The 142,979-nt window shown below is 48.3% G+C and overlaps 2 protein-coding genes and 3 long non-coding RNA genes across 7 annotated transcripts; 2 read left to right on the forward strand and 3 right to left on the reverse strand.

Moving 5' to 3' along the window:
- Positions 1 to 18,279: 18,279 nt before the first annotated feature.
- On the reverse strand, positions 18,280 to 36,894 carry LOC123649786. 3 transcript variants are annotated; one of them, XR_006739136.1, is made up of 8 exons: positions 36,731 to 36,891; positions 35,286 to 35,351; positions 22,734 to 22,746; positions 22,521 to 22,637; positions 21,913 to 21,995; positions 20,434 to 21,064; positions 20,011 to 20,116; positions 18,280 to 19,767 (listed from the first exon to the last, which is right to left on the reverse strand). It is a non-coding gene; the product is annotated as an uncharacterized LOC123649786 (long non-coding RNA). The 3 variants fall into 3 exon arrangements; XR_006739135.1 differs by having other exon boundaries at positions 22,521 to 22,746; positions 36,731 to 36,894; XR_006739137.1 differs by lacking the exons at positions 22,521 to 22,637; positions 22,734 to 22,746; positions 35,286 to 35,351; positions 36,731 to 36,891 and adding an exon at positions 22,133 to 22,216.
- A 673-nt stretch (positions 36,895 to 37,567) lies between these two features.
- On the reverse strand, positions 37,568 to 74,217 carry LOC123649751 (maestro heat-like repeat-containing protein family member 1). The gene is made up of 8 exons (XM_045567925.1): positions 74,196 to 74,217; positions 46,657 to 46,746; positions 43,651 to 43,755; positions 41,608 to 41,757; positions 40,366 to 40,520; positions 39,952 to 40,087; positions 38,015 to 38,173; positions 37,568 to 37,759 (listed from the first exon to the last, which is right to left on the reverse strand). The coding sequence occupies exons 2-8, from the start codon at positions 46,732 to 46,734 to the stop codon at positions 37,568 to 37,570; spliced, it is 975 nt and encodes a 324-aa protein (XP_045423881.1). The 5' UTR covers positions 46,735 to 46,746; positions 74,196 to 74,217.
- A 10,234-nt stretch (positions 74,218 to 84,451) lies between these two features.
- LOC123649752 lies at positions 84,452 to 96,659 on the forward strand. The gene is made up of 6 exons (XM_045567927.1): positions 84,452 to 84,755; positions 85,839 to 85,931; positions 86,355 to 86,509; positions 86,836 to 86,987; positions 93,688 to 93,755; positions 96,577 to 96,659. The coding sequence occupies exons 1-6, from the start codon at positions 84,662 to 84,664 to the stop codon at positions 96,657 to 96,659; spliced, it is 645 nt and encodes a 214-aa protein (XP_045423883.1). The 5' UTR covers positions 84,452 to 84,661.
- A 3,144-nt stretch (positions 96,660 to 99,803) lies between these two features.
- Positions 99,804 to 109,226, reverse strand: LOC123649788. Its single transcript, XR_006739139.1, has 3 exons — positions 108,991 to 109,226; positions 101,055 to 101,119; positions 99,804 to 99,830 (listed from the first exon to the last, which is right to left on the reverse strand). It is a non-coding gene; the product is annotated as an uncharacterized LOC123649788 (long non-coding RNA).
- Positions 102,441 to 110,504, forward strand: LOC123649787. Its single transcript, XR_006739138.1, has 3 exons — positions 102,441 to 102,580; positions 103,020 to 103,097; positions 109,598 to 110,504. It is a non-coding gene; the product is annotated as an uncharacterized LOC123649787 (long non-coding RNA).
- Positions 110,505 to 142,979: the final 32,475 nt, after the last annotated feature.

Raw genomic sequence — 142,979 nt, forward strand, 5'->3', positions numbered from 1 at the left:
TGCTGCAGGTCCCCAGGCCCAGGAGACAGTGTCTTGCCCTAATGCCATGGGGACAGTAGTATGGCTGACTCTGAGGGCCGGCCCCTGGCTCTGGCAGCACTCTCAGGGAGTACAGAGCTTTTCACCCTCCCCTCGCTGTGGGAGGATGAACACAACATGTTGTTAGTCAGTTCTGCAGTGGCCACTGGTTGGCCCAAATCCCTTGGGAAGGATTACAACAGCATCTTTTGGCTAGCCCTGAGAAAGCTGCCTGTGACACATTTCCCCAACAGGGCTCAAGACTGGCATGTGGTTACCTGCTCTGAATTACCTGCTGTTTGCTAAAATCCGCCACACCCACAGTGTAAATAGTTGCCCCCTGCTTCCGAGCCTTGTCAGCCTAAGAGGAAGAAATCACTGAGTATAAATCAGCAAATATGGAGAGCAAATGCCAGTAATGATGGACTGCACTCACTTGCCCCAAGGTCTCCTGAAATGCTTGTTCCTCCAGCGTCCCATCAGTTATAGCGATAATCATGCTGGAAACCTGTTCTGCAGGGGAGGCAAGCAGTGGCCTGGTCAGCAAAGGTACCAGGGTGACTCCAGAAGCTCTGAGACTGCCCCAGGCTGCCAGGGTCACAGCACTGACACTTCAGGACATGGCCGGGTGCTCCCCGCAGCTCATCCTCCTGGGCAGAGGCTGCCCAGACCACAGCACCTGCCACCCAGAGACTCCCAGAGTGACAAGGGCCTCAGCCCAGGACCCATTTTACAGACGGGGACAGAGGTGGTTCAGAGCCTTCCCAGCAGGCTGCCTGACCTCTCCCACCTGCCACATCGTACCCCTCTGCCTGAAGGGCAGTGCGGCCACAACCCCACAAGCAGAAGCCCGGGCCATGGGCAGAGGAGCTGAGTCAGACCCTGCCGTGAAAAGCAGGCTCAGGGGGTTTCATGGGGGCGGGTCCTGCTCCGGCAGAGCCTGCAGGCCTCCTGCTGGCAGCGCTGGGCCCCGTGGGTCAGGACTCTAGGTCAGCTGCACCGGGCAGGGCCCCAACCCCCTCTGCAGCAGGTGCCTCCCTCCCTCCCGACAGGAGCCGCAGCCCCACAGTGGACGGACAGGGGTCGGCTGCGCCCTGCACGGCCTTTTGCACCATCTGAGACACAGTCGTGGGGTGCAAGTCGGCTGGAGAGCACACTGGACGGCAGAAGGACAAAGAAGCCAGTGAGGGGAAGCGCTATTCTCTCAGGGCCCCCGGCTTCCTCCGCTGCTCCTCGCCCTGCCCCACTACAGGGCCACACCGCCTGTTTACTCAGAACCGGGAAGCGACACACGCGTGAGCTCGGGAGTTCTCAGGGCACCCGGGACTGGCCCCGCGCCCTGCACAGGAAGGAGCCTGGAGCTCAGAGCAGGGGCGCCACGTGCTCCACCAGCCACAGGGGTCTGCACACAGACCTCCCTGAGGCCCCGGTCTGTGCCCTGTCCCTGACCACCATGCAGGCAGCAGGCACTTACCTCGCAAGTTGGTGTGTAGCATCTGCTCATTTGCCTGCAAAAAAATGAAGAAATATGGGGATGGACAGTGAGGTGAACCCAGTAATGGTAAGACCTTGTAAACTAGAATAGACTCTCTGAGATCTAGGGGTCTATACCCTTTTAAATCCTTCTTGCATGAATGTGTGTCCTTCAGGAACCACCTTCTGAAGTTTTGCAAGACCTTTCCTTATGTGTTCACTGAAAAAACAAAATTAACAAAGAGAGGTTGAAGTAGACAGAGTTGACTGCTAAAAACCAGCTCCCGACCTATGCCAGGGCCATTGTCCACTGTGCAGACCCAGTTGGACAGGGTAGGGGACCAGGCAAGTACTGTGATCTGCCCATTCTCACTGTGACTTGGACAGCAGATTTCACGGCCTTCTGAGCTCCTCCCTATCTCCAAGCACTCAGGCCTCGGGGACATCACCAAGGGGACCATCCACGTGAGTGTCAGAGCTTCCCAGGGACGTGTAGCTGTGAGCCCGGCCCTCTCAAGGGACCAGCTTTCCAAACCCTGACCCAAACCCTAACCCTAACCCAGAGTGTGCAACTGCCAGTCAGGGCCTGGCCATGGGGCCGGCCATCCTAACCCCCGCTCTAACCTAACCCTGTCCCCAGGGACCCTCAGGTTGACATGTATCTTTCACTTGAAAAGGCTGAGCGTGGGAAAGGTCACCTGCTAAGCCCCCAGGCCTGCACCCATCCCCCATGACCTCAGACCCCCGGCCTGACTCCATCCCCCTCCCCCTCCCCCTCCCCTTCATCCTGCCAAGGAAGCAGCAAATCTTACTCAGAGCCCTGGGGCCCCTTGGCTGCCTGTGCTCCTGACGCACAAAGACCAGAGGCGGGGAGAGCACCCCGAAGGCTGTGCATGTGGGCAGCTGAGCTGATCCCCAGGCGGGCTCTGGGATGAGACCTGTCTGCCGCTGTTAGAGCGGACAGGACGGGTTGGGGCAGGCAGGGCTGATTCTGGTGGCAGGACTGGGACAGGCAAGGGGAGCCCAGGGTCAGCCTAATGCAATGTGACGGGCTGAGGCAGCACAGCAAGGCTGAGCAGAGCATGGACCCTGAGGGCCTCCCCATGCTGCAGGCAGAGACCCTCCAAGGGGGCAGCTCTGCGAGCCCTGCCCGGCCCAGCCCAGGGGGGAGGCCGGGCCCTGCCACGCCCCAAGGGAGGCCACACCGGGCTCTGCCCAGCCCAGCTCCCACTGCTCTCTGGCCACCAGCCAGGGTCCTTCCCCTCGTCCTTGATTCCTCCCCCTCAGGCCCACTCAGGTCTCTCTCCCAAACCCACAGCACAGGACACCCCCCCCAAGCCTCGCCCAGCCCTCGGAGCGGCACCCCCTCCCTACTCCCCTCAAAGCTGCCCTAGGGGCCTGGGCACCCATCCAGTGCTCAGCGTCCTCACCTCCCTTCTGTGCTGCACCCACTCTGCACCCAGCTCCACATGTGGGCAGCCCAAGGGATCCTTCACCTCCCAGCCCATCTGGAACCCTCAGGACACCCACCCCCAGGCCAGGGTCCCCTACTGGGACTCTCCAGCCCCCTGGACACTTGCTTGTCCTGCCTCGTTCTAGCACCCCAGCCTGGCCTGGGGCTCTGGACCCACCCAAGGGCTCCCCTGTCAGGACCCACCCAGGACCGAGCTCCCCTGCACTAAATTTCCCAGCACTGCCCTGGGCTCAGACTCTGTCTCCTGTCCCCACTGGCCAGGGCAGAGAGGGACAGGCACAGAGCAGTGCCCAGCATAGGCCGTGTTTGCCAGGACCCACACACCAGCCCCCTGGGCCCAGGGATCCTCACAGCCACCACCCAGGGGAGGAGGCAGGACAGAGGGAGGGCAGGGACAGAGGGTGGGAGGCCGAGAACTCTGGGGCAAAGGACTCTGCAGGTCCAGTGTAGCCAGGGGTCAGAGGGCACGGGGGAGCCGGGGCTAGGGTCAGGGTGCGCACTGAGGGACACCCTGGCCAACTCACCCTGTTCACTGGAGGGTTCCCCACTTTAGTCTTGGGGAACTCCTCAGCCGTCTGGAGCTCCCTGCAGCCCAGCCCACCAGGACTCCCTTGGAAGTTCAAAGTCAAAGACTCTTACCTGTCTGAGGTGAGTAGCATAACGGTTTCACCGTGAGTGGAGTAGGTGATGAAGGACATTCTTACATTTTGGCTGGGGAGGAAATAGGTGCCGGTGAGAAGCCACAGGCCCAGGCCTGGTGGGCATCCGTGAGCTGCCCGGGAATGGGTGAGCACCAACCCCCCGCTCCCCACCCCAGCTCCTATCACCACCCAGGTCACCCACAGTTATCAGACTTTTCTCCCTGGAGCACAACCCTGATGATGTCACTCCCCTTCTCTGGCTCCCTGTGGCTCCCAGCAGGAATCAGAGGCCCTGGGCTGGCACCACGAGCCCTTATGTCCCTGACCCCAAGCTGACCTGCCCAGCCTCAGGCTCCAGCCCTCCCCTGAGTTGGCCCCAGGCCCCAGCCAAGCCAGACCCCTCACTGTACCACAGGTCACCTGCATGGCTCCTGCTGCCCTGTCTTTTCCAGCCTACAAGACCCAGTGCAAAGTTCCACATCCCCTGGGAAGCCATCCTTGGCTTTGTCCCTAGGAATTCTCTGTTTCCTTTAACCTTCCTTGGCGACTTCTTTGTCCCTTTCCTTGGGCCCTCAGCACGGTGTACCCAGGGTTGTCACTGAGCCGCTGGTCTGCCTAACTTCCCTCCCCGGCCTGCGAGGTCCTTGAGGGCAGGCGGTGGCCTCTGCAGTTGGCCCTGGCCCGCAGGCAGGGGCCGGCCAAGGCTGCCGAGACCGGATGGAACCAGTGGGCACTGGCCTGCTCCTGCTTCGGAATGCCAGCCTGGGCTCTGTGCTCCCGAGGAGGGACTCCCCTGCCCACCACATCTAATCAGATGCGCCCTCTGCTGCCGGAGGGAAAGCTCCCTGCAGCGCAGCGGAGACGGCAGCATGGAGATCGTACTTTTGGAGCCGCTTCGCAGTGTCCTCCACAAACTTATAAAGGTAAACCCAGTTGTTGTTCACGCTGCCTGACCTGAAAACAGAGAAGACATAAGTTAGGGTGATGACATAAAGCAATGATAAATGTTTCAGGTGAATCATGTCCCAATTACCCTGGTTTGATCATTATATGTTATATGCTTGTGTCAAAATATAACATGTACTCCATGAATATGTACAATTATTATGTATCAATAAAAAATTTAAAAAAGTCAGGGTAATGATGTGCTTCCGTCAGGTGGCAGAGTTTCTGCTGTCCCCAGCCACACAGCAGGCTCTTTAACAAGCCTATCCCCACCTGAACATAGCTGAGGGCTGGGCACACCCTCAGTGATCACCCCAGTCATCCTGGGTGGGGGCTTCCATCCGTTGAGTGGTCTGCCTAACATGATGGTCCAGACCTGCCTTCCTGGGACTGAGGAGCTCCCTGGGATGAAGGACATTTGGTGGCTAACCAGGATAGCCAGTCAAGCTATGTGGGGCTGTGTGGACAAGAAATGAGTGAGGATTATTTGATTGGAAAAGGCCCTAATAAATAATCCAAACCTAAATTAAGAAAAAAATTCCATTTATAAAAGCATCAAACAGAAGAATATATTTAGGAATACATTTAACCTAAGAGACAAAAGAAATGTATATTGAAAACTATAGGACATTGCTGAAAGAATTTAAAGACACAAATAAATGGAAAGATATTACATGTTTATGAATTTGAAGACATAATATTGTTTGGATGACAATGTAATCTGTATCAAAATCACAGCAGTATTTTCTTGCAGAAACAGAAAATCTATCCTAAATTTCATATGGAATCACAAGGGACCTTAAATAGCCATATAAACAAAAAAATCTCAAAAAAGATAACAGAACTGGTGAATTCACATTTCCTGATTTCAGAATTTATTACAAAGCTACAGTAATCAGAACTGTGTGGTACTGTAACAAGTACTGTCACATGCACCAATGAACAGAATAGAGGGCACAGAAATAAACCCTCATATCTATGCACCATTGACTTTCCATCATTGTCTCTCGAGTAATCAGGGTGCAAAAGGACTGTAGTTTCAACAAATGATGCTGAGAAAACTCGATGTCTGCATGTGAAAGAACGAAGTTGGACTATTCACTACATCATCACAGAAATCAACTCAAAATGCACCAAAGGCCTAAATATAAAGCCTAAAACATTTAAACTCTTAGTAGAAAATATAGGGGAAAGCTGTAACATTGGATTTAGTAATGATTTTTTTTGATATGACACCATGACCACAGGCAACAAAAGAAAAAATAGAAAAACTGGACTTCATCCAAATTAAAAACTTTTGTGCATCAGCAGACACTATAGAGAGAGTGAGACACACCTCCAGAACGGGAGACAACATTTGCAAATCATGCATCTGCCAGGGAATTAATATCCAGAAAAGAACTCCTACACCAAGAACAAAAAAGAAACAACAAACAAAAATGTAGAACAAAAAATGGGCAAAAGACATTTCTCCAAAGAAGATATACAAATGGCCAATAAGCACATGTGCTCAAAAGGAAAGAAGCAACATCACTAGTCACTGAAGAAGTGCAAATCAAAGCTACCCTGAGATAGCACTCTCTACCCATTGAGATGGCTATTATCAAAAAATCTGAAAATAACAAGTGTTGGAGAGGCTGTGAAGAAATTGGACCCATCGTGCTTTGATGGTGGGAATGCAAAGCGGTGCATCCACTGTGGGAAACAGTTCAGAAGTTCCTCAGAAGGCTAAACATAGCCAGATGATCATCAGTTCCACTCCTAGGAATGTTCCCAAAGGAAGTGACAGCAGGGACTCAAACAGATAGATCTATGTCAGTGTTCAGGGCAGTGCTATTCACAATAGCCACACGGTAGAAACAACCCAAGTGAGTGTCCATCAATAGATGAATGGATTAAAAAAATGTGGTATATTATGTACAGTGGGATATTACTCAGCCATAAAAGGAATGAAATTCTGATAGATGCTACAACACAGATGAATCTTGAAAACATCATGTTAAGCGAAATCAGCCAGACACAAAAGGCCAAATATCATATAATTCCGAATATAAGACGTACTTACACTAGGCAAATTCATAGATACAGAAAACAGAATAGAGGTTACCAGGGGTTGGAGAGAGAGGAATGGTGAATTATTGTTCAGTGGGAACAGAATTTCAGTATTTAATGACGAGAAAGTTCTACAGATAGATGGTGGTGGTTACACTACACTGTGAATGTACTTAATGCCACTGAATTGTACACTTAAAAGTGGTTAAGATGGTAAATTTTTGTTATGTATATTCTACCATAATTTTTAAAATTACTAAAAGAAAAATAGCATGGACTCGTTCATTTTCTTCCAGTTCAGTGTAATGAGTGAACAACTCAATAAGAAATCTCATGAATAAGATGGGCTCGAATGACCAAAGAGCCTTCCTGCAGGTAGCAGCTTGTTTCTGCCCAGAGGACCCCCGCAGGGATCCTCAGAGACCCGCCCAGCTGCGGGGTCTTTGGGTGGGCTCTGCAATCAGACAGTCCAGAGTTCCACTCCCGGCTCCACAGCTGCCTGTCGGGGCTGCAGGGGGTCGTTCCTGGCTGTGAGCTGCCTCATCTCCTCGTCTCTGCAATGGGGGCTACAACAGCTACCCAGCTTGTTAGGGACACTCCCTGAGTAAGGTGCTTTCCTCTCCTCCCTGTACCCCCAGTCCTGGCTCCCCACCCCGCATCCCCCCATCCAACCTGTCTGGGATCCCGTGGCCTCCACCGTCACCACAGACCCAGACTCTGGCCACTCCTCACCTCAGCCCTGCCCACTGGCCCACACCACCGTCGTCCCCTCCCTGGGTGCCGCACCGGCCTCCTGCCAGCTCTGCCTGCGCCCCCTCAACTGTTGTCCTTTCTGAACAGGAGCCCAACCACACCCCTCCTCTGCCAGGAGCCACTGCCACGGGCGCTTCGCCTGGCGGTGCGGGCACCTCCCTCCTCTGGGCGCCTCTCTGGAAGGCCCCGCCCTCAGCTCTTCCCACCCTCCTGCCCTGATTTTATCCCCAAGTGACACATGACTTTCCTCTTCGGTTTGTTGATTGCCTTACTCTCCACTCAAGTGCAAGGTCCAGGAGGGCAGGGACTCGGTCTAGTTCTGTTCGCTGCCTTATCCTCACCATCCCAAACAGTGACCGGCACTTAGGAGCTGCCCAGAAATTCTTCCTGAGCGAACGAATCAGCAAGGGAAAGAGCAAACGGCCAAGACGGGCTCTTCGCACGGGTGAAAGATCCCAGAGCACCTCGGGAGTGCCTGGCCCGGGGCCAGGCCTAATTGCCCCGCAACGCCCCCAGAGGAGCTCTGACCCAGCCAGCCAGAGGCGGAGGGCTCAGGGAGACAGACAGCTGCAACCCTGCAGCCCAGCAGCCAGGACCAGGACAGGGCCCCTGCAGTGCCGGGAGTTCCCAGCCTGTGACTCTGCCTTGCCTGGCAGTTCACGTCACACTCACCCTCGGCTATTGCCTCTGACCTAGGGACTCTCCCTTCTTCCTCATCACACCTGGCAAGGTGGGTATGAAGACACCCTTTTCACAGATGGGGACACTGAGGCACAGAGACTTGAAGCAACTTGCCGAAGGCCACGGGGCTGGTGAGTGGGGTCTGCCTGCCTCCGACGCCAGGCTGCCCCTTCCCCGAGAGCAGCCGAGCAGTGGCCAAGCATCAGCGTCCAGGGGAAAGAGAACGTCAGAGGGAGCTCCACCTGGGATGGCGGGAAGAGCACAGTGAAGGACACCCAAGTCTTGTCACAACACCTGCCTCTGGGCTTCACCAGCCTCCAGGAGCCCCCCTTGGCCTGGAAATAGGATAGAAAAATGCCTGCGCTCCTCACAGCCCGGGGGGATTTGAGGATGCAGGAGCGCGGGGGCAGGGCCCTGGGTACAGCGAAGCGCTTCAACACCACTGACAGCTGCTCCACTGCTACTGGAGAGTAACCACCAAGTCTGTCCCGCCCCACAGTGGCAGCCGACAGGCAACCAAGACAATGTCCCCAGGACTGAAGACCCGCCCCCTTTCCTTCCTGAGAGCTGGAAGGCACCCAATGCACAGCCCGGCTGTCCCAGGGCCACACCGAGACAGACCAAGCTGTTCCTGAAAGTGCAGGAACTGTCACGGGCTCTCCAGGGTGTAGATGAAAGAAGCAAAACTCCTAGAAACAGCGCAGCAAGGGACTTTCTAAGAGTGACACTATTAGAAGGCACAACAGAGGTGACAAAGCAATCTCTCTGGGCCTAGTAGAACAGAAATCATTTGGGACAAAAAAGAAACAAACAAAACAACACGAAAAAACAAAAATTCACAGTGAGCTTGTGGCCACTGCTGAAAGGCGGCCCCTGGTAATCAGCTGTCCAGGGGGCATGAGCGCCACCACAGGGGCCTGGATGGCTCTCTGTTGGCACATCAGGGCATGATGACATATGACAGGTGTATTTCCCCCATCCAAGAGACAACGAACTAGAGAACAAATACCTGGGACCTTCGTTCTGCCTCAGGAAAGAAGGCGGCCTCGCTCTGGTCGTCTGACAAAAGATTGCCCTGTTCTCTGGCAGAAGCTCTGGGCTCCAGGCCCTGTCCTGTCCCCAGTGAAAAGGGGATGGCGGCCCCTGTGGCCATGCAGAGCCAGGCCTGGAAGGAACACTTACCTGTCCACGATGTAGTAGAGGTCAAATTTGGTCTTGCAAAATGGCTGTGCTTGTCCTTGGCGCCAATGATGCCTGGTGCCTGGGCCGCGGCGGTGATGGGCCCTTCTGGAGCCCAGGCCCAGGTGGTGGTAGATCCTCCAGTCAGGTCTTGGGTGCTGGAAACTTCCTGCTCTAAAAAGCGGGGGAGGCAGCAGCAGCAGCAGCAGCAGGAATAGCGCCGAGCAGGGTCCCCAGACACCACGGCTCCCCATTTTCCTGGATGTCCCTGTGACCTCAGCTTGCTCTTGGGTTCTTGGGCCAGGGCCCAGGTTCTCTGAGCGCCAGCCACCTCTGGCCACCCTCTGCCACCTCTGCCTGTGCCCAGGGCCACACCCCTCCTGCCCTACCACCAGTGCACACTGCGGCCCAACACCAGGTACCTGCCCAGACTGCAGGGAGCAGGGTCAGTGTCTGACTCTTGGGACACCTGCCTCAGCTACCTGCCTGCCCTTCCCCCACCCTGGGGGCAGAGTTCCCTGTTGTTATGATTGACAGGAAGGTTGACATGGTGACTTTGTGACCTGCAGCTCTGCCCCGTGTTCTGCGTGCTGACCATCCCAAGTGGGACTCATAGGACCTTAGAGGGTGTAAGAGGAAGGCTCCATGTTCCTTGATGCCCTCACAGGTGTCCCTTCAAATCCCCACAGAGCCTGCCTTTTTGTTAAGTGACAGAGCTGCCTGAGGTGGCTTAGGTAAGGAGGTCACTGTGGGTGAGGGGGTCCAGGAACTGGGAGGCCGGAGGGTTGGAGACGGAGAGGGCATCTGTGTGGCCACTGGCGTCCCCCAGGGGAGGGCGGGACCTAGGAGGTGGAGACTGTGGGATGTCGCCAACATCCTTGGGAATAAGGGACGTGCCAGTTCTCTGCTGCCGTGTACCAAACCACCGCAAGAACCGTTTTACTGTGCTCACAGGTTCTGAGGATCAGACACGCGGAGAGGGCAGAGTGGGAAGGGCTCCACGTGTCAGGGCCCCCAATGGGCAGACTGAGCAGCCGACACGACTTGAGTGACTGAAGACTGCAATCATCTGGAGGCTTCTCCACTCACGAGTGCCGCACCTGGGTAAGAGGACACAAAAGCTGGGCTCAGCGGGGACTGTTAATGGAGACCCTGCATGTGGCCTCTCCATGTGACTTGGGCTTCTTCACGGCATGGTGGCCTCAGGGTGCTCGGACTTTTTACGTGGTGGCTCAGAGTTCCAAGAGTGAGTATTTCTAGTGGGCAAAGCAGAAGTTGTAGAGCCTTTTATGATATCACCTTGGAAGTCACATAGTGTCACTTCCACTGTACTCTATTTGTCAGAGCAGTCACAAGCTGGCCAATATTCAGTGGGCGGGAACACAGACCCAAGCTCTCCATGGGAGGAATACGGAGGAGTTTACATGCACCCATGCTTGAAACTGCTGCCTGACCGATGCTTTGAATGGCAGAGTTATACTGTGTGGAGAAACACGGGCATAGACCTGTGGTCCCCAACCCCGGGCCTCGGACCCTACTGGTCAGCAGCCTGTTAACAACTGGGCCACACAGGCTCTCCTGGAACTCCCCGCCATGGGTGGAAAGATTGTTTTCCATGAAACTTAGTAACAGGGCCAGGCAGCAGGAGGTGAGCAGTGGGGGAGTGAGCAAAGCTTTGTTTGTATTTGCAGCTCCTCCCCATCCATCCCCCATCACCGCCTGAGCTCTGCCTCCGGCCCCCACCACAGTCATTGGAAAAATTGTCTTCCATGAAACCAGTTCCTGGGCCCAAAAAGGTTGAGGACTGCCGGCATAGGTAACTGTGATTCAAAAGGAATTCAGAAAATCGATTGTGTTAATGAACCCATGAGAGGGGTTCACTGTTGCTGGGTGCACAGAAAGCCAATCATTGACACAAGGAGGATTGTCCAGGAAGATAGGATTTATTACAGTGGATGCGTCTACTGGGTGGGGGGAGGTATGAACTGTCTCAAATCTGTGTCCCCAGTCTACAGGGTCAGGGGTGTCTCTAGAGACGAACAATGCACGAGGGAATGAGCATGATTACATGTCTGGGGCGGAGTGCAGGGCATGGAAGCGCAGTGAGGAATCATGCTGGTACATACATCCATGATCAAAAATGGGGGACAAGTCCTTCCCAGGATGGGGACTTTAGTATTATAATGAGCTAGAGGTTAACGTTGGTCATTCTTTCAGCCTCATGTGCAGGCTCAGTGGGTACTTGGGCACAGTCTGTGGTGGGCTGTGGTTTACCCGGTCTTCTCTGGACACACAGGTGGTGTGAGGCTAGGTAGTGATCTCGTGCCTGCAGGGAGGCTCCACCGTTTCTGGGAAGGAAACTCGGAAGGGAACAGAGTTTGCAACAGAGTTACAAAGTTCTGCTCAGCAAATCTTACAGGCCTGGGAACTTGAAACCTAAGAGAACTACAAGAAAAACAACTATGAAAAAATGTTCTTGCTTATGGAGCTGGTTACAATTGTAAAAGATTTTTAGACACACCTTGATCAATTTCATTTTCTTTTTTTTTTTTGTATGTACTAGAGTGGCCTCTGATTAAACACCCTTTAGTAAGTGTGAAACAGATCTTTCAATATATATAACATAAAAATTGCAAATGATAAGTATTGAGTGGGTGAGGTTTTTTGGTCCTTTTTTGGTTTCTTTGTTTTGTTTTGTTTTCTCTTTTGGAGTTGTATTTAAAGTAATGGAATATTTTAAATTAGTGGCATTTTATAATCATAGAAATCTGGTTTCATTCTCTCAACAGCATATTAGGGTTCTCTTGCTTCATGTCTTTTATGATACTTGTTATTGTTATATTTTTATGTTTTTTCCTATTAGACATCTCACTGTTGTCTTAATTTACGATTTCCTAATTACTGTTGGAATTGGTCATCCATTCACATGATTTTTTGTTATTCACACTTCCTCCTTTTCAGAGTGTCTGTTCATGCCTGTGTGTCCATTGTCTACTGGGATGTTTATCTTTTTCATATGGATTCATTAACATTCTTTATATTATATATTCTGGATATTATTCCTTTATTAATAGTTGAAAATATCTTCTTCCAGTGTGTGGCTTGTTTTTTTCACTCTATTTATTCTTTTTAAATAAAGCAGAAGCTGTTAATTTTAACAGAGTTGAACTGTCATTTTCTGCCCTCGCCCTATCCCACCCTCCAGAGGCGAGTCCTTGGGCACTTCACAGCTGGGGAGCCGGAAAGCGCAGACAGGCAGCGGGACCGTGCCAGCTGGAGGTGGTCTGGGGGCTGAGCCCTGAGAGGGCAGGGCACTGCCCAGCAGATCTGCAGGGGGTTCAAGCCTGGGCAGTGGGTCACTGGCCTGGGACACCCCTCTCTGCAAGGCTCTGCCCACTCACAAGCCGACCCCAAGGGCCAGCAGGACCGTGGTGAGCAGGGGGCGTGGAGGCAGTGCACTTTATGAGTCTCCTATTGCCTAAAACCAGATAAAGACTGCACAAAAACCACAAAAACCAAAAAGTACAGGTTCATCTATCTCCTGATCATAGGTTTAAAAAAATTCTAGATTATTAGTAAACTTGATTTAGCATGTTTAAGAAATATTATGGCCAAGTTTGGTTTATTTGTAACATTTTAAAATTGATTTTACATGCATTAACATAACTAACCATATGAATAGATTACTGGACAAAAATACATGTTCCCCACAAAATATGCAGAAAAAACTATTTAGATAAAATTCAACACTCCTTCATGACTTGTAGCAAATCAAGATTAGTAGAGAAACTTTCTAATCTGATAAAGGATTTTTACCAAATATCTTCAATAAATATCATTCTTTATAATAACCTTTTAGAAACATTCCATGTAAAATCAAGAAAACCTACATCATAGCTGCCAGTCAACATTTTATTGGAGAAATAGCATAATAATTCTTACTCCTTTTTAAAAGAAATTATATTTCACATAGAAACTGAAATGATTCTACTGATAAAATTTTAGAATAACAGAGTTTAGCAACTTAAGTGAGTATATCAACATGTAAGTACATTTCTTTATAACAACAAGACAGAGTTAAAGACTTAATTTAAACAGTACTATTTACAATAGTAGCAAAAATATAGGGTACCGAGGGAAGGCACTGGACCAGACAGGTCAAGATCTGCACAGGAAAGTGCATTCGAAAGGCATCGTGAAAGACCTAAAAAGAAAAAGACACGTGCATGTTCACTGAGAGGAGAATTCCACGGTGCAGATTCCAGTTTCCTACGCGTGTGTCTGTATGTGTAACGTTGTTGTAATCAAATATCAAGAGGGTTTGGGGGAGAGGAAACTTGATGAGAAGATTCTGAAATTTACATGAAACAGCAAATATCTAACAATTACCACGAGAAAATTAGGTGCTCATGCGCCCTGTCCCATGAGACTTGCTCTAGAACTCTGTGTATGTGTCAGACTCAGCTGGGTTATCTGCTGGGTTATCTTCTGGTACCACCCCCTACACACACACACGCACACACACACACACACGCACACACACACACACACACACCCACACACGCACACACACACACGATCTTGTAACTGGCTCCATAAACTAGAAACCTTTCTTTATAGTTTAAGTTCTTTTATGTTTCAAATGAGTTTTCAATGTTCACGTTGTGGCTAGAGCTGGCTGCTCTAAGTAACCTTGAATTAGTGGTACCATAGACAGTGAGTTTATCTCAGTGCCAAAGAGGCAGAAAAGAAAAGACAGAGAGCTTAAGTAGAGTTTGGTGAGAGAGCTAAAGTAGCTTCAGTAGAGTTTGGTGACCAGAACTTTGTAATTTTCTGTTGCCCAGCCCAGGATGTAACAGAAGCAAGGGCCTGAAAAAGAACAAAAATATCTTATGAACTGTCTCTTTAAAACCCCTCACTCTTTCTGGGAATTAAAACTTGCATCCCTGCCCAAGGCCAGTAATCAGAAGGGTGGAGAAATGTTCTTTTTTCTTTGTTTCTAGTACCCTAAACCACAGGAGATGGCTCAATGGAATTGTCCAGACAGAGGTCATGGGATAATCTTCCCAGGAGATGCTATAGTTAAAGAGAAATTGGCCAAAGCTGAAAACCCCCATTAATCACTCTGTATTTCTGATTAAAAGGAGGACAATGGCACTTTAAGATGACAGTCTAACATTCTCCTTATTTGCCTGAAAATCAATAAAATTCTCTTTCCTTTTCTTCAAACCGCTTGTTCTCATTCTTCATTCAGTCACAGGGACAAGTACCAAACTTTCATAACAAGGACACACCCCAGAGGAGGGCCACCTACTCTGGGCACATGCAGGAAATCACAGAACCAATTTTGCTCTGACTTGGGACAGAAAACCGGATCTGGGATGTTAACAGCATTATAATTGTAAGGGTTAGGGGAAACTTGCCCTTTCTCCCAAAAGTTTGCAAAAAGATCAACTCACAATTAAGGAAGATTAATAAGAAAAAGGTTTATTTACCATGTGTGTGGGAAGAATCACAGAGTGATTACTCTATATCCCAGTGGGATCCAGTTACTTTTATACATGCCTTTTAGAGGGGAGGGGAGATGAGAAGTACACTCTGTTTAGGGGGAACAAATGGTGCTGGGGAGGATAAATGGGCGGGGGGGACAGACTGACTTGTCAATGATTCTCTTAGCAAATGAAATTAACCTGAGAGACAGGTATTACATGTGAATGGTTTGGGCCAGGTCCGGTGGCATTCTTGGTCCTCCTTCCTGCAATATACTGAGATAACAGGGAGAGGAAGGAAAGTCAATTGGCCTCTTTGATATTTTGATTGGTCAGATCAGCTTACGCAGATAGAGGGGAAGCCCCTTCCAATGCTTGTGATCTTGAAGGGCCTGTAATTCAAACTATTCTTTATAACAAAGAGCCATATTTGGGGGTGAAATTTCCAAAGCTCCTTCATAATCCATTGGCAATGATAGACTCTGCCAGGGCCCAGAAAACCAAACGGGAAACTGTCCCTCTGCAGACACCTTCCCCACGCAGGGCCACTGGGATCCTCATGGAAAACCGTGTCCTACTGGACAGGAGCTCGGAGGAAAACCTCCCAGGGATCCAACCAAAGTGAGTCAGCAGACACGAAAAACAACAAGGTTCTGGTCCCAGAAACTAGAGATGACAGAGCGATCTGAGAGCGACAGTAAAATAAGTGCACGTACAATGTTCAAGAAAGATAAAGAAGGACTAAACTAGCAAGAATAGCTCATGATGACAGGGCTTTAAAATGGCCAAGCAAAGTTCTAAAATGCATTGAATTAGAAATGAAACACAGGACAAATTTGAAGAGAAAAGGGGGAGTAACTCCAAGGCCAGACCCGAGCAGCGTCCGCGGTGCAGCACCAGCGGGTGGGGTGGGAGCCAAGGACAGGAAAGCGGCATTGGAGGAGCGAGAGAGAAGCTTCCACGCAGGGCAGCTCAGTCTCTTGTCCTCTGTGGTCAGAGGCAGAAGGAAAGACACCAAGTGCTCTTCTCACTCTCTCACACGCACGCACACACACACGCACACACACACACGCACACAGACACACGCACATGCATGCACACACACACTCACACACACAGACACACGCACACACACACGCACACACACACGTGCACACACATGCACACAGACACACGCGCACACACACGCACACACACAGACATGCATACACAGACATGCACACATACACACACGCACACACACACACGCACACGCACACATACACACACGCACAAATACACGTGCACACAGACACACACACACACACACACGCGCGCGCACACACGCGTCTGCACGTGCAGGCTGAGTGGCCCATCATCCTGGCCACAGAGCGAGCATGGGGAGAGGACCCCATTAGCCGCCCGCTGCGGGGGTCAGGGCTCTGCGGTGGCGGGAGGGCGGGGCGGGGACCCTGACAGGCAGGCTGAGCAGGGCGGTCACCCCGCCTCTGGGTGGGGCAGAAGCGGTCCCCGGTCTGTACGCCAGTGGCTGGAACAAGTCCCACGCTCAGGGACCAGGTCCCACACTCAGGGACCGGGACGTCTTCACTCAGGCCTGGAGCCCTGTGTCGCTCAAAGTCTCTGAGCAGCGCGCAGGCCGGGTGTCCCCTGCAGGTTAGATTCCTTTCCTCCCACAGGGACCGCTTCTAACCTCCCAGACGCCGCCCGCACTGCCTCACCCCACACCCGGCCCGGCGTCGCGCCTCCTGCTGAAGACAGGAGCACCCCCAGGACAGCCGGGAGGACGCCCCGCCTGTTCCCACGCGCCCTCCCTGCCTCCCTGTGCTCTAAAGACGCTGACAGAGGGCCGGCCTTTGTCTTCCCTCCTCGCTGAACTCAAGTCTGCAATCGGGCCGCCTCCCATTCCCCGCCCTCATGTCACTGACCCTGTCCCCTTTCCCTGTGTCTCCTGTCTCTCCGAGCCGTCCCCCGGGACCTCCAGAGCTCGCAGCACGCCCACCCTCGGGCACGGGCCCCTTGGCCCTCGCCCTTCCCGTCCAGCCCCCCACCATGCCCAGGCCAGCTGTCTGCCCTCCTCCCATCGCTTTGTGGCCACCTGCCGCAACCACCCTGAACAGGCCCCTGTCAGTGGTCACATCAGCGGCCGGTGGGCCCTCAACTGTGACCCACTGCAGACCCCACACCCGCCCAGGGTGTCTCCTGCAAACACCCCCGCCCTGCCCTTGCCAGGCGGCTTCCCCCTGTTCCCAGGTGTGACTTTGCGCTCTGCCTTGGATCCGCTTCTCGCTCACTGGGCAGCCACCATGCACACCCGCGGGGAGTCCCAGGGGAAGCCTCGCTGGCCACCGACACCCCGATCTGCAGGTTTGCTGCTGTCTCTGCAGAGCAGGGCTGGATGTGGGGAGAGACCGCGCGACGTCCTGGGTCTGGGGTGGGGAAGGCACTGAACGGCAAGGCTGGAGGAGCTGAAGACAAGCGCCGAGAATGCCCCACCTTTCCTGGGATTGTCCCTGGGGATTGGGGCTGTGTCCACAAAGTCTCCTGGGCTAAGAGGGTGGCGGTGCTGGTTGGGTTGTGGGGCACCCCTCGTCCCCTCAGGAAGGGAGCAGAGGGCATAGCCAGGGTCAAGGGCGACAGTCACTCCAGCTGCAACCTCTGCTGGGTCGAGTGGAGCAGAAATCGAGTTGAAGTGCTGAGTCGAGGGGTGAAACGTGCCCTTTCTACCTGTCCCCCTCCACACCCACGATCCCTGGAGAACACGGGAGTGAGGGTGCTGTTCTTGCCTTAGTTGTTCATCTCGGCCACCTCTGGTTCTAGCTGAGGGAGGACACAATGTGCAAGCGGAGCGTACGGTTGGGAATGGACATGACTTCAGGGCCAGGGATACCTTCTCTACTCCCCAGACTTCCCTGACAGGTGGTCAGAGTCTACAGTGCCACCAATTAAGCCCATCCCCTTAACACAGGCCTTGTCCCTTATTTAAATGCAAAAACCTCCAGGGGCAGGGTTAAGTGTGACTGGTCACTCACACCTTCCTAGTCCTTTCCTAAGAGGTTTAGATGCTGGGAAAAGTGAGAGCACAGCAGCCTGAGAGGAGCAAGACCTTGGGCAGGGGGAGAGAGCTGAGAGCAGGTGAGCACCCAGCACACACACTGGTCCCGGTCAGAAGGTTCCTGGTTCAGATCTGCCCAGGTACTGTACCATCCCCCAGCAGCCCACCCCACCAAGCCCTGCTCGCTGGGCAGCTCCAGCTGTGGGGCTCTTGGTCACGGTGGCCAGGAGGGACGCCCACCCTTGACACAGCTGTCCACCTTTTTCCCCAATTCAGTTACTGAGCACCTACCCTGTGCCGGCCCCCAGGCTGGGCACTGGGAACACAGAGATGGTGAAACCCCAGTGATGCTCCCAGGGAAGGAGAGACATCCCATTGCGGTGACAGGAATGCTGAGGGGGGAGCAGGCAGCAGGAGAGGCAGCAATTTTTTAAAACATTTTTTTAATTTTTCACTGTTCATTATTTTTAAATGTGCACAAAAGTAGAATCAACAGTGTAACAAACTCCCTCTAGCCATGACCAAGCTCTAACCATTTTTATTAGTATTTTTATTAATATTGCATCATCTAACTCTTACACATTTTTTGAGAGAGGATTTTAAAACAAATTCAAGATACCACGCATTTCACCCACAAGTCCTCCCGCAGGCACCTCTGACATGAGCGTCTCTCAGTCTGCACCACAGCAGCGACACTGGGGCCCAGCAGCACACCTGGGCCCTTCCTCGCTCCCCTGCCCTTCGGCACATCACCCGCCCCAGAGCGCAATCCCCCCTCCTACACCTCTAGGAGTCTCCCCAAGGACCTGCGACCTCGGGCCATGACTCACCAGGGGTTTCAGACCTGAGCCCGCCAGCAGCCCCCAGCTGTGCATTCCTGGGCCCTGTCACAGTGTGGCCAGGCAAAGGACACGGGAGCTCAAAGAAGACAGGATTGTCCTGTGCCACAGGCAGCGGTAGACGTTGAAAAGCCATTTGGAAATGCAGTTGTGCTCTGTGGCACACTTGTCGCACTCTTCTCAGTTTCTGCCATCCTCTGACTGAGGTTCGTGACGAATGCACACTCTTTCCTGGCTGCTATCTGCTGTCCCCAATAACAGTTGGCCCTGCAGCCCAGGGCCACCAAGGGATCCACGGCCTCCTCCAACCCAGCACCGGGGCGAATGGGTTTGGTGCCATTTGCATGTGCTGCAGCTGCCAGTCTAACCACCGGGGGTGGCATCCCCCCAAATTATGGCATCAGGAAGAACCCCCCATGGCCTAGTCCTCAGAGCCAAGAGCTACTTCCCGAACCTCCAGAGTCCTCACCCAGGCTGCTGGAATGGCACCCCAGCTACCGCAACAGGGACAGGCCCAGGCCTCCTTCCCAAGGGCCAGCAGCTGCTCACTGTCCGTCCCCTGTGCCAGGATCTCGTCCCTGTGCTCATGGTTGTGGAAGGGGCAGGCAGCTGCTTCTCCTGCCTCCTTCCCTCTGGCGTCTGCCCTCAGCTTCACTCTTCTTCTCTGAAGGCGGCACAGGCACAGGGAGCAGAGACAGAGGACGGCGGCTGTGTGTGGGGCCGAGAGTGGGTTTGTCCTGTTGAAACCAGGGGTTGGGGCGATACAGCTCTTCCACGTGCTGCCCACTGTGGTCTCATCAGGAAACTCTGGGATTTGCCCTCGTGTTCTCCATAAGGAGCCGATAAAATCATCTCCAAGCCAGGGACGGGGACTAGACACTGACCCAGAAGGCAGGAGCTCCTTTTCCTAAGGAGAGGGTCTTTAGGACGGAAGCAGGGTCTGCTCTGCCGTCCCTCCCATTCAAGATACGTGTGGTCTTTATTTCCCGTGTCCCTGGCCCACGTGGCCCCAGATCCTTGGTCCCATCCAGCCGTGCCCCGCTCTCTGCAGACGTCCTGAGGCTGCACCGGGGGCTCGGTGGCTGCGTGTTGCTTCTCCGCGTCTGCACACGGCAGTGTGGACAAGCTGCACGGCCCCCAGGCTCTGCCTGTCTTTGTTCACCCGCAGGCCCTATAAGGCAGGGGAAGGGAAGAGGCAAAGACACGGTGCCGCCAAGCGACTCACAAGCGACCGCCCGCACCTGCCAGCCCAGCCCACCCGCCTCTTCCTTTCCTTCCGTGATGGCCGCTCCGGCCGAGAAGGGCTGCGCAGCCGGCCTCCCGCCCCGCGCCGTTCCGGGCCGGACAAGGAAGACAAAGGCACAGGGAGCAGAGCAGGATGGCGCCCGGGCCAGGACACCTTCCCGCTCTTCACCTGCCGAGAGCCGAGGGGGACAAGCCGGATGTCCTTGCCAAAGGGACTCCTGTGTACTTCGTGCACACGGTGGCCAGCCCGGGGTGTGTCCAACTGCAGTCGTGACCTGCCCGAGGAAAAGACAGCGTTTCACAGAGGGGACTGTAACGCGCCTGCACGTCGGGGAGCCACAGCCTAAGAGGCTGAGGACATGAGGACAGCGACCACGATGTTCCAACCCGAGGGAGGACACGAGTATATCTCCCCTCAGGTCTCATCTAACCAGGGGGCCGGGGACTCCCCAGTCTCCTGCTGCCCCAGAAGTTCCAGGGAACACCCACAAGACGTCACTCCCTCCCTTAGCCGGACTCAGCCTCTGATCCGGCTGCTTTGGAGGTTTGGGGATCTTAGGAAAGTGTGTGTTCCGTGGGTGGGGACTCTCACCGTGGGGAAGATTCTGCCAGTCTGGGGACAGTGGGTGTCGGGGGAGGGCTGCGTCACACACATCCCCAAAGGGAGAGCAGGAGCCAGAGCTGAATATTCTCTCTACTGCTCTAAGGCTTGGAAAAGAGGAAAATAGAGGGAAATACCTTCTTTCAACAGAAAAGAAAAGCCTTAAGTGAATCAAACCAAATATGTTTAAATTTGAGACGTGTCAGGCGACACATGCGTCCCAGCGCTGCGTGCAGATGGAAATGCAGAGAGGAAGAGAAGCAGCCCCCCGAGACTGGCAGGGCAGGCGCTTCTGCCCGGCCTCCCCACACCCCCCGCCAGCACCGGCGACACAGGGACGGCCCGACAGTGCCCGCCCAGGCCTCGCCCCCAGGACGGGCCTCCCCAGGGCCCAGCCTGCCAGGGGAGCGACTAGGGACCAGGCTGGGTCTGGGAAGCCGCAGAGTCCATGAGCCGGAAGCTCCTTCCTCAGCAGGAGGGTGGGCAGCAGCCGGAGCGACCCTGGCATTCTCCCCGGGGCTGGAGAGCCCGGGACGCGGGCCCAGACACGGCGGCACCTGAGGACAGGGGTCTCGCCTCCATTCCTCGTCCTTCCTGCAGGCCATCCTCATCCTCATCCACCCTGCGGGAGCGAGAGCAGAGAACACAGTGGGCCCGCGGCACACCCAGGTCAGCTACACAGACGTTCACTGAGCAACCACTGAGCGCCCCAGGCAGGCCCTGGACGGTCCTTGAGACAGGAGTGAGACGGAGCCCCTTCCTCAGAAGCCAACAGATCGGAGGCTTGCGGTCTGGGCCAGAACGGGGACAGACAGTCCCTGCAATGGGCACCACCACAGGGAAGTGCTGCTCCTTCAGAGATGCCCCCAGGCAGATGCCAGCCCTGCCTCCCAGGGCCCTCAGCTCTGCAGACAGGGAAGCAGGAGAGGGGGGGAGCTGCCGCAGCCCCACCCCAGCCGCAAGGTGGAGGCCTCGGTCCCTTGTCCTACCACAGTCAATGGCAGCTGCGCTCCTCTCCCTGCCGTCCCTCCAGCGGCCAGGCCTCCTCGGATCCCGGAGGGACTGGCGTTTGCCGCCTCAGGCCTTGGGACATTCAGGCCTGAGCCTGCTATGCTCTGGGGTGGGGGGACGCAGCAGCAGCTCCTGTCTCAGCCACCGGCTGTTCCTTTCTCCTCGTCACCCTCACATTCGGGAGCTGCCCCCAGCCCCTGCCCCCAGACTGCAGCTGCTCCAGCTGCTCGGGCCCATTCCCGCTGCCAGCCCCTCCCTGCTGAGGGGCAGGAGACCCTCGGTTTCTTCCTCCTGTCTCTGGAACCCGTCTCAGCACGGGTGCCCCTGGCCTGATGGAGCCTCCTCGTGTCATGCTGCCCAGCTCCTGGGTGAGGACAACTGAGCCAGTGACCTCTGAGACCCCATGTCGCGGGACACTGCTTTCCCATGAGCCTGGCCCCTCCAGGAGATGACACTCACCAGGTGCGTGGCTGCACACCCGAGCTGCATGTCATGACGCACCCGCTGCGGGTTTCTTCTCTCGTCCTCGTCACCTGCTCCTCCTGAAGCGGGAGGCAGCCATGAAGGACACTGCGGCAGGAAGTCCCCAGCAGGCCTTCCTGAAGCCTCTGCGGCTGCCCAGGCCACCCCTCCACACAGGCAGCTCTGCTTGCCCGCCCTGGCTCCAGGCTACCGTCACCTCCTGTCCCCAGACCCTCAGCCTCCGCAGGCCCAGCCTCGCTGCTCAAGGCCGACAGCCTGCATCCTCCCTCCCAAAGCCACATCCTCGCAACCAGCTTCCTTTCCTGGCTGAGTCTGCAGCCCCTGAGTCATGCGGCCCATGGCAACGACAAGGCTGTTTCCCGAGGGAGTGACCAGTGGGACTGCCAGCCCTTGCCAGGAGAAGCCTGTTGACGGCAGCTCAGAAAAGAGTGCAGGGTGCACTGTCCACTCAGGAAAGCCGAGGGAGGAGGTGACAAGACACCACAGAGCCCAAGAGGAGCACACGCTGCCCACCTCGGAACTGACCCAACATCATCCCTGACGCCCTTTCTCCTTGGTCACCCCCTTCTTGCCCCAGATTGCACCTTCACTTGGTGCACCAGGTCCCCTTCTTTCCTCTGCAGAAGCTGAGTCGCCAGTGTGGTTCTCCAGGCCTCGGGCATCTGCGGTCTCTCAGCAGGAAGATGAGGACGGGTCTCATCCTACGAGGGGCCAGTCCCAGGTTCAAGGGACGCACCTCCCCTGGACCGCCCTCTGTTCAAGGTCATGCAGCCAGCAGAGGGCCCCACAAACCAGACCTGAGGACTTTCCCTGCAGGAAGAAAGACGATCTTCAGAAATAAAGGAAAACAAGAAGCTTCCTAATGGTCCTTCCCCGTTTCAGTGAGGGCTTCAAGGAAGGTCTGGCTGCACATGAGACAGCGTGCTCTGAGACCAGCCCAGGACAGGACAGGAGGGGAATTGGCTATAGAATAGCTAGGAAAACAAGAAAAAGGAAGTCAGAAAAGTTGAGTTTGTTAAGAAGGTCTTTGAGTTATTAAATAATTCATTGACTGGCAGCATCTAATGCTGTTTAGTAAAAACTGCAGCGGTCGTCCACATAGGGCTGACTTCTGATCTTACCTTTGAGCCTGTTGGGGTCAGAAACTGATGCCCCAAACTGTGGCACTTTGACAGGCTGAACTGCAGAAGCCTCCAGGTCTCTCTGACCTCACCCTCCCCACTGTCTCCCCCAAAGAAGTGGAAGTTCCTGTATCTGCCTAAGACCCAGACCCCCCAAGGGGAACAATTTCCCAGGAAGCAGGAAAGAGCTTCTTTGTTTAGTTACAGAGCTTACAGTTCTGAAAAGAAATATAAGCGGTTTATCAGGTTATAAATAAATGCTGCCAGTTAACAATGAGAACAAGGTGAGAAGTTGGATAGACAGCCACCCGCAGGAATCAAAGCCAAAAGCTGTCTAGCGTGAGATCCCACCCACTTGCCAGGGAGAGCCGCCCTGGCCTCTCAGCTGTCTCCCAGCTGATGTGCACACAGAGCGCGGTCAGTCGCATGAGTGCCAGTGTTTACAATTTTTTAAAGCAAACTAATTGCTCTGGAGAACACTACTCTTGGCTGAAAGTCCAGAATTTCACCTGTGGGTCCTTGTTATGGGTTGAACTGTAGCCCCCCACAGTTCCTATGTTGAAGTCCTAATCCCTTGTGTCCCAGAATGTGACCGTATTTGGAAATAGGGTCAGCCCAGAGGTGCTCAGCTAAGATAGAGGCCACTAGGGTGGGTCCTAGTCCTTGATAAGAACTGGAGTCCTTATTACAAAGGGGAAGGTGGGCGCAGACATGCACTGAAGGAATGGGATGGGAAGGGATGTGATGGGACACAGGGAGGAGACGGCCACCCAGTAGCCAGGGAAGGGGCCTGAGCAGACCCTTCCCTCACCACCCTCCGAGGGACCAGGCCTGCTCCTGGGACTTCAAGACAGGCAGTGGGACTGCAGAGGACAGAGGCAGTTAATCCTAGGCTGACAATCAACCTCTTGTCCCCACCCCAGTGGCTTATATGTAGAGAGCTAAACTCCTAACATTACACCCTGGGCTTTGCATCGTGAGGCCGGGGCCCTGAGAGGTTCCCTGAAAACCACTGACGGAGGCAGACTGATGAACAGGAGAAAAGGCAAACACATCTATTTCAGTGCATACACGGAGGATGTATGGATACGTTCTCCTTCAGAATGGAGACTGCACCCCCGGGGAGGCGCAGAGACTTCTACACCACCCTGAGGGAACAGAAAGGGTGGGGCCTGGACCCTGGAAGAGCAGGTTATGGGAGGGGAGAAGAGGACTCTGCTGAGGGCAACAAATGGTTGCTAGGGAGAGTGAAGGCTGGGGAAGAGAAAGTAACTCCTAAGGGGTTCTCTCTGGAATCCAAATGACTCTGAGAGGCAGAACACTATCTTCTAAATGAGTCTGGGCACATGTGCTTAGGTTCCAGTCTTACAGGGAGGGGAAGAAAAGGAACAAGTGTTCCCCTTGGGGGGTCTGGGTCTTAGGCAAATCCAGGAACTTCCACTTCTTCAGGGGAGACAGTGGGGAGGGTGAGGTCAGAGAGACCTGGAGGCTTCTGCAGTTGAGCCTGTCAAAGCGCCACAGTTTGGGGCATCAGTTTCTGACCCCAGCAGTCCCAAAGGTAAGGTCAGAAGTGAGCCCTATGTGGAGGACCACTGAGATTTTTACTAAACAGCATTAGATGCTGCCAATCAATGAATTATCTAACAACTCAAAGATCCTCTTAACAAACTCCTCTCAAATCTCAACCACGGGAAGAAAAATTCTCCTGCTAATGCACACATGCTTTCTACAGCTCAGCAGTGAGGCCTGCTTATATATTCTGTGTTCTTCTTTGCCTCCACTGCTAGTAATCTCCGAGCTATATACTGTGCATTGTTTTAGTTTTCACTGGCAAGCCTCTTTTTGATACTTTGTTTTTTCTGTTCTCATTACTTCTTGATAATTTTATGTAAATATTCATTAAGTTGCTAGAGCAGCTCACAGGACTCAGGGAAACACTTACCCTGCGGGCTTATCACAAAGGACCCATTTTATATGATGCCAATACACAGGCAGATGAAGGGATACATGGGGTGAGGTCTGGAAAGGTCCCCAGTGCTGAAGCATCTGTCTTTGTGGAGTTGGGTGCACCACCCTCCTGGCATGTGGGTGGATGAGTTCTGGCTCACCTCCCTGTAAGCCTCCAGCTGTTCAACTGCCTGGGAGTTCCTTGAACCCTGTCTTTTTGGGCCTTTGGGGGAGACTTCATTGGACAGGCATGATTGACAACCAGGCAGAAATGTGATTGGACAAAAAGGATGAGATCTAATCCTATTAGACTGAGTGGGAAACCCAGCCAACCCTGTGCAAAGATTCTTCTTGGCCTCGTTGTGCAGCTTTCCTTCTGCCCAGGAATAGGGCAGGACCCTCTCTGGAATGAGGGTCTTATGACCCACAAGCAGATTAGAGTCCTGTCTTGGGCAGGTGAAAGGAGGACAGGAGAGGGTCAAAGAGAAATTCTGTTTTCAGAGTCCTACTTCTAGGGCCTAAATCCCCCAACATTATAAGCCGGGAACCTTGGACAAAAACACACATATATATACATCCTCATATCATAGTGTCCTAAATATGTGTAACATTTTAGTCTTTCACACCATATTTTAACTATACCTTTTGTACATTAACTATGTTTAGAGAAACAAATATTTACCATTTTGTTCCAGTTGTGGAGACACACAAATGTACACAGGCCTGGTTATCTCTGGCCTTGTGCTGCTTGTGACAATTTGCCTTGAAAAAATATTTTAACAATATAAAAAGTAAAATGTAAAAAATAAACTAGCTTCGTGTGGGCGTGTTGCCTGATCCCAACTACTCAGGAGGCTGAGACGGGTGCATCACTTGAGGCCAGGAGTTTGACACCAGCCTAGGCAACAGAGCTAGACATGGATTCTTGAAAATAAGGTGAAAAATATATTAGGTGGGTGTGGTGGCGTGTGCCTGGAGTCCCAGCTACTCAGGTGGCTGAGGCGGGAGGATCGCTTGAGGCCAGGAGTTCCAGGCTGCACTAAGCTATGGTAGTGCCACCACACCCCAGCATGGGTGACCAAGCAAGACTGTGTCTCTTGAAAAAGTAAAAACAATAAGAATCCACCTAAAGAATTGGTTATGACTAAAAGCCGTTTGTGAGTCACTGTGAATATTTAGAGTGGGGCACTGAAGCTTCTCCCACTTGTCTGTCCAGATGTCAGTGAGACTATCTTTGGTCTGAGGCAAGGGGCTGCTTTGGATGAAAACTGAGGAGGCAGATTTGATCTTGGCGGCCACAGCAGGTCTCTGCGTGGTTGTCGTCGTTGCTGTTGTTCACTGCAGCTGGAACTCCTGGCCTCAAGCGATCCTCCCACCTCAGCCTGCTGGGTCGCTGGGACTGAGGTGCATGCCACCGTGCCTGGCCTTATGTGGACCTCGAGATGTTCTTGTGCCTCAGTTCTTGCAGCCTCTCAAGGTGGAGCATCCATAATGCATCCGTTGCACCACCTGTGAAAGGAGCCTCGAATTTGTTGGCGAGAGCTCTTTTGCCGAGGGTCATTTCTGACTAATTTGAAGAGGTGTGTCTTCCTCTGTGGGATTCTGATGCCCAGTATGGTCTTCCTTGGAGTGGGGAACTGGGAGGCAGGATTGCTCCCAACTTCTCCCAGTATGGCTTGGGCCAAAGATTTTATACTTTGGTCCCCATCGTCTTCTACGCTTTCCAGAGCCGAAACAAGACAGAGGTCAACTAAGACTCCAGATCCTGAGGACCGTTGCCCCAACCTCAGCCTTCTCCACCTCACACACCAGGTCATTATCACGTGATTTCATTGAGAATCATTTTTCTCACAATCAAAGCCAGACTTGCCTCATCGGAGGAAATATTTAAAATAAAAATTATTTTTTTAAAAAAGGAAAAAATAAAAATCTCTCACCCCCAAAGGTAACACTGCTAATAGCTTGGTACCTATATTTAAATATCTAATACAGACAAATACCTAATATAGACAAAACTTTTATTTATAAAAATAGCACTAACATTTTTTTTCCTACAAAATATTCCTCTATCCAGCATAAAATCCAATCACATTATTCTATGATATCTTGTTTGATGAACCCTCTTCTAGGGAATACTTAGATTGTTTGCAATTTTTCACTGTTATTAATATAAATAATCACGAATTAAGTCAGCAACTATATACTGAGTACTTCCTGTCACCTGGCACTATGCTAGGTGCTGGCAACACAGTGGTGACCAAGAGAGGCAGAGTCCCTACCCTCAAGCAGTTATCAGGTGGGGGAAAGAAAAAAAAAATGAGGAAACACAAATTCAGCCCAGAGAAGGAGGCTGAATGGACTAATGAGCGAGAATAAGTGGGAAGGGACCCTTCAGACAGGCCAGTCAGGGAATGTCTCTCTGGGAAGGTGACATGTGAGCTCAGATCTAAAGCCTGAGAGCCTGCCATGTGTAGCCTGAGGGCAGAAGCATTCCCAGTGGGGGAGGGATCTATTCATGCTGTAGAAAGTTCCTGTTGGCTGCAGCTTCTGAGAAGGGGGCAGGGATGCAGGCTGGGGTGGGAGGGGCAGGCAGAGCCCAGAACCCCCAGGGCAGAGCAGTGAAAAGCTGCTGAAGGGTTTACAGCCAGGGAAGGGCAGGATCCAGAGCCCGTGCTTTAAGGAGAATCTGGCTGCTACGTGGAGAACATCATAGAGAAGAGGAAGAGGGTGTTGGAAGGTTGTTAAAGTGGTGCGGGTTACATTAGCAGGGGAACATGGTAAACGGAGACAGAAAATTCATTAGCATGAAGAGCAGAAACACAACAGAAAGAATCTTGGCTCAACAAAAGTTTTTACTTGTACGCTTCAAACCCATCAGACTACAGCATCATGTTGATTTAATTTATACTTAGATCACAAGAAATGAGCTCGGCTTCAGTTCCAACAGCAAAGAGGTAAGGCATTTGAAAAAGGATTTCTTGACCCCAGGGTTTCTTGGGCACAGGATATGGGTGTAAGTGTAACTACAAGTACTTTCCTTGGGAAAAGCTTCCCCTTGTCCAGGGGATTTAGGAATTCTATATTGGAGGTATGGTGCGATGGGAAGGCAAGGTGAAATCTCTGGAGCACCTAGGAGTCTAGGACATGCAGCAGAGACCTCAGTTTTGAAAACAAGGACAGAGGGCTTAAGAGGTATAGAATATCAAGGGTCAAGGTGGCTCCATGTGCAATGTATAGCGCACTGCACTTCTAGAGGCTGGAAGCATTCAAAATGTCAAGGGTCAAAATTGAAACGAGGGTTAGAGCCCAAAGGGAACAGATACTGCTGCCTAGTTATCAGTGTTCTAGATGTAGCATTGCTACTGTCTGAGAAACAACCAGCAAACTCATTTTTACTTGACCACAGGTATAAGGATGTTCCCTACCTGCCACTAACAATACTATCCCTTGCCCTAGTCCACAAGCCTAAGCAATGTGACACCAATGTATCATGGGATATCTATGTGCCAAGCAAAGCTCAGTGTTTTATGCACATTTTTATTCAATACATAAAACAACCTTCAAGATCGGCACTATTATCTTTGCAATACAGATGAAGAAACTCAGGCATAGAGATTAAGTAATGTTCCCACATTCTCAAGGCCAGTCACTGGTAGAGCTAGGAGTACAGGTGTGTGCTGCCATGTGCAGCTAATTTCTTTTAGCTGTTTTGTAGTGCTGAGTTCTCACCATGTTGTCCAGGTGGTCTTGAACTCCTGCTCTCAAGTTATCCTCCCTCCTCAGCCTCCAAAAGTGCTGGGATTACAGGCATGTGCCACTGCATCTAGACCCCATCTTTTGTAATCTCTTTTTTGTTTTTTTTTGAGACAGAGTCTCACTTTCTTGCCCGGGCTAGAGTGCCTAGCTAACAGCAACCTCAAATTCCTGGGCTCAAGCAGTCCTCCTGCCTCAGCCTCCCGAGTAGCTGGGACTACAGGCATGCGCTACCATGCCCAGCTAATTTTTTCTATATATTTTTAGCTATCCAGATCATTTCTTTCTATTTTTAGTAGAGACGGGGGTCTCGCTCTTGCTCAGGCTGGTCTCAAACTCCTGAGCTCAAACGATTCACCTGCCTCAGCTTCCCAGAGTGCTAGGATTATAGGTGTGAGTCACCATGCCTGGCCTCATCTTTAGTAATCTTAAACAAAATAACTGTGAGCTAAGAATTGCATGTTCTGTGAAACTAAGTTTCATAAATGAATGAGAGATAAAATCCTACCCACACAAGCAAACTCTAAGGGGATTTGTCACCACTGGAACTGCCCTACAGGAAATGCTGAAAAGTGCTCAAAACCCCCAAAAGGATGTTTGGTATGCACCAGTGTAAAAACACCAAAAAGTGGCAACTCATAGCTCCTATAAGATAATATCACAAGGAAGAATACAAAGCAAGCAGGTAACAACTAACATGATGACCAGAACAGTACCTCATTACATGTAAACATTCTAAATGCCCCACTTAAAAGATATAGATTGATGGACTGGGCAAACAAAAAAAAAAAGCAAAAAAAACCCCCAAATATCTGTTGTCTCCAAGAAACCCATTTAATTCTTAAAGACTTCCATACACTCAAGATAAAAGGGTACAAAACATGGAAACCATAAGTGAGCAAGAGTAGCTATTCTTATATCAGAAAAAAAATAGACTTTAACAACAGTGAAAAAAGACAAAGGTGCTTATTGTATAATGATAAAGGGATCAGTTCAGCAAGAATAGATAAAAATCCTAAACATATATGCACCCAACAGCAGAGTTGCAGATTCATAAAACAAATACTACTAGACCTAAGAACTGAAATAAACATCAACATAATAATAGTAGGGGACTTCAACACTCCACTGACAAAACTAGACAGATTGTCAAGGCAGAAAATCAACAGACAACCTAGACTTAAACGGAACTCTAGAACAAATGAATCTAACAGACATTTAGAAAACATTCTATCACAAAAGGCCAGAATATACGTTCTTCTCATCCACATATGGAACGCTTTCCAAGATAGAACATATGTTGCACCACAAAACAAGTCTTAGCAAATTCGAAAAATTGAAGTCATACCATCTGTCTTCTCAGACCACAGTGGAATCAATGAAGAAATCCATTCCAAAAAGAAATCTCAAAACTATACAAATACATGAAAATTGAACAACCAGCTGCTGAATGATCTTTAGTTCAATAATGAGATCAAGATAAAAATCAAACCCTTTTTCGAATTCAATGACAATGGTGACATAAGCCATAAAAATCTCTAGAATATAGCTATAGCAGTGCTGAGAGGGAAATCCATAGCACTAAACGACCACATCAAAAAGACAGGAGTATCTCAAGTTTACAACCTAATGTCACACCTTCAAGAACTAGAAAAACAAGAACAAACCCAACAGAAAGCCAGCAGAAGACAAGAGAGAAAAAAACGTCAGAGCAAAATTAAATGAATTTTACACACACACACACACACACACACACACACACACACACACACACGGATCAATGAAAGGAAAAGTTGTATCTCTGAAAAGCTAAACAAATTGAGTGACCACTAGCTAGATTATACAGTTAAAGAAGAGAATTTAAATAAGCTCAGTTATAAATGAAACAGGAGGCATTACAACTTATACCGTAGAAATACAAAAGATTCTCCATGACTAGGACGAACATCTCTTTGCACAAACTAGAAAATGCAGAGGAAATAGATAAATTTTCAAAAATTTTCCCAAGCTTGAATCAGGAAGACATACAAATCCTTAACAGATCAATATCAAGTAGAGAGATTAAATCAGTAATAATAATAATAATTTTAAAAGTCCCAAGAAAAAAATACCCAGTACTACATGCATTAACAGATGAATTCTACCAGACCTACAAAGAAGAACTGGTATCTATCCTACTGAAAGTATTTCAGATATTGAGAAGGAAGGAGTCCTCCCTAACTCTTTGTACAAAGCCAGTATCACACTGTTACCAAAGCCAGGAAAGGACACAACAACAACAACAAAACACTACAGACCAATATCCCTCAAGAAGATAGCTTTAAAAATACTCAACAGGCCAGGCACGGTGGCTCATGCCTGTAATCCTAGCACTTTGGGTGGCCGAAGCGGGTGGATCCTTTGAGACCAGCCTGAGCAAGAGCGAGACCCTGCCTCTACTAAAAATAGAAACAAATTAGCTGGCCAACTAAAATATATATAGAAAAAAAAATTAGCCGGTCATGGTGGCGCATGCCTGTAGTCCCAACCTACCTGGGAGGCTGAGGCAGTAGGATCCCTTAAGCCCAGGAGTTTGAGGTTGCTGTGAGCTAGGCTGACACCATGGCACTCACTCTAGCCTGGGCAACAAAACGAGACTCTGTCTCAAAAAAAAAAAAAAAAAATACTCAACAAAATACTGGTGAATTGAATCCAACAGCACAGCAAAAAAATAATTCACTATGATCAAGTGGGTTTCATCTCAGGGATGCAATGATGCTTGAATATATACAAATCAATAAATGTGGCTCACCACGTAAACAGAATTAAAAACAAAACTATATGATCATCACAATAGACCTTGGAAAAAGCATTCAATAAAGTCTAGCACCACTTCATGATAAAGAACTTTAACAAACTAGGCACAGAAGGAACATTCTTCAAAATAATAAAAGGCATATATGACAGACCCACAGTCAACCTCATACTGAATGGGGTAAATTTGAAAGGCATTCCCTCTACAAACTGGATCAATACAAGGGTTCCGCTTTCACCACTTCTATTCAAGATCATATGGGAAGTCCTAGCCAAAGCAATCTGACAAGAGAAAGAAATAAAAGACATCTAGGCCAGAAAAGAAGATATCAAACCATCCCTAGTTGCGAATGGTATCTTTTTGTGTCTAGAAAACCCTGAAGACTCCACCAAAAGACTCCTAGAATTGATAAATAAATTCAGTAAAGTCTCAGATGACAAAATTTATGTATACAAATCAATAGCATTTCTGTATTCTAAAAACAGCCAATGTGAGAATCTAATCAAGAACTCAATACCATTTCCAAATAGCTGCAAAAATAAAATAAAATAAAATAAAGTACCTAGGAATACAGTTAACCAGAGAGGCGAATGATCTCTACAAGGAGAACTATGGAACACTGATGAAAGAAATTCTGGATGACACAAACAAATGGAAAAACATCCCATGCTTATGGATTGGGAAAAACAATCTAGTTAAAATTCCATGCTGCCCAAAGTGTTCTACAGACTCAATGCAATTCCCGTCAACATACTAATGTCACTTTGCACATAATTAGAAAAAACAATCATAAATTTCATATGAATCCAAAAAGAGCTTGAATAGCCAAAGCAATGCTAAAAAAAAAAAATTACAAATCTGGAAATAACACATTACCTAATTTCAAATGATGCTACAAGGCTATAGTAACCAAAACAGAATGGTACCAGTATAAAAGCAGGTACATAAATCAACAGAAGAGAATAGAGAACTCAGAAATATAACAATATACCTACAATTAACTGATCTTTGACAAAGAAGACAAAAACATACACTGGGGAAAAGATGCCCTATTCAACAAATCATCCTGGGAAAATTGGAGAGCCATGTGTAGAAGAATAAAACTTGATTCCTACCTTTCACCATACCTAAAAATTAACTCAAAATGCATTAAAGACTTATATGGAAGACCTGACACCCAAAAATTTCCAGAAGGAAACCTAGAAAAAATTCTTCCAGATACTGTCTTGGCAAAGAACTTGTGACTAAGACCCAAAAGCAAATGAAACCAAAACAAAAATAAATAAAGGGGACTTAATTAAACTACAAAAGTTTTACACAGCCAAAGACATAATCCACAGAGTAGACCGCCTTAATAATGGGAGATAATATTTGCACACTCTACATCCAACAAAGGACTCACATCCAGAATCTAAAGAGAATTTAAACAAATGAGCAAGACAAAACCCCCAAATAACCCCATTAAAACTGGGCAAATTATATGAACATATATTTTTCAGAAGAAGAGATAAAAATGGCCAAGGAAAATGTTAAAAAATGCTCAACATCACTAGGCATCAGGGAAATGCAAATTAAAACCACAATGAGAGATCACTTTACCCCTGGCACAATGGCCGTTATTAAAAAGTCAAATAACAATAGATGTTGGTGTGGATGTGGGAAAGGGGAATGCATATTCACTGTTGACCAAAATGTAAATTAGTACAAGCTCTATAGGAAGCAGTATGGAGAGCCCTCAAAGAATTAAAAGTAGACCTACCATTCAGTCCAGCAATCCCCCTACTGGGTATCTACCCAAAGCAAAAGAAGTCATTATATCAAAAAGACACAGGTACTCCGTGTTTATTGTGGCACAATTCACGATTGCAAAGATATGGAATCAGCCTAAGTGCCCATCAACCAATGAGGGGATAACAACAATATATTCACACACTCCCCCCTGTAGAGTACTACTCAGCCATAACACAGAATGGGAAGATGTCGTTCACAGCAACTTGGATGGAACTGGAAGTCATAATCCTAAGGGAAGTGTCTCAAGCATGGAAAAGGAAATACTGCCAATATTCCCTTACAAGTGGGAGCTTAATGATGGGCACACCTGGTCACACAGAGTGCTCTAAGGGACTCTGGAGACTAAGAAGCGGGGAGAGTGGGAAGATGGTGAGGGATCAAAAACTGCCTATCCAGTACAAGGCTACAATTTGGGTGACTGGTACACTGAAAGCCCTGACTTTGCCACTGTACAATTCACCCATGTAAGGAAGAAACCACATATACCCCATAAATCTACTTACATAAAAAATGAAAAAAAGAATGAGAGTAAGATAACATCATTAGAAACAAAATCCAAGAGAGCACACCTCAAGATACCAGCACCGAAGAATCTTCTAAAATATATTCTCCAGGATGAAGACAAATGGCCCCCAAAGCATGGTCAGAAACACATAACAGGATATTGAGGGATGTATGTAAGTAAGCCTAGAGCGTTTGTATATAAGAACAGCAACAATCATAACACCTCAATTCTGAGTTAACAAACAGAACTAAAATACCAGTTAACAAAAGCCTATAAGTTGGGGAGGACAGGGGTTGGAATGAATGTCAAGACAAGAGGGAAGTTTAAAATGTGGTTTTACTTTACACTCTGTTAAGCTTAATACGCATGACAACAGTCTATGTTTTGGTATGTAGCCTGTAGAAACTTTTCCAGATATCTGTATATATCTGCATATATATATAAAGGGACATAGATAAGAATGCTTCTGGTGGTATTTTCTTTGTAAAGTTAAACAAATTTATTCATTCAATCATTATTTATTGAGTACACAGTATTTACATAACATTATGAGATACATAATGTAAACTATAGGTCCTCTACCCTCAAGGAGAAAATATATGTCTATATATGAGTAATTTAGTCTGATCAAAGATATTGTACTGTCTGTGAAGCAAATGAACTGAAGTAGGAACGACGACAGAGCCTGTGAACAGCTGTCACATAACTGAGCCAAGGTGGTGGTGTTTTAATAGCAAAACATTGGTAACACCTTAAATGTTCATGAACACGGGAGATGATTAATGAACCATAGTATATCAATAGCATGGAAGATTACGCTGCAGTTCAGGGAATGCAGTAGACCTGCATTCCCTAAATACCCACCTAATAGTGGAGCAAAGAGCAAGTTTCAGAAACTGTTCACATATGTACAGAATGTATACACAGAAAAAGAATACGAAAACCTACAGCGAACAGGTGGGGGAGGGGAGACAGGCAAGACATGGCAGGGCGTGTAAATGGGGCTTTACATTTACTGCTAATGCCTCTTTTTCCTTTTTTTACAAAAAGACTTTATTTGTGTATTTCTCCTATAAACATAAATTAGTGTTTAAAGGAGTTTAATATAATAAAAGTAAAAAACTACAAGATTTTTAGGGGCGGGGACTGTGTCTGTCTTGAGCACCATCGCAGTGTAAGCTCCTACAGCACACGGTAAGTGTTCACTGACTGACAGGATCTATCCCCAAATATCAGCAGTGCTTCCTCTGATGAGTGGGACAATGGAAAAATGTGTCTCTTCCTACTACTTTTCTTCATTTTCTACTTTTCTATATTACATCGATCTTGGTAAAAATAAAAGTATAAAGCATGTCCTTGGGAAATGTCCCCACTCTCCATTCTCTCTGACTCAGCCCCCATGTGCCATGCAGACCCCTGGCACCAGGCCCAGACTCACCAGTCCTGATCACCTGCACGTCCTCCTCACGGAAGCGGCTCACGTCAATGTTTCTCAGTGTGTATCCTAAAGACAAGACACTTGTAAAATCATTCCAGAGCTCCCAGACCTTTGGGCTGCCCCTTTCCTACATTCAGTAGTCAATAAGGAAATGTTTAAAGAAGTCCGAGCAGGGAGTGTGCTTCAGAGATGACTTGCAGCGTCTTCATAAAACAACAAAGCTCAGAGTGGCTTTGGCACAAACATTGTTGTCAGCACGTGACAAGTAGAGCATGAGCCCAGGATGCTAACCTGCATGGGGCTCCCACACCCATAGGAAGATGGGCAAAGGGCACAAGGCTATTAATTAGAAAAAAGGAAATACACATTGCCAACAAAAGGAAAAAGATTAAACCTCACTGCTGATAACAAATATTAACAATCAAAACAACTATTTGCACCTATCAAATTGGAAATGATTTTTAAGACACTACCCAGGGTTGGCAGATGGCTGCAGAAATGGATGCTCATGTACAGCACTGTGGGAGTAGGACATGAGTCAACCGCTGTAGAGAGCAGTTGGCAATAAGCATCAAGAGCCTTAAAATTGTGCATACCCTTTGGGTCCAGCAATTCTGCTTGAAATTTACCTTAACAAAATAATCATGATGCCATGCAGAGACTTACCCACTGCATCCCTGCTTATAAAAATAAGAAACGACACAGTCTGCGTATGTAATCAACAATATGATCTGATTTAATAAATTGTCTTATAAATCCATCCATAAAAATGGATTTAAAAAATAACATGCAGTCATTAACAATAATGTTGAAGAATATATCATGCTATATATTTGTGATCCAGCAAGGGTAGAAAAACAGTACACCAAACCGCAGTGTTACAAAGTGCTCATGTAGACGTGTGTGCGTATGTGTGTGTGTGTGTGTGTGCGTGTGTGTGTGTGTGTGTGTGTGTGTGTGTGTGTGTAGTATAGTCTTAGGAAAAACTCCAGAATGGTAGCAGTGCTTACATCCAAATGGTGAAATTGTGGCATTCTTTATTTTCTTCTTTTTGCAAATCATATTTTTTTAGTTTTCTAATATTAACACTGACGACTACTGTAATTCAAATAAAAATATTTTGGAACGCATATAGGACCCCAGTTCAAGCAATAGTTTTTTTCCCATTTCCAATGCTTATGGCCGTCGGCCCCACCAAGCACAGCCCAGACAGTGGGGAGACCCCCAGGGAGCTGGGGTAAGGACACTCAGCTTCCTCTCCCTCCCCTGAGCCTGTCCAAAGCAGAATTGCAGGCCTGGCCACAGGCCAACCTCCCTCATCAGGTCAATGCTGGGACAGGAGGTGACCTGCGTCATCATGCCATGACCTGGCCTTTAGCGGAAGGTCACGGAGGGTCCTCCTGCTGCAGAGAGGAGGGAGCAGTCACCAGGAGCCCCCGCCTTACCTATGAAATTGAGGGCAGCTGCCTGAGGGAGGTCTGTGGGCTCTCCAGGAACTCAAGGCTCCGGGACAGTCACTGCCCCACCAGCTGGTATTTGCCCTCGTGGACCTGTGGAGCCAAAGAGGGTGGTGCTGACAGGGAGAGGGGGCCACTGGGGACTCTACTAACGACCTTCTAGCAGCCACACCCCACCCTGAGCACAGCAGCAGCAGTCCGTCTCCAGGCATGACTGCGCCACCTGCAGGCTGACCCCAGCCCCTCCCAGCCCAGCAGCAGCACAGACTCAGCAGGACGTTCACAGGGACAAGGCTGTCCCTGCCCCTGACAGCAGAGACGACACAACAGCTGTGCAGCCGGAGACCCAGGTGTCAGTACCGGCCCTGGCACTTCCTGCCTTCACTCTTGTGTCTGGAGACTTGAGGGAAACCCGCCCAGCCGCCCTCAGGTAATTGCGAGGCGTCAGTGGGAAATGGCTGTAAAGTGCTGTGTCCAGGGCTCTACCTGCGGGAGGGATTCATAACGTGGGGATTACTGTGTCACCTCCTCACCTGCTTGCTTGGCCCTTAAATGGCTGCTTTTCACCCGGGATTCCTGCCCTCTGGCCGGTTCCTGACTGCAGGAGCCTCAGCCCCACGTCTCCTGCCCGCAGGGCTTCCCGCCCCTCTAAACAGAAGACCTGTGTCCTCTGTCCCTCCAGTAACCCGGCACGGTGGCCCTAGCCTCTGAGGAAGGGATCGGGGTGCCTTGAGGTTCAAACACAGAGAACCAGGGCCAGGTGAGGGTCCTCAGAGGCAGCTGATGCTAAAGAATGAGAATCAGGGAACTGAAGGAACATATCTGTCACCTGCCCCCTCTATCCACTGAGCCCACTGTTCTGTCCCCGGGATGAACGTTGAGACTCTCGCTCACCAGGTACACACATGTGTCCTGTAGCACCTGCGGGGGGTCACTGAGGGTGGTGTGCCGCAAGCTGCGGGTCAGAGACGCCCAGCCAGTCAGCTCTGCCCATTCAGCAAGGGCCCCTCCACAGGCCTGTGGGTGGAGAGAGGGAACCCCCCAAGCCCACTCTTAGGACTGCCCAGGCCAGGGGCTGAGTGGGAGCCCCACATCACACAGAGAGGGTGACAGTGCTCAGGGCCAGCCCAGAGGATGATGCCAGAGGTGGCTGTAGAGCGCACAGCCACAGCCAGGCTCCTGAACAAAGAGCCAAAGGGAAGGGGCTCTGCTCTGGCACAAAGGGGACATCAGGCGGGCCTGGGGTTGGCAGGACAGAGACAACCGGTGTACCTTGACCATCTCGCTGTTTCCCTCCTGCATGTTCAGCAGCAACGGGAGCAGAAATGTATACAGTTCCCTTTTCATGGTGGCTCCAGGCTTGTATTTCCTGTCCCGGCTCAGCATGTGGCCCAGGGCAGAGGTGGCTGAGATCCTCACTGGCTCCCTCTCCTGCCAGGGAGCACAAAATGGAGATGAGGAGGCCGTGGTTTCCCTGGCCCTGCCTGGCCAGGCTTCCTTCCATTCCCATCTCAGCGAGGCTGTCCAGAGCACACTGGCCGCGCCGCGTCCTGCCTGTGGAGACCACACTGCCTGTGTCTCCGAGGGACTCTCTTTAGACCCCCAGAGCCGAGAAGTCAGTTCATGAAGGCACAGTGCCAGGGAAACCAGCACCAGAGCTTGAATGCTGCCATGGACCATATCAACAGCTCGTAGCTTTCATCCTTCTAAGGATTTAGCTCAAGCATGCCACATTTTTAAAAATGCATATTTTTACCCTAGTTACGCAGTAAAGAAAACTGTTGAGGTCTGTATTAGCCTATGTGAATTCATAATGATCACAAAGAGCAAAGCTTTGTACACTTTCAGGAGGATGCTGCATATTAGTTGAACTAACATTTCGTGAGCATCTCTCCTGAGCTAGGCTCAGTGCCAAGTGACAGAGGCACAGCAGCACAAGACAGACGGTTCCTGAACACAGAGGGAGACTTTCCAGCCAGTGGGATGTGCGTGTTACAGTATGATGGCGAAACAGATGATTCCTTATTAGTACTTTAATGACAAAAACAAAGCGAATAACGTCCCAGGCACAGTAGCTCACAACGGGCACTTGAGCATTGCTGCAGTCATCCCATCCCTAGCAGAAAGAGTGCAAATGTGTTTTTACAATTCATAATAGATCTGAAATATTAGATGGGGGATTTCCATTCCCCTCCAGAGGACTAGGGTATCCCTGAAAGGTGAACAGTAGACACAATTGGAATTGAGGTAGAAATTATAGCCCAGGGTGTGGACAAGAAAATACTACTGCAGGAGGTGGCAGCAGTTCCCGGAGTGCTCTAAGCTTAGGGGCTGTGAATATAGGGAGGGAGGGATGGTCCTGGGAAGGCAACAGCTTGTGGTTTGAGGGTGTAGTCAGCCACCTCCTTCAGTTTCTCTCTCCTGATATCCCCCTGATCAATGACCAAGGAGCAGGGGCATGGAACACCCCAGCACAGCAGGGAGTGTGGTGTCTACACCAGAGAGAGGGGACAGTTGTGTGTTTCTGGACAGCCTTCTGGCACAAGGGTCCTGACAGCATCTCACACAAGGCACGTCACCTGGGGAGGGGGGCATCGGAATTGACCAGGCCTGGGCAGGGAAAGTCTGGGCTAGAAGCCCACCCTGTCCTTCCCTGTCACTGCCCAGCAGGCACAGCTCACTCTGAGCCAGGCTTGTAAAAAACATCCAAAGACTGAACCCCCACACCTCACCCCTAGGGAAATGAGGGTCCCACCCACATGCAAGCTGCCTCCTCTTGTGCTCACTTGACATTCAAAATGGAAAGCAAACTGACTCTAAATGCTCAGCACAAGATGATTTCTGGCCTATTTGTCCACACTAACTCCAGGCAACCAAACCTCCTCCTCTCCTATGCCCCTTGCCACACCCCCAGGCTTCCCATAAAAGGCCAACACCAGAATCAGGAGCGAGCACAAGCTGGTGGCCCTGCCTGGCAGTTTCCTTGTTCATACAATGGGAGTGGTCCCCACCCTTTCTCCACCATGCATTCGTAGATCCAAAAGCACCAAAAGGAGGTCAAAGTGCTCCTGTGAGGAGCCAGTATGAACCCTCTCCTTTTGCCCCTCCCCAGTACCTGCTTGCCCCCTGAGGTCAAGCCCTGTGATCCCTAACTCTGCCCCCAAGCTCCCAGAACAGGACGTCCTAGGCCCCCTCCTCCCTGTACTGACCACCACAGGCTGGGCGTCCATGTCCACTGTGTCCTCTCTGGAGGGGGTCTTTTCCAGGAAGCGTGTGAGCAGCTGCACGACTTTGAGGGAGGTGTTCCGCTGGGTGCCAAATGCCTTCCACAAGGCCAGCGTGGAGCTGCAAGACCCAGGGACAGCAATGTCATGGGCCCTGGTGATCACAGTCCTAGGATGAGTCTGGTCTCAGGCCCATGAAGAGCCAGTCCTCAGGGACTAGAGGAAGGGAGACCAAAGAGAAATAGGCCAGAGGACATGGAGAGGAGGCTCGCTTGGGATCAAAGAGAAGCGAGGGAAGGAGAGAGCACCCTTGCAGAGTGACTTTTAATCTGGGCTTGGGGCCAGGCACAGGGGGCTTCCTGGGCTGCAGAATGTGCCCCTCGGCCAGGGCTGTAATACCTGTCCCAGGGAAGGGGCTTGCTGAGCAGCACGGGGACCACAGCGATGGTGTTGCTGAGTGCCAGAGAGCACATGGCCTGCAGGGTCTCCTCCTCTGTCCTGGCTTCCAGACTCGAGTTGAACTGTTCAAGGACGCCATCCACAATATCCTCAACCTACAGGGCAGAGCCAAAAGTCCCCATAATTCTTTCCATGCTTCCTTCCCACCTTCCTCCTTTACCAACTCCCAAACTCAAGGGGCCTATTTGCAACCCTGCCAGCCACACCTTTCCCAAGGCAGAGTTCTAGGGTGCAGAGGCCAGACCAGCAGGGGCCACAGAATAAACTGCAGAAGCTGGCGCTAAGGCCACTGCATCAAACGCCTGCCACAGCCCCAAAGCGTGTAGGTGAGTCCCCAGGTTACTCAGGCGGTGTGAGTCCACCAGGACGGAAGGCAAAGGCCCTGCAGACACTTCAGGGGTTCCCCTAACAGCTGGGATCAACTTTCAACCCTCAACACTGCAGGGATGAGTGGCATGGGAGGTGGAGACCCCAGGCTGTGTCCTGGCCCTCAAGTCCCTAACACGGAGCCCTGGGAAGCCCATTCCAGTGCAGTGCTTCCAGACACCCTCGGCACGTCCTTCCGGTTCCGGTCCCCGGCCAGGCCGCTCCCATCAGTGAGTGAGGGCAACGGGTGTCAGGGCCTCAGTGAGAGTAGGATGGTCTGAGGGAGCCCAGGCCCTGTCTTTAAAGGGACAGTGGCCACTCAGACAGGTTCCCTAGGTAGCCACATTTAAAATTTTTTTGGTGAAGTGGGAGATGTAGATTTTTATGCCAAACCTTTCCTGTTAAGCCCCCCAAAAAGACAGTGCATTCAAAGGTCAGAGTCACCCCATGAGCTTGTTGACTTGCAAACCACAGTCTGAGCCCCTGACACTCCAGGGAACCAGGTCAATGCCCCCAACCATGCCTCCCCATGCCCCGGAAGATCCAGCAGATTCTCCAGCTGCCTACGGCCCTGCACGTGCTGGTGCTAAGTGAGGAACCAGACCCCAACACAGGAGGCAGTTTGAGCTCAGGATTACAAATGTCAGTGGGACCACACAGAAAATCAAGTGCAAGCCTACATTTTATAGGTGAGTGAATTAAGACCAACAGAGGAGAAGGGACTTGCCCTTCATCTGGTTAGGACTAGAGCCAGGAGAGAGCCCAGGGCTCCTGACTTACAGGGCAGAACTCTTGCCATAGTGAGTGCCACACTACCTTTGTCATGTCTCTGCCTCGCTCTTCCATGACAGCCTTCATCAGCTGAGCAGCAGCCAGAGACAACTTGGCCTTGCTGTCAGTCAGGCCCTCAATGGCCTCCAGCACCAGGTCGCGGAGCTGGCTCCGGGTGAAGTACTCTGCAAACGCCTGCAACACGGGTCATCATTCTGGGCAAGCCTGGGCACCCTGCCTCAGATGGCCCGGCCCACCCTCCTGGGAAGGAGACGAGGGAGAGCCCCTCTCGGGAGCAAGAGGCCCTTTTGTCCTAGGCCTGTGCTGTCTGCTGAGCTCCCAGAGGACACTGTCCCACAGCCAGAGTCTTTGGGGGTGGGAGGCAGAAACATTGACCTCAGGTGCAATGTGGGGCTCAGAGGTCGGAGGCTGCAGAGGCAGAGCAGTGGGAGAGAGGGGCTGCCCTGGGGTCCTTAGTGCCACCGGTCTGAGGCAGGAGTTGGGATACACATTGCTCAGGAAGAATAAGGAGCATGAACCAGTAATTCTGGGGGACAGGCCATAACAAACAATCAGGATCCAGGATCCTCAAGGGAGAGCGTGTGGAACCCCAGGACTGGACCTTCCCTCACACAGGGCCAGTCCCCCAAAGGAAACCTTCACAGCCAGTCAGAGAGGGAACGCAGGTGGGATACAGGAGTCCCACCCGAGGGGGCTGGAATATCATGTAAATGAGAGGCCCCAGCTCTCCCCACTTTGTGTCTGGCCCCGCCCCCTCGCCTTGCCAATCTGAATGGGGTTGCCATAGAAGGTGCTGGCACTGTAGGCTTCACTCCTGCCCTCTTCCTCCAACAGCCTTTGCGTTTCCCTTGTCATCTCTGAACAAAGGCCGCAGGCCCAGCCCTCTGACACTCAGAAGGCTTCCCAGGCTGCCTGGCCTGGCCCAAGGCACCTAGGCAGCCAAGCAGGCTTGGAGAGAGGTGAGGGCGCACAAGGGAGGAGGGGACATCACCATAAGGAATGCTGACGGCTCTTGTCTAAGGACCCCCACTTTGCTGCCTCGGAGCAGAGACAGAGCTGCGTATGAAGCTCAGCCAGACGGAAGAACTGATCCAAAAGAACTCTTTCCTGAGCAGGTATTTTGTCCCAAGAGGGTCACTGCAGGTGTTTCAAGGCAGGTCTCTCCAGGGAAATGCCGTGCTCAGGTAAATTCTAGGCCCTCGCTCTTCTGGAACGGAGCGTGTGCAAGGTGGGAGGGGGACGAGAGAGGGCTGTGCGTATGCGTTTGCAGCAGGAGGACGCGGGAGAGGTTGTAGACCGCCTGGGCAGCCAAGGAACAGATGCCACCCACGGGGTCCTGGCAGCGCACGGCCAGTATCCTCACCAGGTGCCCCAGCCAGGTGAACGGAATTTCCACCTGGGGAGGAGAGCTAGAAGTCACAAGTTAGCCCAGCCACTGCTTCAGGCTGGGCTGTCGCAGGGGAACAGCTAGGAGGAGGGGACGCATGTGCCAGAGCCCTGAGCGGTGAGACTAGGTGCGGGAACAGGGAAGGAATCAGTTGAGGTGTGGCTGGAAAGCACGTACACCGACAGAGCTGGGGCGGGACCTGACACTGTTCCCCTTCTCTGCCGCTTGACACCCCACTCATCTTTCAGCCCAGCTCAGACCTGCCCTCTGTGAAGTTCTCCCAGATTCCCGCACTTGCATCGTGTGTTTCCATATATTCCTCCCATCTCCTTGGTTTGTACATGCATCAGGACATCGAGGGAACTGTCCCAGCCACCTCCATTGCCACTCTAGCACCTGGCACGGTGCCTGGCCACGGTGAGTGTGCAGTGACTGCTTGGTGATGGGAATGGAGACTGAAGCATGTGCAGTGACATGGAGTTGGCAGATGGACTAAGATGACACAGAAGATGTCAGGGTGGGGGAGAGGAAGGAGGAAGAAAGGAGAGAACAAGGTGGGATGCACAGGAGGAAGTGGGGGCAGAGGGTGAGGCCGAGTGACCAAGCCCAGGGGACCGATGTGATGAAGTTGGGGACAAGGGTAGGGGTGAGGGCAGGTTCTGGGGCAGGTGGCCACTCACTTGGAAGTTATTCACGTTTACAGTAAAGCCAAGAACACAGGTAGCACACCACATGGCCCGTTCCTGCTCGTGGCCATTCCTAGAATCCAGCCACATCTCTAGAAGCTGGAGGGAGAAGATGACAGGAGAGGCCCAATCAGCCGCATCCCAGAGGGTGGAAAGGGAACCTTGAGCCTGGCTTCTGCAAAGTATCAGGGCTGCACTTGTGAGAGTAGGATTTCTTCGGCCTAGAGGCACATTGTATGTGGGTCTGCCACCAGAAGCCTTCATTTTCCCAGCCCCCAATTTTCCCCTTCTCTAGGTGCTAGAAACCTCTCCACTAGTGCCTCTTTCTTCCACACGAAAGCAGAGACTCTGAAATGATACTGAGCACAGCTCACTTCAGTGGGTCAACGCGAACCACAGTTCCCCTACCCACTTCCTCCCACTCTTCAGTAGAAAAAGAACTCGGCAATAACAAGGAAGTGTCAAGTGTATTCACAAATTCAGTGGTGAGTTATGTGCGAGTCTGTTGGAGAAATACAGTTACGGATGGTTCCTATTTGAAACACAATGCGTAAGTGTCTCACCACTGGTAAATGACAGGCCCCAGATACCACTGATCCAAATACACATCACTCCATGTCCACTGGTAGCCACTAATCTGACAGTGGTGCAGGTAAACAATATGCAACTTACAACTGAAAAGGAAGAACAGCAGCAGATGAAAAACTCTACAACCAACTCCACAGAACATTGATGCTACACTGATTAAAAACAGACAAACAAAAAACACCCTTCCGGAAGACAGGAGGCCCACTATACGTGCTTATGGCCAGACTCTGGTGAAATCCCCAAGCCAACACTGAGATTCTAAATACCAGTTTATCCAAAAAGGAACTACAGTTCCTTCAAAAAACAGTTCATGCCTGGCCAGGGAAGGAAAGCCCACAAAATATTATACTGGAAAGCAAAGAAGCTCGTGGAGATTCCTAGAGCCATGTTACAAGGACTCAGGAGCCAACTTGAAAAGGCTGCCATTGACAAAAGATGGCACAATTAAAGCATTAACAGGAAAAATAGTTCTCATTGATTCAGACACATCAAATACTTAAAAATTTATTCTAGATTCCAATGATACTACAGGACTACCTGTGAAGTAATCTTGCTAAAAGGTAATTCTGAATCCCATCAAGCCTTTAGATCTAACAATCTACAGGAAGTTGTGGGACAGAGGGATTTGTTGCATGACCTTAAAAGGATGTAACCAGGGCAACTCACATGTGGAAAATTTACAGAAGAAATGACTTGGTTCCTTCAACAAATATACTTCCAGGAAAAAGTGACAGAAGGGGAATCTGTAGATGAAGAGACTTAAGTGCCCAACCAATGGGAATGTACGCACTTTCTTTAGGACCTCATTCAAGTGAACAGAGCTTTTCAGAAACATATTTTTGAGATCATCAGGCCAAATTAAACATTGGCTGAATAATTATGACATTAACACATTAAAACAATGTTACATTTTAAATATAATAATGACAGCATAGTTATATATTTTAATAGATCCTTACCTTTAATAAACATACTAAAATATGTATGTGCAATGGAACAATCTCTACTGGGAAGAAAGAGGAAAAAGAAAGAAAAAAATATTTATGCATCAACTGGCGTGGAATTTGCTTCCAAGTAACTCGGGGGTAAAGAAGTTGGGGACTGTGAGGGGCATAATTAAAATGACACGGGCCATGGCTGACCAGCGAAGCTGATGGTGGCACACGGGGCTCGCAACTCTATTCTCTCCATTTTGGTAGATGCTTGAGATTTTCCAGACTAAGAAATTTAAACAATAAGGATGCAAAATTGGGAACCATAAACATAGGGAATCTAAACTGTTTGAGGAAGAGATATGATACTGGAAGGAAATTTGGAACATCAAGAATAAAGGAGGAGCCACAGAAATGGTAAGTATCTGGGTAAAATAATAACTCCTCTTTCATAGAATTGTGTGAAATATGTTGGCTGGCTCAAAGAAAAGATTATAATGTTGTCAGATGGCGTTTCAATGTGTGCAGTAGTAACACGTGAGACAACTCCAGCGAAGAGTGGGGCAGGAGTCCAGGTGTCTATATGCTCATCGAGGCTCCACGTTCTACTCGAAAAAGTAAAACACTCATTCTAGGCGGGCTGTGAAAAGCTATGCGTGTGTATTGTAATCCCTAGAGCGGCCACTGTAAAGCTATAAAAAGAGACACAGTCAAAAACACAATAGGTAAATTAAAATAGAGCATGAAAATGGGAAAATAAACCAAAGAAGGCAAGAAAGAGGAAACAGAGGAAGAAAAATCAGAGGGAACTAACAGACAAGTCATCAGATGGTAGACCTAAAAGCATATCAATGATTTCTTAAACATAAATGATTTAATGCACCAATTAAGAGACACCAATTATCAGATCCCAGCCCTGATCAACTTCCCGCAAAGCTCTGCACCCAGCCTTCATCCTCAGTTCTGCCTCTTCTCCTGTCCCCGATTGTTCTGTTCCCAGCTATACTGGGGTGACAAAATTCACATCCACCCCAAACCTCGCAATGTGATCCTGTTTGGAAATAGTGGCTTTGCAGATGTCATCAAGTTAAGGCGAGTTCATACTGGATTAGGGTGGGCCCTACTTAATCCACTGATTGCTGTCCTTATAAAGAAGAGGACACACACACACACACACACACACACACACACACGTGAAAATGGAGGCCAAGATTGGAGTGACATGTCTGCAACGCAAGGGATGCCAAGGGTTGGCAGGAACCACCAGAAAAGCCAGGGGAGAGGCACGGAATGGAAGAACAGATTCTCCCTCAGGACCTCCAGTGAGAACTAACCCTGCCAGCAGCTTGAATGTGGATGTGTGGCCTTCACGTCTGCGAAAGAATAAATCCCTGCTGTTCAAGCCAGCCGGTTGTGGCACATTGTTACGGGAGTCCTGGGAAACAAACACTCCAGCTTTCAGGGGTTCCTCCCCACTCACCTCCAAGCAGGACTCGATTTCAGTGGGCTTCTCCGTGACCGAGGCCTGCAGGAGACTCCGGAGAGACTGCATGGCCATCCTGAAGAGTCCCTGATGGATGAAGAGGAACTCACAGGACTACTGAGGTAGCAGCCCGCCCCTCCTTCTACATTCGGCTCAGCACTCCCACCCCCAGGCAGGGTCCCTGCTCAGTTCTCCCTTGCTCGTGTTTTCCCTGCATTTCCAGGTGCCACTAGCCTACCACTGACTTCAATGAATCCTCTGCTTTTTTCACCAGAGCGCAACTGTCTGCCTGGTGTGTGGTTTGTCCTAGCGGAATGGGTTTTCCCTGACACGCAGCTCCCCAACCCCGCCATTCCCCACTCCCTAACAGTGCACATTCTGGGGCTCTGCTCCCAGGGGTCCCGTGGTCAAGAGCAATGACGGGGTGCCGGCTGTCCCCATGGAGGGTAGGGAGCTGGCCTTGCCATCTGTGGGCAACCGATTCACAAACAGCAGGACAGTGCCCTTCCCCTCGCCCCCTCACATGGACCGCGTGGCCCTGCCCAGCAGTAGTACGTCTTTGCCTTTAAGGCAAAACCTTAGAAACAAAGTGGGTGACCTGCCTGCAAGGGCCCCTGCAAGACACCAAGGGCCTCCACACTGACAAGGGAAGGCAGCTCCCCGCCGAGGAATAAAGTACCCCAAGGAAATCCACCTCCAGAGCGAGGCCATTCCTCCTGGGCAGTGGGATTCCCAGGCCTGTCCAAATGCCCCCATTCCCAACCGGAGCTACACTGAGGAAGGGCTCGGGGGACACAGCCAGAGGAGATCCCGCTGAGCTCTCTCTAGATGTGGCCGTCTTTCCTTCATAACATAAATAACCCCAAACTGACAAAGAACGGTCACCAGACATCTGATGGAAAGAGGCCCAAGATAAATAGACCGACTGACCACTGCACACAGACTAGTTTCAGTAAATAGTAAAAAACATTGTTCCAAAATATTCTTATTAATATCTTTAGAGAAGTTCAAGAGACTGTGGCATCCATAAAATAAGAACAACCAGCCAAGAGAAAGGAACAGACCACACGCCAGAGTTCCCAGGAGTGGAGCGCGAGACTGCAAAGGCAAACACCAACCCCTCCCCTCTCCCTCAAGAACACACCCGGGCCCCGTGGGAAATGGAGTCAGATCTCCTCCTCCTAGGGCTCCCTGAAGGCCTGTATCCGTGGGCCTAGAGTAAAATCACACTTGAACCCTCCAGACTGGTTCCCATTGCATGACAGTTATAAAGGGCAGGACTGAGTGTCCACCTTTGGGACAGAGTATTCAAGGAGTAGCAGTGGCCATGGGTGAGTGCCCCCAAGGAGGGAACCTATGCCCTGGTCTACGCAGACTGCCTGACCTAGCAACCTCCTCCTCCTAGGACAAAAGTTGTTTCTGTTAAAGGTGGTGGAAGACCCTTCCATCAGACTGCCAAACCTATCCTTTGCACCCTTTCAAAAATAAATGATGAAAACAAAGCACCGACCATCAGACAGCTCCTTACCATGTTAGCCCTGCCCTCGGTGAGATGGGACACCTCGTCCAGGCCCTCTGAGGGGGGCAGGCAGAACACACTCTCACAGCATGAAATCCCACCCACAAAATCGTCACACACGAAAGGGCAGACACTGTCCAGGAGATGTCTACCACTGCCTGGGGATTCTGACACAAGAAGGTGAAGCAGAAAATGAGAGGTGGGGAGGGACCAGGGACGAGAGTGGAAATCAAGCCAGAGCAAGGAAGACAGAGAGACCGGCAGGCTGCTACCTGACGTCGGTGATGGTGTCCATGGCCATCTGCCGGATGAGGCTGGAGATGTAGCCCAGTGGCTCCTCCCCGATGAGCTCCTGTGACGCCCCCGCCCCGGAGACCAGGAGAGCCATGAACATGTTCATCCTGCCTTCCTACCACCTGCTCCCAGCCCAGGCCCCGCTCACGAGAAGGTGAGGCCTGAAACCTTCAGGGCCTTCCAATGAGCAGGCTGAGAAGGACAGCACGTCCGCCCACTCCCACGCACCCCTGCCCCACAGTACTCACCCCTACCTTGAGGACAGGACAGGGAGCACTACGGCAGGAAGAGGAAACTGGAAACTCTGGGCTTCTCTCCTCCAGGCCTAGCTCAGGAGCCCTGTTGAGGGTTTCCACGGGGACCACCCTCCCTCCCCTCTGCTCCCCCCCTTCCTCCTGAGAGGGGCTTACCGCCATGAAGTCTACAAGGTCTACTTTGTGGGGAACCTTGCATGACAAGGGCATGGGCTGCCCGCTCAGGGTGCTCGTCATCTGCGTCAGGGCGCCCAGGCAGTCCAGCGTCAGAGTAGTAGCCTGAACCAACCCGTGTGCTCAGAGTCCTCCAAGAGCCAGAATGACCCTGGGGCCAGGGGCATCCACCCACATGCAATTGGAGGGGCGGAGATGAGGAGCAAAGCCCCTGAAGGGCTACCCTAGCCTGAGGCCCTGCACCTTCCCTCTGAGTGCAGATAAGGAACAGGGACAACCTGTGGCCGCCCTGCAGGGGAATGGGCCACCCCTCTCCTCAGCACCCTTGGGAGCTCCCCTCCATGGAGCTGTGACACTAGGGTGTGAACAGCCTCCCTGTCTCTCAAGACAGCATCTTCCCACTGCGCACATTCCACCCTGAGCATGGCCAGCTGGGTGGCAGGTGGATAGGGAGTGGGAAAGGTGGCTCCCTGTGCCCTAGGGACATATGCTCTGGGCAAGTAGCAAAGGCAGGAAAGGTGCTTGGAGCACCTTCTGTCTCCCCTGAAGGCTTCTCCCACGGAGGAGTTAGGAGACTTAGGCATTGCTCCTCCCTCCCTAGGAGCCCAAAGGCAGGGCTCAGAGCACCCAGGGGCAGGGAGACACTTTCAACAGACCTCCAGTTGCTGTGTCCCCTCAGGCCAGTCAGAGGATCAGAGGGCAGGACTAAGGCAGGGAGGACTGAGGGGTGCCAGTGGCAGTGACTGCGACAGCCCTGCCCCCGAGCTGCATTCCAGGCCGGGCATCTTTCCCATGGAGGGAAGAGGGGGCACAGGCAGGGCTGGGGTGTGGGTGAAGCAGAGTGAGCAGCAGGTACCTTTTCCACGACGCAGTGGCCACAGTGTTCCACGGCCAAGGCCAGAATGGAATCGAGATGTACTGAGACGGTGTCTTTGGTCACTGAGATGATCTTCCTGTAGCTTAGACAGATGGTGCTACAGACCAGCCCCCACTCCCTTTGCTGACGTTCCTGTAGGGGGAAGGGGGACTTGTCTTCTCCTTCCTCATCCTCCTTGCCTGATGGGGACATGGAGGCTCAGAAGGGAGAAGACTGCCCAGGGGGTCTGGAAGGGAGGATGGGCTGTGAAATGAAGAATGATTGTTCGGGGGTGGGGCAGCTGGTGACAACAGGGCCTGAAGCCCAGGCAGGAGGGAGCCAGAGACAGGGAGGGAGCAGAAAATGGAATCAGAGGGAGAGGGGAGGCTTTCTGGGGGAGGCAAAGGCCTGGAGAAGGGCGGAGGCTGCGGTGAGGGGAGGCCCTGGAAGGCTGTGTGCGGGAGGCCGGCAGCACTCCCGCCAATGCCATCACCTTCGTCAGTGTCAGGATCCACGATCTGTCCTTGCCCGTGAGGTTCGCGCCGTACACTTCCAGGTGGTCCAGAGCTACCCTCAGGTGTCTCAGAGGCACGATAGCAAGTGCCACGGTGATGCCCTGTAACAGGGACAGCCCCCGCCCCACCACACAGCTGAGGCTGAGCTGGACTCAGACGAGGAGGAAAGGGCAGGAAAAGACATGGAGGGGATTTTGGCTCTGGGGCCTGAACTGTGTGAAATCCAGATGGAGAAGCAAACATCTGGGCAAGAGGAGATTTAAACAGCAAGTGATTCCAGATGATGAAAATCAGAGTGACAGACGTGGGAACCTCGGGGGTGCGAGTCCTCTGCTGCAGAGGAGAGAACACCGACTGGCACCAGGAACCCAGGGGAGGACTGAGGGGGACGGAAGAGAAGCGCACACCGATGTCCTCCCAACAGAGAAGGCCAGAAACCCAGGACCCATCTCGACACCTCCTCCCTCTTATCTTCATTCCTGCATGCAGTCTGTCCCCAAGCGCTGGCTGAGGGGTCACTGTGACTTCCCTGTCACAGAACTCTTCATTCCAGTCCAAGCAGGCCATGGACTGCTCCCTAGGCACACGCCAAACTTTCACGCTCCTCAGTCTTGGCTCAGAGTGGCACTGTCACAGAGGAATACCTGTTTCCCTCCTTCTCCTACGCGACCCGGACCAGCCCAGGCAGCTCTGCATCTCAGTGACTCCCTGGAGCCTTCAGTGAGGCTCTTCCGTGTAGTGAGGGGTTTTGTCCTGTCCACGTCTTGTCTCCCCAGTGACACTGTCTGCTCCCTGGGCTCAGGACAGAGCTGACCATAGCGTGAGGACGAGGGAGGGTGCTCTGGGGGCCCCCCAGAGAGGAGGCCAGAGGGTGTTGCTGGCAACTCCGACAGCAGCCGACACCGAGCAAGGGCTGCGCCGGGCATTTTTCTAAGTCCCCTTACACCTTTCATCCTCAAAACTGCCCTAGGACACGCAGGTCTTCTGTGGTTTCCTGCCAAAAACACACACGTGGAATCTCATCATGAGGAACCAGGAGACAGACCAGAAAGGAGGGAGTTTCTACAAAATAAACGGTCTATACCTTAAAATGGCAAGACCGTGAAAGATGAAGACGGAGGAACTGTTCCAGGTTTAACATGATTAAAGAGAAAGGACAACTAAATGCACCACGTGATTATAAATCAGATCCTGCACCTGAAAAGTCATTTTTCCATTTGCTCTAAAGAACATTGCTTGGACAACTGGGAATTTTTGAATCAGGTCTATAAATGAGATGACAGCAGTGTAGCAATGATAGTGTCCCGATATTGGTCACGGTCCTGATGTTACGTGAGAGAATGCCTTCATTTTTAGGTGACGCTCACTGACGTATTTAGAGGTGAATGAGTACCATGGCTGCAACTTCCTGGGATGAGTCACAAAAGAAAATAATAAAATGGATATACATGGATAGAGAGGAGGAGGATGCACTCGTGGGAAAATGTTAAGATTTCAGGAATCTAGGGTAGGGTCACAGAAATTCCTCGTACTGTTGTTTGTTTCTGTTTTTTGTAACTTTCCTCTAAGAGTGAAATAAAAAGCATTTTAGAAAATATTCTATGAGGAAGGCACGAAAGCCTCATTTTACAGAGCGGGAAACACAGGTACACGCAGGCACAGTAACAGCCCCAAGGGCGCACCGCGAGTAGGTGGCAGAGCTGAGATTCCAGCCCAGGGCGTCTGCCTTGCCAGGTCCCAGCTCTTGGCCACCGGGCCATCCTCCCTCTGGAACCCTGAGTGACCCCCTTTGCCAGGGACCTGCACCTCACCTCCCTCTCCTGAGGCCCCTCACGGGAGGTGCTGAGCATAGCAGAGAGCACCCTCTGCACCAGGTCCGGGCTCCTTGAGGTCCGCAGGGTGAAGGCAAACAATTTGTAGAGGAATGCCTAGAGTGGTGGGAGGGCAAGTTCAGGCAGTGTGGAACTTTTTAAAAAAAATTCAATTCTCAATAGTAAGCCTGTGTTACAAAAATTTATATTCAATTATTATTATTATTATTTGATTTCCTCAATAAAACATTTGTGGTAATTTGTTTTCTCTCTTGCTGTACGTACCTAGTGTACCATAACACCGACATAATCTCCTCAATTTTGCCTCTTGGCCTGCAAAGTATAAAGTATCTACTCTCTGACCATTTACAGAAGGAGTCTGCCAGTTCCCAAGCTAGAAACGAACTTCTCACCACCAGTCCAGCACCATCTCACAAATAAGCTAATCTCATCCCATTAAGAGCATTTTACAACTCCATTTTTTAAATCATGCATATTTTAAATGATACATTTTTACAAATAGATAATAAACAGTGATTAATATTTGATTTACAAAAGGATTTTAAAGGTAATTTCTTGGTAGTCCTATATATTTCCACTAAGATGAAAGTGATGGGTTAGGTAGCTAAAATGCAGAAACGATATCATTCAATCAACTTTCAGACATTGGTAGAAGAAGTGAAATAATCCCAATCTTTCAACAATAATGCACAGTGCAGTTGTTAAATACCAACCAGACTGGTCAAAAATAACCAGTTTCTTAACATTTTCAGGAAATTTTCAAAACCCAGTTCCTTTCTTCACATATGATGAAAACCACTAGAGAGCCATTCAAACAAACTAAAAAAACAAAATCCAAAAAAGCTTTTACCTCAGTAATAAGCTCTTACATAGAAAATGGCAGTAAAAATTCTTCCCTGTTGACAAGAAGCTGGGCTTGCAGGAGAGCGCCTGAATTCCCAGGCATTTCCCTGTGGCAGTACTGACTGTGAGGGCAGCTGCTCTTGCAGCCAGCAGGGAGGGGAGCAGCGGCCCCAGCCTCCAGCTCCCCTAGGCAGCCCGCTCCGGGAGGCCCCCCTGTTTCTCTTCATCTCAGCCTCACTCTCAAGCCCTTCTCTGTTGGTTGGTCTCTCTTCTAGCATCTATTTCTGCCTATGAATCTACTTCTTTAACAGGCCATAAATTCTTCTGCGGAATATTATTTTATCTTCCACCCTCCAATACAATACTTAGGGTTCATTGCACAGCAGATTAGTTCATATGGGTCAACATAAGATGGCTAGAGAAATGTTTGATTTCTAGTATTGTCAAATTATATGTAACTAAGATTTAGTAGATGAGTCAAAGAAAGTTAAGTATCCCCCCATTAGTGATGTAATTGCCTTGGAGAAGGAGAACTGCTGAGAAATCTCCTTGCTCTGATAGACGGGAGACAGACACTAGCCATAGGAGCTGTAGGAGGAAGGACGGATCCTCATTCAAACTTGCAGCTGCTGCAGGAGACACTTGTTTGTTTGGATGAGAATCTGACACCCAACTCAACACTTTGCAATCTCCCCTCAAGAATAAGCCAGGCCAGGCACAATGGTCACGCCTGTAATCCTAGCACTCTGGGAGGCCGAGGTGGGAGTGTCACTGGAGGTCAGGAGTTCGAGACCAGCATGAGCAAGAAGGAGATCCTGTCTCCACTAAAAATAGAAGAAATTAGCCAGACAACTAAAACCAGAAGAAAAAAAAAATCTAGCCAGGTGTGGTAGTTCGTGTCTGTAGTCCCAGCTACTCGGGAGGCTGAGGCAGGAGGATTGCTTGAGCCCAGGAGTTTGAGGTTGTTGTGAGCTAGGCTGATGCCATGGCACTCTAGACCGGGCAACAGAGTGAGACTCTGTCTCAAAAAGAAAAAAAAAAAAAAAAGAATAAGCCAAATGACTGAAAATGAAGACTCAGAAGCAGCAAAGTTTGCAACAGCCCTATCCATCTAAGGTGCCTAGAATTTTCTACTTCAGTATCAAGGATGGGAGATTAGGCAGAGAAGCTATTTGCCAGGTCTGTAATTTTATTTTTATCCAAACATCTAAATAATAGGCTTCTTCCCCTTTTCCAAATGTGTGGACTCAAGTTGAGACTCTAGTGTTAAGTGCTATATGGTAGAACTATAGAGGTGGCTTAAATTTAGTTCAGAAGCTCTCTATAAAGTAACTTAGTGCAGAAGCCACTCTGGAACTTTCCCCTATTAGCGTCTACTCCGTGCCCCATCCCGTCACCCATCCCCTTACCAACATCTTCAGCCCCCCACTCCTGCTACCACAGACCTACTTCGGCCCAAGGGTCTGTCTCTCCACATCTGCACTCAGATATCCAGGCCTAAGGGAAGGAAATCACGTAATCACACAGCCAAGCCAAATGGCACCAATCATGAATACTTGGTCTCCAGTTGCCACCAGGTAATGGTAAGTTTCCTCAGTCAACTCTCTCTTCCCTTCTCCAAAGCCACCATTCCAAACCTTCACCCCTTTCCCCACCTCCTACCTTACCGCCTCGTTCTTGGCAGATGATCATGGTCCCTACTTCATAAAGAAAACATAAATGGTCACACAGAAGCTGCTCCCAATTTTGTGCCATGAAACCTACATACCCACTGTACCCTCTGCTCTTTCCCTCACTTATAATCAAAGAAGTGACCTTCCACCTGCTAAACCCAATTCCCTCTGATCTCCAGGGAGAGCTGACTCTATGAATCTTCCCCTCCATTTCCTAATGTCAGTCACTTCCCCCTACTGTGCTCCTAAATCAAAACAAACACAAAACCATCTCTCCTTCCCCTCAAGATCTCCCTGAAAGCACTGCCTGCGCTTTCCCTCTCCCCAGCTTACCCCCAGGCCAGCTCATGCTCCACCCACCCTGCTCTGCTCAAATTACAGCAGCTGTGAAGGAGCACTTTGCAGTTCAGCAATAGACAGGGCTGACCACTGGGTCTCACTGAAGCCCTCTTTCCCTGTGGCTTCTGTGACAGCACACCCTGGGGGCTTGCTCTCACCCAGAGGCCTGCACCTTTTGTGTTAGCAGCAGTGGTGAGGAAAGAAATGTGGACGCCTGTTATACGCGAGCATAGTCATAAAACCTCACTGCTGCTGCTCCAGCAAAGAAGACACCACATCCATAAAGGGGGAGACATTACAAAGCCGCATCTAAGTAACCAGAGCTGGGGAGTTTTTCAGCATTTGGGTTGCGCCACACTGAGGCTGGCATCACTCATTCCAGTCCCCTCTGAACTCTCTCACTTGTCTTACCTGCTGAAACAAGAGCTCCTCTGCTCTGAGCCTCTCCATCATCTCCTGCTCCATCAGAGCTAGTTCTCTTTCACGCTCCAACTCGGCCATTTCCTCCTGTCTCTAGCATTATTTAAAAACAATAGCACATGACTTATTAGACATAAAATGATTTGTAAAAACGATCTTGAAAAAATCTTAATCACCAACAACAGGGACGAGGTTAAGCAAATTACAGTCTATCCATTTGAAAACTGTATAATAATTTGGGAAGATGTGTATTTTATTTGAATGAAAAGCACAAAATTAAAATTATACATTATGTATGATCACAAGTAGATAAAAAATAATTTATGGATGAGTGTGTAGAAAAAAGGCTATGCATAGAAGAAAACACCTAAAAATCTAAAGAGGCTTCTTTGAGTATTGTTTTCTCTTTTCTACTTTTTCATGTTTTCCAGGTTTTTATATAATAAATATTATTTTTATAATAGAAAAATAATAATACTAAATTAAAAATAAACAGATAATTTGAGACAAATTGGGTCAATCATTTTACCCTTCTGATTTCCCAAAAGGAGATTCATACTTACCAACTGTTCCATGGTCACGTTTTCTTATACTTGTAAATCCACAGTGCTAAATATTCTATAGGATCCACTGGGCGAATTTTTGCCACTTCTGCAAGACCCTGAGTTAGACATGTCCCAAGGTGCTTTTGAAGGTATATCAACTACATTTCTGACTTCCAGATAAAAACTTTTAAAAATAAGTGTTTTGCATTAGTGCAGGAAATTTTCAATTAAGGCACAGTAGGAGTAAAGTCCAGGGAGGTCAACAAAGCATTACACCCTATCACTAGTCATGGGGAGCCCCGTTAGGGATGGCACAAGCAAACTGGCCCCAGAAACTTCTCATGGTTTCCAAAGGGGCTCCACAGAAGTCACTACCACTAAAATAGTTTCAAAAGCCTGAAGGACTCTCAAGTCCAAAAGTCAGGAAAGAGATACTATCATTACTGATTGCAGGATGACTTTATGCCAAGCAATGTGTGTCTCATTGAATCTTACAACATAGCCCCTAATTAGGGTATCATGGCCCCCAGTGGACAGATGAGGAAGCCCGGCATTAAGAGCATAAGGGCACATTCAGGATCACACAGCGGACAGATGAAGGAGACAGAGTTTGCAACCACGTCCTGATTCCAGAGCCCCAACCCTAATGATTATACTAGGATGCTCCTCCTAAGCCATGAGAGCCACAAAATATCATGACAGTCCACCTTAAAAAAATTCATGAATTTCCAAGGCCAAAAAATAAAAATTCAGCCTCCAAAGAGCAGCAGATGACACTCCTCACAATCTGGCCCCAATTTTCTTTTCAGGTTCACCTCCAGACATCTCTCCTGTCCCAACACACCCCAGGCTCTGACTCCACTGCATATCCTGCCTTTCTGCTGATCACGCCTAGCACTTGTCCACCTCCACGACTCTGCACGGATAATCCCTCACTCTCAACTTGCAAAATATCTTCCCACCCGCAAGGGGTAGATCAGTCATTCCCTGAGCTTTCCCAGGCAACTCAAAGAAGTTCTTCTTTTTCCAAGCATCTCACAGGGCATTTGTCACACTACGTGAGAATTATCTGTGTGTGTGTGTGTGTGTGTGTGTGTGTGTGTGTGTGTGTGTGTGTGTGTCTGTCCTCCCACTAGAAGACAAGCTCCGCTAGCTTCCTGAGGAGTGTTTTTTTGTTTTTGTTTTTTTGAGGCAGGGTCTTGCTCTGTTGCCCAGGCCAGAGTGCAGTGGCATCATCCCAGCTCACTGCAACCTCAAACTCATGGGCTCAAGCAATGTTGAGAAGAGTTTTGTTCACAGGGCTGACACAGCTGTCTCTCCAGGGTGGTTCCTCCACTATCCCAGTTATGTTCCAGTCTTTCTGGTTACAGAGATAGGAATAATCTTAGACTAGACTGTTTTTAAAAAAGAAAAAATGCAGCAACCACTATATCTCATGTGCTTTGAAAAACACTAAACACCCTCAGATTACCCTTAATATTTTATGAAATTCAAACTCCTCAGAGAATCTGATGACATGTACTCAATTATTCCACAAATACCTATTAACTGTCAGGCACCAGGATAGCTACTGGGAATACAAAACTTTCATGGATTTAACATCTATGTTCCCGCCCCCAAATCCGTATGTTAAAATCCTAACCCACAATGTGATGGTATTGGGAGGCGGGACTTTAAGGAGGTAATTAGATTATAAGAGTGGAGCCCTAATGAATGGGATTAATGACCTTATAAGAAGAGACAGGAGAGAATGGGATGTGAGAACGCAACTAGAAGACAGCCGTCTGCAAACCAGGAAGAGGGTCCTCACCAGACACCAGAAACGCCAACACCTTGATCCGTGACTTCCCAGTCTCTAGAACTGTGAGAAATAAATGTGTGTTGTTTATGACACCAGTCTGGTAATTTGTTATAGAGCCCAAATTGAAACATAAACAGTCTCTGACTTCATGGAACTTACAGATGAGTCGGGAAGACAAATATTAGAACCACATATTCAAATCAGTAAATGTAAAATTGAAATTGAAATAAGTGCTATGAAGACTAAATAATAGGGGTATTTGAACAAGTCAAGGAAGTCAAGGAAAGCGTCTCTGAGGGTGATATTTGAACTAAGCTCAAATTTGCTGAAAGAATTAGTTCTTCTTTAAGAGAAGGAAGAGTCTCCCAAGTATGAAACAGGGCCCTGATATAGGAATGAGCATGGCAGTTATGGGGGATGGCATGCCAGTGTGTCCAGACCTATCCCTGGACAAATTCACTAATGTTCTGCATAAAATTTTAGAAACACTGATATCCTGAGGTCCATCAATAGGCCCCAATACTGCTCTTATGTCATATGATGATGGTTGGAGTGTAAAATGGTATAACCCCTAAGGAGGGGAATTCGGCAAAATCTAGAAAATCACATATGCATTTACCCCTTGATCCACCAATCTCACTTCTAGGATCCTGTCTCAAAGAGACCCCTGCAAAAATATGAAATGGAATATACGCATAGCTATTGGCACCATTATTTACAATAGTCAAACTGGAGCACCATCTCAATGTTCATCAAAAAGGAGGACTCATGAAACACAGAAACACAACGGGTTATTATGCACATACAAAACAGACTCAGGACGCTCTCTAAAGTAGGGAGTGATCTCTAGGACACAGAATGAAGTGAAAAAAGTAAGGTGCAGAATTTGTATGTGGTACACAATATACCATATACAATTTCTGTTTTAGCAATAGCAGTGGGGAAAGGAATGTGTATGTGTGTTTACATAAATGTAGTCATAAAAGCTAAAAACTCTAAAAACTGAAAACAAACTGGCGCAGTGAACCTAATTCCCAATGAGGCTGGCAGTGATGTCCTAACCACACACAGAAAAGAATTACTATAACTGACTTTGGAACACAGTGTCCTCACTGTACTTCTTCAGCGGGATATACTCTAAAGACAAAAATAATCCATAGACATCTCCACGCCATTTGAAGTGAAGTAACATAAGAAAGGGAATGGACTTCTGTTGCTGCTCCAATAAGATAAAACATGGGAAGAGGACTGTTGTCCCTAAAAGGAAAACCTCTGGCCTAAGCGTTGGGCCCAGTCGAGGGTCTGTCTGGAGTTTCTGGGCGTTGTATAGCAGTGTATCACCGGGACCTGGGCGAGGCTCGCCATGTCACTTAACATGTTTCCTGTTCCTGAAACAATAAAATACCCATCTGTCCCACTGCAAGTTATTTTTCATGTGCAAAACAGGCGTGTTGGCTGAGCAGGAGAAAGCCCCTTCCCGAATCCGCCACAGGAGCTGGAAGGAGGGCCCTGCGGGTCCCTGGGCGACAGCCGGCCAGCGAGGGGGCAGGGAGTGTGCCGGGCGGCCGGGCCGGACCTGGCAAACACCGCAGGTCACCTAGTTAAATATGAATTTCTGATAAACAACGAGTCACCGTGTACGATACTGCATCTGTACTAAAAAGTAACTCGTTCATCTGAAATTCGAATTTAACTGTGCTATGCACTGTTTCATCCGGCAACCATGGACCTGGGGCGCTCGGGCTGGTTTCCCGCCCGGGTCCACCCCCCACGCGGCAGGTGCCACGCGACTCCCCGCTCGGGGCGAAGGTGCCGCCGCCGACGGCCCGGGCGCGACCGGGGTGAGTCCCGCGCGACTCCCAGGCTCCAACCGTCAGCACCGCCTCTGCCGGCCCCACCGCAGCCGCGCGAGAGGACGGGATCCCGGCAAGGGCCGGCGCCTTCGCGGTGCGCGCGCCTCCCCGCAGCCCGGGAGGCGCGTCCGTTGCCAGGCAACGAGCGCGCGCGCCTCGGGGCCGAGTAGGCGCGTGGTCGGGAGCGGGGCCCGGGCGGTGCGCGGGGGGCGCGCGGGCCGGGGCGCGGCAGGGCGGAGCGGGCGCGCGGAGGAGCGGAGGAGACGCGAGCCCAGCAGCTTTGCGAAGGGGCCGCGGAAAAGAGCGACGGAGCCCGACAGGCCGGCAGGCACGCCCGGGGAGGGGTGAAGGCGGAGCGGGCTCGGGGGAGAGGCCTACAGGGCCGTCTCACTGAGAGGGGCTGGAGCACCGCCCCCGCCAGAGTGCCTGGGAGACCCTCGCTGCAAGCTCTGTGGCCCAGCACTTTCACAGCTCCTCACCGTTGCACTGCTGGTGACTTCTGCTGGGTTCCTTCATAGTTCATCAACATTATCACAAATGGCAGAATTTTCTTCTTAAAGGCGGAATGATATTCCATTGTGTGTATATATACCATAATCTTTGTCCATTCATCTACCAGTGGACAGTTGGGTTGTTTCTGTATCTTAGCTATTGTGAATTTCCATAGTGGCTGTACCAATTTACGTCCTTATCAACAGCATACAAGGGTTCCCTTTTCTTCACATCCTTGTCAACACTTACATTTTTGATAGTAGCCAACGTAACAGGTGTGACTATCCCATTTGTGCTTTAAAAGAATGTTTATGCTACTGCTGTTAGGTAGAGTGTTCTGGATGTGTCTGTTAGATCTAGTTGGTTTATTATATAAGGCCTCTTTTTCCTTCTGATTCTTCTATCTGTTATTGAGAATGGGGTATTGACGTCTCCAACTACGATTTTTTTTCTTTTTTAAATATTTGTTAGATGTTCGATGTATTGTCTTTCTTTTTTTTAAATACCCAACTACTATTATAAAACTGTTTCTCCTTTCAGTTCTGTCAGTTTTTGCTTCATATATTTCAGTGGTCTGTTAGGTGTGTAGATGTTTATAATTATCATATCTTATTGCTCTATTGAAGCTTTTATTAATACATAATGTCTTTTGTCCCCTGTAACCTTTTCTGGGTTTCAAGTCTATTTTGTCTGATAGTACTAGATTTTACTAAAGAGAAAACAACCAAAATATGTTTTGAAAAAACTTTTGTGTATTTGTTCTTTTTTTTTTTTTTTTTTTTTGAGACAGAGTCTCGCTTTGTGTTGCCCAAGCTAGAGTGAGTGCCGTGGTGTCAGCCTAGCTCACAGCAACCTCAGACTCCTCAGCTTAAGCGATCCTACTGCCTCAGCCTCCCGAGTAGCTGGGACTACAGGCATGTGCCACTATGCCCGACTAATTTTTTCTATGTATATTTTTAGTTGGCCATATAATTTCTTTCTATTTTTAGTAGAGACGGGATCTCACTCTTGCTCAGGCTGGTCTCGAACTCCTGACCTCGAGCGATCCACCCGCCTTGGCCTCCCAGAGTGCTAGGATTACAGGCATGAGCCACCGCGCCCAGCCTGTATTTGTTCTTAGTCTTAAATTTTCTAAGCAGAATCTTTTTCTAAGTTGTAATAAAATATACATAATATAGTTACTATAGACTTCCCTGCTCTTTTTTGGTTAACTATTTGCATGGAGTATCTTTTTCCATCCTTTTACTTTTAATCTGTTTGTGTCTTTGGATCAAAAGAAAATCTTTTGTAGACAGCATATAGTTGGATCGTTTTTTATCCATTCTTCCAATCTCTGTCTTTTGATTGGTGAGTTTAATCCATTTATATTTAAAGTAATTACTGATGAGAAATTTCTGTCATATTGCTATTTTCTACATTCCTTATTGCTTTTTTGTCACTCATTTCCTACAATACTATCTTTCATGTTTAGTGGGGTTTTTTTGTAGTGAAACATTTAAATTCTTATTCTTTTTATGTGTATTCTATAGCTATTTTCTTTATACTTACCACGAGGATTACTTTTATTAATAATGTCCTAAAGTTGTACCACAGTGGAGGATAAAGCAACTCCATCTTGGATGCTAATCTGCCATGTTGACTTGTGATTAACTCCTGTTCTGGGAATGCCTTTTTGATTTCTGCTTTATCTACTGTTACCATAAATCCTCTTAGGATAACTTTGACCGTAAATCCTGCCCTTAGGCAGGTTCATATAGCATTCTTGCCTTACCATGAGGGCTCAACTTCAGTTGTCCTACACATTCTTTCCCCATGGTATTATATAAGCCCTGGGTCCTTGGTGGGTAATGGCGCAGGGATCCACCATCTTGTCTTGCTGCTACTGGGAACGTGGCTTCTGTTCATAAGTCCCTATTAAATGTTTCTGAGAAATTGGATTTGTCAGCCTCTTTCTTGGCCTCAGCTTCCTTGGACTTTGAGGGTAGATTTGCATAGACCTCACCGCAAGACATGCTCTAAATTTTTACCTGTTTAACATTGGTAACATCATAGCTGGGCATGGTGGCACGTACCTGTAATCCCAGCTACTGGGGAAGCTGAGGCAGGAGAGTTGCTTGAGACCAGGAATTTGAGGTTACAGTAACCTGTAATTGGGGCACAGCACTACAGCCTGGGCAACAGAGCAAGACCGTGTCTCAAAAAAAATTTTTTTTTGAACATTTCATCATTTGGACATTTTGACATTTGAACATTTTGAACAATTCAAAAAAATTTTTTGAACATTTTTATCACCCCCAGAGAGAAACCCTTTACCCAATTAGAAGTCCTTCATCATTTGTCCCCTTCCATCCAGCACCTGTCAACCACTACTCTACTTTCTGTCTGTGTGGATTTGCCGTTCTAGGCTTTTCATATGAATGAAATCATAAAATATGTGGCCGTTTGAGTCTGACTTTCAATTAGCATACTGTTTTTAAGGTTCACCTGTGTTGTAGCATGATTAGTCCTTCATTCTGTTTTATGGCTGAATAATCCAGTGTGTGGTTATACCACGTTATCCATTCAATTGATGGGCATCTAGGTTTTTTTACCTTTTGGCTATTACAAATAATGCTACTGTGAACATTCATGTACAAGTTTTTGTGTGGACATGAGTTTTCTCTGTTTTTATTTATTTATTTTTTGTGAGGCACAGTCTTGCTCTGTTGCACCAGATACAGTGCAGTGGCATCATCATAGCTCACCGCGACCTTAAACTCCTGGGTTTAAGCAATTCTCCTGCTTTGGCCTCCTGAAGTACTAGGATTACAGGTGTGAGCCACTGTGCCTGGCCTGTTTTCAGTTCTCTTAGCTACAGATCCAGGAATGGAATTGCTGGATCTTATGGTGTCTCTGTTTAATTTTTTTAGGTCCTGCCAAACTGTTTTCCAAAGTGGCTGCACCATTTTACATTGCTGTCAGCAATAGATAAAGGTTTCAATTTCTCCTCCTCATCAATACTTACTATTATTGCCTATCTTTTTGATTATAGCCATCCTAATGGTTGTGAAGTGGCATCTTATTGTGCTTTTGATTTTCATTTCCCTAATGACTAATGAGCAAATTTTTTGTGCTTATTGATCATTTGCATATCTTTTTTGGAAAAATATTCAAATGCTTTGCCCATTTTTAAATTAGATAATTTGTATTTTTTTAATTTTTTTTTATTTCAGCATATTATGGGGGTACAAATGTTTAGGTTACATATATTCCCCTTGCCCTACCCAAGTCAGAGCTTCAAGCATGTCCATCCCCCAGATGGTGTGCACCGCACCCATTACGTATGTATATACCCAGCCCCTCCTCCTCCCTCCCATCTGCCCGACACCCGATGAATGTTATTACTATATATGCATTTAAGTGTTGATCAGTTAATACCAATTTGATGGTGAGTACATGTGGTGCTTGTTTTTCCATTCTTGGGGTACTTCACTTAGTAGAATGGGCTCCAGTTCTATCTAGGATAATACAAGAGGTGCTAGATCACCATTGTTTTTTGTGGCTGAGTAGAACTCCATGGTATACATATACTACATTTTATTAATCCACTCATGTATTGATGGACACTTGGGTTGTTTCCACATCTTTGCAATTGTGAATTGTGCTGCTATAAACATTTGAGCGTGGATGTCTTTTTTATAGAATGTCTTTTGTTCTTTGGGGTAGATGCTCAGTAATGGGATTGCTGGATCAAATGGTAGGTCTACTTGTATCTCTTTGAGGTATCTCCATATTGCTTTCCACAGAGGTTGCACCAGCTTGCAGTCCCACCAGCAGTGTATGAGTGTTCCTATCTCTCTGCATCCACGCCAACATTTATTGTTTGGGGATTTTTTTTTTTTCTAAGACGCAGTCTCGTTCTGTTTCCCAGGCTAGAGTGCCATGGCATCAAGCTCACAGCAACCTCAAACTCCTGGGCTTAAGCAATCCTTCTGCTTCGGCCTCCCAAGTAGCTGGGAGGCAGGCACCACCATGCCCAGCTAATTTTTTTCTATATATATTTTTAGCTGTCCAACTAATTTCTTTCTATTTTCAGTAGACACGGAGTCTCGCTCTTGCTCAGGCTGGTCTCGAACTCCTGAGCTCAAATGATCCTCCCACCTCGGCCTCCCAGAGTGCTATGTTTTGGGAGTTTTCGATAAAGGCCATTATCACTGGGGATAAGTGATATCTCATTGTGGTTTTGATTTGCATTTCCCTTTTTTTTTTTTTTCGTGAGTATACTCTTAGGAAGTGTAAGAGTGAACTGATCCAGGAAGGAACAGTCTGTATTTTTGTTGGGTCATAAGAGTTGTTTATTTTGGATAGGAGACCCTTATATATAATTTACAAAATATTTTCTCCCAATCTGTGGATTGGATTTTGTTTTCTTGATGATGTCTTTTGATGTACAAAACTTTAAGATTTTGTCTTCAAGACTTATACATATTTTGAGACAGCGTCTCATTCTGTTGCCCAGACTAGAGTGCAGTGGCGTCATAGCTCACTGCAACCTGAAATTCCTGAGCTCAAGCAATCCTCCTGCCTCAGCCTCCCAAGTAGCTGGGACTACAGGCACATGCCTGGCTAATTTCTTTGGCATTTTTTTGTAGAGATGGGGTCTTGCTATGTTACCAGGGCTGGTCTCAAAGTCTCGGCCTCAAGCGATCCTCCTGCCTCTGCCTTCCCAAAGTGCTGGGATTATAGGTGCAAGCCACTGTGCCTGACTGAAAAATATGTTTAATTGACACATAACTGTACATATTTATGGGGGACAGTGTGTTTTGATATGTGTATATAATATGCATAATCATATTAGGGTAATTAACATGTCCATCACCTCAGACATTTATCATTTCTTTGTGGTGAGAACATTCATAATCCTCTCCTAGCTATTTTGAAATATATATTACTGTTAACTATAGTCACTCTTCAGAGCAACGGAACTCTAGAACTTATTTTTCCTATCCAACTGAAACTTATTACCCATTGATCAACCTCCCCTCTCCACTCTGTACCCCCTTTCCCCCAGCCTCTGGCAACCACTGTTCTACTCTCTACTTGTATGATAACTTTTTTTAGGCTTCTCATATGAGTGACAGCATGCAGTGTTTGTCTTTCTGTGCCTGGCTTATGTCCCATAACATAATGTCTTCTGGGCTTATCTATGTTGCTGCAAATAACAGAATTTCATTTTTTTTTTGTTTTGGATAAATAGTATTCCATTGACTGAATAGACCACATTTTCTTTATCCATTCATCCCCTGAAGGATACTTAGGTTGATTCCCTGTTTTGGCTATTGTGGGTGCTGCAATAAACACAGTGTGCAGATATCTCTTCAATGTACTGATTTTATTTCCTGTGGATATATACCCAGTAGTAGGATTCCTGGATCATATGGTAGTTCTATTTTTAATTTTGATTTTTTTGAGGAACCTCTATACTCTTTTCCAGAGTGACTGTACTAATTTACATTCTTCACCAACAATGCACCAAACTGACGCTTCAGTCAATGATGGACCTCATATGTGACTGTGGTTCCAGATTATAATGGAGCTGAAAAATTCCTCTCACCTAGTATTTACTTTGTAATTTTTTTTTATTTTTTAGAGAGAGGCCTGTTTTAAACAGAGCCCTGTTTCCCAGGGCTCAAGTGATCCTCCCACCTTGGCCTTCCAAAGTGCTGGGATTATAGGCGTGAGCCACCATGTCCCTGTCTGGCCATTATTATTTTAGAGTATACGCCTTCTACTTACCTAAGGAAAAAAAAGTATACTGTAAGACAGCCTCAAGCAGGTCCTTCAGGAGGTATTCTAGAAGGTCACCATCGTTACCGTAGGAGACCACAGCTCCATGTGTCATTGCCTCTGAAGACCTTCCAGTGGGACAAGATGTGGAGGTAGAAGACAGAGATACTGACAGTCCAGGCTCTGTGTAGGCCTAGACTAATGTGTGTGTTTGTGTCTTAGTTTTTAACAAAAAAGTTTTAAAAAAATTAAAAATAAAAGTTTATAGAATAAAGATATAAACAAAATTTTTTTTTTGTATAGCTGTACAATGTGTTTGTGGTTTTTTTTTTTTTTTTGAGACAAAGTCTCACTCTGTTGCCCGGGCTAGAGTGAGTGCCGTGGCGTCAGCCCAGCTCACAGCAACCTCACACTCCTGGGCTTAAGCGATCCTACTGCCTCAGCCTCCCGAGTAGCTGGGACTACAGGCATGCGCCACCATGCCCGGCTAATTTTTTCTATATATATTTTTAGTTGGCCAGATAATTTCTTTCTATTTTTAGTAGAGACGGGGTCTCACTCTTGCTCAGGCTGGTCTCGAACTCCTGACCTCGAGCGATCCACCCGCCTTGGCCTCCCGGAGTGCTAGGATTACAGGCGTGAGCCACCGCGCCCGGCTTAAGCTAAGTGTTATTACAAAAAAGTAAAGTTTAAAAAGTTAAAGTTTATAAAGAACTCACAGTAAGCTCAGGTTAATTTATTGAAGAAAGTTTTAAATTTAGCCGAAGTGTACAGTATTTATAAAGTCTACAATGTCCTAGTGTCAGGCTTCAGTGTGAAAATGTCAGTTCTTGGTGCGCCTGTGGCCGAAGAATGACCAGACATGCCAAAGTTAGGCAAACACGAAAATGAGGTTTATTGAGGAGAGAAAGATAGGGTTATAGGGCAAGAGCAAGATACAGGTTTACAGAACATGACTCATACGCCACGGATGACAACTGGACCCATCGTCGCAGCAAAGGAAGGGTTTGGCACTGACTCCGAGTTGCCAGTCATTCCCTCCAACATGGGACGAGACCAGCACCAGGACAGGTCCATCCCAGCACTGAAGGATAATCAAATCCTAGACACGGGATGATTGAGCAGTGATGCTGCCAGAGAAAGGTTTTAATCAAAAAGGAGAAATAGGAAAGCTGTCAGAATCAAAATGGAGTCATGTGTGTTAAAAAACAAAAACAAAAAACCTGACAAACTGAGCTGGGGAGTCTATGAAGACAGGGCTCTCGTGCTTGTATATGTAATAACAAAAACTATCACAAAAGTCTTTGCAAAAACCACAAGCTTGCACAAAGGCCGTTGCAAAACTTACACAAAAAATACTTCTGCGAGAACATTACCCAGCAACTGCCTGTTCAACACCACATTGGTGTCACCCATGTTATTGATCTTTGTAGACAAGAATGATGAGCTCAAAAATTTCGGTAACCCTCCTCATTTTTACTCTAAAAACCTCTTTCTCTGTCTCCCTGAATGCGTGCATAGTTGATTATGGCATGCATGTTCCATTCCCACTGCAATGCTCTATTCCCGAATAAAGTTTTCTTTTAGAGAGCCTTTCTCTGTTATTTAGGTCGACTCATACAAAAACGTTACACTAAGGCTGTTTTGGGAATTCATGGAGACAGTGTGTGTAGGGCACTGGGCACATATCTGATACAAGAAGTGCTCAATAAACGTTAGCTCTCTGTAGGAAGGGGTTGCTCAGTCCTTAAGCCACTCCTGAGACAGTACATTCCAGTGAAAACCTAATTCCATGAGACCATCCACAGGCTCCGCTGAGTGAGAATGTGGCAATGACGGCCCCTGCCCCATTCTCTGCACTCATGGACAGGAGGAGAGATGGCCAACACGCCTCCTGGGGGAGAGGAGGCATTCTGAGGTCAGTAGACGGCCCTGGAATAAAACGTCATGGAACATAATTTAATCAGATCCCATGAGTGTATCAAGGGGCCAGGTGAGGAGGCTGAGGGGGGCGCCGGAAGTCCAGCTGTGCCCCAGACACTTGTGGGCAGCACTCCCACCTCAGCCACCGCTGCACTGTGTGCTTCCTCAGGCCACTTCCCTGTTGTAGAAGTACCCCTCGTGCCTGACAGTTGCCAAATTCTAGGAGATTCTTAAAAAAGTATTAAGCCCTTCCAACTGCTCGACGCCTGCAATGGTGTCTACTGCAACCACCGTATTGGCTCCATTTCACAGTAGAGAAAACAAGAGTCTCAGAACAGAACACTCCTCTGGTCGAGGTGACGCATACAACGTGTGCCTGAGGCAGGGTTCCAGGGCCCAGGCCTGGCGGCTGGCATCCTCTCTCAATCCACAGTAATACCCATCCCGGGCAAGCTACTGGTACACATGGCCAGGCCCAGATCTCGGGCTGCCGCCACCTCGCAGGCGCAGAAACACAGGCTTGGGGTCCTCAGTGCTCAACGGGAGGGAGGGCTGGGAACAGGGTGGGCAGATGCGGCTGTGAGGCAGACCCAGCCCCCAACCCAGCCTCGCTGGGAGATAGCCCTGATCTGGGACACTCTTGTGGCCCTGGGGGATTTACCCCTCCCTCAGTCTGCAGATGAAGGGAGAGGTGGCTGGGCTTTGAGCCAGGTCCTCCTTCCACCCGTCCTGACTGCTGTCACCCCACAGTGTCCACAGGGAACGGGCAGCAAGGGCTGGAGGCTTGGCTGGCTGTGGGGACAGGCGGCGTTGTGTGGGAAATGTGTGACTCAGAGGTACCAAGGGGAAAACTTTCCAATGTCCCACAGGGAAACAGGGAGGCAGTGAGAGCGCTGGCCCAGGAGCCCACCTGGGCTCCCGCGGGACTCCAGGCTGCTCGAGCGCACTGGCCTCTGCCCACCCTGGCTGGCTCATTCCCGTCCCTGATGAGGCCTGAGGCACCCCAGGTGCTCCCCAAGGAGCACTGCCTCTGGACTCTGCTGGAGGCTCCCGCATTGTTACAGCTTTGCCGGCTGCTTCTGGGCCCATCTCTAGTGGGAACTATCAGCCCAAATGTACTTGCAGACAGCGGGAGTTTATAGGTCCACAGCGATGACGTTGTTGCATCAACAAGTAGGAGGACTTGTTTTCTCTTCTAGACAAAAAGTCAATAGAAGCTCTAACATCTTAAAATGTCTCACTGCACAGGATCGGCAGTCTCTGAGCCTGACGCTAGGTTCTGCCTTGGGGCACCCGTCCTAACGCAGAGATGCCCAAGCAGTGGTGGTTCCTGATCATTTGCTGGTCATCACTCCTGCATGTCAGGCACAATGCTGGGGGCATGGCAGGATGAAAACAAATGGCCTGAAAGAGCTCACACAGCTGTAAAGATTTCACACACCTGTATGGGGCTAATTCACCTGTAAAGAGCTCACACACCTGCATAAGACTAATGCACCCATGTGGGGCTCACACACCTGTCTAGGGCTTACACACCTACATGAGATCATATGCCTGTGTGGAGCTGCTGCACCTGTGCGGCCTCACACCATCCACACAGCAGTTGCTGTGCCCTAAGTGCATCCTCCACTCACCCTCACACCCTGCCCCTGAGGCAGAGCCCGCTCTTCCCCTTATAGATAAGGAGGCAAAGACATGACGTCAGTCACCTGCTGGGCCCGCAGTGGATGGCTGTGTGTGTAGTGGGGAGCACAGCAAAGTGATGTCTTGGGCAGAATGCAGGTGGCCCACGGAGGCCAGCCCAGACCATGCCTGGGAGCAGCCAGGCCCACTGCCCTGGGAAGAGGAATGCATTCTTACCTCTGCCAGCGCCTCCTGACAGTGTGCAGCAGGTGGGGAGCTGCATTGGCCCTGTGGAAATGCAGCAGGCTTCCCCCAGGCTCTGTGGCCCTGTGCTAGATGGGGACCTATGTGGTGGCCACCAGCACCTGCCTTGGCTTCCTGGACTGGGGGACATAGCAGGTGCAGTGGGTGACCTGGCTGGACAGGGACAAGCCCCATAACAGGTTCAACACTGGAAAGGTGGACCCCACTGGGAGGTTTGTGACAGGTGAGCTTCCAAAAGGTGAGGGTGTGGCCTTGGCCCTCCAAAGCATGGGTCAGTGGAGGCACGAAGAGGCCAGCAGCCACCTGGGCAGTTCTACACTCATAGCAGGTGTGGGCAGAGCTGAGGGCTGTATGAAGCTCTCCCTCGTTCCTGGAGGAAGGAGCGCAGACGTGCAGTCCATGGACTCATTGGGCTGGGCCGCCATTTTGGCAGGTTTCCTTCAATGCCAAACCTATCCTTTTCTCCTTTATGCCTCCTTGGTTCCCAGCTATCCACACAGACATGGCCTTGGCCTCCCTTTGGGGTTAAATCCACCAGCATGTGGCAGTGGCCAAGAGCGCCTTCCTGAAGGCATTCAACGTTTTGTGAGAGCTTCATATTTGCCCTGGATGTTCTGGGGTGGGATTCAAAAGTTTACATGGTGATGCATTTAGCAACTCACAGAAATAATAACCATTTTATACGAATACCACTATCCATTGCACTAGCATTCCAAACAACAGAAATGTGAAGCTAATGTCATAGACACTTCAACCATCTTCCATATTGAAAAGGTAGTTTTACTCCTTTCTGCATGCCTACCTGCATTCTAGGTAGATTATGCCTCAACGGACACATTGTGGGTGAACAATTCTTCGGTTCTAAATAACTCCATTCCCCCTAAACTTTCTGAGTAATTATTATAAATCTGTGGTGGGAGGTTTTGCTTGAATTATCTACGTAATTGCTATAATTCTCCACTTCCTTTTGGAGACGCAGACATGGTCTCCAGTCTAAATGCCTTTTGATAAAAATAACTTTTCTTTAAAATTTCTTTACAGAAAACTCTTATGGGGATGGATTAGAGAAAACTAATGGGTGGGGGTGGGGGTGTGGAGTAAGGAAGAATGGAATGTCTGGGAAGGAGAAATCCAAACAATCACTAGGTTTAGCAAAACTTTAAATGGCTCCCATGCCAAGTAGTAAATACTAAGTACTCAGTGGTTAAGAGAGTGTGATGATTAATATTCCAGATCCTAAACATTTATCCAGGGAATCATCTATTCACAGTTCATTCAGACTAGGTGATTGAGACTAATCAACTTAAAACGCATGGACGTCCTCAGTGACAATTGGCATCCTACTTACAGCCTCTGGGGAAGTTCCCTGCAAGCTGTCCATGGGACCACTAGTGCCAGTTGGACACATCCAGAGCACACATGGGAGACCCATTTTTTTTTCTTTTTGACCTCTGTCTTAACGCAAAAGTAAAACATCCAATTACCTCCAGACTCCAGTGCATTTTCTTTCTTTTTTTTTTCTTTGCCTCTTGATGCACTTTTATGGAACCCAGTGCATTTTCTTTTGGATTTTTTTTGGGGGGGGGTGGCCAGAAGTAGAGTGAGAGAGAGCTAAGTGGTGGGTGGGAAACAAGGAGGGAGGACAGAGACTTCCTGAGAGGTGTAAAACAAGTCCCAAAGGCCGTGTAAAGTGTCCCTTGGGCAGAGGGGGAAAACTCAGGGGCCTCCAGATTCGCTTGTTTCCTTTGATGAATTCAAAAAGGTACAACTCTCAGTTTTTCTCAAATGCACTCCAGGCAAACGTTGTTCAATCTCCCCACCTTGCTCTCAGGCAGCTTTGGGACTCTAGGATTATTTTCTAATTGGCCTACTTGCCAGGAAGGAAGCAATTTAAGGCTAAGGAGCCAAGAAGAAGATTTCAGGCCCAAGGAAGTGGAGCTTAAATGTTCTCCATGGAAACATCGCGCTCCTACCCTGCCGGCCCAGCCCTGGAAATCACGGGGAACCAAACTCCAGCCTGGGGATCGGCCAGCTCAGCAAGCGCTGGCTGCTCGCTTAATCGGTTGCGCAGGCAGATAAAACCCTTCACTCAGCGGGGGCCCGGGCTCCCTCCGATCGTCCCCTCCAACCCCCAGCCACTGGCCTAGGGGAAGAACATTTAATGTCTGCAGCTCTGAGGCGCGGGATTCGGGGGCAAAGGGGGCCTGGGCGCCTGAGGAGGAAGGGACCCCTAGCTACCGTGCACTCTCTCGGCCACTCCTTTCAAGGCGCCCTTGGCCGAAGGAGTTAACCTCGCCCCGCCGGGGCCCAGGCTCCTCCACACCCCCGTCCCGGGCTCCCTCTGGCGGCTGCCGCGCTGCTTTTAAACAGCCTTAACAGGACAGGCAGTCCGGTCCCCACGCGTGGTTTGTCTGGAGGACGCGAGTCTTGGGCCACCGAGAGCGTGTGGAGGGCGCCAACGGGGTGACCGCGGCGCGCCAGCCCCCGGCCCGCGATCAGCCACGGGAAGCGGGACAAAGAGCTGGGTCCCCAGGACTGAGCCCCTTCGGCCCAGATGGGCCAGAGCGCCCGGGTTCCCGGCACCTCCTTCTCCCCGGGCAACTGCAAAAGCGGCGCAGAAAAGTACTGCGGAGCCCTGGCTTGTCGACCCCTGCCGCTTCCAGTCGTCAGGCGACACGGCGTCACTCAGGACCGCGCACGATAGCGACAGTCCGAGGAAGCGCTTCGCCCACCCTACCTCCCGCCTTCCCCCGGCCGCCCCGGCGCCCCACCTCGCCGCCCGAGGAACGCGGGTGCCCCGGGGCTCCGCGGGGCAGTCCTGGGGGGATCCGCCGCCGGAGGGCACCCTGCGGTGGCCGCGGTGACTGGGCTCCCTCGCTCCGGTAGCCTGGCGCGTCCCGGTGCCCTGGCAGGGGGAATCGGGCTGGGCTGGTGCCCAGGCCGCGCCCGCGTACGCACTTGCTGCTGCTTCGCGTGTGGGCCGCGTCCTCTCTTCCAAGGCGCCGGGGCAGCAGGTTGTCCCTGGGCTGGAGCTGACGGCTGCCTGGCGCCTTGATCACGCGCGCTCGTCCCGCCTCTGGCGGTCACGGCCGCCTCTACCGCCGCCACAGCAGCTACGTCTCAATTGCCCCATCTGCTCAGCACCTTTCGGGGGATCAGGTGACAGGGCTGGAGAAGCAGGCTGGGTGACAGGGGCTGCTGTGCTGTGAGGGCTGCTGTGGCTTAGGCCGCCGCCGCTGCCACCATCAAGCCGGGACGTCCAGCGGCTGTCGAAAAGACAGAAGGCGGTGGAGGGGGACAGGGGGCGCTCTGGGTGGCTGCGGTGGCGGCGGGTAGATGCGGGAGTTGGAGGCGATTGTGGAGGAGGAGCAGGGAGAAAGGAGGGAAGGGAAGGGCAAGGAAAAGAGGGCTTGAGGTCGGAGAGGCTCTTCTCTCTGGGAGCAGGAGTTGCGGGCACCCGGAGCGCATGGAAGGCGGCTTGGAAAAGGAAGAGACTTGCAATGAATTGCATCCCTTGAAAAGTTAGGCGGAGAAAGAATTCCTGCTCTTCTTCCCCCTCCCCCCAACAGATACAGAGAGAGCGAGAGCGCGCGCCCTGGGCAATCGGAAAGTAAAGAGATGATGAGGAGGTTCCGCCAGGAAAGGGTCCAGCACGGAGCACAAGCAAAGGACAGAGTAGTGGGTGGCACTGGGCCTCCTAGGGTGGCGGGAGCAGGCGGCAAAGGCACCAGAGAGTCGGAGGGGGACGGGCCGCTGGCTTCTGCGTCCTGCACTGAGCTCGCGCTGCTGCTGGGGCTGTAATTTCCTGATTTCCTGCCCCAGGATTCAAGTGGAATGAGTGTGTGTGCTTGGGTGGGGCGTGGCGACCCGAGTGGGGGCTGGGCAGTGCCCACCTCTAATCTTGGGCGGATAAAGGGGGGGGGCTGCGCGGGGAGAAGAGGAGGAGGAGGAGGGAGGCCAGGCTGACGCCAAGCCTAGGCGACTGGCTGCGGCCCAGAGGCAGCATTCGAAATACAACTGCCTCGGTGACAGCGGCGATGGGGCCTGGGGGCGCTTAGTTGCCACCCAGAGCCCCGCTCCCGCTCCCGTCCTCCTGCCCAGTGGCGTGGTTAAAGGGACAGGCTAAGGATCCCGGGCCAGCTGGCCTCAGGCCTCGCCCCACGACCACCCGAGGCCACCCCTGCGCAGTTGTCCTAGAAAGGTGGAAAAGTGACTATCCCAGAGCCACCTTTCGGGGATCAGCCATTACCTGCGCCTCCACCGTGCTAAGTCCACACTGCAGGAAGAGTCTAGCCGCACCCGCGGCAGCGCTCTAGTTCCCTGAGAATGGAAAGGGACTGCAGAGGAGCAGGGACGGCCCCTGACAGCCCTGCTGGGTCTCAGAACGCCCTCCCCACAGAGCGTGCTGCCACGCACGCACACATGTGTAAACACACGCACACTTGCACGCGGATACACGTGCACACCCGCCAACACAGGGCCTCGCCGACACACGCAGGCTCACTGCACACACACACACACACACACGCAGGCACGTGCAGCGTGCTCACCCGCACACGCCGGCTGCTGCAGGGAGCTCTGCCCGGGTTGAGGGGCCAGCGGCGTCAAAGGGATGTAGCAGGTTCCCGACCACACAACTGCGCCAACTGCCCGACTTCCCTTCAGTTTACCTGCCTTTAACCTTCTCCCTAACAGCTCCCTTTCTGCCGAGCCCTGATTGCGCAGCCTGGGCTGTGTCTGAGTTGGGCGAACACCCTAATGGCCACGGTGCCTGTTAGAAGGCGGAGTCCATTTTAAAACGAACCTCTTTCATCCCTGAATAACACAAAACTCTGAAAGAATTAGGCTCAGGTTTTCACACATCACACCCAGAATTGTTTTGGACTAACTCCAAAATAAAAACTTTCAGCTGGGGGGGAATGTTTTCCCCAAGATAGGGACCACCGTGGCATCCAGGCGCCACTTCCCAGCCTTCAGGGGAGCCGGGCCCGCCGGGCGCTGCTGTGCGGGCGGCGGAGGCGCCCGGAAACGCCTGTTTGGCGGGGGGCGCTGATGGGGCAGCGCCGCCATCTGAAATCCATTTCCAGCTGCCCCTTGCAGAGCTGGGACACTTCCCTGCACGTTGAGTGCTCTGCGAGGCCCCGGGGTTTCTCCTGGGTCCGGAACTTAGCTGCGGTGGAGAGCGAGAGCCGCCATCCCTCCCGCCAGAGCCCGGCAGCAGACTGGGGACGGAGGGGTCTGACAGGAACCAAAGGTTTTCCGTCAGGGCTTGGCTGACAGGCCGGAATCCTGCACGCGCGACCTAGAGAGCGCATGCTCCGCGGCCCGGGGGCGTGGCACGCGGCCGGGCGCGGCATCGCGGTAAGCGAGGGCGGCTGTGCTCACGTAGGACCACATTTGAAAGGGGCGGGGCGAAGCAGCCTGGGAAAACGGTCGGGTACTTCAGGGGCGGAGCCAGTGTCTGATCGACAGTCGAGAGGCCAGTGAGAGAAGGAAGCTCCAGACGAAGGAAGGCGCCACCTTCAGTTAAACTGTCATGGCCCCTGGGAATTATAACAGGTTTTGCCTCTCAGGTTATCAACAGGCTCGGCTCTCAAAACTGATCTTTTCTAGCGGTCTGTACAACGCATTCGTGGACTCTGTCCTCCGTCTTCTGTACACAAAGTCTTCTCCGCAAGAGCTTGGGGAGCACTATTAATTACCATGTCTATTTTACAGGTGCAGCAACTGAAGCTTAGAGGTACGAACCTCAACAAGGACACAGCGGGGATCCCAATCTTGGCACCCTGACCCTACACCCATCCTGTCAAGGGCTCTGCAGTTCTACTGCCCCATAGACCTGGGAATCAAGGAGGAGTCCTGTAAAGAGACCGGGATGAATGCAGTTGAGCAGACTGCTGGCGGAAGTGTCATAGGAGTGGACGTAAATAGTAATAAATAGCTGGTTGGGTCCCACACAGTGTGAGAGCCCAGAGGATGCAGATGGGAGGGGAGCCAGGAGAGAGGAAGGTGAGAATGTGGATGTTATGGGCCAGGCTGTCCCCCAGCCGGCGGAGCCTGGCAGCCCTGCAGGATGATGTGGCTTTGGGTTGCCAGCAGGTGCAGAAAAGCTGCTGTCTTGGGGCTGTGGTGATTTCCAGGTGTGAAGTTCAGCATTTTAGGAGCACAGCAGTGTTATAGTGCCTAGGAGACAGCTGCCTCTGTCTGCTAGGGCTGCGATAACAAAATACCGCAGACAAGGTGGCTTAGACAACAAATTTACTTTCTCACAGCCAGGAGGCTGAGAAGTCTGAGATCAGTGTGCTGGCAGATGTGGTTCCTGGCCAGGCCTCTTTCTGGCTTGCAGACGGCCACCTTCTATCTGCATCCTCCCATGGTGAATCGAGGTCTCTCTCTCTCTCTCTCTCTCCCTCTCTCTCTCTCTCTCTCTCTCTCTCTCCCCCCTCTCTCCTTATAAAGCCATCAATTCTGTTGGATGATGACGGCACACTTATGACCTCATTTAACTTTAATTGCCTCCTTAAAAGCCTTATCTCCACATAGAGTCACACTGGGGGTTAGGCCTTCAACATATGAATTTGGGGAGACACAGTTCATTCCATAACAACAGTTCATACTCAGTAAGTATGTGACAAGTGATAATTGAGGACTGAAGAAATTGAACAGTTTTAGAACTCACATGTACCTGAGGTCCTTCCACAAATCTTACCTGGTTTAATGGGCATGAGACTCGCTGTGCTGGTGTGTGCCTTAGCCGTGGGGGAACATTCTGAGGAGAACTTGCGTGAGAGCTCGTGGTTGTCCTCCGATAGCCACCACGAGGAGGTCTGAGAAAGTTACACCACGTGTCCTTGGTGGGGCTTAGTGAATCCGTTATCCTCAGATTGCCCTAAACATTTCTTGAACTGTGATGTACTTGGTGCAGCTTCTGGAATAATGAGATCTCTAATGACTACCCCCAGGGAAGCGAAAGAATAATGACTTTTATTTTGTGTTGTTTGATGTTGTTCTTCTAGAGTGTGGTGACCAAGTCTGTCTTTTTAATCCTACTTGCCCTGGTGGGAGGAAGAGTGATACAGTATGAAGCTCAAAGCCTTCAGGGTCTGGCTGATATGCTTCCATTTCTGGGTTCAATCACCTATTGAGTGACCTTGGGCAAGTCACTTCACTTTTTCGGAATCTGTTTCTTCACCTATAAAATAAAGCTAAGAGAAATATTGACCAATAGTGTAGTCATGAGGTTATATGAAAACAATCTGAAATCATTAAAGAACGGCCCCTTGGACTAGTTATTCAAGTCACGAGATCCCCTCTACCCACTGCTCCTGAGAATAGAGCAGTCTGCTGCCTGGCCCACATCTGGCTGGCTAGTCATTCATTCATCAGATTGTTATCTTGAATGCCTGCAAGGAGCCACAAGTACTAGTTCTGAGTTCTGGGGCCAGGGAAGAACAAGACAAACAAGGTTCCTCTCTTTATGTAGCTTGTGTTCCTGGCGGAGACCAAGAAATAAAATGCATTGGGATAGTGTTAAGAATGAAAGAAATTAAATACAGGGTAATGTGCTAAGAGAGTTACTGAAAGCTGGGGTGTGTGTGGAGGTGTTGGAACACTGTGTCAGTGGCCAGATAGAGGGGGAGGCTTCTCTGAGGAGGTGAGCTGAGTCCTAAACATGGAGGACGCATTAGTCTCCAGGCAGGGGGAGCAGCAGGCGCAAGGCCCAGCTGATTGGGTCAGGCTGGGTGCCCGACCACACGGTCTGTAGGCTGACCAGTGCTCTGACCTTTCCCTTGGGATTTAGAGGTAGGAAGCAGGACAGGAATTTTCACTTGGCAGTGGGAGCTGAAGATAAAAGGTAGAGGGATGAAAGTTTGGGGTAATGAGAAACTCTGAGCCAGCTGAGGAAGTCAGATGGTGGCTCCATGTGGCACCTGCCTGAGCAGGAGAATGAAAATACAGGGCATTTACTTGTTGGTGAGGTTCCTGGAGCTGTCTTGAAATCCAAGCCACCGTGCAGTTCTAGTCTGCAAGAAGTCCCGCCTTGTCATCAGCTTCTGTTCTTGCTGTTCCCAGATAGACTCAATTCTTAATCTCTCACCATGTATACTTTTGGCACACCTCCCTTTTACTTCTGCTATTTCTCTGGCAATCAGAGAACTTGACTGGAGCAGAGCCATGTGGACCTGGGTTTGACTCCCTGGCTTTCCCCGTATTAGCTGTGACTTTGAGCACAGCTTAAGCATCAGTACGCAGCTGTATCCTTGTGGTGTTTGTTGTAGAGAGTAAAAGAGAGCCTAAAAGGAAAAGGGCTTGCAGAGGGTTTAGCATCTGGCAGGTGCTCAGGGTGTGTGGCGTCCCTTTCTTCTTCCCCTTTCTCTCGTGCTTTAATGGCTTTTCAATGGCATATCCCCCTCTCAGTATTGAATTCTCCTAGTTTTTTGGAGTCATCCTTCTTATGGTTATCCCTCCACCCGTGTGTGCCTCTGGTCATTTCAGTGGCCCCTAAACTATAATTGGAAGAACACACTGGCAGCTACCTTCCCCCTTCTAAATGGATCGACACTGTCACTTGTCTTCATGTGGCTGGAGTAGTAACAATGGGTGTTGGATCTATTAATATTAACAAAATTGGTTTCAGACTTGTGAGCATTTGTGCTTAGATGGACCTGGACATAGCTTGCAGTGAGAGAGGTGTGGGGACCAGGATGGTAGAGTGTGTCCTCCAGATGGTGGCTGAAGGAGGAAAGGGTAGGTAAAAGCCATCTCGGAGAAAATAGGTTCAGAAGAGGAGACAAAATATGATATAAACATGGAGCAGAAGATCTCTGTAGACCTTGGTCTAGCAGGAAAATAGAAATAAGGTCATCTCAGCATCGGGAAGCTGCTCCAGGCAGAGGTCAGTGTCTTTGAAGAGAACTCTGCAGTCTGGAGCCAAAGAGAAAGCTGTTATTTCTTCAGGCCAGAACAATACGGGAGGGGCTCCTATCTGCACTGGAAATGGAGGCCAGGGGGAACTAAGAAGCAAACTAAAGGTACCTGTAAGGTGTCGGTGTGTATGCTCACCTGTGCCACTCCCACAAGCTGTGCTCATACTTGTCTGCCTGAGTGCCATGATGTCCACGTGTCCACAGCAGGGTGAAGTGGAGCAGCCGTGGCATGCAAACGCTGCACTGCAGACACATGGGAGCAGAATGCTGCAAACGCTGCACTGCAGACACATGGGAGCAGAATGCTGCAAACGCTGCACTGCAGACACCTGGGAGCAGAATGCTGCAAACGCTGCACTGCAGACACATGGGAGCAGAATGCTGCAAACGCTGCACTGCAGACACATGGGAGCAGAATGCTGCAAAGGCCCTCACAGATACCCTCCCTGACCCCAGGGGTGCACGTCTTCCAGAGGACATCTGCAAGCCTTCCATAGAGGCATTAGAGTAGTATCCAAGCAGTGGTAGATGGTAGTGGAGATTTGGTTTGCGGGCTCTCCTAGGCTACAGCCACTTATTGTCCCTTGGATGCATTACATGATTCTGGTGTAGCTTCACATGGGCATGCAAAGGACGGAGAGGACATGGTCTCTGCTTGCAAGGAAATGTACAACCAAGGAGAAATTCTGTAACAAGTACGGAGACTGCTCTTGACTTCAATGCCATTCTTCCTGGCTCAGGAGAGAGCTACAGTATCTATTGATTTTTTTCCCAGGACCATGGTTGATAGAACCCAGAAAGTTCAAGGCATCCAGTTTGCATTTCCCTTCATGCCCTATTCCATCCAGAAGGACTTCCTGGCAGAGCTGCTATTCCAGGCTTTGCAGGTGGGCCAAATGGGGATATTTGAGAGTCCAGCTGGCACTGTGAGTGTGAATAGTGAGAGACTGTGATTACAGCAACTGAGAGGCAGTCTTGCTCACTTTGACTGGTTGCCTTTGCAGAGATTTTCATGTTAGAAGTTAGGCAAAGTAGCCTGTCATTTTATTTTTCTTTGTAGTAGTCACTTTTTCTATGAAAGTGTTAAATGCAGCTGCTGGGTATGAGGTCAGTTAGGCTCAAGGCAAATGAGGATGTGAATGGCTATGGAAGCCATGACCCATAGCACTGAATCTTTCCAGATTTCTCTGGGCACACAAGAGCTTTGATGTTGAGAAACACAGAAATAACTGGCTTCTTCACAGATTCAACATACTGTCTTAGTCTCCAGGCAGTAGTTGACTGAGCACTGGAGGGATCTGATCAAGGTCCCCTGAGTTTTTCCTCCCTGGCTGGGAGTGAGGGAGGCATTTATTCCAGGTTGGCCATTGAAGAGAGGGGGAGGCCTGAGGCAATGGCCTCCAGCATCTCTCCTTGGTTTATTACCTTTTATAGCAGGTATTTTGTGCTGGTGAAATGAGTATGTTTCAGTGCGGGGATCTCCTAGAGGAGGAGGACCTGTGAGCCACCTCGCTGTGTCCCTGTGATCTAGGGGGATTGGCAAGTCTGGCCCATGGGAGGCTCTTAATATGTTTGTGCTGAGTGAAGGAATAAGAGAATGTGACTCATGCTTTTTCTCACTGATGGGAGCATGTCACTGTTTCTGGAGATGACACAGGGATCTCCAGGGACAGGAAAATTGCCCAGTTGGATACTCTTGCTTTTCCATTTTGTTCCTTCACATGCAGGAAGTGGCAGAGAGTAAGTCCCACCAGTTAACAAAGAGAAGTTCATGTATACGGTGTGCATGGTTTTCTTAGGCAGTATGCTGCTAGCATTCTTACCTTCCATGTAAACCCAAAGCCATGTGCCTTCTTCCCCTAACAACACAGTGAAATATTTCTTTTAGGGTCAATACTGACTCCCTGGCTAACAGATTTGGGTATTTCAAGTCCTTACTTAACTGTTTGCTACATTTAATATTGTTGAATATGTCTTCCTTTTTTCTGCTTAAAGTAATTTTAAGAAGTTAATCAAAGAATAATGCATAAAATTCATGAAATCAGGGAGATTTGACACCTTAAAATATTGTGTACCAATCCCTGACCATCATATAATCCTCTAATTATTTAGGTGTTCTTTATTTTCTTCCCAGCAACATTGTATGATTTCAAGTGTAGAGATCTTGCACCTCCCTTACTAGGTATATTCCTTGATATTTTTTGGTTTGGGCACTATTTTAAATGTTCTTTTCAAAAGTTTATTTTCTAGTTGTTTATTGTCAGTATATAGAATGCAATTGAGTTTGGGTGGCAATTTATTTAATTGTGATAAAGTATACCTAACAGAAAATTTACTGTTTTAACCATTTTTAGGTGTATAGTTCAGTGACATTAAGTACATTCACACTATTGTACAACCACCATTGATTTTTCATATCAACTGTATTGAGATATAACTTATATGTGTTTAAAATTCACCACTTTTAGGTGTACACTTCAAGAAGTTTTGGTACGTATGCCCACATCTAGAACATTTCCAACGCCCCCCAAGGGTCACATATTTCCCTTTACATGTGAAGAAACAGAGGCCCTAAAAGTTAAGCAAATTGCCTAAGGAAGTGTTGGTAAGGAGGTGCAGTGTCTTGTCTGGAGCCAAGCTGCCATCTTCTGATTCTTTTTTTTTTTTTTTTTTTATCTTGTTTTGTTCTTTAGTGTTAAACAATGAACAATTTTTTAAAATAAGTTTCCGCGTTAAAGATATTTGAATTCAGTACTATAGTTCACATAGGAGCTAAAACTTACACTTGCAAACAAATGCTACATCTCATGGTTTGCAATGCATCGCTGTTTTTAATGCAAATAAAATCTTCAAGGGGCCACAGCAAAACACAGAATTTAATTCGTGCAAGTTCATGCAAGTCTCCGTTGATACAATTATTGTGCTCTTTAATCTAAATTCAGGAAGATGTGGATGAACTATAATAAGGGTTAGAGACACTGAAACCATTATGTTGCCCCAAATCAAAGTGGATAGTTGAGTCCATGTGTGTCTGCGCTGCCTGTATAACTGGGAGTTCTCAGAATTAATTTTCATGCAGAACACAAATTCAGTAAGAGTAAGTAATAAAAATGTGCTCATTTGAAGTTTACATATAAATTATTATTTTTTTGAGGTTTTTTTTTTTATTTCAGCTCATCATGGGGGTACAAAAGCTCAGGTTATATACATTGTCCATGTCCCGCCCATCCCCCTGAGTCAGTGCCTCAAGCGTGTCCATTCTCCAGACAGTGCACCTGGAACTCACCATGTAGTCATACCTCCATCCCCTCCTCCCACCCCCCCCACCTCCCCGAGTCAGCACCTTCAAGCATGACCATTCCCCAGACGGTGCGCAACGCACTCATCATGTAGGCGTACACCCATCACCTCCCCCCACGCCCCGTCTCAGTCTGATATCCAATTGGTATCCTTCCCCGATGTGCATTTAGGTGATGATCAGGGAAACCAGTTTTCTGGTGAGTACATGTGATGCTTGGTTTTCCATTCTTGGGATACTTCACTTAATATAATGGGTTCCAACTCTCTCCAGGAGAACCAAAGAGATGTCGTATCATCGTTATTTCTTATAGCTGAGTAGTACTCCATGGTATACATATACCACAGTTTACTAATCCATTCGTGGATTGATGGGCATTTGGGTTGTTTCCACATCTTTGCAATTGTGAATTTTGCTGCTATAAACATTCGGGTACAGGTGTCTTTGTTATAGAATGACTTTTGTTCCTTTGGGTAGATGACCAATAATGGGATTGCTGGATCGAATGGTAGGTCTACTTGAATCTGTTTAAGGTATCTCCATAATGCTTTCCACAGGCGTTGCACTAGTTTGCTGTCCCACCAGGAGTGTATGAGTGTTTCTGTCTCTCCACATCCACACCAACATGTGTTGTTTTGGGACTTTTTGATAAAGGCCATTCTCACCGGAGTTATGTGATATCTCATTGTGGTTTTGACTTACATTTCCCTGATAATTAGGGATGTTGAGCATTTTTTCATATGTTTGTTAGCCATTCTTATATCTTCTTTTGAAAACTTTCTATTAATGTTATTTGCCCACTTTTTGATAGGGTTGTTTGATTTTTTCTTGCTGATTTTCCTGAGTTCTAAATAGATTCTTGTTATCAGTCCTTTATCTGATGTGTGGTATGCGAAAATTTTTTCCCATTCTTTAGGCTGTCTGTTTATTTTTGTGACTGTTTCTTTGGCTGTACAGAAGTTTTTAATTTAATCAGGTCTCATTCGTTTATTCATCTTCTGATTCTGAAGCATTCTTTGCATGTCTTCACCATCCATGATGAAATACCCTGAAGAAAATAACCATGTCCAGCAGAAGAGAAGCACCCCCTCTTTATTCCTTACAGAAACATCAGCAGCCATGGGTACCTCATTATCGTTAAAGTGCTGCCCAGCAACCATGGGTCCCTCGTCCCCTGTAGAGGACTACACAAAGTCCTCTAGAAGGGACTCAGCATGGCGTGTGCCCACTGCGCCCAAGAACACCTTTGAAGGGTCCTTGCAAGGAGCTGGTAAGGTAAGGATATCTCAGACATGTTTCTGGCTCCAGCCAAGGTAGGACACCTCCATCCACATAGCTGGTTGGGCGCCTACCCAGCAAGATTTCCTGTGATCAGAGCATGACTTGGTCCAGTTCATTCACAGCTCCAGGTCTGGTTCCCATGTCCCTTGTGTGACCCGTAACTTCACTCCCACAATCACTGGTCAGGCTTGAATCCTTTCTCCACACTCACTCCTCCTCTTCCTTTCTCTGCCAGAGATTGTCATTGTCTTTATTATTTCCACCCTCTAACCTTCCCTTCTTCCCGAGTACCCTCTCTCCTCTAGGTTTTTGCAGAGGATATGCTGGGCACACTGAAGGCGCTCAAAATCAACATCCAGAACAAGGAGTTGGCCAATGGGCAGTGCCAGATGGTGGCAGATATAACCATCTTATATCTGAAAAGAATGCTGAGGAGCCCTTGCCTCTAGGCTGGGGGAAAGGAAGAAAGGACCCCGGGTCTGAGACCAGTTCTCTTTTGGTGGGTGATGACATTTGGACCCAATTGGGACGTGGGATATAAGCACCTCAAGTCTCTAAACAGTGTGATCAAGCCCATATCTTGCACCCTGAATGCACCTCAAGAAATGTGACCTAGGCAGAATGGAAGACCCAGTAATGGAGGGAAGGGGTGAGGCAAAAGAGCTGAGAGACAACGGGAAGGATTTGTGCTATTGGCTTCAGCACATGACTGGATCCTCAGACTGCGTCCACCACTTCCTCCTGGGATACCATAGGCAGTCACCTTTGTTATTGTGACTCAACTAGCTGTCCCACTCAATATTCTAACCTATATAAATCCACTCACCAGTGTGCTGGCCCACCTCTACACTGAATGTTCATGCGATCAACATGTCTATCCATCCACATAGTTTTGTAGTTACTTTCCTGACACTGGCTTAATGTGTCATCTTATTTTCTTGGTTAATTACTACCTGGGAGGTATCCTCCTTCCAGTTAACCTGCCTTCCCCTGGCACAATTGTCTTTGTGACCTAGACCTCTGACCTCCCAGGGACTTTCAAAAGTTTCCACCACTTCCATCCACCCTCCTGATGGTTCACTCACAGCTACAGGGGACACTCTGTGCTTTGGAACTGCCAGTCCCCACCCACCCTCACCCCAACACACAAGCCAGAGACATTGCAGACCGCCGTCCTCGTTAGTATAGTGGTGAGTATCCCCGCCTGTCAGAGACATTGCAGGCTGAGAACTTGTCCCTTCTTGTCTTCTCATCCTTTTGCACACTCAAGGAAGCTCTTGCCCTCCAGCACCGGGAAGGTGAATGTTGGATGGGTGGGGTTGAGGTGAGTAAGCTCCCGCCTTCTTGAGAGAAGAGAATCACTTATTGATGAAAGCTGATTCTCAGAAGCCTGAGGACTCATCTTGGGGATGAGCCTGGGAACAGCTAGTCCTTCTCTTTCCAGAAGCCACAGGGAGAACTGGAGGATGCATGTACATCACTCCTGGCTCTGGGGTATCACAGCATAGAAATGATCATCCATATGCTGTTCTATGACGTTGAGGCAGACAGAATGCCCCCAAGGAGCCTGCTGCTGGCACCGGAGCAACTCAGTCTGCGCCCAGGTCTGGACCCTGTGATGGAAGAGTTTGTGTGAGAAGGGGATGGGGCAGCAGGAGAGGGGTCACTGTACAGAGTCTTGATTCTCCTAATTCTTCTCATGGGACAGCTCCACTTGGGCCACCAGGGGGATGTGTTGGGGAGGAGGGTGCCAATCCAGGATCTGTGTGGGCTGATGGGAACTGAGGAGGAGTTCCTGGGGACCAGGAATAGCTCAGAAGAAACAGTATTAGGGTGTGAGAGACTGGGGCTGGGGAGAAGCCTGAGGAACAGAGATGAGTGAGAAGGTGGAACAGAAACCCCCATTCCGCAGAGGTGGGAGGGGCAAAGGTGGCGGTGACCGGATGTTGCTTAGGGAACACTGGGGCTGTGGATCAGATGAGAGGCTTGGAAGAGCAATTGTGTAGCAGAAGCAAGTAGAGAATCACCACACAATCTTCGTCCTCCACACTGTCCCTGTGGCACCTGGTGACAGCCGTGGTTCTCTTACCCATTCCACTCCTATCCCTCAATCAAAGACAAATCAAGTCACGGGGCAAATCACAGTCCCTGCCCTTTGTTGACCACTTGGAGCTGGAGCCAAAGAGAGGCTGGGGAGTCAGCCAGCCTTCTAGGCATCAGGTTCCAAAGGACAAGGCACAAGGGTTGGGCTATAAGATAAGCCCAGAGGACACAGCAACAGAAGCTGGAAATGTGACTCCTGATCTAATCATGACGAATGCTCTCACATCCAGCTCAGACAGCACATGTCTTTGGTCCTTCAAGTGTTCCTGAAAGGGGATGTGTATGCAGGTTGTGGCAGCCCCTGGCTTTGTGTGCTGTGCTCACACCGACATGGGCTTTACCCTCCCAGCGCTCCTTCCCAGAGGCAGCCAGGTCAGGACTGCGGTCCCCTTCCATAGCTGCAGAAACTGCAATTCAGGTCAATGACGTACCTTGCTCCAGGATACCTGGACTCTTTGCAGGCATAGCTAAGGTCAGCAGCCAGGCCTCGTGGCCCCTAATCAGTAAGGCCTCCTACACTACAGCATGGCTGGAAGGCTCCCATCCCTAGGATGGGGGTGTCATTCCTGCTCTCTCCCTCCCAGGCATAGAGAACTACCGGGATGCCACGTGGGCCCGTATCCTGAGCCTGCTGAGGAAGAGTGACAAGGAGAAGGACATGCTGTTGCTGTGTCAGGGTGAGGGTCAGCGTTCTGGGGAAATCTCTGTGGGAATCAGGGAGGGAGCAAAGAAGGGCAGGAAAAGATGGGGTCTCTGAATGTGGATCCCAGGAGGCCAGAGAAGGGGTGGGAGGTGGCTGGGAGCAGGCCAGGGTGTCCGCAGATTCTGTACTCCATCGCCTGGTTTGGGGCCAGGACCCACCTTGATTGGGATGCCGGCAGTGTTGGCAGCCTCACCCCTTCCCTTGCCCCTCTGGGTGGACCAGGTGCCATCATGGGGAGGATAGCTGGGGAGATGGTGACTGGGCAGTGTTGCCAGCACAGGGCCCCAGGGACCCTCTTGGGGTCAGGAGGGGGGACTGTGTGCACATGTCTGTGTGTCTGTTTCCTCTGTGGGGAGGGAAGGGTGACGGCAGCTCCAACACCCTGCTCCCCTCACAGTGCTCCATGGACTGGCCACCAGTGCCCAGGCTGTCCTGGACGATGCCCCTCTGCAGGAGGGAGCGATGACCAGAGCGTTCATCAAAGTGGCCACCAAGGCTGATAAAACCCTCCAGATTTCCTTCTGCCATCAGCCCCTGGCCAGCAAAAGCCAGGTGGGAGCGGGAGGTAGCTGGCGTTGGGTGGATGGGCTGAAGGGGAGAGTCTGGAGCCAAAGGTGGGGAGGGGCAGTGTCTGTCCACTTGCTTATGAAAGGCTGACTCACCAGGGAGGGGGACCCTCTTCAGCTACCTCTTCCTGTTGACCGGAAAAGGGGACAGTCAGAATACACTGCGCTGTCCAGTCACTTACTTGGTAATGATGTGGTTCTGTCATTTGCATTTGCTGGGCACCCTCTGCCTGCCAGGCACTGTGCCAGGCCCGGGGGATACCAAGATGAATGACGAGCTGAGGCAAACTCATTGTGTCTCTTTGGACACAGGTGGCAGAGAAAGCCTTGGAGACCACTGGCCACCTCTGCTGTCTCCTGCAACTCTCAGAACGTGAGAGGCTGGTGTACTCGTTAACTGGATGGTTAACGATGTTGACAGCCACACCAGTGAGGCCGCTCTACATCTGCAAGGTGATTAGGGGGTGAGAAGGAAACATGTCTGGTTCGTGCATTCGGTATTTATTGAGTAGTTCATGCTGAAGCGTGTTTGTAAATAAGCTTTCTCTGGCACTCGGCCACGTCCATGCATTCACACACAGTTTGCGTGTTGTCCAAGGCTGCCTCTGAGCTACCGTAGCAGAGCGGCGTCTGCCACGGAAACCCTATGGCTGGCAGAGCCTAAAGCGTTTCCTGCCTGGCCTTTTACACAGAACGTTTGCTGAGCCTGAGTGAGAGTAGCTCACATTTATTGTGTAGCTGCTCTCAACGGGGCTGGGGAAGTGGAGATGGATAAGCCACTGTGCTTGTGTCAGAGCTGCTTTCTAGCTATGGGGGAGGGGTGACTAGAAGAAGTGGAGAAACTGTGACTAATTCTGCCTGAAGGGATTTAAGGAAGCTTCAGATCTCAGAAGCGGTGATGTTTGAATTGCACCTTGAAGAATGAGGCAGACAGCATAGAGCAATACTGAGCACGGAGGTTGAATTAGTAGTAAAAGTCTCCCAGGGAAGAAAAGCCCAGGACCTGATGGCTTCACTGCCAAATTCTACCAAACATTTAAAGAACTAATAAGAACACTTCTCAAACTCTTCCCCAAAATGAATACAATTGAAGAAACTCCTTTTACGAGGACAGCATTGCCATTATGCCCAAACCAGACAGGGACACTACGAGAAAATCCAATTTTACACCAATACCGCTGATGAACATACATGCAAAAATTCTCAACAAAACCCAGAAAGCCAGATTCAACAGCACATTAAAATCATTGTTCTCCGTCATCCATGGGATGTTGTACACACACAGATTCATGAATATGACAGAGCACGTTAAGAGAATGAAGGAAAAGAGCCATGTGATTATCTTGAGTGATGGCAGAAAAATCATTTGAGAAAATTCAACATCATTTCATGATAAAAACTCTCAACAATTAGGTATAGAGGGAATGTGCCAGAACACAGTAAGAACACATGTGACAGGCCAAAGCTGACATCACACTCAGTGGACAGATGGTGGAAGCTTTCTCTCCCTTTGCATCACAGCCTTCTGCACAGTAGCCAAGGCATGGAATCCATAAAAAGTCACTAGGCATGCAAAGAAGCAGGAAATACGACCTATCATAAGGATAAACATCAACCCAAACTGACCCAGGACTCACACAGGGGTTAAAGGTATCAGACAAGTGCATTACACCAGATATTATAACTACATTCCACAGGTTTCAAAGCTAGAGGAACTCTTAAGTAAGTTAAGTAGAAACAGAGAAGACATATTTTGAAAAGACCGAAATCAAACTTCTAGAGCTAAAAATTAAAATGTCTGCAGTGACAAAAATACTAGATGGGATTAATGGCAGATGAGACATCACAAGGTCAAATATTGGTTAATTTAAAGGCATAGCAGTAGAAATGACACAAAATGAAAACACACAGAGAAAGAAGACTGAAAATTGAATAAAACATCAGTGAGGTGTAGGACAACTTCAAGCAGCTTAATTTTTGTGCCGTGGAGCCTCCATAGAATGGGGAAATAAAGAAAGAAATACTTGAAGAAATATTGGTGGAAAAAATATCAAATCTAAAGAAATTTATGAATGCACAGATCCAAGATGCTCAATGAATTCCAAGCACAAGAATCATAAAGCACCCACACCAAGGCATATCATGATCAAATTTCTCAAAATCAGTGAAAAAGAGAAAATTTTCAGTGTAGCCAGAGTAAAGGCTTTAAGAAAACCAGAAGTAAGAACAAAAACCTTATTTCATATAGAGGAACAAAGATAAGGAGAATAGCAGCTTTGTCATTGGAAACAATGCAAGCAGGAAGATAGTGCTCAGACACATTCAAAGTACTGAAAGAAACACACTGTCTCCTAGAATTCTATTGTTTTTTCAATTTTAAAATATTAAGGGGGTACAAAAGTTTTTGTTACATGGATATAGTCTGTAATGCAGAGCTTTCAGTGTTCCTGCCACCAGCACAGTGTTCATTGTACCCAATAGGTAAGTTTTTACCCCTCACCCCCATTCCAACCTCCTCCCTTCTTAGTTTCCAATGTCCTTTATTCCTTTTGTGTCCATGTTCACCCAGCATTTAGCTCCCGCTTATTAGTGAGAATAGGTAGCATTTGTTTTCCAATCCTGAAATGCTCCACTTGAGGATGATGGTCTCCAGTTCTAGCCAAGTTGCTGCAAATGACATTATTTCATTCCTTTTGTCTGGCTGAGTAGTAGTCCATGGTGTGTGTGTTTGTGTGTGTATGCTCACCACATTTTCTTTATCCACTCACGTGTCAGTGGACACTTAGGCTGATTCCATATGTTTGCAATTGTGAATTGTACAGTCATAAACATTTGAGTGCAGCTGTCTCTTTGATAAAATGATTTCTTTTCTTTTGGGTAGATACCAATAGTGGGATTGCTGGATCAAACGGTAGGCCTACTTTTAGGTCTTTGAGGAGTCTTCATAGGGTTTTGCATAGGCTGCACTAGTTTACAGTCCCAGCAACACAGTACCAGTGTACGTTTTTCTCTGCATACATGCCAGTGTCTGTTGGTTTTTTTGACTTTAGTAATGGCCATTCTGGCAGGCATAAGGTAGAATCTCATGTGGTTTTGATTTGCATTTCCATAATGATTAATGATATTAAACATTTCTTCATGACTTTTGGCCATTTGTCTATCTTGTTTTGAAAAAATTCTCTTCATGTCTTTTGCCCGCTTTTTGATGAAGTTGTTTGCTTTTTTTCTCACTATTTTGTTTGAGTTCTTTGTAGATTCTGGAAATTAGTCCTTTGCTGGATGTATAGTGTGTGAATATTTCCTCCCCTTCTGCAGGTTGCCTGCTTATTCTGTTAATTATTTCCTTTGCTGTGCAGAAGCTTTTTCATTTAATTAAGTCCCATTTATTTATTTTGCTGCTGTTTTATTTGCCTTTGGGGTCTTAGTCAAAAATTCTTTGACTAGGAAGAGTATTTCTTGTTTTTTTCTAGAATTTTTAAGGTTTCATGGCTTGCATTTAAGTCTTTAACTGATCTTGAATTAATTTTTGGTAATGGTGAGAGATAGAGCTCCTGTTTCATTCTTCTGCATGTGGCTATCCAATTTTCCCAGCATCATTTATTGAATAGGGCTTCCTTTCCTCAGTATATGTTTTTGTCTGCTTCATTGAAGATGAGTTGTTCATAGCTGTATGCTTTTATTTCCATGTTTTCTATTTCGTTGCCTTGGTCTTTGTCTCTACTTTAATACCAGTAAATACCATGGTGTTTTCATTACTGTAGACTTGTAGTATAATTTGAAGTCAGGGAATGTGATGCTTCCAGACTTGCTCTTTTTGCATTATACTGTGGCTATTCAGGCACTTTTTTCATTGCAAATGAAACTTAGGATTATTTTTTCTAGATCTGTGAAGGAAGACATTGATATTTTGATGGGCATTGCATTGAATCTGTAAATCACCTTGAGCAGAATGGATATTTTAACGAAGTTATTTTTACCAATCCATGAGCATGGGATATTTTCCATTGGTTTGTGTCATCTGTGATTTCTTTCCCCAGTGTTTTGGGGTTCTCCTTGTAGAGATCTTTTACCTTTATTATTAAATATATTCCTAAGTATTTTATTTTCATCATAGCTATCATAAATTGTATTGAGTCCTTGATTTGACACTCTACTTGGCTGTTGTTAATATATGGAAATGCTACTGATTTGTGTACATGGATTTTGTAACCTGAGACTTTGGTGAATTTATAAATTCTAGGAGTCTTTTGGTGGCATCTTGAGGGCTTTCTAAATACAGGATCATATTGATGGCAAACGGGGATTGTTTGACCTCCACTTTCCTAACATGGACGCCATTAATTTCTTTCTCTTGATTGATTGCTCTAGCTAGGCCTTCCAGTACTATGTTGAATAGAAGTGGTGACATTAGGCACCCTTGCCTTGTCCCATTTCTTAGGGGAATGCTTTCAAGTTTTCCCCACTCAATATAATGTTGGTTGTAGTTTTGTTGTATACAGCTTCTATCATTTTGAGGCATGCTGCTTCTATGCCTAGTTGGTTGAGGGTTTTTATCATGAAATGGTGCTGGATTTTATTGTATGCCTTTTCTGGTTCTACGGAGATGATCATATGGTCTTTGTTTTTGCTTCTCTTTATGCAGCGAATCACATTTATTGATTTGCACATGTTGAACCATCCTTACATCCCTGGAATGAAACCCACATGATCATGGTGAATTATCTTTTGATGTGCTGCTGCATTCAGTTTCCTAGTGTCTTGCTGAAGATTTTTGTGTCACTGTCCATAGGGATATTGGTGCCCTGTAGTTGTCTTTTCTTGTTGTACCTTTTTCTAACTTTGGTGTCAAGGTTATACTGGCTTTTTAGAATCAGTTAGGGAGGATTTCCTCCTCGATCTTATGGGATAATTTCTGTAGGATAGGTGCCAGTTCGTCTTTGTAGGTCTGGTAGAATTTGGCTGTAAATCTGTCTGTTCTGGGGCTTTTTTCTTTCAGGAGACTTTTCATTACTGCGTCAATCTCGTGCTAATTATTGGTCTGTTCAAAATTTCTATTTTTTCCTGATTCTGGCTTGTGAGGCTGTGTGTTTCCAGGAATTTATCCCTTTCCCCTAGATTTCTAGTAATTTTTGTAGTAATCGTGGATGATGTTTTGGATTTCTGTGGTATCAGTTGTCACATCTCCTTTTTCATTTATCATTCAGGTTATTTGAATCCTCTTCCTTCTGTTTCTGGATCATTGGGCTTGTCGTCTATCAATTTTGTTTATTTTTTCAAAGAACCAACTTTTTGTTTCATTGTTCCTCTGAATTATTGTTGTTCTGTTTGTTTCCCTTTCATTTACTTTCATTTGTAGCTTTTTTATTTTCTTTCTTCTACTGGCTTTGGGTTTGGTTTGTTCTTCTTGTTTTAGTTCTTTGAGATGTGACATCAGGTTGGTAATTTAAGATCTTTCTATCTTTTTGATGTAAGCATTTAAGGCTATGAATTTTGCCCTTAGCACTGACTTTGCTGTATCCTATAGATTTTTGAAAGCTTATGTCTCCTCTGTCATTCAGTTCAAAGAACATTTTGATTTCCCTCTTACTTTCATCATTGACAGAAGGATAATTTAGCAGTAGTTTGTTTAATTTCTGTGAGTTTGTGTGGATTTGAGAGTTTCTCTCAGAATTGATTTCTAGTTTTATTTCACTGTGGTCTGAGAAAATACATGCTATGATTTTGATTTTTCTGAATTTACTGAGACTTGCTTTGTGGTCTAGGATAGGAGCAATCTTGGAAAATGTCTCATGTGCTGATGAGAAGAATGTACATTCTATAGTTTTGGGGTAGAGTGTTCCGTAAATGTCTGTCAGGTTCATTTGTTCTAGGTTTCCATTTAAATTCAGTGTTTCTTTGTTTGTTTTCTGCTTTCATGATCTGTCTAGTTTTGTCAGTGGGGAATTGAAGTCCCTGGTGAGTGTGATGCAACTCTTTATTTGTTTGCTCGGCTCTTGTAGAATTTGCTTTGTGCATCTGGGAGCTCATGTGTTCGGTGCACGTACATTTAGATTTGTTATATATTCTTGATGAATTGCCCCTTTATCATTATGTAATGAACATCTTTGTCTTTTTTTTTTTAACCACTTCCAGTTTAAAGTCAATTTTATCTGATGTGAGAATGGCTTTCCCAGCTCGCTTTAGGCTTCCATTTGCATTGAATATTATTTCTACTCCTTTACCTTGAGTCTGTACATGTCCTTGTGAGTTAGATGGGTTTCTTGGAAACAACATATACTTTAGCAATGACTTTTTATCCATTTAGCCAATCTATGTCTTTTAATGGGAGCATTAAGACCATTCACATTCAGTGTTAGTAATGATATCTATGTTCTGTTCATCATGTTGAATGATATCTTTTTGTTTTGTCTTCCCTCTTGTGCTATTGTTTTATAAGAGCTGTGAGCTTTAATTTGGGGGTGTTTTACACTAGAGGGTATCTGTTGTGCTGTTCTATGTATAGTGCACTATTAAACATTTCCTGTATGTCACGTCTAGTGGTGACAAATTCCCTTAGTGTTTGCTTGTCTGGAAAAGTCTTTATTTCTTTATGACTTATGAAACTTAGTTTTGCAGGATACAAAATTGTTGGCTGGCAGTTGTTCTGCTGAAGAAGATTAAAAATGGGCCCCTATCCCTTCTGGCTTGCAAGGACTCAGCTGAGAATCTGTTGTTAGCCTGGTGGGCTTTCCTTTGTAGGTTAGTTGTTGCTTTCATCTTGCAGTTTGTGGAGTTTTCTCCTTCATTCTGACTTTGACCAGGTTGCTGACTATGTCTTGGATATGTCCTCTTTGCTGCTGGTGTTTAATGACCATCTTGTATCTGGATGTCTGAATCTCTGGTGATGTCAAATATTGTGGCACGTGGGTCTGTAGTTTCATGGGCCACCACACGGTGCATGGGTACGTGGTTGCATGGATGTAAGCATGGCACACAGTGCCAGAGGCTTGCTCTTCTGGTCAGCATGGAAGCTCATGAGGGCTAAGACCTCCACGCAGCACACAAATTCCTGGGTATGTGTATTTCAGTGCCATGGCACATGAGGTTGGGGAGCTGTTCTGCTGGTTGGTGCATGGGGCTGCATGGGTTGGGCTGCTAGATGGCTGGCTGTCTCTCCTCACACAGATTCTACTGGGGCTGCTACTGTGGGACCTCTCAAGTGGTGACATCATCCACTCTGTTCAAGTTCCCTGGTAGATGGTATGCTTGGCTCCCAGTCACAGGCATGGAAGAGCGTCTCCTCTCCCTGCTCCCTTCCAGGGTCAGCAAGGGGTGGTGCAGGGGCATCTGTAGCAAAGCTGATCCCTGTGTAGACTGGGCTCTCTGGATCTGAGAGCTTCAATTGGTTTCAGCTGTGGCAACCTGGGAACAGAGGCCAGCAAGTCACTGCTGAGCCTGCTCTCTGATGCAACTTTACAATGCAGTTTCCAACTAGTTCCCTGAAAAGTATGGAGGCCCATGGTGGTGGTAGGGGCCTCCAACAGCTCAAGTCACAGTGTTCATGGACCGAGGGTGGTTTCCTGGCGTTCTCTCCTTTAACCCTTCCCCATGTGTACGTGTCTCCCCTAGGTACCTTGAGATCTTGGCATGTGGGTCTCCCCATCCCCGTCTCTTTCACTCTGAGCGTCTCCCATACCTTCTGTGATGATTTATAATGTTCTCTCCAAGAGGGTCCATGCGCCGATGGGCATCTACTTGCAATGTTCTTTCCTCTCTTTGAAAGCAGCATGTTCTGGCTGCTACTAGTTCACTATCTACGCCCTTTTGTCTTGTCTCATAGACTTCTATACCCAGTAAAAATATCTTTCAGAAATGAATCGGAAATAAAAATGTTTTCAGACATACAAAAGCTGAGCGACTTGATCATCAGTAGATCCACAGTCTAGAAAATGTTAAAGGAAGTCTTTTAACCGGAAGTAAAATGATACCAGTTGAAAATACATTATAGCTGCAGTCCCCAATCCCTAGGCCATGGCCTGGTATCGGTCTTTGGCCTGTTAGGAGCTGGGCCACATATCACTGCCTGAGCTCTGCCTCCCCCCACCCCCCAGCTGTGGAAATATTGTCCCTGGTGCCAAAAAGGTTGGGGACCACTGCCTGTGCAAAGGAGTGAAGAGAAGCAGAAATTACAACCATGTAGATAAATATATATATTTTTCTTATTTTTAAGATCTGTCTATTAGACAGTTGTTCAAACAAAAATGAAGCTGGGCATGGTGGCATGTGCCTGTAGTCCCACTACTCAGGAGACCTAGGTGGGAGGATGGCTTGAGCCCAGCAGTTCTGGGCCAGCCTCGGCAACATAGTAAGACCCTGTCTCAAAAACAGAAAAAAAAAGAAAACCAACAAAGAAACACAAAACTAAACAGCAAATATAACAGTGCATTGTGGAGTTGGTAACATGGAGAAGTGAAATGTATGGCAATAGCTCAAAGTATGCTTATAGTGTAAACATACTAATTCTTACTATACAGAAGGTAGTATACTATCCCTTGAAGGGTGACTGGGACAAGTTAAAGATGTGCTGTCAACTCTACCAACCACTGAAACAACAAAGAGTTACAGCTAATAAGCCAATGAAGAATATAAAATGGAATTATTAAAAATATTCAATGAATTTTTAAGAAGGACTGAAAGAAAGGGAAAAGAGAACAAAGAATTTAGACTAATAGAAAGCAAATAGCAAGATGGTAGACTTAACCACATAAATCATCACGTTAGATATCAATCACCTAAACATCCCAATTAGAAGGCAGAGATTGTCAAATGGATAAAAAAGCAAGACTCATCTTTCTGCTACCTTCAGGAAATGCACTGGAAATATAAAGCAACAAAGAGGTTAAAAGTAAAAGGACACAAAAAGATATAGTGTGCTAATGCCTCTCAACCAAAAGGCGGTATTGGTATATTCATATCAGAAAACGTAGATTTCAGAGCAAAAACTGTGTTCAGGGATAAAGAAGGTCATTTCATAATGACAGAGGGGTCAATTCACCATGAGTTCATAACAATTCTAATGATTTTGTACCTAATGGCAGAGCTTCAAAATACCTAAAGCAAAAACTGATAGAACTGCAAGAAGAAATAGACAAATTCATAATTACACTCAGAGATTTCAACATGTCCCTTTCATTAACTGATAGAATGACTAGACCACCAGTACACATACGAAAGATATGAACAATGCTAGAAAACAATTGGACCCGATTGGCATACACATCAGAAAGGAAGCAGTACCACTATCTTTGTTTTCAGTCAACCTGATCAGCTATATAAAAATATGAAATACTTGGGAATAAGTCTGAAAATAGGTACATAAAACCTGTATACTGGAAACTATGCATCATTGCTGTGAGAAATTTAAAAAAGGCCTAAGGAATGGAACCATGTGAGATTCCGGTACACGTGCATTAGAACGCATTGGCACACCACTTTGGAAAACAGTTTGGCAGTTTGGCAAAATACAAGGGACAGGTCTATATTGACAGAAAACAGAGCCCTGGTGGCCTTGGGGAGGACAGGGAAGGAGGGATTACGCAGAGGAAGGTCCAACTTTGGGGGATGATGGAAATGTTCATTCTTTTAATTGTGGGGACAGTTTCACAGGTGTATACATTTGTCAAAATTTATCAAATTGTACATTTAATATGTGTGGTTTATGATATGTCAGTTATCCTTCCACAAAGCTGTTTTTCAAAAAAAATCAAAGGCATGTGCTCACATGTAAAATCTATTTCCTCACACCAGTGGTAAGAACAAGCCACAAAACAGAAGAATCCAGAAGGCAGAAGGGAGCTATTCAGGGTTTTAGACTTAGTTTTCAGAAATGTTAATGTCAGAGAGCAATAGAACCGGTTCTTGCTTTGGCCATGATTAAGTCATCCTGTTTCTTTGAAGTCAGCCAACACTTGCAGTGTTGAATTGGCGTCACAGTTTCTGTGGAATAATGGGGTCATTTGAAAATCAGTATCGCTTCCTGGGTGAGGCAAAAGGACAGGTTCTGGCTGTGTTTAGCTGTGGAAGAGCTGGCCCCTGAGCCTGCCGTGAAGAGGTCCAAGACGTCCATGTGCAATGATGATGGCTTGGACCGTCCTTGAAGAGAGGCTGTGAGGAAAGAGTATTTGCCTTGAGGCTCTGGAAGGACCGGGAAGCCTTATCCTGACTGTCCTTATGCACACGGTGTCTCTACCACGTCCTGGAAGCCGTGCACCGCAGTGGAGACGGAGGTCCCTGTGTACAATCCCCAGCAGCCGAGCTGGCAGGCATCCTCATGAAGCAGGCGAGTGCCCTGGCAGTAGAGCCATCCTGGCCTTGCCCTTTCTCTCTGCTTTACAGGGGATATAGATCAGGTTGCATCGTGAGTGAGAGGTCACACTTGCAAAGAAGTTTTGTCTCTCCTCAGTGGCAGTACTAAGGTTAGCATTTATCATTTGACTTAAACCCGTTCCTTAGGCTCTTGTTTCCATTTGCCAGCGGTTATCGTTTAAGTTGCGAACCTCGAACCTCACAGCCTGTACTTCCTTGGCAGTGAGCACAGACTAAAGCCGAGCTTCCAGCCCACAGCTGATGCTGTAGAACCACTGGGCACCCCACCCCGGAGATGCTAGCGTAAGGCCTACGGGGCAGTACTTTTAAAAAGCTTTCTCAGGTGATTCTGATGTACTGGCGGAAACTATTGGATGTATATGAGTCGATCTTAATTTTCCTTTCTGAGGCTGTAGTTTTTGCCTGATGTTGTTTATGTATCAGTTTCTCTAGACTCCTCTTCTATCTGCACAATTGTGTTTACATAGGAGGGGGCCTGGAGGGGAGCCTCAGCTAAGTGCTGTATGCCATGGGTGGTCTGGTTTTTCTCGGGCGCCTGCATCAGAATTGCTCGGGGAGCATCTGCAGCATGCAGGGGCCTGGGTTCCGGCCTGGAGAGCCGAAGGCGCAGTCAGGGTTGGGAGAAGCCAGGCATGGCACTTGTGCTTTGCCTAAGCTCCCCTGATCCTGACCGGAGGTTGGTGGCATTCTTCACTGCCCTGAGCCCTTGTTTGGAAAGAACTATGTTCCCATTTAGGAGACCTTTGGGGTGATTCAGAGAATTGTTGGTAAGGATGTTGGCATTTGAGAACAGAATGCTTTTTTCTCTACTTAGCCCAAAGTCAGCAAATAATTGCCTCCGGGATAAATCCCCAACCCACCCCACCCCCAATCAGCAGAGACCATCAGAGCATTGAGAAGCAGACTCTTCAGCAGGTGGTGCCTGAGTCTTCTCAGATGACGCTGGGATAAGCTGCCGAGATCACAGCCTGAAACAGGTTTGAGTTGGTACCACCGATGCTTTGAAGGCTCCCCCCAACCCCACCTTTCAGCACTTCTGATGAGTCCCTGTTGTTTTGACTGTGAAAATATGATATAATAAGATTAAAAAGACTCCCTATATTTTTTATGTTTCTCAGTGGCATTCCAGTCTTTGACCCTGTGCATACATATCTTTACATTGTTGTAATCATGGCCCTTCCAAGTTAATCAACTTGCCACCCTCTCACTGTTCTTTTGTTTTGTTTCATTTTTGAGACAGAGTCTTGCTTTGTCATCCTGCTTAGAGTGCCGTGGCGTCAGCCTAGCTTACAGCAACCTCAAACTCCTGGGCTCAAGTGATCCTCCTGCTTCAGTCTGCCAAGTAGCTGGGACTACAGGTGTGCACCATGACGCCTGGCTAGTTTTTTCTATTTTTAGTAGAAACAGGATCTCACTCTTGTTCAAGTGATCCTCTCGCCTCGGCCTCCCAGAGTGCTAGGATTACAGGCATGAGCCTCTGCGCCTGGCTCCCCTCTCACTGTTAACAGGTAGAGCTGAGCTTGAAGTTGGGCAGGGCTGTGTGAATGTGTTTCTTTCCATTTGTGGGATGGGGTGGAAGGTGCAGTATCTAGGTATAACCACGGGGTGGTGCCAGGAATCAACACATAGCTGCCTCCACTTCCATGGACTGGAAGCCAAACCAAAAACGCAAGCCTGGGATCTGGGAGTTCGATGAGGATTTGGGGAGATGGCTCAGGAGTCAAGGAGACCTGACAAGTATGGTGTGGATGGGGCTAGAATTTACCTCATGGTCTGATGTAACCTGAGTCTGTAGTCTTGATCCCTGTTGATGTGCCCTGCACGATTGTGTGTTTTTAATACATTTTTGATCCTAAAGGGGTTTTTTTCTTGTGTCTCATTTTTTACTTTATTTTACATGAATAATTTTGAGTTAAAAAAGGCCGATAAAGACTCCACTCCTTTCATTGTCTTACGAAATGTCTTGTAATAGTCTCTCAGGCTTAATCATCTGGGAAAATAACATTCTTCCTTGTCTGCCCCCTTGAGCACTGGGCTTCTGTGCCAGGGGCCGGTTGGATCCTGGTTGGAGGTTTGGTTGTTCACATGCACAGTTCTGAGAAGGGGCAGGCTGTTGGCATTTCCGATGCTGAGAGGGATCTAGCCAGGTAGGATAAATGTTGCAGAGTCTTGTGGATTTGGAAAGTCGGAGGCCTCCGTGGCCTGAGCAAGGGTGGCATCAGGTGGGTCAGGGGGAGTGTGTACACACAAGGACAGCTACCAGGCTTACTGCTTCCCCTTATATGGGTTAATTGGTTTAATCCTCACACCCGCTAGGAGACAGGCCCTTGAGCCCAGAGAGATGAAGTCATTTGTCCCAGGCAGCAGTCGTGGAAGAGTCTGGAGAACAGGTCTGAAGGTGGTTTGGGGCTGTGAGAATGATCTGGCAGGTTGTTTTGCTGCAGTGGACACACACAAGCATTGCCTTGGTGACTGGTTTCTCCCCTCATTGATGGAGACCAACTCCATGCCACCTGGGTTGCCTATTCCTAGCCTGTAATGCTGCTAAGGGTCTCGCCTCCAGAACCACTGCCGTCCCAGTCTCTCTGCCTCCATGTTATTGTCTTCCTTGAGCCTGTGTCTCTTCCTTTTGCCTAAAGCCTGTTTGCACTGGGATGGTTCTGTCTGTCCTGTTGCATTCAGCAATTTTATGCCATGCTTAAGCAAAGACCAACTTAAATTGTGGAGCTTGATTTGCTTGTACTTTTTTTTAACCCCCCCCCCAAAAAAAACCTCTGAAAATCCAAATTTAGTAAAAGTTTAATCTAGATTTGATCCAGAAACCTAAATGTAATACTTTGAAGAGTGTTCTTATTCTCTCTTTCTGGGAGTTCATTTCTTTTTCTAGAAAAAAGCCCACGTCATTGTTGTTGTTCTTCTTGTTCCTTTTTTCTTCTAGGAATCTGTATTTGAAATTGAAAAAAAAATTTACTTCCTTAAGGATGTTTTCTTAGGGAGCACATTGACAAAGCTGAGACACAAATGAAGACTAATTCTGCTTCCTGCTCTGCACACACCTTTCATTCTCAGCTCCATGCATAAGTGCATAATTGTCCACATCAATCTTAATTTACTCTGTGAGATCTACACTCCTAACTGAGGGTATTTCATCTACTCATGCGTGCCAATTAAGTCCAGCCAGATAGACCATAAAGAGGCAGATAAGTAAAGTAAAACACCAAGTACTTCAATTTAGCAAATTAGACCAATCTGTATGGGATTCTTAGCTGCCTGAAATAGAAAACCTATGGCACTACAGAAATGCAAACTATATTTTAAATACCCAGCTTGGTGCCTGAATATATTTTTAAAAATCAAATTATACTCATTGTGCTTCTGTTGTAGAATTTCTTTCATGGATATTGCATTAAGTGGAGAATGATCCTGGGTTGAAATTTCACTCTCTGTTAAGAATGACTTAACTGTGTGATGTGTGGCTTTTCCCTTGCAGACAATGCAGATTTAAACGGTTCTATGCTCAGTGACACTTGCAACAAAAATAAAAAGACAGAACAGTAAAGTCACTTTTGAATTTTAAGCACCTCTACAGGTGACTTCCTTGAAATTTTGGAGAGGGCATCTTCGTTTTATTAATATATGATCTCAGGCTACTAATATTTGATAATTCCCATTAATAGGTTTATTTTGTCCCTTTTGAGGGTTGGTACAGGCAGTTATGTACATCAGTTCATCTGATATTAAATATTTCTTATGTGATTATTCAGCCCAGATTATCTTTAGTTAAAAGAGCTGCTAAATTTATTTTACCATTACGTGGAAAAGTTTGCAGGTGTCTAGTGGAGAGTGAGTTTTGTCTTACCTGCACAGTATTGATGTGAGGAAGGCGTTGTTATCGTACAAAAATGAAGGCAGTCTTTCCCTTCTTTTAAAAACCTTGGCTCTGACATTTTTTAAGACAAAATTTGAAGTTTTAGAATTTGGTTTGCTCTTGTACAATTGTTTTCATTATGTGGCAATTAAAGAGGTGATTTTTGACCCTTTGGCTGGCGCTGTGAGGGAAGGGAGGTGGGTTTCTAGGGAGTTTGGAAAATACTTTTTGAGAGACAGTATTTTGGAACAGATGGGAGTATAGATGAGAGCTTGATTATCTGAGTTTGAATCTTTACCTTAACTCATTGGCAATCTCGAGCAGCCTCCTTTATCTCTCTCCCTGTCTGCCTTTTTTTTTTAGCTGTAAAACAAACAAACAAACAAACAAAAAAGAATAACAATAGTTACTCTCACTGGGTTGTTAGGGTTGAATGAATTATTAACAATAAATATGAAATACTTAAAATAGTGCCCAACGCACAGTGAGCATCAGTAACTGTCAGCTGTTAATGACTATTTGTTTTCTACTCAACTTAAAAACATACATGTACGTAAGTATGTATAGTTTCAAAACAAAACTTGTTCCGAGCTAGCTAATTTTACTTAAGGAGGCAATAAATAGCGTAGGGGTTAGACACACAGGCCATGGGATCAAAATGCCAAAGCCTCACCTCATAGTTAAGAGATCTCATGTCTCTCAACTGTAAAATGGGATCATAGTAGTACCTTCTTCAAGGGTGCTAGGATTACAATAGATCATACACGTAAGATATTTGACATATATCAGTCACTCAGTAAATGTTAGCTGTTCTTGTTATTTACATGCTCACTAACTAAAAGAGTTATGAAAAGGATTTTGTCAAGCCAGTAAGATGCTTGAAAAGAGGGTCTTTGAGGACCATGAAGAAGAGCTTGTAAATATTGATAGATAAGAAAAATGACCTCTTTTCTCAAATAAAAGGCAGTGGAACAATTGATATTGCAGGTTGACCATCCCTAATCTGAGAATCCAAAATCTGAAATGATCCAAAATTTGAAAATTTTTGAACACCAACATGATATCACAAGTGGAAAATTCCACACCTGACCTCATGTGACAGATCTCAGTCAAAATGCAGTCAAAACTGCTTCATGCACAAAATTATTAAATATATTGTAAAAAATTACCTTAAAGCTATGTATATAAGATGTATATGAAACATAAATGAATTCGTTTTTAGACTTGGTCTCATCCCCCAGATATCTCATTATGTATATGCAAATATTCCAAAATCTGAAATCTGAAGCACTTCTAGTCCCAAGCATTTCAGGTAAGGGATACTCAGCCTATAGTATGCATAGCCAGATCATCAGCTATGGTAAACTTTGTTTTACTGATGTTATACTTTTTGTTCCTTTCATACATTTTTTGTTAAGATTAAGGCCCACTTAGTGATAAAATGCCTATAGGAATGTAAGTACATTATCAAGTTTGGAGATAAATAAAAAAATATTTCTCCTTTGAACACACTAGGGGGCACTAGACATCTTTTCAGGGGACAGATTTCACAACCTACTCCTTGGTTCTAAGTAGGTAGGTCAGGATTACACTGTGGTTCCTCACGGGTCTATTCTCAGGCAGATGTGTCAGATCTTTGTCTTGTATCTCTTCAGTGTGTTCTCTTATGGCCTGATTTCCAGACCCCGTGCTGCTCTGCATGGTAGGATGTCATGACCAGGATGTCCTGTCGATCTTAACTGACCAGTGTGGCGTGGGGTAGCATGATGGTCTGCTGTGCTTGGGGGTGGAACTGGACTGCCTGCCTGCTCAAAATTGGAAGAGGTGTTTCATTATTTGTTTTTTAATTCACATTTAATCTGTAATTATCTAAAATTTCTCAGTTTTACTTTTTTGTGTAATCTCCTGCCAACAATTGTAAGATAGTATCTGATATTTATGTAGTTTCCAAAGCATGTTTTACATGTACTATCTCATTTAGTCCTCATAAGAACCCATTATTTGGCCCATTTTGTGGGCAAGGAGGCATATTCAGCAATGTTAAATGACATTTTCTAAAGTTTGGGCCTCCCCTTACCAGTTAAAGGGCCGTAATGCACCTCTTCTGCCCTCCTCCAGTTTTCACTTCTCTGTGGGTCTCTTAAATGTGTATTTATTGCTGGGTTCTCTTCTTGTGGCCTCCTCCTGGTGTAGAGCCTGACAGGGGCTTTGGGAATTAGAATATGGCCCAATGAGTAACACACTTCATTTTATTTGGTTGCAGCTGTGCCTGTTACATGTATGGATTAAAGAAAAAAAATGAAGGAGGGAACATCAAAAAAATTACTTTCTTCCTAGTAACGTAAGTATAGTTTAGGGCTATTTAAAATCCCTTTTTCCTATCATAAGAAGAATTCTTTCATAAGAACTTGGATCTTTTGCCTCCCCTGTCCTACCTGGTCCTGGGGAAACTGCGGCCAAACCAGGGATCCTGATTCTTCCCTTCGGCTGGTGTGCGAGAACTAGTCTCGCTACAAAGTGGACTCACTGGTGAACCCAAAACATGGAGCTCAGACTTGAAAAAAACTTACACAATTTATATTTTGTTTATTTTTAAGTATTCAAAATAATGAGCTTCCCCTCTCCTCTTTTTTCTAAGATTCTAAATTAAGAATTTCTCTGACGTTGCATTTGCACTCTGTTGTGGGTCATTCTTTCCAGTGGACCTTAACCATGTTTATCCAGTGGATAGAACTAGGAGTAGAGCCTTAAAGTCATACAGGTAGAAGTATTAGGAAATGCAGCAGGAGGTAGGTCTAAATGAGATAGATCAGAAAGTTTCTAGAACGCATTTCTGGATAACCCACTTTGACCATTTTCAAGTCACACTTCTCTATCTCTGTGTCTTCCTTATCCCTAGCCCTATTCTGAACTTCCACCATTCATACACTCAGTACTTACTGAATGTCTGCCATGAGGAGGGCGTTCGCTTGATGGGCACTATCCTAGAGATCCCAGGTGTGCCCAAGATGTCATGGCGTTGGGAGGGCCCTTGAAAGACAGGATGCCTAAGGCTGGCTGGCCAGGGAAGGTTCCCCTGAGCGGGGGTGTTCTTTGAGTGAAGCTCTGAAGGGTCTGCTGAGTGTGTGGATGTGTGTGTTGAGGGGGGAGCCTGCGGGCAGTGCAGGACATGCAGGTGCACAGGGATGAGGCCGCGTGCCTGGTATGGCACAGTGGTAGATAGCTGTGTTTTTCCACTTAGGTATTTTGAACATCCTGGGAATACTGGAAATTCTTCTGAGATAAATTAACTTTAAATGGTGGCAGCTGGTTCTCAGGTGTATTCTTAGGGTTCCTCTATTGACAAGGCATGCCAGCAGGTTCCAGCTGGAGGATGCCTTGTTCCTGGTAGAGTTCAACTGGTTATGTTGGGTCCGACGTGCTTCTGATAGATGATCATTGCAGTGTCAGCCCCAGGCCACACAGCCTGGGCCAGGTACTCATTCCGGCATGAGTGTAGGGAAGCTGGGAGTGTTTTCTCTGCCTGCATCTGACTGGGATTGTAGGTTTATGTTTGTTCCTGGCTTCTCTTGTAAGTGGCTGCCAGCGGAGTCGATGGCAGGCTGAATCTGGCAATCATGTGAGGGGTTGGAAACTTGGCCAGTGAACACCATGCCCACTTCGTTTTATGTGGCTGCAGCTGTGACTATTACATGTGTGGATTTTTTAAAATGAGAGGATAGAGAACATGAGAAAGTGATTTCTTTTCTAAAAAGGTAAATGTTGGACTAGTTAATGCCCCCTTCTGCTTTTTCTTAGTTAACTGCCCTATTTATGGAGATAACTGAATTTAAATTTGGGGGCCATTTCTAATTCTTAAGATTTCAGCTCACTTGGGCCCAGATCTTAACTTTGATCCACTCCTAACCAATTTTAAGTCATCTGTAGCTGTTTTTGTTACTATCATATAAAAGACTGTCATACTCATGACAGTTTACTGTTTACAAATTCATGACAGAACTTTTAAATTGGGATATTTCAGCAGGTGCCTTCTGAAGGCCAGATGTCTTTACCCATATGGTGATCATACCATTCATAATAATTTACTGAGCATCCATTTGGTAAACTGTCACAGTTTTTGTCCAAAAATAAATGTTCATGTATTTCTGTGAAACATTCATGGTGCATTACATTATCACATGCTGATCATATTGGGCCATATATGTGTGTGTGTGTGTGTGTGTATATATATATATGTATCTATCTATCTAGTTTCCTCCTCTTTAAGTGAACATAGTAGTAGTATCTGCTGTAGGGTGGTTGTCAGGATTTCAGTAAGTGTATATGATTATAATACTATATTCATTAAACATTTCTTATCTTCTAGTCTCTTTGGTAAGTGCTTTACACGGGACACCTCATTTAATCCTTCCCAAACCCAGTGAAGTAGGTGCTGTTGTTCCCACAGTCTCACAGTGGAGGAAACTTAGATGCTGATGAAGTTAAGCTACTTGTTGAGGGTTGAAGAGCTAATAAATGACACTAGGATTTGACTCTAGCAGTCTGAGCCCAGACTTTTGTGAGAGGCCTGCATCGCTCTATATGTCAAACCCAGTGTGTTCATAGCACAGAATCCCGCTTTGCATCTGCTGGCCAGACAGACTGCACAGCCTGCCGGGCTACGGGACAGGCTGGTTAAACACGCTAAAGAGAGCACCTTTGAGTCTCTTGGCAGTATCCAGGATGGGGAAGGCATGTTTCTGTGTGCAGATGAACTCACCTCTCCATGCCCCCAGTGTGCTGTGCCCTCCCGTACTTGCTGTAGACCAGCACCTTCATGCTGTGCTGCTTCCGTGGCCCTCGTCAGATGGTCAGGTCTTTTGGCTGCAAGCCACATGAGGAAGTATTGCTTATGTAACAGAAGAATCTCTTAGCCAGAGCCACATATGCATGTGGTTTTATAACCCTGGTGTTTTCTGTCTTTATTATGTGTATATGATTCTACTGGGGCAATTTGTCTTCACAATGATACAAATACTTGTAGCAATAATGATTTTTCCCCACCACCTTTAGTCATCCTTTAGCCAAACTGAATAAATGTTTGGCCCTTTTCATCTTTCTTTATGAAGCGGAAGGCGCTGGAATGCAATCATTTCTGTAGTGGCTTATGTGGTTTCCTAGGTGCTGAGTTCTGTGGTGACATGATGCCTGTATATTTTAGGAGGGGGGGAGGAGGAGGAAGCTGAAACCCTGTCTATGCAGTTTGATGTGGTGGGAAATTTAACAGCCACAAAGATTTACTGGCTAAGCCTGAGGAAATAGCCATTGTCTATCAATGAAGTTTAATATCTGTTACTACTGTATGTAAAATATTTAATGATCTTGTTGTGCCAAACTTTTAAAGCGCATATTTTCTGGTGTTTTTATTTTTCTTCTTGTAAAATTACCTTTGAGAAATTGCAAAAATGAAGTGTTTTCAAGTGGCTGTGACAGTTTTCATGATTTTTCCAAGTTTCACATTGTCAACAAATTTGCTAAATTCAAATATCCTTTTTTTTATGCAGACGTTTGGTTCTGGGTTCAGAGGGTAGGATTTGGATACTGAGGAATATCTTACCTGAAACTGCTTGATTGCTAAGTTTCATAGTGAGTAGCAAGAGTTCAGATGTGTGCATCAAATCCTAGCACTGTGGGAGGCTGAGGCGGGAGGATTGCTTGAGGTCAGGAGTTTGAGACCAGCCTGAGCAAGAGCGAGACCCCGTCTGTACTAAAAATAGAAAGAAATGATCTGGACAGCTAAAAATATATATAGAAAAAAATTAGCCGGGCATGGTGGCACATGCCTGTAGTCCCAGCTACCTGGAGGCTGAGGCAGGAGGATCACTTGAGCCCAGAAGTTTGAAGTTGCTGTGAGCTTGATGCCACGGCACTCTACCCCGGGCAACAGAGCCACACTCTGTCTCAAAAAAACAACAATAACAACAACAAAAAAAAAACAGATATGTGCGTCAGGAGGATGTGTATGCACCTTTTCAGTTTCTAAGTTCTGATAGTAAGGAATACCTGCATGCCAGGGTTTTTCAGCTTCAGCACTGTTGACATTCGAGACTAGATAGCTTTTTACTTGGGGGGAAGGGGCCAATCTGTGTGTTGTAGGATATTTGGCAGCATCCTTGGACTCCACCTGCAAGATGCTAGTAGTAGTTTGTCCCCAGACTCAGTCGCAGTTGTAACAACCAAGAATGTCTCCAGGCATTGTCAAGTTACCTTGGGTGGGGCTGTGGGGGCAAAATTGCCATTGCTGTACAGCACTGCACTTAACAGAACTTGTAAATAACATGAAACCCAGAAGACTGTTATAGCCACCTAGAGATACTTCATTCGGTCAGTTGTGTGGAGATAATTTTTAAGGGAGAAAAATACTAATAGAAGAAGAGATTGCCTTTAGAAGTTAAGCACAAAAAAGGACATTAAATTTTTTTTTTTTTTGGAGATAGAGTTTCGCATTGTTGCCGGGGCTAGAGTGAGTGCCGTGGTGTCAGCCTAGCTCACAGCAACCTCAAACTCCTGGGCTTAAGTGATCCTCCTGCTTCAGCCTCCCGAGTAGCTGGGACTACAAGCATGCGCCACCATTCCCGGCTTAATTTTTCTATGTATATTTTAGCTGGCCAGATAATTTCTTTCTATTTTTAGTAGAGACGGGGTCTCACTCTTGCTCAGGCTGGTCTCAAACTCCTGACCTCAAGCAACCCACCCACCTCGGCCTCCCAGAGTGCTAGGATTACAGGCGTGAGCCACCACGCCCAGCCTAAATTTTTATATAAAAAGAGTATCACATATTAAACCTTATGGTTAGATGATATCCATTTCCTTAGACTTGGCCATGTATTGCCTCTTCCATTTGCTGGTCTTCTCTGGAAATTACCAACAGTGCTTCATTGATCTTATTTATACATTCTCTTACTATGCTGCAGTGCAGTTTCAAATCACCAACTAGTGCTTTCTTATTGATCACAAATAAATTTCAGCTACCCCTTCCTTTTGTTACTTTGAAGAGCTGAAATTTTCAGCAAGGCAAGAATTTATCAGAGGATGTGCTTTATGATCTGCCAGCAGCTACCTGGAGGAGGTTGCCTGTCACTCTGGTGCTGGGCCTCTGCTGGTTTTTCAGTGGATGCTAGAAAATATACCATGCCTCTAACCAGGCAGGGTGTGCAGTATTATCTTCATTTTCTCTCTTGCCTTCCCTCAGACATTCTCTGTTATTCTTGCATAGGCAGTGACAGATAAATGCCTTTTTCTATATGTTGCTGCTCTCATTCCCTTGCTGTGAGCTTTTTAGTTTGAAGGCATTTATCTGTTTTATTGTCTCATTCCATTTCCGCCATTTTGTGAAATTCAGAGTGTCACTTGTATACATGCTGAAAAAAGTCATCCTTTTATTTTCCAAGTGAATAGAATTTGAGGCTGTTGAATTTCATATTTTTTTAAACTTATGACACTAGGGTCCATTATAGTTGTATAGTTGTATGAATGCATTATGGTTAGGGGCTGCATCTTCCCCACAACCTTGATGTGTTGCTAAGACTTTCATATGTTTATATGACCAACATTTCTTCTGTTAAATGTACATGGTGACACCTTTCTGAAATGTAAATGGTGATTTTATATCTGAAAAGCATCATGTTACTAATTCATAACTTAGACTTTATTTAGTGAACACATTTTTTACTCAGTGGTATAACTATCAGTACTTTTATATTGTTGATGTCTCCCCTAGTAGGGTAATCAGTAATGTGAATCTGATACAGTGGTTTTGACCAAAAGGTTGCTTTATGTCCAAGGTACTATGCTGTTTTATGCTATGACTATCTTGAGCACAGAAATAGTAATAGTAAATAAAATCTATTTTTATTATACTGTATTGTTTTGGAGATACGTTAGTTATGTTGAAATTTTTCCTGAATCTTTTATAGAGCTAAGTTCATATATCTTAGTAGCTAGCAGAGAAATTTCTCCCTAAAAGCAGGAACAGGAAGGAGCTTGGGCTTCTGGGTTTCGGCCCCTGAGAGTGTGGACTGGGTTCCACGGTGAGTCTATCACTGCTGCAAACAGTCTATCACTGTTGCAGTGGGCCCTGCTGCAAAGGGCCAGTGGCCGGGCCACGCCACTCCCTACTCCATGATGCTGTGAGTTGCTCGGGCTGCCAGGACAAACTCCCACAAACTAGATGGCTTAAAACAACAGAAACTTACCCCAGCAGGGTTCCGGAGGCCGCGAGTCCAGAATCAAGGCTTCAGCTGGGTCATGCTCCCTCTGAAGGTTCCAGAGAGAATCCTTCCTCCCCCTTCCTGCTTCTGGCGGCTTCTGGTGTTTCATAGCATTCCTGGGCTTGTAGACGCGCATCCCCCGCCTCTGCCTCCATCTTCACGTGGCTTTCTCCCTCTGTGTGCATCTATGTGTCTTCTCCTCTTTATTCTTTTTCCTTTTCTTCCTTTGTTTTTAGAGATGGAGTCTTTCTCTGTCACCAGGCTGTCGATCCACCCCCCTCAGCTTCCCAGGTAGTTGGGACTATACCGCACGTGGCTAATTTTTAAAAATTGGTTTTAGAGACGGCTTCCCGCTACATTGTCCAGGCTGGTCTCAAACTCCTGGTCTCAAGTAATCTTTCTGCTCCCTCCTCTCATAAGGACATCAGTCATTGCATTTAGGGCCCACCCTAATCCAGTATGATCTCATTTTAGCTAATTGTATCTGCAAACACCCTATTTCCAAATAAGGTCTCAGTCTGAGGTTCCTGGTGGACATGAATTTTGGGGGAACACTATTCAACCCAGGACGACCACTTCCCTCTCTTTCCAGCCTCTGCCTCCCAAACTCTGTCCGCTCCACCTCGGGCCAACAGCAAAGCACGGGGGACGGCTGTGTGCTTGGAACCCAGGAAGGCCACCGACCTGCAAAAGGACTTCCAGTCCTGGCGTTTTTCAGTGATTGTAACTCCAGTTTCTGACATTCTGGCATTCCAGAGTTAAGTGCTTTTTAAAAATGCTGAACTACTAGTATCTTTGTGATATGTTTTCTAAAAATATGAATCATTTATGCCTGGGGATACACTGCAGTAGAAGTTTGGATCTATTAATAGCAAAGGAAACCTTCTTCAGAAAGTGGCTTTCTATCGCTCCATCATCCGTGGGCCTCTGTCATAACACAAGTCCTCATTCTGGTTCAGAGACTTTCCAAAGCAGTGGCATTCAAACACAGCAGCCGGAAATTGCTCCAGGTGACTCGCTGGGGTCTCTACCTACAAGTAAACACACTGTAGAAGATGAAGACAAATTGGAAACTCTTTTTTTGAAATCTTTGAAATAAAACTAGAGTTCATGACCAATAAAAAAATGTAGTCCCTGCCAACAACGAAGAAAGGAGTTTAAAAAAACAGAAAATATCATCTAAAGCTGTAGTTCCCAACTCCTGGGCCACGTCCTACAGGTGTGAGGCCTGTTAGGGACCAGGCTGAAGAGCTCCACCACTGTCCCTCCCAGATCCCTGGCTCCGTGGAAGAATTGTCTTCCATGAAACCGGTCCCTGGTGCCAAAAAGGTTGGGGACCATCGATCTAAAGTATGGGAGAAGAAATGGGATTATTTGAAGACGAAAAAACTCAAAGTTTGAAATTTGGCTGGAATCTCTCTCCTCACCATTGCCTCAACCAGCCTAGAGTGAAAAAAGGTACAACAGCCAGAAAAAATGAGCACAAAACTATCCTCACAGATCACATAACACCAGATCATATATGTTCATTTCAAGTGTTCATTATTATTAAAATTTTCTTTATTTTATAGGGCTTAGTTTGTTACTTTCAAATAATATTTTTTCATGCCATCTTCTAATAATTTGTATGAGAAAGCTGTATTTTTAGTATTTATATTTCATAGTTATGTTTTCCTTAATGCTTCTAACATTTATTTTTTATTTGATATATCTAATATTTTAGCTGAATTTAAAAATTTTATGTATTCTGAATGCCTTTTTATGGAAAACATTGATAATCAATGTTGACATTTTAGGAACATAGGGAATAAATGCCTGTATTCCTTCATGCTGTCTTGCTGTGCAGCTGCAGTATCAATGCTGTGCTAGTTAGTGATGGCGGCAGTTGGCCCTGTGCCTGGCAACGTGCTCAGCGCTCTCTGGGAGCTGCTCTTGCCGTGGCCATTTTCCAGATGGGGAGCCTGAGCTTAGAGGGGTTATATGACTCACTCTGGACCCTCGACCTGGGAGAAGGCTGAGCCAGGATTGAAACTCACACAGTGTGACTAAGTGCCTCACCCTTTGCCACAACTCCACATGACAAATGATTGTGGATGTCAAATAATTCAGCCAACACACAATCCCTATCATTTCCTAGCCGTCTTCTCTTTGAGTTTTTATGATCTACACCAGGGCACCCAGACTCAAGCGCCTATTGGATTGGGCAGGTCAGGCAAATGGGTCAGGGTTCTGGCCAACTGGACAGCTCTGCCTAAAGAGGACAGCTGTTGCCTACCTTCTGCCAATGGTTTATACAGAGAAGGCAAGCCCAAATTTGCCCTAGAGAAATCTATATTTTTTATGGGTAAAATTTTTTGCTTTCAAAAATATTTCACGAGCCAAACAAAATATGTCCATGGCCAGAACCAGCCCCTGGGGAGTCGGCCGTGGTCTGAATGAAGCTCAGTTTGCAGCCTGAGAACCAGACTCGATTCCTTGTCACTGTTGGCCTCCTCTGCTGTCATGGTCGGCACTCTTCCTGCTTTTGACTTACTGTCTCTTCATCGGTTTAATTTATCAAGCGCCTTTTAAGAGCCAAGCACCAGGCTCTGAGTGCACCAGTGCGATTCACTCCTTCAGGAGCTCACAGTCTGGGGCTGGGTAACCCGATGTGCTGTGCTCTGGAGCATCCGTTTCAGATTCTAGCATGCACACAGGCACCCGGGGCACACTGCTATGACGCAGATTCTGTCTCCGGTACCGCGGGGCGGGGGGGGCGGCCCTGGAGGCTGTATTTCCCACAAGCTCCCAGGTGATGCCGATGCCGCCGACCCAGGTGCCACTCTGAGTGGCGAGGACCTTGTGTCTAAGCGAGTTCCCGCGCTGGCGGTTTCCGATTAGAGGAGCCTGTACTTGGGCTTGGTTTCCCAGAGGTGACCTGGGTCATTCAACCCCCACCTACTAATCCCCTGCCACATTCCTCCCCACATCCTAATTTATCTAGGGATTTAGTCTAGCTGAGATCACTCGTAAAGAATTTTATCTACATCTTTGTTCTGAGCTGGCACCGAGCATGCTCCTCCTGCACATCACCCCTTCCTGTCCGGCCGGCTACCGCCATCTGAGGACTGCTGTCCGCGCCCTCCGTGTCTCCGTGTCTCAGGGCCTTGGTGCCCGGCGCCAGCCTGAGCTTCTGCTGGCCGCCTGCGTAGAGCGAGATCCTGATGAGAGCAAGCCTGGAGTCTGGATCCACGCACCTACCCCTCTGCAGGGCAGGATATGTCCTAGGGTCCCCGAAGGCCATGGAAGTGCCACCTGTGTGGAACAGGCTGTGGGTGAGGGGGGCAGGCGGAGCAGCGCACAGCAGTGAGGACCCTGTCATGCACTCGGGAGCCAGGCTGGCCCAGGTTGGCAATCCTTTTTGTGGGACACTAAAGACACTTTCTAACTGGCCTCATTCAAGAGAGGTGGCTGCAGTTTAATCACCTGATGGGGACCACGGCCTCGGTCTGCAAGGAGAAAGGTGCAGGCCACCCTCCAAGGGTCACATTTCTCATTGTTCTTCATGGGGGGAGTTCAGGTAAAGTCCCCTCTTCCGTCCTGAGGGACCCCTCTGTGCTGGAACGCTTCTATCAGCAGGACGGAAGGGGGATGCACAGGGCAGGCCGGCGTGCTGGAGGGGAGGGCACCTGCTGGGGGGGTGAGGGTTGCCGCGCATGCTCAGCCCCAGGAGAAGCCACTTCCCCTTGCTGGGTGTCAAGTTTGTGAATGGCATGAGGACCTTGATCAGATGTGGACCGAGTTCATTCATAACTTGAGGTTCTGAGGGCCAGGGCATTTGCAGGAAGAGATCAACAAGGACTGTTAGAGGCTGCACCCACAGGATGGAGCCCAGCAGGAGAGAACAGGGAACCATGCCCTGCATTTAAATCCAGAAGCCCACCGTCAGGGCCAGTTTCGTGGCCTTCAAGCAGGGCGGGTGCACAATGCCACCCCACCCCTCCAAGGGCCTTGCATTTGAAATGTAATGCTCTGTGGTTGCTGTCTTGAAATTCTTAATAATTTTATCTTTAAATTTGTGTTTTGTGAGTGAAGTCAAATGGGCCAGTGGAGCGTGTGCTGAGGGATTCCTGTGAGTCGGTTTTCTCTGCCACCTCCTGCCTCCTGGTTCCCGGGCTGCCACCCCACGTCCCCCAGCCCTGCCCAGTGACTGTGACCACCTTCCCCTCTTGCCTGGTGGAGGTCTGGGCACAGAGATGAGGAGGGCTGGAGGAGGGCTGGAGGCAGGTGCAGGTACCCTTAGCATCTTGGGGTGGAGGAGGCTGTCCCTGCTCCGGGGTAGCAGCACCAGTGCACAGGGTAGGTGCCTCGTGGAGGTGGGTCTGTTGTGCACCCCCAATCCAGGTGCCTAGTGCATTGCAGAGTAGAGGTTTAATAACCCTGGTGGCTGCCTGTCCACTGCAGGTAGGGGCGGCAGCTTATGGGAAGAGGAGAGGCCTGACTGGACTTCATCACCCAGGGTGGGCATGGCCCCTCCCTCTGGCAGATGGCAGGAGGGGGACCTGGCAGCTGGTGGGAGTGTATGCAGCAACTCCGGGGCCCCTGGGTGCCTGTGAGGATCTGCTCTCACCCCACGAGTATCCCGGTGCCCAAGGGAATGCACCAGTTAAAGATCAACTAAAAAACACCTTTTAGAGGCTATCTATCTGCAGGCCCATGCAATCAATGTAAAACCACACCTGCTTCTGCACCCCAGCCCTTCTCGTCTGTGTGCGTGGCCATTCAGCCCTCAGCGTCCCCTTCCTCTGCAGTGGAGCAGCTCATAGCTGCAGGTAAGTGGTGGCCTCCAGACTCCTCACTGCCTTGGGGACGGCCCTCCTGAGCACAGTGCCCAGAATCGAGCACAACCTGGAACTGTCCCCTTCTGCATTCCAGATGCAGTTGTCCTGAACACAGCCATGGGCTCCCGCTGCTGCGGGTGCTCACCCACTTTCTCAGGACTGGCTACACAGCTTTTGGGTTCAGTGCAAAGTGAAAATGCCCGTGTTCAAATAGCAGGAAAATAGTGCCATTAAGGGCACTAAATATAAAGATTTTTCCTTTCTTCTGCCATCTCTCCACCTGTCAGAGGGTGGGTCTGGACTAGCAGCGTCAGTACTGCCCAGAGCCTGTGGGAAATGCAGACCCCAAGACCCCAGCCCAGACCTCGGGAGTCAGGGTGGGCCGGCAGTCTGGGCCTTAACACCAGCAAGTCTGAGAACCACTTCTCTAGAGAGGTATGATTCCTTTTTTCCTGTTTTGTTTTTAGGCAACAGAACTAAAGAGATTTGAAGTCTCGTTTGAAGCTCGTTTGTATATGGCAGATAAAGGAAGAGCTGAAAGGAAAAGAAAGAACTGGGTGGGAGTGGGTGAGGAGGGAAGGGAGTCATGGGGAGAAACTGTCCTGTCCTCTGTCCTTCCAGGTGTCACACTTCACATGATGGTCACAGCTGTCTGGCCAAGGAGGTGGTTTCATTTCCAGTATCAAATGATGAAAATCAGACAGAGAGAATTGAAGTTATTGGTCCACACTCTCTTAATTAGTAAGTGGCAGAGCTCAAATGTGAATCTGGGTCTGTCTGACTGCAAAACCCCAGCTCCCCACCCTCTCCCCGCCCCCCACCTTTTCCTGATTCCTGCTTCCTCCCCCTCCTTTCATTTGGGGGCACTATTCCATGTCATTCTCATCCAGGCCTGTGCTGCCTCAGTGGTGCCACCTGATGCGTGGCTGGCGAGCCCTTGAATGTGACGGGTGTGACTGAGCAACTGAATCGTTAATTTTATTTTAATTAATTTACATTTACATTGGAAAATGGATATTCAGTTCCTTTACTGAAAAGCTTCTAAGTATGTCTGGAATAACTTTGGTATGTGAATCTACTTTTTCAACCATAAATCCATAAATTTTATAAATACAGACCAAGGATGACTATAGTTAACAATAATACATAGTTTCAAATAGCCAGAAGGAGGATATTACATATTCCCAACACACATTATCCAGGTTTGAGATGATGGATATGCTAATTACCCTGATCTGATCACTATGCATGGTATGTATCAAAACATCACTGTGTACCCCAGGAATATGTACAACTATGTGTTAATTAAAATATTGAAAAATTAAAACTAAAAAAAAAATAAATACAGATCAAGTACTTCCAATGAAAATTTAGTGTCTCCATTGAGTTGTGCTCTGAGTGTAAAATACTCATTTGGACGTGGAAGAAATAAAGAATGTAAAATAGTTCACTAATGTTTATGTTGATTACATATTGAAATGATAATATTTTTGATCTAGTAGGTTAAATAAAATGCATTATTAAAATTAATTTCATCCATTTTCTTTTCTTTTTTTTTTTAAATGTGGCTACTTATTAGAAAACTTAAAAGTACAAACATAGCTTGCATTATATTTCTGTTAAAGGGAGCTGCTCTGGAATGTGATTTTGGCCAAAGGAATGAGTTGTAGGCTCCTCCTCCAGGGCGTCTGACGCCAGCAGAAGTTTCCCACACCTGGTCCTGTGTTTAGCTGAGAGAAGTGAAGTGAAGCCAGGAGGGCCAGACGCAAGGCAGGGGACGTGTGGCAGCCACTCTCCAATTTGCCGATCCTCCCGTCTCAGAGGCCGGGATCGCCTGTGAACTCCTCATCTAACTTCCTCTTTAACATTACCCATTTTCTGGCGCTCACGCTCTGCAGGCAAACTCAGCGGGGGCCACGCGAGGTCAGTCCGAGATGCAGGCTGGCTGGTACCGGGTGCCGAGACAGGCGCTATCAGCATCCCTCCCGCTCAGGCGGCGCTAATGCGATCAGGGATGCTCCGGGCTTGTCAGGCGCTGGGTGTCAGTCTCCTTCTACAGAGTAATCTGTGCGAGCTGGCTGCCTTTCAAGGTCAGGCCTCCAGGATAGCAGGCAGCAGGCCTCCTATCTGCTCCAAGGCAGGCTGGATAAGGACAGGAAGCTGCAAGCCCAGTGCATGAGGGTGGCTTCAACGACCTAGTGCAGCCATGAGGCACAGCTGGAACCGGCTGTCTCTGGGCAAGTTTGGTGGTAGAATGCCTGCTGGTGGCATGCTACTAGGACAGACACTAGAAGGGGAGCCTCCCACCCCTGGTGACACCTCGGAGTTCACCAGACCGCTTATCATACACATGGGGAAACTGAGACCCAGAGAAGGGCAGAAACCTGATCTGGGTGCCGCAGAGAGCTGGGTCTGGAACCCACGTAAGCAGGCCCCAAGGCAGAAAAGCTGTGAGCTGTCAAGGCTGCCTGGCCTGGCCTGGGCAACCTGGCACAGAGCTTGTAAGTGTACAACAAGAATCAGGGCTCAGCTTTGAGTGGCCTGGCTTCTGCGCTGCCTCCCACAGGGGTCCCTGGTCCTCCTGTGGCAGAGTGGTCTTCTCTGTCTACACTGGCCGGGGTGAGGGTGGGGGACACAGCACAGATGGTGGTGGAGAAGAGCGTCAGATCACCCTCCTCCCCCGCCCATCCTCCTCATCCCCTCAGCCACTCTACCCCGAGTGCTCTTTCTGACACTTGGTGTGGTTTTAACCTCCTGCCGGCTGAAGACTTTGGGGGACTAAAGTCCAAGCCCCTCTGTGCAGCACCCAGGCCCCTGCATGAGCCGGGCCCCGCCCCCCTTTCCACCTCACCCTCCACTCCCTGGGGCTCCCCCACCCCAGGCCTCTCCCAGCCCCTGTGCTTTGCATACTCCGGCCCCCTCCTGGGACCACTGCCTCCTCTTGCCCCTTCTGGGTAATGTCTGCTTCTCTGCCAGGCTCAGCGAGTGCAGCCTCCCGCACCACCCAGGCAGGCCACGCCCCGATGCTCTGGGCTGGGCCCGGGCACCTCTGTCAGGGCAGTCATCACACGGTGTGGGGACTGTCACCGTGCAGGTGACTAATAAGCAGTAACTGTGTTGTAATCATGACGATCAACAGTCAGAGTGCAGGAGAGGGAACCTGCATAAGCCAGGCACACGGCTCTCACCAAATCCTCACCACAACTCACCCAAGGTGACAAATGACAACACAGGGGCACCGGGGTTTGTCCAAAACCACGCAGGTCCTGAGTGGAAAGGCCATGCTTCCATCCAGCTCTCCCTGATGCTGGCTCTGAGCGATGGGTGGTCTGGAAGTCCACTGACTAGTCTAGACGCAGTGGGGACCTCCATGCCCTGCTGAGAGGGTGCAGAAAAGGGTGCAGACAGGGAGATGGCGCCCGGATTCAGCCTCCCTGGCTCTGCCTCTGGAACCTTCCTTTCTGCATGCAGATGCCAGCCTGCTTTGCCAGCATCTGACTGTGTGTGGCACGCCTGGGCACAACTGACCTCGTGACCCTGATTTGCATGGGGCATGGTGCTCGCTTTGCTGGTACCTGCCTCCCAACGCCTGGTTGGAGCCAAGAACCCAAGACCTCAATGCCATCCCCACCCAGGCCTACTGCTGGCAGGGTGCCCACCAGTGTTTGGGCAGTGGGTGGGTGGCCCCAAGGAGCCTGTGGGAGGGACGGAGCCTGGGGGCTTGGTGGGTGAGCAGAGAGCCTGCCAGGCCTCTGAATGGGGCAGCTTCCACGGAAGCCTCCAACACCTGACCTCAAGAAATATGGTCCACCCAGCCAAAAGCAGGCAGGCGCTCCACCATGAGAACCAGACCCAGACTTCAGAGCAGCCGTTACACCCTCCATCTTCTCCTTCTGCCCCAGAAAACAGAGTACTCTCCTCCTCCTCCTCTTCCCCAACCCCGGGGTAGCCACTCATGCCTGCATCCATGGCCCTGCACACTGGGACCTTCCCCACCCCAGGAAATGCACCCAAGTCCCGGTGGCCATGGGCTCAGAGCACTGTTGTTGAAAGGCACCCTGTCCCGGCCCCATTGTGGCTCTGCAGAAAGGACTCCAAAGCTGGTGATGAGATAGCCCCGCAGAGATACAGCTGGGGACAGTGTCTGGAGCAGTGGACGTCTGCCAGACACCGGCTGTCTGTCATCTACTCTCTCAAAGGTACCCACGTTCCTTTAGGGTCTCCTTGCTCCACCCTGGGAAGCCTTGGGAGGGTCGGTCCAGACGTAGGTGTGGACAAGCCTTTCCTCACCATGCCCATGTTTGCAGGGGCAGCACTTGGCCCAAACACGTATGTTGAGACTCTGGGCCTCAAGAGAGTGAGCGAGCCACGCTGGGGCTGTGGAGTCAGGCGGATTCCACCTTCCCAGCGTGGAACAGCCACTCGCTCCCGGCTCCTGGCCATGCACCCCTCGGCAGCCCTGCCACTGCTGCTTCTGCAGCCTGCCCTTGGGGACTCTTGAACGATACGCCCAGCACCGGAGGAGCCCTGATGGCCCAGCCAGTTACTCGTTACTCACCAGAAAGACTTAGGGCTCCAGTCTGAATCCTGCAGCCAACGCTTTGCTTCCCTGTGCTAGGATTATGCGAACACCAGAGGAGGGGTATTGGCAACGCATTACGGAGTTTCATCCGTCACCTATTTGTTTCACCAAACACAAGTGTCTTGTGGGGACCGGCCACCAGGTCTTAGGGCTCTTTGGGCCCAGGGTGCCAAAGCAGACCCTCCACCCCTCTCCTTCTCTGTGTGGGTTTAGAGTCAGGTCTGCACTTGGCGTGGGGCTAGAGGCCCCCATTGCCAGGAAGCTCAGGCCTGGAGGCCCCAGGTTCAAGTCTGCAAGGGGCAGGGTTCAGCAGACAACTGCCCTGGCAAGAGAGGAGTCCCAGGTGGGCGGGACCCCTTCATGGGGGGCAGCCAGGCTCATGGCTGACCAAGAGCAAGGCTCTGGGGTAGAGCCAGCTCCAGCTGCAGCCCCACTGCCCCCTGGCCGCGGGACCCCGGAAATTTATTAAGCTTCTCAGAGTCCCAGGTGCCTCCCTGCTCAATGGGTGAGGAAAGCTCAGTCCCAGGAGTGCGATGAGGATGAATGTGGCATGTTCAGCCTCATTCCTTACAAGGAATCCCAGGAGTGTTTAGGCCACCAGCACTCATATACATCTTGGTCAACAACCTCATGAACTCAACAAATGTGGCATTTACTAGAAAGAAATCATCTCTGAGCCTTATTCTCCTAGGCTGGCAGGGAGTTTAGTCCCGACCACTACTGGGACAGAGTGAAGATTTTTTCTGTGGTCAGGCTTGTGTGGGGCCTGGAAAAGGAGGATGGGCTGTTCTTGGTCCCTTGTGGTCACCCGACATCTTCACCTGCAGTCACCTGGGGCTGGTGGCTTTAGCTCCCTTGACTTGGTTGACCACAGAGTGTCTGCCTGAGGCTGGACTCTGGTGCCCGGGCCAGCTTCCCTGGTGTCACCACATGGCCTATGCCCTGGGATTTGTCACCTTCCTGGGGCATTCCTGGGGATGGGTGACCAATCTAGGGAAGTGCCTTTCTCCCATCCCCTTCACATCATGATTATCTGGGGGGGGGGCAGGATTTCTGCTCCTGGGGCATCACCTTCCCCTGAAGTAAGGGGGCCAAGGCTTGGCTTCCCTTCCAGCACAGAGGAACAGAAGGGCTCCGAGATCAAAGCACAAATCAACATCATACGTCATCCTGCCTTCCTTCTCCTTCTGTAATAGTAATTATTATGTTATTAAGTCATTGGTTATAGCTTTGCCTTCTCCCCAGTAACCCAGACCTCCTCTTACTCAGCCCCCTGCAACTCCCCTGCTGTCCGTACTGGGGGGCGTCTCTCCTCCCCAGAACCCACTCAGCGATCGGTGTTTCAACAAGCCCTCCAGGTGACTCTGAGGCTTGCTGAAGTTTGAGAACTGCTGCCCTACTCCATTCTCCCGCCACAGAGGACCACTTTTCAACAAGCTTAATGCCCTGTTGCATCCGATACTTACTTTAAATTCATTTAACTATTTACTGAGCACCTTGGAGTGAAGGTGTGAAGGACACACACAGCCCCTGTCCTCACCAGGCTGACACGGTGCTGCTTCTGCCCAGATGCTCCCCCCTCCCTGCACCCTCCTCTTCACCTGCTGACTCCCACCTTGCCTGCAAAGGGCAGACTCACTGTCGCTACAGCCTGGAAGTCTGTACGGTCTCTGAGTGCACTAGAGTCCCTTCCTCGGGTTCACACAACTGCCTGTCGTTTACACGGCTTCTAGCACTTCTCATCCTGTGGGCCAATGTCTGCCTTCCTGTCTGTCTCCCTGACCTTGACAATTCCGAGAGGGTCGGAACGTGTCTCTGTTAGTCCTGGGTAGCCAGCTCACCGAGCGGTCGGCAGGACTACCCACTGTTCATCAAAGCAGCCTTGCCTTCCTCCTGGGAAGAGCTGGACCGCGTTTCCCGGATGCCCCGTCCTGGATGTGGCCGCGTGACTGAGTTCTGGCCAACGGGCTATGTGACGATGACACAGCCACTTCCGGGCCTGGACCGGCGTGCCTCCCAGGCTCGATGGCTGCCTAGCACGGAAACAACCAGGATGCTCCTGCAAGCCACAGTTTCAGACAGCAACACCACAGACAGGAAGATGCTAGAGACCAGCTGCCTGCCAGCAGGAAGCATTCACTTCTGACTTGGTATGAAAGACAGATACATTCTGTTGTGCCAAGATCCTGAGAGGTGCCAGTCGATACAGCAGTTCACCTGTCCTAATACAAATTCTCATTGGAGAATAAACACGAAATGGTTTTATTTTCCCAGTAACAAGGCCTACCACTCCCCACCTTCCCTTTGAGTAGCAGCTTGCTTGATTTTACCCAGGGTCCACTCTCAGTTATCAAACACCTCATTTAGGTTTCCAACCCTTCATTCTGCTCCCTCATATCTGGGTCAAAGCTCTTTGTGTGCCCTGCCCTAGACCGTGGCCCTCAGGGCGTGGAGGGGTGGTGGAGCTGTTGGGGGTTGCTTCTCCCAGACTCTTCCTTGAACCTCGCACTGGGGTGGGAAGGAGCAGAGGATAAAACAAACGTCCCCTTGCTTGCCCAGCAGGCTGCAGTGCCCCCCTGGGTGATGGTGGTGAGTGGGGTGGGGGCTCCCTCCCAACCAGCTCCTCTGGGTACCAGAAGCATAACTGAGCACTCCTTATGACTCTTTTGTGAGTTCTGGCCCTGAATCTCAGCCGACTGCCTGCTGGTAGCATCTTGCCTCTTTGCCCTGCACCGTGAGAACTGCGGCAGGTCTGCAGCGCCATCTCACCCTCTCTGCTCCCTCCGTGTTCAGGCCTGAGGTCCCTCGGGGGCTTCACATTCTGTCCCCGTAGGGCACTGAGGCTTGGCGTGGGGTGTGTGCCTGGGCCCCCTCTCTGCCTGGCAAAACCGCATTCGCCATCTCTCCAGTTTGATTTTCCCTGCCTGGTTACCATGAAAAGCAAATCCTGTGTGTGAGCAATTTTCCAAGCAAGACACAAAACGCCAGTCACCCCTTCTTTCAGCCTCCCTTAAATCCTACACATGATCCTCCTGGGTGCTCCTGTGCTTCCAGGAGCAGAGCCCGACCTCCGCCCACAGCAGCGGCTCCCCCTTCTCAGCACTCTCTGTACACTGTGCGGGCGCGGGGGGCAGTGGGCCATAGCCCCAGGACGACAGGAGAAGTCCCGCCGGCACTAACGCCCTCTTATAACACCGCGCTCCCCGTGTCTTGCTCCCTGGCGGGACATGCGGGTTCTTGGATGCTTCTGGAATCAGAGGTGTAGCCTGGCTGACCTGTGGGGGGGGGCAGGAGAGCCTGCACCCTCTGTCCTGGAATTGGCAGGTCTGTCCACTAGATGGCACTCACGGCATAACTTTTCCTCATATTTTTAATTCTATCTTGAAAAAGTGTCACTTTTTATATCGTTGAAGAGTGCGAACAGGGCTATGATTTGAATGTATGTAGTTGGCTTTATGTATGACCATCCTTGGAGTTCTATGACATTTCCAAGAGTTGCCACGTTTTCCCTCCTCTTGCGCGGCGGGGGTGCTGGTGGGGATCGAGGGACCCACGGTGGCATGGCCAGAGCTTGCGCTTCCTCCTCCCACCTTGCCCTGAATTCCCGCCCAGGCCTGGCCCCTGGCTTTGGCGGTTAGGGTTCTTCCCGCTCCCGTTAGCTCACTGTTCCCAGTGCTCACCACCAAGCCCCTGTGGGACTGGGGAGCCCCTTGGGAGCCCCTTGGGAGCCCCTAGCTGCGATGACCCCCACACCCACGCAACCTGCGGTTCACCTTTGCACATTGGTCCCACCAGGCGCTGTGCTCAATGCAAGGGGACAGAGCATGGCCCCCTTGGTGAGTGATACTTCCTGCTCCTGTCCCCAGGTCCTCAGCCTAGTGACTAAGCCTCTCACCTTGTCTTGAGCTCAGGAAGCAAAAGTCCCCAGACCCCTTAAGGATGGAGACTGTGTCCTGCTCATCTCTGGGGCCCTCAAGGCCAGCTCAAGGCCAGCTCAAGGCCGGGGACGCACTAGAGGTTTGCAGAGTTGGAAATGAGTAGGTTCCTTGGCCTTCCTGCCCTTGCATGTTGCTGTGGCTTAAGGTGGGGTTAGTCCAACATTCTTATCATTATCGTTATTACTCAATTTTAGCCCCAACAAGGCCTATAGCTGGAGCCTTAGTCAGAAACTGCCGCAACAGAAAGCCCACTGTCCTGGGACCGGGCTGACCGGGGAGGGTGCAGGGTCCCCTACCTGCCAGCTCCTCTACCCTGACCTCCCTGGGCCTGCCATGTCTTCATGGGCCATGCAGCCTCCCAGGTCCCATCTGACCCGGCTGATAGCGACATCCAAAATCAGGAGGCCCTGGGAGGGGAGTCACTCCAGGCCCCGGGCAGCACTGGCGCAGTGTTCCGCTCTGCAGACGGCTTCGAGCACTCCCCAAAGGCTGACGGGACCCCACCACCGCTCTGCTTTCCCTAAGTGGCCTCAGCAGCGGCCGGCCTCTGCCCCAAGGCCTTTGGGTGGCTGCGTACACAGAAGCAGCAGAGCAGTGACGGGCGACTCTGGGGACCTGTGTGAATCTGGCGCTTGGCCAGGCCACAGTCACTGAGCTTGGGAGAGAGGGGTTTGGGAGTGTTGTGTCCTGTAACCAAGTCCCTAGACCTCCCCAGCCCGTGTGGGAAGCAGCGCTAGCGTCTGCAGCAGGGCTCAGAGGGCCGGGCCGGCGTGGGAGGGCGGGCTGAGTGCGTGGCTCGGGGGGCCCGACTCCACTACTACCTGGCTGTGTGTCACTGGGCAAGTTGCTTATTATTCCTAAACTCCAGTGTCTGTTTTTGTAAAATAGGTTTAAAAATACCCACTATCTTAGAGGGATGTTTTGAGTATCGTGGGAAGCAGAATAGTGGTCCACAAAGAGGTCCATGTTTAACTCCCGGAATCTTGTGACTAGGTGACTGTATCATATGGCAAAGGGCCTTCTTCTCCTCCCCCCGCCCCCAAGAGGCAAAGAAATCCTTGTAAATAGCTCTGACTCAGATAGTGCACACAGGTGATGTCCCCTCTGGTTCCTGGGGCGCGTGCTCAGTGCCTTTCTGAACTGATGGTTGGAGCGTGCTGACCCCCGCCCTCTGGCTCTGGCCTTGCCTCTCCCTGCCAGGCCCAGCCCCACGTCCCCAGACGGCAGGGACCTGCCGGCCTCCTGCCTGCGTTTCTTCTCTCTGCATCACAGAGACCATGCCTGTCCCACAGGCAACCAGCCTCTATTCCCACACCGTACCCTGGGCTCCCTCTGTTCCCACCTCTAACGTGCAGTTTCATTACCAAGTGAAACCACAGGTACTTGAATTCTGCACAGGGTCACGCAGTTGCGGAGGGTGTTTCTGCCTTTCAGCTTTAGCCTGGACCCCCGAGAACTACAGTATGGACAGACCAAGGGGACACACCCCTGTCCCAGGCTTGGGTCTGTTCACTCCTGCCCCCAATGGGCTGCTGCCTGTGGCCTGAGCCTGGGCTGACCCGTGCCTCAGTGGACAGCCAACAGCCAGGCCATTTGTTGGAGAGGTTGGGGTGGCCCAACTGCTCTGCATCTACCCATAAACCTCCTGGCTCACAGACCCCCAGTGAGACCCTAGAACACTCCGTTCACAGCCACCACTTCCCACAAGCATGTCTAAACCCAGCTGATGCCCCTGGTGCCCTTCCCAGACCCCTCAGCACTCACTGTTCCCATCAGGCTGGTGGCCTCCGTCCTCAAGCCCCTGCAACCAACCCGGGCCCTGCAGGCCTCCTCTGTCTGCAGGGACTTTGGTCCATGAGCAGGCCAGGCCACAAATGCCAGAGTTAAGTCCCCAGGGGGCAGCTCTCAATGGCTGACGGGGCGCACAGCCTCCGCACTCCCTGGGTGGGACTCCTCTGAGGCCTGCCCTGCACCCTCTCCAGAGCCCGCCTGGGAACCGACTCCCTTCCCGGTGTTTCCTGGGAGCACCTCCCCCCAAAACTGCTCAGATCCTTGTCCCAGGCTCTGCTTCCGTGGGGGCCAAACCGCAGAAAACACTGCCTGACTGCAGGGCTGGGCCCGCCGTGCACACACGGGCTCATCTGCAAGGCACCATCACTGGTAGTGGAGTTCATTAACAAACACACTGCCAAACCTGAAACTTCAAAAAATTGTTCTGTAACTGCTAACATGATAGCAGTTCTTTAGGCAAAATTATTTCTCTTCCTCCCACCACATTGCAAGTCTCTGTTTGGGATTCATGACAGCCTTATTTAAGCGTACTGAATCCATGCTAGCATGCTCTCTGGCCTTATTTCCAGGTGCTGTGTTTGGACCTTCACCTTAAGATGTCACCGTTAACTGGCGTCTTCCTTTGTGTTTACCGTGAATTTAAAAATCCATATTTTCCTCTCACCCAAAAGCTAATTGTCCACATAATTGGCTGGATTTTCTAATTCTTCCCCCCTGTAGATGGGGCCCAAATCTCTGAGCTGTGCTTGGAGACAGCACTGCAGGATCCGCCCTCCCAGGCCAGCAGGGTGGCGACGCCCCACATGGGCCTCCAGGGCCACCTCAGCACAGAGCTGCGAGGTGCTCGGGCCTACCTGGGCTGATCTCAAAGAGGTGCTTCCCTGGGTCCTCAGGGCCAGGAAGAAGTTCAGTCACTTGGGTCCCTTGTAGAGAAATAAATCCCTAAAATGGAGACAAACACAAACACAGGGAGCATGAGATGGCTGGGAAAAGGCTGCTGTGGTCATGGCCCCTGGAGAGCAGAGGGTGGGGGCCCAGGGCAGGGGCAAGCCCTCCATGCCATGGCTAAGCAGGCTGGGCAGGCTGGGCCCCAGGAAGGAGCCCATGCCTCCCTTCCCAGGCGGGGGACCAGGACAGATGGGGCTCAGGGTTCCCAGGCGGAGTGGGCGGGCGCTGCTGTCTGCACAGGCACTGGAGGAGCTCTGCCCTCAGGCAGGGCCAGCCTGGAGCAGGGAGGAAGGCGCTCATCACGGGGGCGCAGTTCCAGTGTGCCCCTCTGCAGCCTCTCTTGCCAGGAGGGTTTTCAGCTGCAGAGGGTCAGCGACAGGAAGGCTGGCACACTGGGGCTAGGCCCTACGGTGACGTGGGGCTCTGGGTCCCACCCTTGCACTTCCAGGCTGGTTTGGGTAAACCATTTAATTTCTCTGAACCTCAGTTTCCATGTCTGTACAATGGAACAGTAACTCTCACTTCTCAGAAGAGTTGAGATGCCAGATTCCTGTTCAGCAAGTCCTTCTCAAGGGGACGAGGTGCTGTCATAACATCTCAACTCACCCTTCCCCAGCCTCCAGGCCAGGCAGGGCCTCCTTCATCCTCCTGTGTGTTAGTGAGTTTGATCTCTGCTGAAGCCTTTTCTCATCTCGTTTTGCTCAACTTAGACTGCTTATGGCTTGACTACACAGTTTTGGTTCTCTCCATGGGAAAACCATTACTGTATCCCTGCAGCCAACGACCCGGGTTCAAATTCTGGCTCAGCTACAATAAGTCAATTAACCTGTCTGTGCCCTAGTTTCCTTATCTGTGAAACAGGAATAGTAACAGTAGTTTGTGGGGCTGTTTTGAGCATTAAATGAATTTGTATTTGGAAAGTTCTTAGAGCAGTGCCTGGCGCAAAGTGAGACCTGTGTTTGCTATCACCGTGCTTCGGGCCTCCACGCCCAGTGGGGCACCACATCCCTGAGTGTGCACTTGCCCAGGTGAGGGGCGACGTCTCCCCGAACCCCATGCATGTTCCCAGAGTGGTCCTCTCCCCTCCGCCATCTTTCCTGGGCACATGCTGGCTTTAACAGGGTGACTGCAGCCTTCCACGTGCTGCTGGAGTCTTGCTGCAAGGACACAAGGAAATGCCTTTTCTTATTTAAGCAAAGTAAAGGCGGGGCGACATCTTCCCTCACAGATGCTCGCATTGGAGAATTACAGCAATAAACCAGAGAACCAGCTGGTAATCGTTGTAACTGACTTAATGGTTGCTTTTTTGCTGGGGAACCTGGAGCTACTGGAAATGAGTGAGGATGGCAGCCGCAGGCTGGGGAAACGTGCTCATTAGAGGGCGTGGGTGAGATCCATCCCCGGCTAAGGGGACGTGTCGCGGCTGCTGCAGTTTCAGCAACCGAGTCTCTGTAAAATTCTCGGTACTTAGCTTTTTATTTTTTTTGTGTCCCAATATCTGTCATCCATAAAATGGGAGTAAAAATATTGACATTGACATTACTTTCTACTCCAGCTGAATGGAAAACAGTAATAGTTTCTGTTTGCGAAGCTTGTGCTATCTATATTTCTGGCTCTTTGCTTAAATTATTGGATTTAATCTAGAGGCCCCAGTGGGTAGGTACTACTATTCCCATCTTCGCAGACAAGCACAGAGAGGTCAGAGAGGTGGAGTGACCAGCCCCGGTGCCCCACCGCTAGCAAGGGTGTGCTGGGATGGTGCCCCAGGTGGCGCCCCATTCCTCCCACTTTGCTCCCCTACATTTGTGATAGCAGCACTGACAGACTTAGTTTGCAAGAAGCTGGGTGGAGAGCCAGGCTGCGACTTTGGGATCCACTGCTCACCCCGCAGGTGAATCCCAGTGTGGTCCCCACCACTGCCGGAGCCCTAGCACTGGCCCCTGGCTGCCCACATCCCTCCCCCTCCCACAGGCCAAGGACGTGGCTTTGATGCCAGGGGTCCAGCACTGGGGGCGGGGGCAGAGGGTATGGTAGCAGAGGGAGTATGTGCTCCCATTCCCGGTATGATGTTGGCTAGGACTGTGTTGAAAGGATGGGTATGGAGTCCGCATGCAGCATCCAGCTGAAACATCCGGGGTAGGTCTCAACCTTGAGCTTGCCTTGGCATCACCCCAGGGCTTGTTAAAACCCAGAGAGCTGGCCTGGTGTTAAGGGGGTGTTCACCATGGGCTCTCTGCAAAAAAATAGAGCACCCTCGTCTGTAGTGTCTGCCAACCTCTGTTATATAAACACTGCTGTCCCTCCCCCAAGGCCATAGAAGGCAATAACCTCAAAAGCACGGGGTATAGTACATGAAGCCAGACAATTAGGAAGTGATACATTTTGAGTACTTATTGCCTTTTTTACTATAATTTATTTAACTGTAGGTTTTTGTCATTTAATTCCTAATAAAGGAAATATTCTACCGGAATAGCACTAGACCCTACCCTGGAATTTCTGCTTCTGTAGGTCTGGGGAAAGTAGGAGAATTTGCATTTCTAACTAGTTTTCCGGGGGGGCCGGCCCTGGGGAGTCCACTTGGAGAACCACTGGTCTAAGGGCACTGGGAAAAGGAAGCCAGAGGACGGTGCCTTTGCCATGAGCTTACTCAGTGCCTCAGTGTCCTCACCTGGAGAGCGAGGATGACAGTAGCATCTACTTCAGGAGGCTGTCGTGAGGATGAAATGATCTGATATTGGCAGTGGCCTTGGGCAGCCGAGTCTCGGCTGAGATTCTGTGCCTCGGACAGGCAGGTCGCAAGGAAAACTACTTGCCCCTAGCCCCTCAGACAGTGCCCTCGACCACAGGGGTCCTGAGGTTCCCTCGAGGAGCCCAAAGTGAGTGTCAGCTCCTTTCTGTAGTGCCAGGTCAGGGCTTGAATGCTTGCCCTAGGAAGGGACCAGGCACACAGTTTGCACCTAAAACTGCACTGTTTGCAGATGGGCACCTGGGTATAGGAAGAGAGTGGGCAAACTCCAGGCACGTGGCAGGTGCCCACAAAAGTTGGGCCCTTTCCTCCTCCGTGGGTGTCTGAGCTTACGTGTATTTGCTCTGTTTGGGGAATTGCTCAGCCTACATATCTAAGTTTATCTGGAGAGGCTGCAGCTGATTTAATTTCTCTCTAGCTCCACGTGATATAGTCCACTGGTGTAAGTGACTAATGGACAAAGGACATGCCATTCTGTCTGCATCCAGCAGGGCTCACCCCAGGCCTGCTGCTGTCTCCACCTCTGCTCCCTGCCCTATCCGTGTGAAAGTGCTGCCTGTGGGCTCTGTGGGCAGCTGGGCAGCAGGTGGAGCCCCAGACCACAAGCTCTAGAAACTCCTCTGCCCAGAAAGCCAACCTCCGGGAAATGGGTAGGGGCTGCCCAGCAGAGAGGCCTTTGGGAGAGAGTATATTTCCTAGATTAGTGACAATTTAGAGTTTTATTCAAAATTCATTTCTATGGCATATTAAATACAAATTCCAGGAACACTGAAGCCGGAGGGGAAGCAGCTTAGAGATTAGTAGAGATTAGAACTTGCTCCATCTCATTTGTCTAAAACCACCCACGGGGAGCCAGGATGTGGTGCAGCTCGCGGGCGCTGGTGAAGATGCTCAGAATTCAGGAAGCCTCTGTCACATTCCATATGTACTGGCTGTCTGTTACCACATAACACATCGCCCCAAAACTTAGTAGCTTAAAACAACAATAAACACTCATTCTCTCAGAGTTTCTGTAGCTCAGGAATTTGGGAGTGGCTTAGCTGAGTGGTTCTAGCTTGAGCTGTTTTATGAGGTGGCAATCAAGATGTTGGGTGGAGCTGAAGACACTCGGAAGCTTGAATGACACCAGAAAATATATTTCCAAGATGGCTTGCTCAGTGGAAGCTAGAAAAAAGACTTAAACTTCTAGAGATGAAAATATAATTTATGAATGAAAAACTTAGTGGATGGGATTAACAGCAGATGTGAATTGCAGATGAAACATTAGTGAACTTAAAAATATAGCAATAGAAACTATCCAAAATGAAACATAGAAAGAAAAGGTGATCTAAAAAAATGAGCAGAGCATCAGTGATACGTGGGACCACTTTAAGCAATCTAATATATACGTAACTGGAGTCCCTGAAAAGTGGGGGAACTGAAAAATGTTTAAAGAAATAACGGCCAAAACTTCTCCAGATTTATGAACACTATAGACCCACAGGTCCAAGAAGTTCAATGAACCTCACACACAAGAAACATGAAGAAAAAGTACATGAAGACATAGCACAATCAAATGGCTCAAACCCAATTATGAAAAGAAACCCTTAAAAGTAGCCAGAGGAACATGACGCAGTACGTACAGAGGAATAAAGACAAGGAGGACAGCAGACTTCTTGTCAGGAACAATGCAAGCGAGAAGTCAGTGGGGCAACATCTGTAAAGTTCTGAAAGAAAAACTATCAACCCAGTATTCTGAATGCAGTAGAAATAGCCTTCAAAAATGAAGGCTCAGTAACAACCTTTTAAGATATACTAAAGCAGAAGGAATTCATCCCAGCAAAGCCACACTGAAAGAATTGTTAGACGACCAGGCAGAAGGAAGATGATACATGGAAATAGGGATCTGCCCAAAGGAATGAAGATTACTGGAAATGACAACTATACAAATACATAGATAAGATTTTTCTTATTATTTGTCTATTAAAATTGGCTGTTTCAGTGAAAAGGAGTACAGTGTGAGCCTTATAAAACATGTAAAAGGCAACATGTGTAGTAACAGTAGTACAAGTAACGGGCAGGCAGAAATGGAAGTATGTTGTTGTAAGTTTCTCGTACTGCACATGAGATGCATAATATCTTTGGAAGGAAGACCAAAAAAAGTTAAAGTTGTATACCATAAACCCTAAATTGACCACTAAAATGACAAAACGAAATGTTAAAGCTGGTATGTCATCAAATTAGACGAAATGGAATTGTAAGAAATTTCAATCATTCCAAAAGAGGGCAGAAAAACAGGGTAAAAATGGTAACAGATGGGACAAATAGGACCCAAATAGCAAGATGATGATACATTTAAACTTAACCATGCCAACAAGCACATTGAGTGAAAATGGTCTATGTACACCCAATTAAAAGGCAGATTAAAATAATCCATACTGGATTTAAAAAGCAGGAAATTCACTTTAAATGTAAAGACAAATAGATTAGAATAAAAGAATGGAAAAAGATATCTCAAGTTAATTCTAATCAGCTAAAGTTGAAGTGGCTATAATAATAGCAAAGGATATTTCAGGCTGAAGAATATTACCAGTGATAAACAAGATAATTTCATAAAAACAAAAGGGTCCATTCATCAAAAAACCACAACAGTCTGGGCACAGTGGCCCACGCCTGTAATCCTAGTACTCTGGGAGGCCGAGGCGGGTGGATCGCTCAAGGTCAGGAGTTCGAGACCAGCCTGAGCAAGAGCAAGACCCCCGTCTCTACTAAAAAAAATAGAAAGAAATTATCTGGCCAACTAAAATATATATATAGAAAAAAAAATTAGCCAAGCATGGTGGTGCATGTCTGTAGTCCCAGCTACTCGGGAGGCTGAGGCAGTAGGATTGCTTAAGCTCAGGAGTTTGAGGTTGCTGTGAGCTAGGCTGATGCCATGGCACTCACTCTAGCCTGGACTCAAAAAATAAAAATAAAAAAAAAATCACAACAATCTTAAAAGTCTAGCCACCTCATAAGAAAGCTTCAAAATACATGAAGCAGAAACTGATGGAACTTCAAGGAGAAATAGAATACACATAATTATAGTAAAAACATTCAACATATCTTCCTCAATAATTGTTAGAACAAGTAGACAAAAAAATCAGTGAGGATCTAGGTGATCTCAGAGAACACTATCAACCAACTTGACCTGATTGCTCAACAGTAGAACACACATTCTTTTCAAATGCATGCGGAATGTTTACGAGGATGGCTGTAAATAAGTCTCAATAAATATAAGAGAATTCAAACACAACCCATGTTCTCTCACCCCAACAGAATTAAATTAAACATCAATAATGAAAAGATTTCTGGAAAATCCTCAAATATTTAGAAAATAATTAATTTACTTCTAAATAATCCATGAGTCAAAGAAGAATTCAAAAAGAAAAATTAGAAAGTACTTTAAAATGAATAAAAATGAGAACACATACAAAAATTTGTGAGATGCCACTTAAGGAGAATTATGGCATAAATTATAGCATCAAATGCCTATATTAGAAAAGATGAAAGTTTTTAAATCAATGACCTCAGCTTCCATATAGAAACTAAATACAGAAGAGCAAATTAAACCTAAAGTAAGTAAAAGAAAGAAAAATAAAGATCAGTGGCTATAAATATAAGATAGAAAAATAATGGAAAAAACCTAATGAAACAAAAAGCTGGTTCTTTGAGGCGATCAATAAAATCAACCAGCCTCTAGCCAGACTAATCAAAAAAAAAAAGTGAGAAAGAAGATAAATCACAAATATTCAGAATGAAAGAGGTGATGTCATTACAAATTCTTCAGATAGTAAAAGCATAATAAGATAATATTAAGAACAACACTATGCTAGTAAATTTGGCAACTTAGATGAAGTGGACACAAACTTAAAAGACACAAAACTACACTTAAAAGACAAACCACCAAAACTCACTCAATAAAAACAGCCCTATATCTAGTAATGAAATTGAATTTGTAGCTAAAAACTTTCCCACGAGGAAATCTTCAGACTTCACTGGTAAAATTTACCAAATATTTTAAGAAGAAGTAATACCAATACTACACAAACTCTTCTAGAAATTTTTTAAAGAACATAATTTTCAATGCATTTTATGAGGCTAGCATTACCCTGATATAAAACTAGCCAAAGACATTACAAGAACACTATAGACCAATATTCTTCATGAATACAGATGCAAAAATTCTCCATAAAATTTTAACAAATTGAATCCAACAATATATAAAAAGGAAAATACATAATGGTCAAGGTGGAGTTCATCCCCAAAATGCAAGAGTGGTTTAATATTTGAAATTTATCAATGTAGTTCACATATTATTACACTAAAAAGAGAAAGGATATAATCATCTCATAGATTCAGAAAAAGCATTTGACAAAATTCAATATTGATTCCTAATAAAAATTCTCAATAACCTAAGGATAGAAGGGGCTTCTTCAGCCTGATAAAAGGCATCTATGAAAAACTGAAAGCTAATATCATACATAATGGTGAAAGACGAAAAGCTTTTCCCTTAAGATCAGGATAAGACAATGATGTATGTTCTCACTACTTCTATTAAACACTGCAATGGAGTCCTAGCTGGTGCAATAAGGCAAGAAAAAGAAATAAAAGTTGTCCAGATTGTAAAGGAAGAAGTGAAACTGTAACCACACACAATATAATTGTCTATGTCAAAAATCTGGTGAAACCTACCAAAAAAGCTACTAGAACTAATAAATGAGTTCAGCAAGGTTACGAGGTATAAGATAAATGTACAGGACTAAATCATATTTCTATATACTGGCAACAAACAATTGAAAATTGAAAATCAAAACCATTTTTAATTGCATCCAAAAATATGAAATACTTAGGGATAGGTATGACAAAAGATGTTCAAGACCTGTGCACTAAAAACTGCAAATCACTGTAGGGAAAAATGAAAGAAGATCTAAATAAATGGGGAGTTATGCTGTGTTCATTGGTGAGAAGACTTACTACTGTTAAGATGTTAATCCTGCCCCCCCAAATTGATCTGTGCAATCCCAATCAAAATCCTGGTGGGCATTTTGCTTGACCAACTGATTCTAAATTTCATGTAGACATCTAAAGGACCTAGAATAGCCAGACAACTTTGAAACAGCATAACAAAGTTGGAGGTCTAATACTACCTGATTTCAAGATTTATTCTAAAGCTACAGTAATGGAAACAATGGGATCTACTAGCATCAAGATAGACAAACAGATTATTGGAATAGAACAGAAATAGATGTATACGTATATGGATGGCTGATTTTCGACAAAGGTGCAAAGGTGTTAATGCAGTGGAGGAAGGATTGTGTTTCAACAAATGATGGTGGAATAACTGCATATTTGTGTGCAAAAAAAAAAAAAGAACCTCAATTCATACCCCACATTATATATAAAGATATACTCAAAATGAATGATATACCTAAATGCAAAATCCAAGACCATAAAACTTCTAGTAGAAAACTTTTATGACATTGGACTAGGCAAAGAATTCTTCGATACAGCATCAGAAGCATTACTCAAAAAAAGAACAAATTGATAAATATGACTTATTTAAATCAAAATGCTGCTTTTCAAAAAATATTAAGAGAATGAAAAGACAAACTATATGCTGGGAGAAAATATTTGAATATCATATAGACGATAAAGGACTTGTACCCAAAATATATAAAGCACCCTCAAAATTCTATAATAAGGAAACAAACAACTGAATTTAAAAAAATAGGCAAAAGATTTGAACAGATATGTACCATAGAAAATATAGGGATGGTAAATAAGGTAATGAAAAGATCCTTAACATCACTTTTCATTAGGAAAATACAAATTAAAACCACAATGGGATACCACTATCTATCAACTAGGATTTGTTAAAAACAAACAAACAAAAACAAAACAACAACAAGAAAAAGACTGACACACCAACTGTTGGTGTGGGTGCAGAGGACCCGGAATTCTCCTGCACTGCTGGCTGGAATGTAAAATGGTACCCACTTTGGATATGATCCAGCCATTCCCCTCCTAGGTATTTACCCAAGAGAAACAGAAGCATATGTACACAGAGATTTTTATATGGGTGCTCATGGCAGTTTTACTTATAATATCCAAAAACTAAATACAACCCAAATGGCCTTCACCAAGTGAATGGATAAACAAACCATGAAATATATATACAGTGGAATACTACTCAGCAATAAAAATCAATGAACTCTTAATGCTACAACACGGATGTGCCTCTAAACAATTCTACCAAGTGAAAGAAGCCAGACAAGCTAGAATACGTACTGTATGATTCTGTTTATGTAAAATCTTAGAAAATTTGAATTAAGCAGACCAGTGGGTGCCTGGGGTCAGAGATCAGGAGTGGCAAAGGGAGTGGGGGAAGGGAGGGATTACAAAAGGATATAAGAAAACGTTTGGGTATGTTTGTTGTCTTGATTGTAGTGATGGTTTCACAGGTGTACAAATACATCAAAACTTATCAAACTGCGTGTGTTAAATATGTGTAGTTTATTGTATATCAATTATACCTCAAAAAAGTAGCTAGGAAAAATTGATACCTGATTCAGTTGTCAGAAAGCTTTTGAGTATATGTATTAGTTTCCTAACAGAGTAGCTTAAATTTGTGGCTCAGAACAACGCGCACTTATTTGCTTACTGTTCCGGAGGTCCCAAGCCTGAAATGGGCCTGGCTGGGCTACAGCGAGGAGTCGGCAGGGCTGCGCTGCTTGCGGAGGCGCCGGGGAGGCTCTGTGTCCCCACCTTCCCCAGCTGCCAGAGGCTGCTGGACCCTTTCTCCGACTTCAAAGCCAGCAGCATGGCATCTTCGAGTTACTCCGAGTCTGACCTCCTCTTCTGCCTCTTTTTCCACTATAAAGAGCTCTTGTGACTATATTAGTTCCACCTGGATAATCCAGGATAATTTCTTTGTGTTAAGGTCATCTGGTTAGCAACCTAATGCCATCTGTAAACTTAAACGTTTGCCGTGTAATGTATATAGTCACATGTTCCAGGGATTAGGGGCCGTTATTCTGCCTACTACAGCGGCCGGGTCCCCACCCCCTGGGCCGCAGAGCTCCGTCAACCCCCCCCCCTTCCTGTTCCCCCCGTGGAAAAATCATCCTCCATGAAATTTAGGAAGGGGGCGGTGCAGAGCAGGAGGTGAGCGCAGGCGATCCAGGGAAGCTTCATGGATGCAGCGGCTCCCCATTGCTCGCATCCCCATCGCTCGCATCCCCATCGCTGGCATCCCGCTGGCATTCTGCCTACCCCCTCCCCCCACCCCACCTGCGGAAAAATTGGCTACCATGGAACCAGTCCCTAGTGCCAAAAAGGTTGGGGACCGCTGTACTGTAGTATATTTGAAACAATTTGGGTATGTGAATCTACTTCAAATATGATTTTATGAGACCTAAATACAGATGAAGTATTTTTTTTTTTTGAAACAGAGTCTCACTCTGTTGCCTGGGCTAGAGTGAGTGCCGTGTCGTCAGCCTCGCTCACAGCAACCTCAAACTCCTGGACTCAAGCAATCCTCCTGCCTCAGCCTCCCGAGTAGCTGGGACTACAGGCATGTGCCACCATGCCCAGCTAATTTTTTCTATATATATATTTTTAGTTGTCCAGCTAATTTCTTTCTATTTTTTAGTAGAGATGGGGTCTTGCTCTTGCTTAGTCTGCTCTCAAACTCCTGAGCTCAAATGATCCACCCGCCTTGGCCTTCCAGAGTGCTAGGATTACAGGCGTGAGCCACCAGATGAAGTATTTTTGATGAAAACTTAGTGTTCAAATGGAGATATGTTGTAAGTGGATTCCAAAGACTTAGTATAACAAAAAATGTAAACTATTTCATCAATACTTTTATATTGATTACATATTGAAATGTTAATTTTTAGATATGTTGGGTTAAATAAAATATTATATGTTGTTAAGATAAAAGACAACCCAATAGAAAAATGGGTAAAGGGTATTAACAAAAAGAAATACAAATGGTCCAGAAACATGTCACAAGACTCTCAGTGTGAAAAGACTGCTGGTACCCAATATTTGGTACAGCGCGCAGAAATGGCCATTCTCATACATTTTTGTTGGAACATAATTTGATAAAGACTTTTTGAAAGCAATTTTGCAGTGTCTAAAAGAATTCATTATAGAAATAATATTTCCTTTAACCTGGTATTGAATTTTAAGAATTTGTTCCAAGGAAAAAGAAATACACAAAAATGTATGTATAATGATCCTCAATGTAGCATTTTCTCTTCTAGCAAAACTGGAAAGCAATTTGCTTGTCCATCAGTGGGGCAGTGGTTAAATAATTTCTGGTACAGCCACACCAGAATGCAGTAAATACAAAAGGTTTCCAAGCTGAATCTCTAAGGAAAAAATGAGCGCCAAACAAATAATTTCAGTACAGTCCCAGCCCAATTCTGTCCACTTCCAATAGCCCACAAGTTTATATGTGAATATTCGGAAAGCTTACACTTTGGGAGGTGGTAGAGGGAATGGTGGGGCAGCTTTTCTGTTTTGCTCTGTAATGTTTGCACAAAAAATAATTTTAAGTAATGTTAAGGTAAAAAAAAAATAGATAATTTGGAGCGCTGCCCATGTCTGCTTAATGGGTTGCTGCCACGCGACCACTGTCAAGCTCCCGCTGAATGTTCCCCCACTTAACGTGTCGGGGCGGGCCAGCCTGCCCAGCGCTTCTGCAGCCCGGAATGTCCATCCATCATTCCGGGCAAAGGGGAGTGATTTTCCCTCTCCCTGCCCTTCTGCAAACATTTAGGGTGGCAGGCCTCTCAACTTCCCTCTGCCAGTCTGCACCAGCCCTCAGGCAGGGAGCTCCTGCAGGCATCAGGAGGCGGCCATGGCTTGTTTTGCAAATATGACCCCTGTGGGGAACAGCAACCAGGTCACCATAGCCTGGAAGCCTCTGCTCCCCCCAGGGGAACAATCGGGATTTACAACAGCAACAGCGACCAGGATTTCTGCTCACATGCCTCTCTAGTCAGATGCCGCACACCCAGAACTTAATCAAATCGTGAGAAGATAAGCAAGGATTCCATTTTAAATCTGAGATGGTGTGGGACTGTCACGGAAACCTCACAGGTTTAGCCTCAGACAGATGGGGGTTCAACCCCGACATCGCTGCTCATTGATAGTAACTGCTGGGACAAGCTTGCCTTACCCAGCTAGTTGCTCTGCAGTTAGTTCCACGGTAAGCCAGGACCCTAAGCTAGAGTCCAGGCCCCTGAGTTAGATGCCACGACAAACTGTGCGCCCCTGACTTGTCCTGAGTCATCCCAGGGAACCACCCCTCAGGCAGCCTCATCTCACTGGGTTTCTGAGCCTTGTAGAAGGCTGTGGGGTGGAGGCTGCACTAGTGGGTCCTAACACGGTGGCCTCCGGCTCAGCCTCTCTTCCCCTCGGTCCTGTCACTCATGTGGGTGTTTCAGGGCCTAGGACTACCCTCCTGAGACTGCGGGGCCGTGCCATGTTGGGAAGAGTCTGAGTGTGTGTGGGCAGTGCTCATTAATACCAGTGTCCTGGCCTCGGTGGCAGCCTGGCATTGGGGTGCTGATGAGTGGTGCCCTAGGGACACAGGGGAACTAACGCTGAAGTGACCCATGGCACAGAACATGTGCCCCGGGGACTTCCTGGATCCTGTAGTGCAGGGGTCCCCAAACTATGGTGAGTTGTATAATTATTTCATTATATATTACAATAGAATAATAATAGAAATAAAGTGCACAATAAATGGAATGCGCTTGAATCATCCCGAAACGATCCCGCCACCCCCCACCTCGGTTCCTGGAAAAATTGTCTTCCATGAAAACGGTCCCTGGGGGCAAAAACATTGGGGACCGCTGGTCTAGTGTTTATCTTGCCCTGGGAGCTGGTAGGAGAGGCACAGGTGCCTGTACTTTATCACAGATTTCGGGCAGCCTGCGTCTCCATGGGCTTCTCTTGTTTCTGTATGTCCTTTACACTTTAGGCTGCGGCCACAGGACAGGGCTCTGGCCAGCGGGCCTGGGCAAGCGTGATGACATCCACTTCCAGGCCTTGTCCTTTGAAAACAGCAGTGACCTCCAGCCTCCCTCCCCACCGGGTCAGCCTTGGTGGCCACAGAGACGGGTGACCCCCACACCTGACCCACCGCAGACATTGCCGCAGAGAGAAGTAAACTTTTATTGCCTTTACCTGCTGGGATTTTGGTGACATTTAACATTGTTCATTTTACTAATTAGATGTTATTTTGAGAAAATAAATGTTAGATAATTTTGTCCTGACCAAGTCACCTGGCACATGCACAAAGAAGTTATAAAATCGTAGCGCTAGTTAAATATTGTGTTTCCATGCTAGTACAGCCATTTAACTAGTAACGATTATTTCCCTGCTCCTTGGATTGGATGTTGAGAAGGAAAAAGCAAGGAGAGCTCAGACTCATCTGCTTTCCATGCGGCGCTGGGGGCCGCGGCCCATGGGGAGCTGTCTGCTCTGCTGGTGGGAAGCACTGAGATGGCAGGTCTGGGTCCTGGCCTTGAGTGGTGACAGCTGTGTAGTGTCCACTTCCTGCCTGCCCTTTGCCACCGGAGCATTGGAAGCAGCTCCACAAAGCCTGACTGAGGTCACTGTCCAAGAGGGGTTGTGGCCCCACACCCACTCCCAGCGGAATGCCCAGCTTGTGCAGGACTTGGCCTGGGCATGTGAGGTCCTGGGAGCATGAAAATGACCCTGCTTCCTCCTTGGCTCACTGGACCACATGGTAGGCCTCTTTGCCCCCTGAAATACCTGGTGTTCCCGTGGAAGGGTTAATGGGGAAACTGAGATAAGCCGATCCCTCTGGCCACCCGTGGTGTTCGGTTGCTGCGTCAGACACTGCGATCACGGCGGATGTGTTCGAAGGGAACAGGCCATCAGAGGGCACATGCTCTGAGCTTCTCTAGAAGGGAATGGCCACCCTCTTCTCTCCAGTATTGTCTCTGATCCAGGACTCAAGTGGTTGTGGGCACTGATTTCTGCCCCACCGCAATGCTCATCCTGCCCTCGGCTCCTTTAGCATGGGGAGCCCTTGCTAGGTGCTGCCTGGCCCCTGCCCACGGCACGAGGAGCCCACAGGGACACGGGCCCTCTCCACTACCCAGCTCTGCAGCACTGATCCACAGGCCTGCCTTTCCATGCCGTTGTCCCTGCCACATTTTCTGGGGCTGCCTGGTGTTTCCAGCTGTCTTCCTCCATGATGAACAGAGCATCCCAAGGACTGACTCGCCTGGGAGCACTGGTGCCGTCCAGAGCTCTGCCCCGAGCCTCGGAGTACACTCACTGGGAAGTTTTTTTCTGCTCAAAATGCAACTTTGGGACACGGGCCAAGGGGCCCTCCTCTGGCTGGAAATGGTTTGATTCCATCTTATTTTCTGGGAGGCCCTGCAACTGGTGCCACACTCTGGGGTACACGGTGCCTCCGGGAGAGAGGCCACTGTGCTGTTTAGTTGAGAACAGCTTGGTCTGAGAAGCACGGTATGGACACTTTTCCTCGACCTGCCCAGGCAGTGCCAGGCTGATCTGTGCCAGCTGCTGCCAAGGGGCACCTGCTGCATTTTGCTGAGGAAGGCACACCTTGCCCCACCCTCTGCAAAGCCGGGGTCCATTCAGGAAACGTGCACGCCGTCCTCCCAGCCCTTCCAGATCACCTCCGTCACGCTGCTAAGCAACTAGAATGCCCAAGGGACGATGCAAAGTGAGTTATGCTCTTCTAAACAATGATAAATGTTTCCCATCCTGCCTCAGTGTCACTTGATTCATTCTTCTGCCTAGTAATTTGACAAAACTCGTAATTTAACAGTCAGTCTTCCAGCTATTACTGTAAATTAGCTGGGTTCAGTTGAAAGCCAGAGGACTGATTTGTCGCGAGTCGGAGGCGTGTAAGTACTGTAAGCCAGTGTCTGTGCTGACCTAAATCAGCAGACCCGAGAAGCTCACCACGTTCACGTGAACGGCCAGCAAGGACGGGGGGAACACAGGAGTCGTTCTGGAAGGTGAAGATGCATCTTGTAGGCGCGTAGCTCTGGGTGCAAAAGGATTCAGGGGCAACCAAGACGCTGTCATCTGTGATTTATTTGCTCTCAAGGTGTCATCAGGCCTCTCAGTAACTTGGTTTCCTTTCTCTAGCCCGACAGCAGAATATTGCCACGCCATCGTTAGTCGTAGCTGCTCCCAGGTATGGCTGATGGAGTCGTTTCAGCCGGCTGCTTTCAGGACCACTGGGCCTGGTATAAGATAAACTTTAAAACATATTTTTGGATGATTACTTTGATCGTATATTATTCCTTGACATACGGAAAAATTGTTTCAAGTAAATATTGTTCAAAAACAAGTTGGCCACTGCTGCCAATTTGAATTTAGTAAGTAAATTTCTATTTGGTTTAAAATGACTTGTTTGGCTATAATTTTTATTTCGATCTGTTTAACAGTGGGGAGTCATGGTTCTCAACTAGCTGCAAAAATATAAGGCACCACTTTAAAAAAGCCACAAAATCTCATATTGGAACCTAATAATGATACGTCTGTCTCCTTTTATAAGACTCCAGCGAATAATTCTTCACAAAATAAGCATTTGGAGTTGTCCCCAAGGACATTTTAAGCAAGAAAATATTTATTGTTTAATTTTTCTTTTGCAGCAGTAATGGAAGTGTGAATATCAGTCCCTAATTAACTCACGGTGACTTCTAAGGTGCTGCGGAGGACACTTCAGCAACAGTCGCTGAGTCATGCTGAGGCGGGGGAGGGGCAGCGTGCCGTGTCAGCCCCTTCCTTTCTGCTCAGGTGTGCTCCTTCTGCGTGCAGCTAGAGCACCTGGAATGTGCTGTGGCAAGGTCTGTGGAAGCAGTTTGGGAGGTAATTAATTGCTTGTTCTTCTGTGGACAGAGATTTACAGATGGAAAGTAGGAAGGAAGAAGTGAAGTCAGACTCCTCAGAGCTTCTTAGAAGGTCAGGGGCAAGCCCAGTTGGACACACCATCTCCAAGGGCCTCATGGCGGCAAGGTCTGTATCCATCAGCTCTCTTGCCACCAACTGTGTCTCCACAGAGGCCCAACAGTGGAGCCAGGGTCCCAGATGCTCTGCATAAAGTGCCCTGAGGACTGTGAGGGGTACCAACAGCAGGAATTCTGGGAAGCTGCCCTGCTCTGGCCAGGGCCCCAGAGCGAGCCTGCTTCTTTGGCCTTGGATTTTGCTCATCCAGGATGGAACTTCTGCCAACCATATGGTCTGGATGAATCTAGTTCTTGTCCCGCCATTCTTCCTTGTCTTGTAAGGTCTCCACTGCCCTCTTGGCTTTGAGAGTTGGAAAGACACTGGAGATCACCTCTGGCCAACTCCCCACCCAGTGACCAGCTCTCCTCCAAGCCACTCATCCAAGTGATGGGCTGACCTCTGCTTGTCCAGCCCAGTAGACCACTCCATCGGAATGGAGTGTCCTTCACATATGGGGGAGTTTTTCCGTTTGTCTTCTGGTCTTGTTTGGATGAGGATGCAGTGCTTTATATACTGCCCTTGCCGAGATTTCTTTCCTCCAGGCGATTTATTCAGTTGTTCCTCCTATGGACAAGAGTCCTCTCGCCTGCCCTGTTCATGCTACGCTGACGATGCAATGCCTCCAGGGGGGTGTTGCCCTCCAGATGTGACCTGGTCTGACCACAGAAGAGCTCAGCAGGGCTTTGCTTCCCTTGTTCTCATTTCTGTGCACCCCAGGAAAGTCACTTAACATCTCTGTGCCTCCGTTTCCTTATCTGGAAAGTGATGCTAATATTCATTCCTACGCTGTTTTAGTCATCTACTGCTGTGTAACTAAAGCCAGAACTTAGTGCTTACAGAGCAGTGATCTGTTATTCCATGTGATTCCATGGCAGGACTCAGTGGGCAGTTCTGCTCCACACAGTGCAGTCTGGAGTCACTCACACAGCTGCATTCAGCTGGCAGCTGGGCTGTGCTAGAAGGTCCAAGAAGGCCTAACTCTCATCTGTCTGGGCCATATGGTGTCTCCCTGCCCCACAGTCCCTCATTCCGTGGCCTGCCTAGGCATTCTTACAGCGTGGCAGTGGCTTTCCAGAGCAAGAGCAGAAACCGTTTGCTGCTTAGGGGCCAAACCTAAGAAGTGACTGTGCAGCATCACTGCTGTTTCATTCTATTGGCTGAATAGTCACGAAGACAGCTCAGATGCAAGAGGAAGGGAAATAGACTTCATTCGTTGTTGGGACAAGGGGCATTTGTGTAGGGAAGAGAGGAATGGGTGGTGGCCATCTGTGGAGACTATCTACCCCTTGTCTTGCAGGGTTGCTGTGAGAATTAAAGCAAGTTATTAATAATATATGCAAAGCACTTAGCACAGAGCCTGGTTTAGTGCACATATAAGAGTTAGCTTTTATTTAGATCCAAGCTGTCAATCATACCATGAAGTAAGGCAGAGCAAGGTCGGAGCCATGCTGCCTGTCCCTAGACTTCTCCGTTTGATTGAGTTGGGTGATTTGCTAAACCTTCACCGGGTACAGTTCCACCCGGGGGAGAAGGCCACCACCTACATGTTTAACCTCACCCTCATGGTAGTCCTATAAGGTAGGTGTCGTTATTCTTGTCTTACGCAGGGGAAATTGAGGCTCAGGAGTGAAATGTCTTCTCTGGTTACTAGCTAGTAAGCAGTAAAGGCCAAGTCCAGAAATTTGCCATTTTTCTCTGTCACCTGGGATCTGTCAAATAACTCGCCGAAGTTCAGACTCCAAGTGTTTGTGGCAGGCCTACCACCCCCCGGGTCTGGACTCCTATCAAGAGAGGCAAAGAGGACAACCTGCAGGGCCGGTCAAAGGCAGCCCCACACGTTTGGGGGACCTTTGTTTTCTGGCTCTGCAACCTGCTCTTCACATTTCATATTAGAAGCCTTCTCATGCTTCTTAGAGGTCTTCCACTTCAGAACCCAGAAGAACTTCTAAGGATTATAGGAATCTTGCCTCTGAGTATTCAGGCAGCAATGACTACACTCCAACCTCAACAATTTCCACTTGTCCAGTGCTTACTGCGGCCGGAGCCCCAGAGCACCACAGCAAAAGCAGGAGCAAGAGGGCTTCAATGATCTGCCC

The sequence above is a fragment of the Lemur catta genome, chromosome 14 (assembly GCF_020740605.2).
Source record: "Lemur catta isolate mLemCat1 chromosome 14, mLemCat1.pri, whole genome shotgun sequence".
Classification (NCBI taxonomy): domain Eukaryota; kingdom Metazoa; phylum Chordata; class Mammalia; order Primates; family Lemuridae; genus Lemur; species Lemur catta.

Bases quoted from the DNA above. Each gene is read 5' to 3' on its own strand.
- LOC123649751 (XM_045567925.1), bottom strand. From the start codon at position 46,734: ATGGCCATGCAGTCTCTCCGGAGTCTCCTGCAGGCCTCGGTCACGGAG. The intron at 41,758-43,650 runs GTGAGTGGCCAC...CCCGTGTTGCAG, and splicing joins TAAACGTGAATAACTTCCAA to GCGTTTGCAGAGTACTTCAC. The intron at 38,174-39,951 runs GTCAGTACAGGG...GCTCCCTGGCAG, and splicing joins TGGACGCCCAGCCTGTGGTG to GAGAGGGAGCCAGTGAGGAT.
- LOC123649752 (XM_045567927.1), top strand. From the start codon at position 84,662: ATGATCATCCATATGCTGTTCTATGACGTTGAGGCAGACAGAATGCCC. The intron at 84,756-85,838 runs GTCTGGACCCTG...TCTCCCTCCCAG, and splicing joins GCAACTCAGTCTGCGCCCAG to GCATAGAGAACTACCGGGAT. The intron at 86,510-86,835 runs GTGGGAGCGGGA...CTTTGGACACAG, and splicing joins CCCTGGCCAGCAAAAGCCAG to GTGGCAGAGAAAGCCTTGGA.